Below are 144,179 nucleotides of genomic sequence, written 5' to 3'. Positions count from 1 at the left end.
GATTTCAGGCATAAGTCACCGCATCCAGCCTATCACCCGGCCTATCATGTGGTCTGTCTCCAAATACAGTCATATTCTGAGGTACTGGGAGCTAGGGCTTCAACATATGACTTTGGAAGTGGGAGGACACAACTCAGTCCATAACAGGACCAAATCACTTATTTTATTTTTTTTAAATTCTGAGTAGTGGGTACAACTTTGTGCTTAATAAAGATGTTTGACCCCTAGAGGTCACAGGAGAAGCCCTAGGTTACGACATGCTCACTAACAAATGAAGCTCATCAATTGTGTGACACTAAGGGTAAATATGGCTGAAATGATCCAAGTAATTGTATGATGAATCCTCCCAGGGGCCTCACATGGTTACCTGGATAGATCTGGTTTGGAGGTCGCTACTGATGACCAGAACATCACCAGTGTGTACTTCTTTGTGAAAAGCAGTATTTCTCTGTTCACTCTCCTTTGAATGTCCTCCAAAGCAGACCATTCCTGGAGGTCATAGAACTCCCTCATTCTCTGGGATTTTTCTAACCTGGAAGATGGTGCGGAGAAGCCTTCCTAGATCTCCCTAATATAACCTGGGTGGCTGTAGGGGTAGCAGAGTTGTCCTCAGGTTGAAAGTTTACAGCAGAGGGTCTGCTCAACCCAGAAGTATCCCAGGCCAGGCTACGTGGTGCCTTGTTTAGAAGAAAGTCATATAAAATTAAGAAACTCCAAAGAATGAGGATCACTTGAGGCCAGGAATTTGTGACCAGCCTGGCCAACGTAGACAGTCCACGTCTCTACAAAAAAATAAAATAAAATTTTTGTATCTAGCCAGATGTTGTGGCAGGCAACTGTAGCCCCAGCTACTTGGAGGGTTGAGGCAGGAGGATCACCTGAGCCCAGAAGTTGGAGGCTGCAGTGAGCTGTGATTGCGCCACTGTACTTTGCAGGGGCAACAGAGCCAGATCCTTTCTCTAAAAGAAAAGAAATTTCAAAGAATTTGTCCCCTCCCAGAAGGAAAATTTTATATATATACTATGTGTGTGTGTGTATATATATATAAAAAATATATATGTGTGTGTGTATATATATATGTGTGTGTATATATATAATATATATGTGTGTGTATATATATATAGAGAGAGAGAGAAGGAGAGAGAGAGAGAAGGGAAATAAATAAAGCAGCTTCTGCCTGACGAGGCCAATAAGGCCTGGGGTCTGGGATCGGGGTTTCTCAAAGCTGGGCAGTGATCATGAGGTCACTTTGACACCTGTGGACCTCCACCACCTGCTGTTCCCAAAACAACTCTGCTATCCCCTCAGAGGGCAAACTAGCACTGTCTGCTGACCTTAGTAATTCTCAACCTACTCCCCATTTGACCCTCTCAAGGGGGCAGCTTGCCTTCTTTAAGACATACAATTTTTGTACTTGAATAAAGTTAAAGTTACATGAGGTTGAAATGCAGCCATAACTGAGTGCAGGCAATAGTTGTGAGTCCAGCCTCCTACAGTTAAGAGTTGCGCTGCTTTGGGGACAGGGAGAGACAAGTAGCAGAGGCCAGTTCCCTGAATGCTCTCCTTAGTGGTGGGAATTTGTCCAACCTGTTTAGAAATTCTACTCCGTGAGGGGTTTTTTTGGTTGGTCTTTGTTTTTGTTTTTTTTTGAGATGGAGTCTTGCTATGTTGCCCAGGCTGGAGTGCAGTGGTGTGATCTCAACTCACTGAAACTTCTGCCTCCTGGGTTCAAGCAATTCTCCTGCCTCAGCCTCCCAAGTAGCTGGATTACAGGCGCCCGCCACCATGCCTGGCTAATTTTTGTATTTTTAGTTGAGATGGGGTTTCACCATGTTGGCCAAGCTGGTCTCGAACTCCTGATCTCAGGTGATCTGCCTGCCTTGGTTTCCCAAAGTGCTGGGATTACAGGCATGAGCCACCACGCCTGGCCTGCATGAAGTTTTGATTAAACAGTTCAAAATTTATACACAGGAAGACCTCGTTTTATTGTGCTTAGCCTCATTGCACTTTGCAAATATTGTATTGGTTTGTGGCAACCCTGTGTTATGCAAGTCTGTCTGTCTCATTTATCCAACAGCGTGTGCACACTTTTGGTCTCTGTGTCAGCATTTTTCAGCAATAAAGTATTTTTAAATTAAGGTATGTACATTGTTTCTCCAATGCAATGCTATTGCACACAATAGACTACAATATAGTTACTTTTATATGTACTGGAAAACCAAAAAATTTTTGTGATTCAACCCACTCACTTTTTATGATATTTGCTTTATTGACGTAATTTGGAACCAATCCCATAATATCTCGAAAGTATGCCAGTAATGAAGTACTACCTCACATCGGGCCCCATGCTAGGTGCTGGAAATACAAAGGTAATAGTCTACTGGAGGAGACAGGGATCTAATTAAATTTATTTATTTATGTATGTATTTATTTATTTGAGACTAAGTCTTGCTCTGTTGCCCAGACTGGAGTACAATGGCGTGATCTCGGCCAGCTGCAACTCCCGCCTCCCTGATTCAAGCAATTCTCCTGCCTCAGCCTCCCGAGTAGCTGGGATTACAGGCACGTGCCACCATGCCTGGCTAATTTTTATATTTTTAATAGAGACAGGGTTTCCCCATGTTGGCTGGTCTCAGACTACTGACCTCTGGTGATCTGCCCATCTCGGGCTCCCAAAGTGCTGGGATTACAGGCGTGAGTCACTGTGCCCGGTCATCTAATTAAATTTAATACAGTAAGGCATGTGCAATAATAAAAGTTTGTGTAGGGTGCAAAACCAGCCAAAAGAGGAAAGAGTTAATTCTTCATGGGAAGGTCAGAGTGGGCTTTACAGTGGAGGTGACCCATGGACAAGGGTATTTGAAGGATGAGTAAGAGTTCACCACACAGAAAAGGGTGGAACAGAGAAAGCTCCACCCAGAAAGCACACAAGGCCTGGAACAAAAGCAGAGTGATGCGAGACAGTGTGTCTCCGGAACTGCAAGCATTTTGGTAAGGTGGAAGCAGAAAATATGTGTGAAGGAGGAATGTAGGATGAGCTGAGAGGGGTAGGAGACAGATCATCTAAAAGAGCCTCAGGTAAGCTCATGCAAGGAATGTGAACATTCTTCTGAAAGTCTTTATATGATTTGAAGCAGGTTTGTGGCCTAGTCAGGTGGAAATATGAGAACAGCCTGGGGGAGGAAGGATGATGGCTACTGCAGTCGTCCTAGTGAGATCACATAAGGCCAGTGGCAATGAGCATGAAAAGGAGAGGATGCGTTTACTAAATATCTGGGAGGGGTTTAGTGTGTGTGGGAGAGAGAGGGATTTAGATACGACTTCATACTTTTTTCTAGAGTGATTGGGATGGTGGTGCAAGAGGTGGAGAATGTTAGAAGGGAGTTGATTTGGAATGAGAAGGTGAGAAGAATTGTCTTCAGCATGCTGTGTTTGCCAATCAAGTGGAAATGTCAATAGGCCTCTGAATATATGGGTGGTCTAGAGCTTGAGGAAACATCAGGATTGGCAGAAGAGATGCAGGCATCATCAACATATAAGCATTTAAAACAACTTTGATGATAAAATATCCCAGAAAGTGTGAGTGAGAAGAGAGAGCAGAGGTTGGAACTATGAGAGACAACAAAACATAATGGCTCAGCCCACAGGATGGGAGGAAATATTTGCAAATTATGTGTCTGATAAGGGAATAATATCCAGAATATGGCCAGGTGCAGTGGTGGCTCACACCTGTAACCCCAGCACTTTGGGAGGCCAAGGCAAGCGGATCACTTGAGCCCAGAAGTTCAAGACCAGCCTGGGCAACATGGTAAAATCCCATTTCTACAAAAAATACAAAACTTAGCTGAGTGTGATAGTCCATGCTTGTAGTCCCAGCTACTTGGGATGCTGAGGTAAGAGGATTGCTTGAGGCTGTGGTGAGCCGTGATAGCACCACTGCACTCCAGCTTCACCCTATCTAAAAAAATATTAAATTAAATTAAATTAAAAATCCAGATTATATCATGAACACTTACAACGCAACAATATAAAAGCGAACATCCCAATTCAAAAATGGGCAAAGGATGTAAATAGACATTTTTCCAAAGATACACAAATGGCTGTCTCGGTCTATTCGGACTCCTGCAACAAAATATCATAGACTGAGCAGTTTCTTAAGAACAACAAATTGTTTCTCAAGTTCTGGAGGCTGGGAAGTCCCAGATCAAGGACTGGCAGATTTGATGTGTGATGAGGGCTGTCTTCTGGTTCATAGAAGACTAATTGCTTTCTAAAGGCCCAACCTCTTAATGCTGTCAAATTGGCAGTTAGGTTTCAACATAAATATGTAGGGGGTGGGGGACACAGTCAGACATGGCAACGTGAAAAGATGCTCAACATCACTAGTCATTAGGGAAATACAAATCAAAGCCACAATGAGATGCCATTTTACACTTGCTGGGATAGCTATAATATTAAAAATGGAAAATAGGTGTTGGTGAGGATATGGAGAAATTGGAACCATCATACATTGCTGATAGGAATAAACAGCAATGTTTATTTCTGTTTATTTCTGTAAATGGTGCAGCTGCTATGAAGAACAGTTTGGTTGTTCCTGAAAAAGCTAAACACAGAATTATGATATGAGTCAGTGATGCCACTCCTAGGTGGGTACACAAAGGGATTGAAAGCAGGAACTCAGATACTTGTATGCCAACATTCATAACTGCATGATTCACAAAAGCCTAGAGGTGGAAACAATCTATGTCTCCATCAAGAGATGAGTGGTAAAACAGGCCGGGCGCAGTGGCTCACGCCTGTAATCTCAGCTCTTTGGGAGGCTGAGGCGAGTGGATCACCTGAGGTCAGGAGCTCAAGACCAGCCTGGCCAACATGACGAAACCCCATATCTACAAAAAACAAAAACAAAAATTAGCTGGGTGTTGTGGCACTCACCTGTAGTCCCAGCTACTCAGGAGGCTGAGGCACAAGAATCACTTGAACCTGGGAGGCCGAGGTTGCAGTGAGCCGAGATTGTGCCACTGCACTCCAGCCTAAGTGACAACAAGACTCCATCTCCAAAAAAAAAAAAAAAAAAAAAAGATGAATGGAAAAACAAAATGTATTATATGTATACGGTGAAATATCATTCAGCCATAAAAAGGAATGAAATTCTGACACATGCTACAACACGGATGAACTGAATTGCACATTTAAAAATGCTTAATGATAGGTTTTATGTTATATACATTTTACCATAATTTTCAAAAATTAATAATATAATAAATATGTAATAACTTAATGCAGTATACAAAAAACAATGGAATTGTATACTTTAAATGAGTGAATTGTACGCTATGTGTCATATGTAAAGATTGAATGGGCCGGGCGCGGTGGCTCAAGCCTGTAATCCCAGCACTTTGGGAGGCCGAGGCGGGCGGATCACAAGGTCAGGAGATCGAGACCACAGTGAAACCCCGTCTCTACTAAAAATACAAAAAATTAGCCGGGCGCGGTGGCGGGCGCCTGTAGTCCTAGCTACTCAGGAGACTGAGGCAGGAGAATGGCGTGAACCCAGGAGGCGGAGCTTGCGGTGAGCCGAGATCGCGCCACTGCACTCCAGCCTGGGCAACAGCGTGAGACTCCGTCTCAAAAAAAAAAAAAAAAGATTGAATGGAAGACCAGGCGCAGTGGCTTACACCTGTAATCCCAGCACTTTGGGAGGCCAAGGCAGGCGAGACCTCACCTGAGGTCATGAGTTCAAAACCAGCCTGGCTAACATGGTGAAACCCTAAAAATACAAAAATTAGCTGGGCATGGTGGTGCATGCCTGTAATCCCAGGTACTCAGGAGGCTGAGGCATGAGAATCACTTGAACCAAGGAGGCGGAGGTTGCAGTGAGCCGAGATGGCGCTATTGCCCTCCAGCCTGGGCAACAGAGCAAGATCCTGTCTCAAAAACAAACAAACAAAGAAACAAAAAAGATTGAATGGAGATTTCTCAAAGAACTAAAAATAGAACTACCATTCTATCCAGCAATGCCACTACTGGGTATGTGCCCAAAAGAAAAGAAATTATTATATCAAAAAGATACCTGTACCCATATGTTTATCCTATCACTGTTCATGATAGCAAAGATATGGAATCAACCTAAGTGTCCATCAACAGATGACTGGATAAAGAAAATGTGGTGTACATACACATTAGGATGCCACTCAGCCATAAAAAGAATGAAATCATGTCTTTTGCAGCCACGTGGATGGAACTGGAGGCCATTACATTAAGTGAGACAAGTCAGACACACAAAGACAAATACTGCATGTTCTCACCTGTAAGGGGGAGCTAAATAATGTGTACACACAGACATAGAGAGTGAAATGACAGACAATGGAGACTTGGATGGGTGGGGGATGGGAAGGGAGTGGAGGGTGAGAAATTACTTACTGGGTACAATGTACATTCTTTGGGTGACAGATACCTTAAGAGCTCCGACTTCACCACTACGCAATCTGTTCATAGAACAAAATTACACCTGTACCCCATACATTTATACAAAAAATTTTTAATAAGTAAAGATTGACCAGAAGAAGATTTCAATGAAGAAGACAGAGAGGGGCTGGCACAAGCACTAGGAGAAAAACCAGGTGAGTGTGACACCAAGGAACCGAAGGAAGGGAGTTTCAAGGAGGAAATGGTCAGCAGGGTCAAGTGCCACAGATGAGAACAGACAAAGCATTTACTGCGTATCACCATTGAGAAATTTACTCAACTAGGCATTCAACCCACTTTTATTGAGCACCACAATGTGTCCAGGGAACTGGGAATACAAGACAAATGAGTCGAGCAACTTACACTTTGGTGATGAAGACAGACAGCAACCTCTGTGGGCAGAGGTGCCCCCGCTCAGTGTCATGTAAGCTGGTTGCACAGGGTGCTGAGGTGGAAGAAGGAGAGGCAGGTATACCAGAGAGGAGAGCTCAAGGAGGGCAACGCAGAGCAGGTGACACAAACTGAGTTTTGAAACCTGTAGAAGACGAGGAGGACATTGGTGCTAGCAAGAATAGCACATACAAAAGCACAGGGGTATAAAATGACTCTTTGCGTTTGAGGAACAGCAGCTAATTCGCTGTGGCTGGAGCCAGGGAGTGTGATGAATGCAGTATGGGTAAGATCAGCAGGGCCCTGGGCTTGGAGGAGTTTGAGGAAGGTGGCGGGACTGTGAGCAGGGAAGCCGGTGAGAAGTTTGTTGCCATAATCCAGCGGAGAAGTAAAGCAGGCGTGAGCTAGGGTGGCAGCAATGGGAACAGAGAGGAAAGAAAGGGCATTGGAGTACATTCTAGGAAAAAAATGTACTAAGGGCTGTTCAAATATATGGGCTGAAAGATGGTAGGATTTGGTGTGGTTAAGTGGTACCGTGTGGTGCCTTTCACTAAAATGAGAAATACAGAAGAAATGAGTTTGCAAGAAAGATGATGAATTCATATGCTGAGAGACAAGGGGAGCATCTCCCCAAAAACAACTATCAGCAAGAATCCCAGCCCTGAGCCATGTGTGGCTAAGCTAAGTATTTCAGATTGTAAGAGAAAACCAAGTTCCCATCCTCCTGTATTCCCAGCATGCCTCAAATCCCTGTTTGCCATAGTTACTGTCCTCTCTCCCTGCACCTAGGACCTCATCAGGAGTACCCTATGACCACTTGACTATGGAAGACAAAATTCAGGTCTGATTTACGCAGGGTTCTGCCAGATCGGCTGGGCACTATCTGAAATATGAATGGCTACTTAAGTCTGAAGTAGTGGCACGTGCAATACCACGGCAATGAATGAGGCATTCAATAAGTCCACAGGTCATGGTTTAGGCAGACACGCTGCAGACCTGGAAGGCAAATGAGTATCCAGAATAAGTGTCTATTGCAGTGAGAACAAAGTGCTGCCACTTTCATTAGGAAAGTGATCTTTTGTAATCAGTCACCTGCTACCAGGTGACTGGCCGTGTTTCCCATTATCTGAAAGAGCTGGCCTGATAGAATGGTGAGATGGTTTCACCTAACATGAAATCTACTCACTTTAAGTGTACAGTATTGTTAACTATATGCACACTGTTGTGCAGGGGGATGGCCTTTTGGTGGGCCACTTATGGTACCAGCTCAGTGGCAACCCCTTGTGGAACTGGGGAAATGTCCTCTAGGTTGCATGATATTCTAAATCAGCAACTGTGTGGTTCTTTTTCTCCTATAATTAGGATTCACAGGCTTGAATCGTTTCGCTGTTACACCTAATGATCCTCTAGGGAACATTTTGCTTCCCATCCATGCCACTTTAGGCTCGGTTAGCCAAGATATGTTGGTTCCCAAGGAAGGACTGCTTCTATCAGGGACTCAGCAATGGTTCCATTAAACTGGCCGCTTTGTGTTCCTCATGCCAATGCATCAATAGAAAAAGAAGGGGGTTCTTGACTGGTTAAGATATTGGCCCTGATTATCAAGGGGATTGGGATTGCAACCACACATTGGGAGTATGAGCGGTATGTCTGGAATGCAGGAGCTTCCCTGGAGAGTGTCAGTACTCATGCCCTGGATTAAAATCAACAGAAAACTGCATTATCAGGACTGCTAATGGCCTGACCTTTCAGCAATCATGCCTTAGGTCATCCACCAGGGAAGGGATCATGTCCAGCCAAATTTGCTAAGTGCAAAGGAACTATGGAATAAATAATGGGAGAATGTAGTTATAAATACCAGCTATGAGCCGGGTGCAGTGGCTTATGCCTATAATCCCAGCACTTTGAGAGGCCGGGACAGGCAGATCACTTGAGCCCAGGAGTTCGAGACCAGTCTGTGCAACATGATGAAATCTCATGTCTACCAAAAAAACAAAAAAATACAAAAAATAATGCACACGTATCCCAGCTATTCAGGAGGCTGAGGTGAGAGGATGGCTTGAGCCCAGGTGGCAGACGTTGCAGTGAGCCATGATTGCACCACTGCACTCCAGCCTGTGCAACAAGGTGAGACCCTGTCTCAATAATAATAACAATAATAATAAATAAATACCAGGTATAACCATGTGACCGCTTTCAGAGTAAAACTGTAATAGTTATGAGTATTTCTTTCTTATTTTGATAATAAATATACATATAAACTATTTTTTCTTTCCCTTTCTTTCATCCCCCTGCATCTAAATGCATCTTTACAGCTCATGGAGACAATGTGACTCTGTTAGAAGACAGATAATCATAGCCCAAAGAGGGATAAAGGGACTTTGGATGCTCTTTTGGAGAAAGAGTTAGTATGGGTTTGGTTATATAATGGACAGTTGCATTATGATAGATGAAAGGGCTCTTTATTTAGAAGCAAATCTAAGTATCATTTAAAAATGTGTACAGATTCCATGCTGGTATGAACTCTGGTCGTTTGTAGCATGTTAACTTAGCTAAGCTGGAACTGGGTTCTCCATGTTCTACTCCCTTCCTGAGTAGCTCTGGATTAGTCTGGGCCACAAAAGAAACATTATGTGTAAGATTTGGAGGGCAGAAGTGCAGCAGCAATGATTGACTTTTGATACTTGGAAGGTCAGTGCAAAACACAAGATGCTGTTGCAGCTCGGGCACATCATCCCTTGTGTGCTAGTCAGCTTGTTGGCAGCAGGCAGCAGGCAGCTGCAGCTCCACGGCTGCGGCTGACCTCCTGCCTCAACTGCTTTGACGCTGGGCAGGTGCATATTGCATTCCATGATAAAGGGCACCAGATTCCACTGGAGATCACTCGCATCATCAATGTAGGAGGTGGGAGGGGTTGAGAGACCGATAGGAGTTTCGGTCCGCCCTAATGGAGTCTGGTGTATCCACGGAGGTTCATGTGTCCTTCGTTCCCCCTCTCACACCTGTCTTCCTTTCCCAACTGCCCAATTGCCTGCCCTATAGCCTTCAGCCAGCAACTGAAGCAACAGCTACAGGCAGACTGGATAATCAGTCCCACAATTGCACAAGGTCAAGCTCCTATAATAAATCTCTTTATGTAAATATATGTGTGTACACGGGCGTCCTTATGTGTGTGTAAATATGTGCACGTGTGTGTGTGTGTTTCTGTTTCTCACACTGAACTCTGAACACAGAGGGGAAGGGTGAGAATGGATGCCAAGTAACAAAAGGGAAAGACTGTTCCAGTGGTTGGCCTCTTTTTTCTTATATCTTTTTCTTATTCTTGCCCCGCTCTGCTCCATATTGTTGGGGCCTAACCCACATGGGCTGAGTTTCCCAGGCTCCTTGTTCAGCTGGCTTTCAGCTTGGTTTATACACCAGGAAACCGTATTGGGAGCTAGGAGGGTAGTGGGGAGAAAAACTCAAGGAGCTTCTCCCTCGCATTCTGTCTTGGACAACATCTCTGGCTCTATCTGCGACTCTTGCCTGTCTCCAGCTCTTCCCAACATACTCACCATGCTTTCACCTGTCAGACAGTGACTTTGGTCCTGGGCTGGTGATGTGGTCTCCTCCTTTGTCTCTCCAACTTAATGGTGGTAGCAGCTTCATGCTGTTGCGTCTTTGGGTTATCTTACCAGCCCTTGTTTGACTTCTCAGTCCATCCGTCGCCTACATAACCAGTTCCCTGCATTACATTCCCACTGTTTGAAACACTTAGAGTAGTTTCTTTTTGCCTGGCTGGACCCAGGCTGACACAGCCCACTTGAAATTTGCATTCATAAATTTAAAGTGAGACCCATCAAGATGGCATGTGACTTTTCCCAGTGGCATTCAGTTCTTCTTCAGGGGCAGACATGGAGTAGGCAGAGTTGGATGAACTAGGGCTAGAGTTTGGCTAGGAAAATTTGAAGTAATGGGGAAGTTGAAGGTGAAGGATGGCTTTTGGCCAAGTTAGGAGAGAAGTGAGGTTATGAAAGCTGAATGGCAGTGTGAAGATGAGACCATCAGAGGCTTAAAAATCCACGTGTGGGCGATCATTGTTAGAGCAAGGGTGCTGCAGCTAGTGAGCAGAGAAAATCCATAAGGGTAATCAAGGATTTTAGGATGCTCGAAAGCAAAATTTTGGAAGAATGCAACAATTAGTGATGATAAGATATATAGTATGACCGTGGGAATGAGTGGCTAGAAGGGTTGGAGGCTAGGCTCAGGGAAATGAGATGAAGAAACTGAAAAGCCAAAGTGTTGAATGGATTATTTATGGAGATATTGAACCAGTGAAACTCTAAGATTTCTGAAAGACTTGGGTCTCTCATCTCTCACTTAAACCCTAGAGAATAGGGGCCCAGCTTGTTCTCTTCTCTATCTGCTCTTCTTTCTCAACCATTACCCTCCATACATGGCCATGGCTGTTTGTGTATTCCACAAGCTCCGGTGGCACAAAGCTGTTGTATATAATAGACATTTACCAAATGTTTGCAGGTAAAAGAGGAGACCACAGCAGAGCATGAAGCTAGAAATGATTTAAAACTAAACATTACACATAATGTCCTAGAGTCCTTGACAGGAATTTCTCAAGGACAATTTTTCCCCTTAAATCTTCACCTCTGCCAGTTTTGTTCAGGTCACCTCCCTCTGTTGAGACTCTTCACTTTTCCTCCTGTCCAGGGTATCTGAAACGGCCCTCATAGGGTTAACGAGAATGACAAGCCAGGCTTTAGGCAGAACTGTAGTTAGGCGTTGACCAGGGTGCGCAGGTGCACGTGCACTTTGACACACTTCCCTGCAGCTGCTAACTAACCAGGAGTCACAGAGCAGGCTGACCACCAGCTCTTCTATTGTTCCTATCAATGGAATCTGTGACACTTGACGTTTTAACCCAAGAACAGCTTAAGGTGTTTTTCAGAACCTGAATTCCTGCAGAATGACTGCCACCAATCAGTTTAAAGACTCCCACCAAGAAACTCACTCAGCACAGGAATGCGATTTCTTCATCTCCCTGTCCCATGACTTCACTTTTCACTTCTGGACCAATCAACAACCCCACACTTTAGCCCTTCGCCCATACAGAGCCCTTAACAACCTCATCCCCAAACCTCTCAGGGAGGTAGATTTGAGGTTTCCTCTTGTCTCCTAATTTGGCTGCCCTACCATTATTAAACCCTTTCTCTGCTACAACTCCTGCTGTTTTGGTGTATTTGTCTATTACCTCACAATGGGAAATCAAATCCAGTGTTCCTGTAACATAGATGATCCTCTAGCCCTCTCTTGCAAGCCTATAGGGAAATACTCTTAAATTCACGTACAGCGAATCTACATGCAGCATGCAGTCCTCTTTTCACAATCCCTGTCCCTGTGGGGTCTCGCTTTTATTTCTAAAAGTCTTTTCAAGGTATTTCCCAAAGAAAAGAGTCATCAGTCTTTATGATGAATTCTACTCCTTCTCAGAAACGCATAATTGCAACAATCATAGAATTATTTTGATAAAGAACTTCATAATGTTGCTTTTACTCAGACAAAATGACATCACGTAGGTGACAGTGTCTGAAATCTGAAAGGTACTTTTGTAATTCAAGTATAAAAGGAGAGAAATATTACATACAATCCCACAACCTAGTCTAGTTAGAAGATGATCCAAAAACTGAAGATCCATTGGTCTGCAAGTCCTCAGGCATGCAAACTTGAAGAAACTGGGCTGTGGCTAAATGCAATGCTCAGTTGAATGCACGCTTAAATAAATGAATGAAGTGTGCATAGGGTGTAACACAAGGAGATACTTAAGCAGGCAGGTTTTAGCCATTCCAATGAAAAATGTTTCAGAATCATCGTGGAAGCCAGGCTAGGTTGGAGAATGAATGGGAGTGAGAAAATGGAGCAATCAGCATGGCTTTTGTTTTCCTAGAAGTTGAGTGTGAAAAGGAGAAAGACAGCATAGTAACCACTTAGTTTCAGCCATACCACTCCATGCCATGATCCACACTCTCCTCTGAAGTCTGGTTTTTTCACATTCATCCTGTCTCCTAGAGAAGACCCTAATAAAGGGTCTTTTCCAGCATCCAGCTCTCCATTCCCCAAGTGTGTTGGGCCATGTCAGACCATTTCCTGAGTTAAGCTTAGTGTAGCTGGGGAGACAAGTAAAAGGGACAGGCCTGCAAACATGGAAAGAAAGGCGGGGAGGTATGCTATGGACTAGACTGTATCCTCCCCAAAAACCCTATGTTGAAGCCCTAATCCCCATTGTGACTGTGTTTGGAATTAGGGCCTCTTAGGAAGTGATTTCCTTAAAGAAACTTCAAGGATCACTTGAGATTAAATAAGGCCAGAAGAGGAGGGCCCTCCTCCAATAGGACTGGTGTCCTTATAAGAAGAGGAAGAGACACCAAAAGGAAAGGCTATGTGAGGACATGGCAAGAAGGCAGCCATCTCAAGTCAGGAAGGGAGGCCTGCTGCACCTTGACCCTGGATTTCCAGCCTCCAGAACTGTGAGAAAATAAAATTCTGCTATTTAAGCCACCCAGTCTGTGGTATTTTGTTATGGCAACCTGAGTAGACTAACATAGGATGGTTAAGAAAAACAAACACACAAACAAACCTACAGTCATCCTTGGTTATATACAGGGTATTGGTTCCAGGACCCCCATAGATATTAAAATCTGAGCATACACAAGTCCATACTCAAGTCCTGCAGAACCCATGTGAAAAGCTGGTCCTCAGGTTTTGCATCCTGGGAATGCTGAATTATCTATTCACTTTGGTTGAAAAAAAAATCCAAGTGTAAGTGGACCCTTGAAGTTCAAACCTGTGTTGAACTGTACAGTTCAAGGGTCAACTGTAATAATAAATGAGGGAACTTGTACTTTGTAGTTTTCTTTACAATTTTGGGTAAGTCTGGCTCTAATGGCATAAGTTGAGAAGGAAAGCAAGAAGAGGAGTATGTGACACATGTCAGTCTGTCACAGCACAGGACACTGGATCCCACCGGCCACACCCTCCCACCCCATCCCTATTCGCTGTCCTCCACTTGGCTGGTGGTCAGCCTGAGGCAACTACTCTGCCTCAAACAAGGACAGCTGTTGGAGTCAGGAGCTCTCTGCCTTAACTTTGGGTCACTTCATAGTCCTCTCAAAGGTTGCTTAGTTTTAAAATATCCCTGCTTAGATAGCTAAGGTTCCGTGGTGGGACTTGGGGATTTTTTTTTTTCCTTCTGATTTATGCTAGGATCAAAAAAAGCTTTAGAGTCTTTCCTGTTGTTATCGACCCAGTGAGATGGGCTCTGCAGCCAGAGGCCTCGCTGTGATCCGCCAAACGCCAGGGATTAGGGAAGATTCCACAAGAGATTTGAACAGCACCCAGCGAGTACACCTTGCGTCTGTCTTTGAAAGTATATTATGGACCCAAAGTGGTGTATCACTCACAAATTCTTCCCCCTCCTTTTCTTTCTAACCTTAGGGGAGCAAGGCATTAATTAAACAGTTGAGCAGCTCAAAGGCTTCTTTTCAGCAGCAATGGCTCACGTGGCTGCTTCTCATATGGGCAGGTTGCTGCTGCCAAGCGGGGGTAAGGGCGGGCAGCACTTACAGGGAGTGCTTGTTTAAACAAGGCCAATTTCCAGCCTACTTTGCAATGCAAATGCTTTCAAGAGCATCCCGATTGCTCCTCAGAATTAGCTGGAATAAAGACACTTAGGAGGGATGTAGCTTGGTTTGTTTCCAACCTTTTCTTCTTATGGCTAAAACCACTTTCTTCAGATTATTCTTTGGCTTTGATGGTTCAGAGTTTATATAAGGAAAATCATTTTATTCTACAAGGCGAACAGTTTAAAATGGGAATCATTTAATGTTGTTTTTGTTTTGTTTTGATTTTAAAAATAGTGTCTTTTAAATGGGCCTTTTAAAACTGTATGCCCTCAAAATGTTCTTTTTGTGTGGCCAATTTCAGGCTTCTTGGGCTCTTGGTCATCTTGAAGCCATCCTGCTTGCAGAAGCCGGTGGGAGGCCAAAGTAGTCTTAGCATTTCTGTGTCTGGCCAGGTGCCTGCCAAGCCCAGTAAGCCCTCATTAAATAACCCCTTTGGTGAATTATTTATGGTGCAATTGAATTAATTTTTTATCTTTAATTCACACCCTAAGATGTTGGTTTGGCCATTTTGTAAATATTTGTCACAAATGGATATTTGTCCTGTATTCATTTGTTAGAAGTTCAACCAAAAAGTGTTACCATGTACTAGATTATGTTCTCTGGTTAATTTTAAGTTATTACTAAGTTAATACCCTTACATATTACTAAGATTGTCAACTTTATGATAGTTCCTTCAGCAGTGATTCTCAAACTCCTAAGTACAGTGAAAGAGGCACAGTTTTTTGTGTCAAGCTTAGTAATATTTTTAGGTGTACTCCTCAAAAAAAAAAAAAAAAAAAAAAAGGCGGGCCGGGCGCGGTGGCTCACGCCTGTAATCCCAGTACCTTGGGAGGCCGAGGCAGGTGGATCACGAGGTCAGGAGATCCAGACCATCCTGGCTAACACGGTGAAACCCCATTTCTACTAAAAATACAAAAAAATTAGCCGGGCCTGGTGGCGGGCGCCTGTAGTCCCAGCTACTCAGGAGGCTGAGGCAGGAGAATGGCGTGAACCCGGGAGGCGGAGCTTGCAGTGAGCGGAGATCCGGCCACTGCACTCCAGCCTGGGTGACAGAGCAAGACTCCATCTCAAAAAAATAAATAAATAAATAAAAAGCATTCTGGGGTATTTCATTAATTCTTTCACTCGTATATTGACACAAGCATTTTTGAAAACGTTTGTGGAAGTTTTTTTATTGAGACAGAATTGTACATAGTTATGGGGTACATGTCATATTTTGATACATACATACAATGTGTGATCATTACATCAGGGTAACTGGGATATTCATCACCTCAAACACTTAGCATTTCTTTGTATAGAGAACATTCCAAATTCTCTTTTCTCGTTATTTTGAAGTATATAATAAATTATTGGTAACCCTAGTCACCCTACTTTGCTATCAAACGGTGGAGCTTACTCTTTTTTTTTTTTTTTTTTTGAGACAGAGTCTCACTCTGTCACCCAGGCTGGAGTGCAGTGGCACGATCTCGGCTCACTGCAACCTCCACCTCCCAGGTTCCAGCCATTCTCCTGTCTCAGCCTCCAGAGTAGCTGGGATTACAGGTGTGCACCACCACGCCCAGCTAAATTTTTGAATTTTTAGTAGAGACGGGGTTTCACCATGTTGGCCAGGCTGGTCTCGAACTTGTGACCTCAGGTGATCTGCCCGCCTCAGCCTCCCAAAGTGCTGGGATTACAGGCGTGAGCCATGGCGCCCAGCCAACTAGAACTTATCCTATCTAACCATATTTTGGGACCTTTGTTTTTTAATAGAGACAGAGTCTCACTGCATTGCCCAGGCTGGTCTCGAACTCCTGAGCTTAAGCACTCCTCCAGCCTCAGCCTCCCAAAGTGATAAGATTACAGGCATGAGCCACTGCGCCTGGCCTAACTGTACCCATTAACCAAGCTACCAAACTCTCTTCATTCCCCTCTCTGTACCCTTCTCAGACTCTAGTAATTGTAATTCTTCTCTCTACCTCCTTAAGATCAACTTTTTAAGCTCCCATATGTCAGTAAGAACATGCAATATTTATTTTTCTGTGCCTGGCTTGTTTTACTTATAATGTGCTCCAAGCTCATCCATAGTGCTGCAAATGGCAGGATCTCATTCTTTTTATGGCTGAATAATATTCCATTGTGTATCTACATCATGTTTTCTTTATCCATTTATCCATTATGTACACTTAGGTTGATTTCATGTCCTGCCTATTGTGAATAGTGGTGCAATAAACGGGAGTGCAGCTATCTCTTCAATATACTGATTTCCTTTCTTTTGGGTATATACTCAATAGTGGAATTGCTGGATCATCTGGCAGTTCTATTTTCAGTGTTTTAAGGAATCTCCATACTGTTCTCCATAGTGGTTGTACTAATTCACATTCTCACCAAGAGTGTACAAGGAGTGTTCCCCTTTCTCCACATCCTCACCAGCTCTGTTATATTTTGTCTTTTTGATAATAGCCGCTTTAACTGGAGTGAGTAATATCTCATTTTGGTTTTGATATGCATTTCCTTGAAGATCAGTGATGTTGACCATTTTTTCATGTACCACACAAGCATTCATTGAGTAGACTCAGCTCTCCCATGAGAAACCCTTAATCTAGGGAAACACATAAGCAAATGATTACAAAATAAAGTGATAATGATGGCCATTTTCATAGCTTTTTTATTTATTAAATATCACCATTTGGTTGACTCAGTAGCATCTCATATACCTGATGGGCTGCAGCAGATATTGGCACTCAGACAAGCCAATCTTAGGCATCAGAGCCCCAAAAGTGGAGGGCACGTGATCCAAAAGATCACTAAGCAAATGCCTGTTTGTCCTTTGGAGTACTCAACCCTGATCAGTGCTGAATACTCAGTCACCAACTATGTGGAAGAGGCACAACCATGGCAGACAACAGGTCTGGAAAGAGCAGCACTTCTGGCAGGAAGTCTTACATCAAATGCAATGGCGGCCATGCCCCCAACAAACAGCTCTGCAGTTGGAAGAACGAAGCCTTCAAGTAAGACCAAGGTCCTACTCTTTGAGGGCAATTCACCTTGGCCAAATCCCTCAGGAGCAGGGCCCTGTGGGGGTTGCAACTGTTCATGCAACACAACAGATTGGGCTTAAGCTGGCCAGGCCAGTGATGGGCTTGTTATCTTAACTGTAGTTGCCTGTGTCTCAAGAAAATGTTATCAGCTTTTCGGAAGAAACTTTCAAGAGACTCAAGTCAAATCCAAGCTGCCCTCCTTGTCTGTATATCCTGCTCTGTTTTCCCATTTGGGAAATGAAACCAGCAGCAGCTGAGATGGAGAAGGTTCTACACTCACTGGTTTCTCCACTCCTGCCACTCCTTCCTTTCCCCTCCTCTCTGTCACCCTGAAGAAATCTCCTTCTGGAATAAGGTGTCATTTATCCTCGTCACCTCCAGTATAGTTCTGTCAGATGCGGTGAGGTGCTGGATTAAGATTACAAGCAGGGGGAGGATTCTTGCAAAGAGAGAACAACATTCTGTTGACTAAGACAAGGGTCCCCTTGTCCCCCTGACCAAGAGGGCCTTCATGTTCCCTCAGCTTAACTGAACTTTAGGCAGGGTTCTTCCTAACCTCCCTTTTTTCTTAGAGCATTTTACATTTTTTCTCCGCCCCTTTGAGATGTATGTCAATCTTTTCAAAAGCCTCCTGCCAGTTTTACAATACAGGAATGTCTTTCTCAAGGACCTGGGAGCCCTCCCTTTGAAATTTAATTATCAAAGGAGATGGCACCCCTGTCTCCCAGTCTTTGTGGAGGGTTTTTGTGGGAGTCTAACTTCAGCGCGACACTTTCCTCCAAGTCATAAAACCATCCCCTGTCAAAAGATAGAAGTTTATTAGCAAACACGAACAGCCTACGACCTCTCCACAACATCCTCTGGTATGTTGCACTAGCCTTTAAAAGCCTGTAAAAACTTTGCACCGTCTGCATCAGCAGCGCTGAGTTCACACTGAGTGCTAGTCCCTCTTCCCTGTTGCAATAACTTCAGATAAACTTCCTTGCCTGTTTAACTTTTCCAGGCAAGTAATTTTTTTTCTAATACTAATGAGAAAATTTTTGCTTTGATGCCCCCTCCTCACACCTCCAAAATCTGTCTCATTTCTTTGTAGCATTGGTCCTCAAACTTCAAAAAGCATGTCTTTTAATAACCTGGAACACTAGTTAAAACACATTTCTGAGGCTAGACACAGTGGCTCACACCTGTAATCCCAGCACTTTGGGAGGCCGAGGCAGGCGGATCACTTGAGGTCAGGAGTTTGAAACCAGTCTGGCCAACATGGTGAGACCCTGTCTCAATTAAAAATACAAAAATTAGCCGGGCATGGTGGCACACACCTGTAATCCCAGCTACTCAGGAGGCTAAGCAGAAGAATCACTTGAATCCAGGAGGCAGAGGTTGCAGTGAGCCAAGATCGCACCACTGCACTCCAGCCTGGGCCACAGAGCAAGACTCCATCTCAACAAACAAACAAACAAACAAACAAACACGTTTCTGAAGCAGGAGGCCTGGGATGGGGCTTGAGAATGACATTTTCAACAAGTTTCCAGATGAATTGTGGCCGGTCTGGAAACCACACCTTTAGAACGACGTTAGCTTGTTTTTTGTGCAGACAATCTTAACTCCCTGAATTCCCTGTAGTTAATGGAGACTCTAGTACACCATCCTGCAGTGGGGCCATTTCCATAGCTGATGAAGAAGCTTTCTTTCCCACCATCTTCTTCCTCTCTTTTTCATACTTTTTCCTCTTTTGATCTCTGGCTATACACCTTCCTTTGCTTTGCTTTCCTCCCCTTCCACCTCTAACTCACAGCAATTCTCTTCCCTCTTGCAACCAGCCTGTTCCAAAAAAAAAAAAAAAGGCCCCTGTTATTCCTTAGGGTAGCACTTGTTTTTGTTTTTTAACATCCACATCCTTCTTGGAGCCCCTTTGCACTCTGTCTCTGGGGAAGGCGGAGGGGGCTTCCCTCATCCTCCTTGGTTACCTAGCAACTTGTCTTCTTCCTGACAAGTCACCACCCTGCCAGGATGCCAGCTGATGCACACACAACAAAGGGAAAGTGAGCGGACACCACCACTCCAGTCTGCTCATAGAGGACCCTCTGCTCGTTATCACTCCAATGAGTGGCTTGCTACGGGCAGGTCCCCCAGATGCCTCTCCCCCCGTGAGCTGGCCACACTGCTTCTCCAGGGATCTCAGAGCGATGGCAGCTTGTCAAGTTCATGAGTCGCTGGGTATGTACTGGGAATTTCAAATTTAATCCCTAATTACATCCAGCTCATCACCTTTGTAATAGGAGCCATAATCATCTTTTCATTGTCATCTTTGAGTCACTGGGGCTGTGTGGAAAACTATATCCATATTCATGCATGTGTTTTCTATTTTGCTACTACATCCTCTTCCTTAGACTTCAAAATGAAGGGGGATTTTCTTTTCTTCTACAAAAGCCTTTATGAAAGAAGGTATTTGCTTAACACTTTCAAGCTTCCCCATTGACATCCTTTGTTTTTTCTCTATACATTCATGGATTAACTACTTTGGGCCCAGCCTTGGTAACCAACTTTAATTTGTCACGGAAAATGTAGATGTTTTTAGGTAGGGCTTATATAGTGAAAAAGTATGGACACAAACTCCCTTCCTGGACCAAATGAGGAAGGAAGATTTCTCAACTTCACTTTCTGTAATCCTAAAAGAAACAGTAGAATAGGAAAGGAGGAAAGGAGAGAGAGATAGAAAGAGAGAAAAATTAACTCCAAAGAAAAAGGCATTCATAGCAATAATACTTATAACAGAGAACAATGGAAAACTACCCAGATGCTTGGCCGGGCACAGTAGCTCACACCTGTAATCCCAGCACTTTGGGAGGCTGAGGTGGGTGGATCACGAGGTCAGGGTTCAAGACCAGCCTGGCCAACGTGGTGAAATCCTGTCTCTACTAAAAATACAAAAATCAGCCAGGCGTGGTGGTGCGCGCCTATAATCCCAGTTACTCAGGAGGCTGAGGCAGGAGAATTGATTGAACCCAGGAGGCGGAGGTTGCAGTGAGCTGAGATTGTGCCATTGTACTCCAGCCTGGGCAACATAGCAAGACTCTGTCACCCCCTGCCAAAAAAAGAAAGAAAATTACCCAGATGCCCAATAGGTAAATGGACAATCAGTATAGCAATGCAACAGAAGATAATTAGATCAATTTTATAAATGGCAGCCTATGTAAATGGACATACAAATAATAGAGATAAGTATTTTAATATATATTTAAATATACACAAGCATGCAATATATAAATGTAACTGACATATATTTATAATATAATAATTCACAGGAAAGGAATCCAAGAGAGATTAAACACACTGGTTAGATTCATGCAAAAATACATTAGACTGTTCAGAAGAATTAAGAACAATATGTGAAAAGATACGAGTAGTATAGAACTGTGCTGTCCAATATGGTAGCCACTAGCCACATGTGGTTAACCGAGTGCTTGAAATGTGGTTAGTCTGAATTGAGATTTAAGTGTAAAACTGGATTTCAAAGATGTACTATTAAAATACATATATATAAAATATTTCATTATTAATTTTTATCTTGACTACATGTCGAAATGATCTTTTAAATATATTGGATTAAATAAAATATATTACTAGAGTTAATTCCACTTGTTTCTTTCTACTTTTTAATGTGGTTACCAGAAAATTTTAAATTACATATGGTGACTTGCTTTGTGGCTTGCATTGTATTTCTATTGAACGGTGCTGGTTTAGAGTTTAATGTTTACTAGATCCTTTGTTCTACAAAATTACCACAAAACTTCGTGCTTCGTTTGTATTGATGATGTATATGAGTTGTGGAATGTGGAGTGATTTGGAAGCAATATTTTTGCACAGACCAATTCTAGGGTTGGTTTTTGCATACTATAATAACTCTAGACAAATAATGGAAATTGTGACTTCCCCAGGAAGATGGGGACTAGGGGGGAGTGAAGTATGGAGGAAGGGAAAGGAGGCTTGGAAAGGAAAGGAAGAAGGCCACATACTTGAGAGGTGATAGGATCACTGAAAAAACTAAATGTGTGGCTTGGCAAGAAGAGGAGGTGGCCTCCTTCTAAGATGTCTCTTGTCACTCTGAAGAAGACTTCCTTCCCAAACCAACTCTTTCCCATTGGGCAGTCAGCTTGGTCTCTTGAAGTTGAGGAAGGCCTTGCTATTAATTGTCCTAGGAGAAAGAGCATATCCACTGAGATGTGAGTCAATGATCTGTTTTGGGGTGGGATTTATTATTTTCATTATTTGTGTGTTTGATTTTGTTGTTAGAGTTCCTTCCTTAGGACTGTTTGTTGCCCATGGCTTTTAATGAGGTGGATGGGGGTGGTAGTGTGCTGAACAGAACAGTACTGATGCTGACGACAACACCACAGGAAACAGCAAACAGGACATGCAGAGCAGAAGACAAACTCATCTTGCCAACCAACCTTTAGCTGAGGACTAGTCAGGGTGTGTGACTATTACGTTCTAGTAGCTAGGAGAGTCCCAGCAGGTGCTCTTAGAGGCCATTTTGGAGAGGATGAAATAGATAAACTAGGCACATTATTCATCTCAGAGACTCTCTGGACCTGAGAGAGAACAGTAACTGTATTCAGGCCTAATTCCACAGGTGGCTGCCTTGGCGGCCACTCTCTTTACCATGGAAAAATGACCCCCAGGTGGAAACCTGTTGAACCTCTTTGTTTCCAAACAGAAAAAAAAAAAAAAAGCACAATATAAAATAAAATATTTCTTCTTAAGAAAAAAAAATTGTTATTCAACTACTATGTCCCATTTTCCCAATAAACAGTAATCGAACTGCTAGTGGGCGCCATTCATCCATTTAACAAATACTGAGCCCCTAGTATGTAGAATATAGTGTAAATGAGACCCTAGACTCTGAAAGGTCCAGAATTCAAATTTTGACTCTACTATTTCCTATCTGGGTGACCACAGAAAATTACTTAATCTCTCTGAGCCTTTCTTCATCTGTAAAGAGGGGAAATAATTAATACAGCATTGTTATGAGATTTAAATGAGTTAATACATAAAACAAATACTTTAAAGTACATAATAGGCCAAGTGTGGTGGCTCACGCCTGTAATCCCAGCACTTTGGGAGGCTGAGGCGGGCAGATCACTTGAGGTCAGGAGTTTGAGACCAGCCTGGCCAACATGGTGAAACCCCACCTCTACTAAAAATACAAAAATTAGCGAGATGTGGTGGTGCATGCTTGTAATCCCAGTTGTTCGGGAGGCTGAGGCACAAGAATCGCTTGAACCCAGGAAGCAGAGGTTGCAGTGAGCCAAGATCATGCCCAGCCTGGGCAACAGAGTGAGACTGTCTCAAAAACAAAACAAAACATGTTAAATGCTTACAATGTGGAAAATACTGGCACAGAGTAGGTGCCGTAAAAGTATTTGTGGTTATATGCTAGCTAGTGTCTGATAAGGATACAAAGACGAGCACAACGCAAACTTTGCCCTCAAGGAGACTCCACCTGGTGGCCTTTCACACACACTACTTCACTGAACCTTCACAGCCAGACTGTGAGTTAACATTGTTAATCTGAGGTTCAGACAGATTTTTTTTTTCTTTTTTTGAGGCAGAGTTTCGCTCTTGTTGCCCAGGATGGAGTGCAATGGCGCGATCTTGGCTCACTGCAATCTCCGCCTCTCTAGTTCAAGCTATTCTCCTGCCTCAACCTCCCAAGTGGCTGGGATTACAGCCGTGCGCCACCACACCCAACTAAATTATTATTATTATTATTATCATCGTCATTATTATTATTTGTACTTTTAGTAGAGACATGGTTTCACCAGATTGGTCAGGCTGTCAAACTCCTGACCTCAGGTGATCCACCCACCTCGGCCTCCCAAAGTGCTGGGATTACAGGCATGAGCCACCACATCTGGCTGGGTCAGACAGATTAAATTATCGGCCTGAGATCACACAAATAATAAATGGCAGGTGTGATTCGGAGCTAGTTTTTCTGACCCTAAGTCCAGGGCTCTTTATTCAACAGTATGCTGCCTTTTTAGTCTTCTAGAGGCTGAGTCTTAGCTCAGCCTGTGAAGCAGAAGCCTCTAACCCCAAGAGCCTTAATATAGATATTTTCCTTCTGGCAGTATTAGTTAGGGTGTCTAGGGAAGCAAGTAACAGAAAGTCCTGACTTACACATTAAGAAAAATTAATTATCTCACATTTTTACAAAGCCTCAATGTAGGTTGCTGCAAGGTTTGATGCTTTAATGACATCATGAAGGACCCAGATTCATTGCGTCTCTCTGCTCTGCATTCCTCAACGTGTCAGCTTTGTGCCAGAGTCACAAGATGGCTACACTCCTCCAGGCATTATATGCAGATATAACAACATACCCCTTGGGCCGGGCGCGGTGGCTCAAGCCTGTAATCCCAGCACTTTGGGAGGCCGAGACGGGCGGATCACGAAGTCAGGAGATCGAGACCATCCTGGCTAACGCGGTGAAACCCTGTCTCTACTACAAAGATACAAAAAACTAGCCGGGCAAGGTGGCGGGCGCCTGTAGTCCCAGCTACTCGGGAGGCTGAGGCAGGAGAATGGCATGAACCCAGGAGGTGGAGCTTGCAGTGAGCTGAGATCCGGCCACTGCATTCCAACCTGGGCAACAGAGCAAGACTCCGTCTCAAAAAAAAAAAAAAAAAAAAAAATACCCCAAAAGAAGAGAAGACTTCTCCAGAAGCCTCCCAGGGGAACTTCACTCATGGCTTGTTAGATCAGAGGCCCTCCTTAAACAAATCACTAAAAAGGAAAATGGAATTCCATGAGTGGCTCAGCAAAATCATGATTTACCCCTGGATGGGAATCAGGGTCACCTTCAAAGAGCATATGGACATGTGAAGGAGCATAAACACAAGCACAAAATCAGGGCTCCCACCACTGGTTGCAGAGGCAGTCGACAGTGTCTGCTACAAGTGACATCAAGGCTACATCTATCAAGTGGCATTACTTTAACAAATATTAAAAATAGGGTCCTCATCTCAGTTTAGAAGACAAATCTAAAATCAAGGTAGACTGAAGATAAGGTAAACGGTGATGTTTGCCACACTAGTGGTGAGGCTTTCATAGTTTTGCCCAAACCGGGTTTTATTTTTAGTGCTTGGTTGGGGTCACTGAAACTTCCAAGTTGTCCTAACCAGTTAAAATATTTTAAAACATTATTTGTGGCTGTTTCTCTTTGGGCAGGGCTTTTTGTTAATCACAGAAAACAGGGTGGAAGGTAATAACATATGCAAAGGGATGTGCAGCAATCAAAGGGAAATGTTATCCTTCCTAGGAGACAGGATTTATGGGATTCCTGGGTCTTTTTTGTGTCGATTGTTGAGGTCTTGACAGCCTTTCAATTGAGGAGTACGGTCATGTCTGTTAAACTAATTGTAGCTGTTCACTCCACTATATAATTTTACAACATTTCAGCTTCAAATAGAATGGCTTCAATAAACATAAAGTAGACTGACACATCCCAGATTTCTGCAGTTTATTTTACACCAAGAAATTACATTTAGAGATTTCCAGACACATACTATAAATGAAAATTCAACAGGAAGTTTCTTTCATTTCCTCTAGATCTGACCTATATTTCAAAAATATATGAGTGGGCTATAACCAGGAACTTCTTCTCTTGCTCCCATTATTCACACTGTTTTCTGAAGAGGTTTTTTTTCTCGTCTGTGACTCTAATGGCCATTAAGGGAATTGCAGACATTGGAAGACTATACAACCCTAAGTGAAATGAGTGAAATGGCAAATGTTATCCACGAGATGGCCAAATTGTATGGTTCTGGGCTACCTATATCCATAATATTAATTAGAAAAGCTAGACCTCCTCTGTGCTCTTAGCAGGAAGTAGATGACACTCATCCTTTTCCATTTATACAACCTTAGATTTTATTTACTTATTTATTTATTTATTTATTTTTGAGATGGTGTTTCGATCTTGTTGCCCGGGCTGGAATGCAATGGCACGATCTCGGTTCACTGCAACCTCTGCCTCCTGAGTTCAAGCGATTCTCCTGCTTCAGCCTCCTGAGTAGCTGGGATTATAGGCGCCTGCCACCACACCTGGCTAATTTTCTGTATTTTCAGTAGAGACAGGGTTTCATCATGTTGGCCAGGCTGGTCTTGAACTCCTGACCTCAGGTGATCCACCCACCTCAGCCTCCCAAACTGCTAGGATTATAGACATGAGCCACCGCGACCAGCCAAGCTTAGATGTTTTTAATGTGAGCAGCCGTTTGGTACCTACCTCCCCAGGTCATATACCACCCATCTAAAAGAATAATGTGATGATGAATTAGATCCAGTGTATGTAATTTCTATGGTTTTAATGTATGTGTCTCTTTAAAATTGTTAGAGCTTAAACCTTAAGGCGATAGTGTTAAGAGGTGGAGGCCTTTGGCCGGCGTGATGGCTCACGCCTGTAATCCCAGCACATTGGGAGGCCAAGACAGGCGGAACATTTGAGGTCAGGAGTTCAAGACCAGCCTGGCCAACATGATGAAACCCCATCTCTATTAAAAATGCAAAAATTAGTCAGGCATGGTGGCGCATGCTTGTAGTCCCAGCTACTCAGGAGGCTAAGGCAGGAGAATTGCTTCAACCCAGGAGGAAATGTTGTAGTGAACTGAGATCCTGCCACTACACTCCAACCTGAAAAACAGAGCGAGACTCTGTCTCAACAACAACAAAAAAAGAGGTGGGGCCTTTAGCAGGTGATTAAGTCATGAGGGCCTCATCCTCGTGAATGAGATTAGTACCCTGCTAAGAAGGCTTGAGGGAACTAGCTAGGCCTTTTGCCCTTTCACCTTCCACAGTGTGAGGATGCAGCAACAAAGTATAATCTTGGAAGCAGAGAGTAAGCCCTCACCAAACACCAGACCTGCTGGCACCTTGATCTTGGACTTCTCAGGCCCAGAAATGTAAGAAATAAATTTCTTTTCTTTATAAATTATCAAGTTACTAAACATGATCTAGTGTAAAAGAACAGCTAGGAGATGGTTGAGGTTTTTGTTGTTTATTTTTATTAGAGATGGTGTGTCTCATTATGTTGCCCAGTCTGGAGTATAGGGGTTATTCACAAGATAAATCATCACAGATTGCAGCCTTAAACTCCTGGGCTCAGTGATCCTTCCACCCCAGACTTCCAAGTAGCTGGGACTACAGGTGTGCATCACTGCTGGGCTGGAAGATGGCTGCTTTTTAAGGTCTTGGGTATTTCTGCTTAAAAGTCAACTAGTCAGGCTCTATTTCAGATAATTTGTAGAAAGTATGGTGTGCACTAAAACTCACACATAGTCTTGGGTTAAATGAGACATCGCATATGAAATCTCTCACAGTGCACATCATCACATAACAACAACAACAGTAATAACCACCAACACTCATGTACTCCTTACTATGTCCCAGGCACTCTTCTAAGCACTTTATGTATATTAACTCTTTTTTGATACTCAAAACAACTTTATGAAGTGGGCTCTACCATCTTATAGGTAAGGAAAGAAAGGCTCAAACTCATATTGTTAAGAAGTGGCAGAGGTTAGATTTGAACCAGGACAGATAGTCACTCAATGCTTCTCTACTAAACTCAATACAATTTGAGATTCAGAAGGATTTCAATGGCTTACTCATGATCTGGGGATCACACTAATCCTAATTCAATTGATTTAAAGCTTGAATTTCAATCTTTAAAACATTTTAATAGTAAGACATGCATTTTCCTCATAATTCAGTGCACAAAATACACAATACAATATTCACCTTCACAATATGCAATGCACAAGTATTTTCTATTCTTTCCTATTCTGCACCTTTTTTTTCAACCTTGTCACAAATAATTAAATTAATTTCTGCAATTTGAAAATCCCTATTAAAGATTTTTTTCTCACCCCAAATGGATATAGGGGTCAAACATTGATTGACATGATGTACAGAAAGAAAAAAAAAACTTTCATAAGAATTATCACTATTGCTTGATTTCTACCTCCCAAGATAGGCATTAGCATACTAGCAAAATAGTGAATTCATGTCAGTCTCTGCAAGCACAAATGCCTCTTTCACAATTGTCATAGTCAAAAAACAATTAGTATACATACAGCACCAAAGTTAAATGTTCTGTCCTTGCAGCAAAATCTCACATTACGGTCCTCTATTCAAATGCCACTCAATATATCTAACGTAAAGTAGCTAAATAAAAGAAATTCACTTTTTTATTTTTTTATTTTTTTGAGATGGAGTCTCGCTCCGTCGCCAGTCTGGAGTGTAGTAGTGTGATCTCGGCTCACTGCAACCTCTTCCTCCCAGGTTCAAACGATTCGCCTGCCTCAGACTCCTGAGTAACTGGGACTACAGTCCCACGCCACCACGCCTGGCTAATTTTTTTTTTTTTTTTTTTTGTATTTTAGTAGAGACAGGGTTTCACCATTTTGGCCAGGATGGTCACTATCTCCTGACCTCGTGATCCTCCTGCCTCAGCATCCCAAAGTGCTGGGATTACAGGCGTGAGCCACCACGCCCGGCCGCTTTCTTTTCTTTCTTCTTTCTTCTTTTATTTTTGGCTTTTAAAATTTCTTTTCTTCTTTTTTCCCTTTTTTTTCTATTTTCCTTTCTTCTTTCCTTTTTTTTTCACTGCAACCATAACAGATAAATTTTCTTTCTTTTTTTTCATCCTTGAATTCAACAAATAAGTATTGAGCATCACCAAGACAGGCACATTCTCTGCCCACATGGTGCTTACAATTCCAATGAAAGAATAAAACAAAGTAGGCAGTTAGCTCAGATATTTATGTATTTTGTTTTTGTTTTTGTTTTGAGACACAGTCTCACTCTGTCACCCAGGCTGGAGTGCAGTGGTGCAATCTTGAATCATTGCAATGTCCGCCTCCCAGGTTCAAGCGATTCTCCTGCCTCAGCCTCCTGGGTAGCTGGGATTACAGGCATGCACTGCCACACCTGGCTAATTTTTGTATTTTTAGCAGATATGGGGTTTCACCATGTTGGCCAGGCTGGTCTCGAACTCCTGACCTCAAGTGATCCGCCCGCCTTGGCCTCCTAAAGTGCTGGGATTACAGGCATGAGCCACCGCACCCAGCCTTTATTTTATTTTGCTTTTTAGATATTTAGATGTAGATGCCAGTTTAATTCCCTCTTTGTTATAATAATTGACATATCAAAATATCTCGAGGTCGGGCATGGTGGCTCACGCCTGTAATCCCAGCATGCTGGGGGGCCGAAGTAGGCAGATCACTTGAGGTCAGGAGTTCGAGACCAGCCGGGCCAACATGGTGAAACCCCATCTCTACTAAAAATACAAAAATCAGTCAGGCGTGGTGGCAGCCGCCTGTAATCTACTCGGGAGGCTGAAGCAGGAGAATCACTTGAACCCAGGAGGCAGAGGTTGCAGTGAGCTGAAATGGTACCACCACACTCCAGCCTGGGTGACAGAGTGAGACTCCATCTAAAAAAAAAAAAAAAAATTATATACATGAAGCAGTTCAATACATATTTTATGTCAAGACATCAGGCACCTAAAGTTAAAACAAATATAAAACCCAGTATTTATCATGTATTATTATGCTTTTTCACTGGAAGAGTTTTGCACAATAATCACTACCAGAGAAGAATTCATGTTTGGCTTTAAAGTAACTTCTCTTCTAGTTCCCTAGGTCAGTTACCCTATGACTGTTTGTCTTTTTTTTTTTTTTCTTTTTTGGTAGAGATGGGGGTCTCACTATGTTGCCCAGGCTGGTCTTGAACTCCTGGCCTCAAGTGATCCTCCACCTCAGTCTCCCAAAGCACTGAGATTACAGGTGTAAGCCACCAAGCTCAGCCCTGATTGTTTATCTTGTCCTTGAGTTTTATAGATATCCTTTGGACTGAGTCCACATACATACATAAATCAGACATACTGGAGGCAGTGGGGAGGACATCTCTGTTTTCACCTAATGTCCAAATAATTGAGACCAAGCTGTATATTATTGGTTACAGTTTTCAGTAACTTGATAATTTAAGTTTGGGTCCTCTGCTTAATAAAAATTCCAAGGAGCCTACAGATGGTACTGTAAGTACAACATCACCCTATAAATAGTAGGTAGCAGATATTATACTGGTATAAATTTCACTGAGAAATTTTTACAACCATAGAAAAAGAGGAATTGGATATGAGTCCAAAAAGCTCCCTCTCTTCCTTCAATTGTTGTCCAAATGCCAGGCTCTCAATGAAGCCTGTCTACGTAGACCCACTCCCAGTTCCTGTTCCCCTGCTCTCTTCCTTTTTTTTCCCATTGTACTTCACACCTTCTAACATACTTTATGATTAACTTAAAATGTGTATTTGTTATTATGTTTCCTATGTTAGTATGATTAATGTGTTGATTGTTGATTGTTTATTGTCTTGGCCCCCCACTTCATCCCCACTGGAAAGTAAATCTCCAATAGAACAGGAGGTTTATCTGTTTTACTTATTGATGTATACCAAGCCCAATAAATGAACACGTTTACTGATTGATTGATTGATTGATTGATTGAATAAATAAAAGAAGACTTCATCTATTGACTATCTAGTATAATCCACAGTGCAAAGTAAGGGCTTTGGAATCAAACTGCTTGTGTTCAACTCCCAGCAATTCTATTTATTATAATGCCCCAATGCCCCAGTTTCCTTAACAATAAAATAAGCACAATAATGATATGTAGCTCTCAAAGATGTTGTAAGAGTTAATTAGAATAGTTTTCCTGATGCAGCACATACTAAATTCTCAACAAATGTTAGCTGTAATTAAGTGTGTGCCTGGTATCTTCACACACCTTATTTAATGCAGGATCCCAACACTGTGCTAGTGGAGTGCTCCGAAGAATTTCATAAGGACTCTTGGCTGATCTGAATAGAACCCCCAATTTGGGGATCCTTGGTAAAACCAGAATAATTAAAGAATGATCTTAGAATCACATGGAATTTTATGATAAAGCAGGAAGTACTGACTTTTCTTTCCTCCAAATAGCAAAGAATGAATTCACCAATCATTTCTTCTACATACTAACTTCCCAAACAGGGGCTCCAAAGTGAAATTCCTGTAGAGATCAGCAAGAATAAGGCTGTGAATACAAGGATAGGTTATCTTATAGTAAAACTATGTTGGTCAAGAGCACATTCCAGAAATATCGTCCTTTCAAGTCTAGACAATTGATAAGAAAATCACATGTAACCAACCATTTTCCATTGACAATGGGCCAATACTAAGAGAACCAAATGCTAATACTGTCCCAACTGTGAACACGCTCAGTGTAGCGGCTGAGTGAAATGGAAAAACTGTAATCATTTGCCACTTTTTTTTTTTTTTTTTTTTTTTTGATATGGGAGTCTCACTCTGTCACCCAGGCCAGAATACAGTGATGGGATCTTGACTCACTGACTGCAGCCTCCACCTCCTGGGCTCAAGTCACCCTCCACTTCAGTCTCCCAAGTAGCTGGGACTACAGGCACATGCCACCACACCTGGCTAATTTAAAAAATTTTTTTGGAGAGACATAGTCTCTCTATGTTGTCCAGGCTGATCTCAAACTCCTGGCCTCAAGTGATCCTCCCAACTTGGCCTCCCAAAGTGCTGGGATTACAGGCAGGAGCCACCACACCCAGCCTATTTGCCAACATTTTATGACAGGTGGGGATACTCACCACCATACTAATGAGGGAGACACTTTGCCAACATTTTAAAGTGTCAGAAATAAGACTTTGTATTTTGTTTTCCATTGCCTATATTTAAAATAGCACATTAAACAGCCAAACTTAGGGTTTCCAGATAAATAACCTGCTCCAATATTTTAAATTTGTGTATAAAACATGAATACGAGTCATGATTCTGATGTTTCACTCCAGTCCCTATATCTCCTTACCAATAATTGGCACTCTGAGCACGTGGAGAGGCAGACCACCTGTGTTGCCCTGGGAATGTGGATTACTGTGGCTTCATCAGAGCTCACTGGAGGAGAAAGGGTGGATACACTTTGACCAAGAATATCTTGTGTTTATTTCTTTTTTCATTTTCTTTTTTTTCCCCACTCAATTCCCTCTTCAGAGAAGACCAGGAATTTCATTTCTAGAATTTACTCTGGACATGTAATCTAAGATAGGTCCAATGAATTGCCCACAAGAATATTTGCTAGAACATTATGTATTTTAACTTAAAAAATGGAGACAGCTGGGTGCAGTGGCTCACATCTGTAATCCCAGCATCTTGGGAGGCCAAGGTGGGCAGATCACTTGAGTCCAGGAGTTTGAAACCAGCCTAGGCAACATGGCAAAACCCTATCTCTACAAAAAATAAAAAATTAGCTGGGCCCGATGGTGCCCACCTGTAGTCCCAGCTACTCAGGAGGCTGAGGCAGGAGGATCATTTGAGCCTGAGAGGTCAAAGCTGTAATAAGCCGAGATCATGACACTGCACTCCAACCTGGGCCACGGAGTGAGACCCTGTCTGAAAAAAAAAAAAAAAAAAAAAAAAGAGACAAACTGATGTTGCAAAATTGGAGATTACATAGATCAGGTGTCAGAAAACTACAGCCCATGGACCAAATCCAGCCTGCCTACTGGTTTTGTAAATAAACTTCTATTGGAACACAGACATGTCCATTCACTTATGTATTGCCTATAGCTTCTTTCGGTACAATAGCTGAATTAAGTAGTTGTAATAGAAATCACATCTATTTGTTTTCTATTGCTGCCATAACAAATTACAACAAACTTAGTGGCTCAAATAATACAAATTTATTCTCCTAAAGTTCTGGCGGTCAGATATCCAAAAATCAAGGTGTTGACAGGGCTGCATCCCTCCTGGAGGCTCTAGGGGAAAATCCATTTTGTCTTATCTATTATAGCATCTAGAAATCACCTGCATTCCTTGACTCTGGGCCCCATCCTCTATCTTCAAAGGAAGTAGCACAATTTGTCTCTTTAATCCCTCTGTGTCCCTCTTTTAAGGACCCTTGCAATTATGCTGTGCCACCCCAATAATCCAGGATAAACTCTCATCTCAAGATCCCTAATTTACTCACATCTACAAATTCTCTTTTGCCATATAAAGTAATACATTCTAAGGTTCTAGTGATTAGAATGGGAACATTTTTTGGAGGGCCCATTTTTCAGCCTGCCATACCATGTAACCCACAAAGCCTAAAACATTTACTATATCTGGCTCCTTACAAAAATGTTTGCTGACCCCTACCTTAGACCTTGGGGCTGAGGCATCAGAGCAGCAACACATGGCCTGTAGAAAGAACTGCTCTGCCATGTAAACCCAGGAGAGCTCCCCTCTAAGCCAGTCCTCACTGGAAACACTTACCTGTAATTACCCATGAAAAACCTCAAAAACATATGTAGCATTAGAAGAAAATCTAAATTTTCAAAACATAATCAGGATCTTTTCTTGGCTACATGGTGCCCTTTTTCTTGACTTAGACATTTTTTTTTTCTTCTCAATAATATTGGCAGACATAGCTAGTAGCTTAATCAGTATCCATTTTCCCCTTCTTTCTTATCAATGCAACCTCAATTTTTAACCAGGTAGCAATATGCCCAGTTAATATTCATCTCTCCAGCCTTGCTTACAACTAGAGCTGGCTCTGTGACTCACTTGATCTATGAGTTAAAAGCAGAAATCTGCTGAATGGAGCCTCTGGGAATACTATTGTTTTTATAGCTTAAAAAGAAATAGTGCTGACTCACTCAGTTAATCCCCGCTGCCCTTCACCACATCACACTACCCTGCCCTGCTGCCTGCACTACTCCCTTCTTGCCACTTCTATTCAATGTTGTATGTAGGTTCCAGCCAGGGGAGTTTAGCAAGAAAAATGAAAAAAAAAAAAAAAAGACATTCAGTTAGAAAGGAAGAAATAGTTGGCCCGGGTGCAGTGGCTCATGCCTGTAATCCCAGCACTTTGGGAGGCCAAGGTGGGCAGATCACCTGAGGTCAGGAGTTCAAGACCAGCCTGGCCAACATGGTGAAACCCAGTCTCTACTAAAAATACAAAACCTAGCCGGGTGTGGTGGCCCACGCCAGTAATCCCAGCTACTTGGGAGGCTGAGGCAGGAGAATCACTTGAACCCGGGAGTTGGAGGCTGCAGTGAGCTGAGATAGCACGATTGCACTCCAACCTGGGTGACAAGAGCAAAACTCTGTCTCAAAAAAAAAAAAAAACCAAAGACAAAAAAGGAAAGGAAGAAATAGTTATCTCTATTTGCAGATGACATACTCTTGTCTACAGAAAATCCTAAATAATCTGCAAAAAAATTGATTACAGTTAATAAATGAATTTGGCAAGGTTGTAGGATATAATATGAATATATAAAAATAATTATATTTCTATACACTAACAATAAATAACTCCCAAATGAAAACAAATCCATTAACAATAGCATCAAAAAGAATGTTTCTACTTTACTTGTTTCCAAAATTCTCACCACTCCCTTTACTCTCTCTCTCTCTCTGCCTATCCCAACCCCTACCCCATAGCCTCCCAGCCCTCTACCTTCCCTGCTTTACACACACACACACACACATGCACACACTGAATTTTTATCACAGCAGCAAACAGTTTATTGAAAGCCTGGATATGGATTTGGACTGATCTAACTTTGAATCCAAGTTTCACTTTTTGTTTGCTTGTGTCCGTGAGGCATGTAACTAAGCTCTCTAAGCTGTTTCCTTGTCCATAGAAAGGGGATAATAAAAATACCTACCTCATGGGGGTTTTGTGATGTTTAAATTGATGTATGTAAGATGTTTAGCCCAGAACCTGGCACACTGTGTGTTCTCACCTAATGGTGTATAGTAGCTATGACTACCGCAACTTGCTAACCACCAGAGATGTTTGTAAAAACAAAACAAAAAAAAAACAAAAAACTTATCCTGGACTGGTTTCATTCTGCTGAAGATAAGAGAAGAGACCCTGGCTTACCCATGGGATGGCAAGAATTATATCTGTAAATAATAATAAGAATAATTAATAATAATTCCTTGTTCCAGTAGAAATTTTCCTAGACATAATACACCAGTGTTAAAGTACTGACCTGTCTTTAGATGGTCTTAGTAAATACATGGTTCTATCAAATCTGTAGTTTCTTTTTTTGTTTTTAGACAGAGTCCTGCTCTTTTTGCCCAGGCTGGAGTGCAGTGGTGCGATCTCGGCTCACTGCAACCTCTGCCTCCCGGATTCAAACGATTCTCCTGTCTCAGCCTCCCAAGTAGCTGGGATTACAGGCACATGCTGCCACGCCCGGCTAATTTTTGTCTTTTTAGTAGAGATGGGGTTTCACCATGTTAGCCATGTTAGCCTCAATCTCCCGACCTGGTGATCCACCTGCCTTCGCCTCCCAAAGTGCTGGGATTACAGGCGTCAGCCTCCATGCCCGGCCCAAATTTGTTGTTTCTTAATAAGGGGATTTTTTTTGCTTATGTATAAAATTATTAAGGGGTAGAGCAACAGATACTCTGTGAAAGAGATAATAGGAGGAAGATATGGCTTGGAAGAAAGAAGGCAGGATATGTGAAATTAATAATGGTCTTCAATAAGGATATTACAACCTATTATGAAGAGTCCAGTGGTCGGTTCTGTTCCATTTCCACTAAAACAGAGATGAAGTATGAGGCTTAACTGTGGCATTTAAAGTAGAGATTTAGTCAAGTCTGGATTATACACACTTAGAAAAGGGAGTCAAGGAACGGATAATGAGGACCATTTTTTAATGTGAAACTGTGTTTGGTCTTAAAGTGAAGTCACTGACATTTATTCAGGGAATGTCTTTATGAAAACAACCATATTGATTGTCTTGAAATTTTTTTTCCTGTTGCAGTTGCATTCATTTATTGCGAAATTGATTAGATCACTCAGTAGATCATTCTTGGTAATTTTTCATGCCAAGGCATCTGGTTAATTAGGTTTTATCACGATTAAAAAAAAAGAAGAAGGAGAAAGAAAGAAACAGCCCATTCTTAGATTGGTCTTGCAGACCACAGTCAGCCAAGGGGCACATTCCTGTACTCACCCCAGCCTCCTGGGACCAGGACTTCTCCACTCGCCTAGAAACCGCTCCATCCAGGCTCCTGTCTTTCAGTGAGGATTTGGGCTCTGGCTTTGAACTTTCTCCTCCTCAAGTACCATCAGCATCTTAGCTGACCTGAAGCCTACCTCAACGACCCATCACACCTGAGTTCCTCACTTCTTTGCCTTTCTTCTCCCCTTCAGCCACCAATGAGTTAAAAGCACAAATCTGCTGAATGGAGCCTCTGGGAATACTATTGTTTTTATAGCTTAAAAAGAAATAGTGCTGACTCGCTCAGTTAATCCCTGCTGCCCTTCACCACATCACACTACCCTGTCCTGCTGCCTGCACTACCCCCTTCTTGCCACTTCTATTCAATGTGGTACTTGTAGGTTCCAACCAGGGGAGTTCAGCAAGAAAAATGAAAAGAAAAAAAAAAAAAAGGGCATCCAATGGACACACCTTGACCTTGTCATCCCAGATCCGCTTCTCCTCTGAAATCAGAAAACTGGAACTTCTTACCCTTCCAACCAGGCGACTCAGTTACTTCCCAGACACCATCTCCTTGACCCCTGCAGCCCCACCTTGTTTCTTGAGTTAACTCTCCTGATCTGCTTCAAATCTCCACCCTTCAATTCTGTCACCCCCACCTCACCCTCTCAGCAGATCACCCCACCCCATCAGAAGAAAACAAATGCTCCCAGAAGAGAAGACATGGAACATGTGCCATCACATTCTCTACACTGCTTTCGCCTTCTCCCTTCTCTTCCATTAGGATAGAGAAGGGCGCTCATCCATCCTCGCTCCTGGACGCTGGACTGCTTCTCAACTCCCCGCTCAGGGAGAGGCTAGCTCCTCGTGTTATCTTTAGTCTCTACCTTTCTCTACAGAAAGGCAGGAACCAGGGAGCATGTGAACACATTCATTTTTTCTCAATCTTAAAAGTAAAATCAAAGCCCCTTGTCATATCCCCCTCCAAATCCTAAACTGTCTTTTTCCTCTCCATGGAGAGCGTCTCTTCTCTCCCTCCGCAGCCTTCCCAAGTCCCACAGCAGCTGGGTCTTCATCTCTCCACTGCCCCCAGAGCCATCCGCTGACCCAGATAAAGCTCAGTGCAGTGGACACTCTTGGGTTTGTATCTGTTTTACCTCCAGGCAACATCTGTTGCTACAGACTACTCCCCGCTCTCTTCCTTTCTGTAATCCAAGTGCTCTCTAGGTCTCATGTTTAGTCTCCCTCATAGACGTCTCCACCCTCAAATAATGTGTTTTGTGTCTTTTCTTAGGGCTGTGTCCTGCATTCTTTTCTCTTCTCACTCTTCCAGCTCTCACCGGCTGCACTTGTTTCCTCTCGAGGCTTCATTTACAATCTGATGTGTGACAACCTTCAGTCCTTTTTCCCTAGGTAGACTTTTCTCCAGAGCTCCATGTAGCTAACTAACCACTGGACACCTCTTCTTGGAGCCAGCTCCTTCAAACCGCTCAACTCACCCTGTCCCCAACAAAATCATCCTTAGCCCTTCCTTTCTCCCAACTCACCCTGCAGGTTCCCTTGCTCCTAGTAATAACGCCACTGTTTACCCTGTTGCTCAAGTCAGGAGTTCCTCTTAAAGCCTCCCTCTCTTGACTCCTCAGATGCAATCAACCATCAAGTCTTCAGTTCTCTGCTCTAGATATCCAGCTAGCTATTTCTAATCCCTACCAGCCCTTGCTTAAGTATAGCAAAACCCTCCTAACTGTTCTGCCTGGTTCCTGCCTGGCTCTTGCACACAGCTTTGAATTTATAAAATGTTAATCCAGTTGTGTCCTGCATTCCCTCGCCTTCATCTGAAACCTTCTAAGACTTCTTGTGGCCCTTAAGGGAAAATGCAGCCTTCCAAAAAGGGCTCAGAAGACTCCCAGGGCTCTGCACAATCTGGGCCCTCTTACCCAAGCACCGGCCTCACTCCTCTGCACTCTCTGCTGCACTCCACACCTCACTCCGGGGCTTCGTTGTGCTCCCCGCTCTCTCTGGACAGTCCTCCAGTACTCCTCTCCTTCTCCCAACTAGGCTAACCCTTACTCAGGCTTCAAGTCTCAGCTTAAATGTCACTTCCACATGAAGCCTTCTGTAGTGAGTGGAATGATGCTCTCTTACTCCTCCCCTCCACAAAAGCTATTCCACATCCAGGCCGGATGTGGTGGCTCACACCTGTAATCCTAGCAGTTTGGGAGGCCGAGGCAGGTGGATCACTTGATGTCAAGAGTTTGAGACCAGCCTGGCCAACATGGTAAAACCCTGTCTCTACTAAAATACAAAAATTAGCCAGGCATGGTGGTGGGCTCCTGTAGTCCCAGCTACTCGGGACGATGACACAGGAGAATTGTTTGAACCTGCAAGGCAGAGGTTGCAGTGAGCTGAGATCGAGCCACTGCACTCCAACCTAGGTGACAGAGCAAGACTCTATCAAAAAAAAAAAAAAAAAAAAAAAAGCGATTCCACATCCTAATCCCTGGAACCTGTGACTATCATCTGATATGGTAAAAGACATGATTAAACTAAAGATCTTGAGAGGAAAAGCTTTTTCTGGAGTGTCTGGGTGGGCCCTGTCTCAGTCTGCTCAAGCTGCTGTTCAAAATACCACAGATAGTGTGGCTTAAACAACGGAAATATTTTTCCTCTTTTTTTTCTGGAGTCTGGAGGTTCAACATCAGGGAGTTGCCGGGACTGGTTTCAGGCGAGGTCCCGCTTCCTGGCTTGCCTTTTCTCTGTGTCCTCACATGGTCTTTCCTCGGTGCTTGTGCAGGGGAAGAGGGCGGTCTCTGGTGCCTTCCTCTAAGGGCACCAGTCCTATTGGATTAAGGCCCTGCCCTTTTGACCACATTTACCTCCTCGAAGGCCCCGTCTCCAACTAAGTCACACTGGGGGTTAGGGCTTCAACATATGGATTTGAGGGGGGCACGATTCAGTCCACAACAAGTCCTAGATACAATCCCATGTATCCTTATCATGTAGACACACGGAGGAGAAGACACACAGAGAAAAGGAGGCAGGGATGTGGCCAGAGAGGCAGAGATTGGCATGATGTAGTCGCAAGGCGAGAATGCTTGGAGCTGCCCAGTCGGGGGAAGGAAGGGAACCGATTCTCTCCTAGAGCCTTCCCGGGGAGAGCAACACCTTACTTCAGACTTCTGGACTCCAGAACCGTGAGAGAGTAACTTTTTGTTGTTTTTAGTCCTCCAGTTTGTGATAATTTGTTACAGAAGCCACAGGAAGCCAACATACTTCCATGACCTCATGGATAAGATTAGGTCCCCTGCTAGCCACTCCCAGGGTCCCAGTACTGTTCTTTCCATAATCCCCATCACACTCGATGTTTCAAGTCAGTCTCGACCTCTAGACTTTAAAGTCATGAGGACAGGGACTTTGCCTTTCTTGCACACCACTGCTTCCCCAGGGCTTGGTACATAGTAGGTGCTCAATAAATATATGTGAGATGGATGAATTCATGAGCTGATATTGAGAAACTCTTGACTGGGAGAGTAAATAACTGACTAGCCTATGAAAACAAGCTAGGAAAGTTCTTTCCTGTAGGAGACATTCTCAGTCTTGTGAAATAATTAGGTGAGGTCTTGTCTGCAAACCACAGGAACCACCTTTCAGGGAGTTTTCTAGTCCCTGATACTGTGACCCTGTGGTTTTCAGTTTTCCTAGCAACTTGAGCTTTGGTGCCCTCTGGTGACAGGAATTACTTGTCTCTTGGTCTCCTGTTCTACATCTGTCAACATTGACACAAACCTAGTTACCTGTTGCTGTATAGAATTTTCTCATTGTGGAGAAATTGAATTTTGTCTGTACAGTTACAAGAAATCTGCTAGAATTGTGTGATTAACCAGTCTGTAAAAGTTTCATAAAGCACATAACCTCTAAAGACCTTACAGATGCCCATTCCAGTGCTTCCTTTTGAATATGAAGATTTTCTGGTGAAATACAATGTTTCGGGTTACATTTGTTACCATACTTTTCTCCTCAAATAGCTATGTTTTTAATGTCAAATTTAATTATCATTTGGAAAACCAACGTTGTAGTTAAGTGGCTACTTATAATCACTGGAGGCTTACAGTGCTTTCCAATGCCTTTAAACCTTCATTGTGATTGAAAAGCAAGTTGTTAGAAGATTGTGTGTGTGCTGTTTGTAAATGAGAAATTATGGGTCTGGCTGCCTGTCCATAAACAGACTTGCTTTATCTCCTGAGCTTGTGCAAATGCTGACAGCTCCACAGTCTTCTGATTTTAATTCTGTGAGTTGCGATCCAGACTGTTCCACATGGCAACTGCACGCGCAAGTGTGCTCGGCTTCACACCAAAGACGTGTTTCTCAATGTGTCATTTCAAGACGATTTGAGAGGAGGGAGTAAACACAATTTTCTTTCCTCACAGATGACATAATCCTCTTAGCAATAATTTATCATAATTTCTCATTGAGCTTCAAAGGGACAAATGGGTTTGTAAATATTTCAGTTTGAGGATTTTCTGACCCCAACCACTTAGTCAAATAAATAAGCTGCTCTATACAGGAATTCAACATCGGTTTCCTTACTAAACTGAAGAATCCTTTATATAATGTAAACAACCACCCTCTCACTTTGTTTGTATATTCCAAGTTTCGCTTTCCTATTTATACATCTGTACCTACCCACAAGACACTGATGTCCCCAGTCTGCTTCTTACAAAGAGGCAGGGTTATGCAGGCCTCACGATGCAACTGCTTCTGGAAAATGCAACTGCATGCATGGCGAGCCTTCAGCTGGTGAGATATTACAGGTTTCTTTTAAAATTTTTTCTAGAGAGAAATGGGTTAAGGAAATAAAGATATTGGAGTGGGGCGGGAACGTGAGGTGATTATTTTAAAGACTTGGGAGGGAATACAGTATAATAGTTGAGTATAGCTTCTAGAGTTAGACTGCCTGGGTTTGAAAGCAAACATAGATACTTACTAGTTCTGTGACCTCAGGAAAGTCACTTAAGCCCTTGCACCTCATATTCCTCAATTGTAAAATGGTGGTAAAGACAGTAGCTATCTTTTAAAATTGTTGTGAGAATTTAGTGACTCAGTGTTGCAAAGACCTTCGAATAGTGTCTGGCACATAGAAATATAGATATACTACATATAAAATTATATATACATATAAACATATACATATATAATAAATATATAAACATATACACACATAATATTATATATAAAATATATAATATAATATAATATATAAATATATACATATAATTATATGTACATGTTTATTTTAGATATTTATATGTATATATTTATAAACATATATGTATGTGTATATACTTATTATATATGTATGTTTATGTTTATAAATATATGTATTAATATATACCTAAAATGTATATATTTACATTATAAATTTATACATATAAAAATTATATACAATATATCACATTTTAATATATAATTTTATATGTATATGTAAATTATATGTAAATATGTATATGGGCTGGTGCGGTGGCTCATTCCTGTAATCATAGCACTTTGAGAGGCTGAGGCGGGTGGATCATCTGAGGTCAGGAGTTCCAGACCAGTCTGGCCAACATGGTGAAACTCTGTCTCTACTAAAAATACAAAAACAAGCCGGGCGTGGTGGTGCATGCCTGTGACCCCAGCTACTACTAGGGAGGCTGAATCACGAGAATCGCTTGAGCCTGGGAGGCAGACGTTGCAGTGAGCTGAAATTGTGCCACTGCACTCCAGTCTGGGAGACAGAGCAGGACTCTGTCTCAAAAAAATTGTATATATAAAATCTTACTAAACAGCCTTCCCTGGACCTGACTATCATGAGAATTGCTCTTCTTTACCCCATTTCTCTCCTTCTGCCTAAGCCAGAAGAATCACTTCTCCTGGAGAGGGATTCACTATGAAAGGACTTTAATTCTGGTCTGACAGACTGCTTGACATCGGAGTGAATTCTTGAGGCTTACCGAGATCATCTCATGGAATGATGAGTTGACTTGCAACCACTAAAACGGGGGCAAACCTCCTTCAAAAGATCATGCCAAAGACTGTGTGGGTACTGGAAAGGTTGTGTGGCAGGAAAAGGGCTTGCTCCAGCCTAGAGGCCTGCAAGGTCCCCTCTGCACCCCCTAGCAGGGGGCCCAAGTTCATTAAGGCCAGCAAAGCCAACTGACACCATAGGAAACAGCTCATGGGACACCCTGTGACACGAAGTTTTCAACCTCATTGCTTCCCCCTGAAGTCAAGTTTAGTACCTGTGCTGTACTGGACCAGCCATGGACATAATGAGGAAACTGGATCACTCCAGGGGAGCCCAGGTGGAACAACAGGTGTTACTCAAAAGTGTGGTTTTCAACTTAAAAAGGAAGGAAATTCTGAAACATGCCACATGGATGAACATTGAGAGCATGATGCTAAGTGAAATAAGCCAGTCACAAAAAGACAAATATTGTATGATTCCATTTACATGAGGTACTTAGTCACATTTACAGAAACTGAAGGTAGAAGGGAGGGTGGTTGCCAAGGGCTGGGGGAAAGAGGGAATGAGGAGTTAGTGTGCAATGGGTATATTTCAGTTTTGCTAGATGAAAAAGTTCTGGAGATTAGTTGCACAACAATGTGAATGTACTTACTACTGAGTTGCCGACTGAAAAATGGTTAGGATGGGCCAGATGTGGTGGCTCACACCTATCCCAACACTTTGGGAGGCCAAGGTGGGCAGATCACTTGATGTCAGGAGTTCAAAACCAGCCTGGCCAATATGGTGAAACCCATCTCCACTAAAAATACAAAAAAATTAGCCAGGCGTGGTGTCACATGCCTGTAATCCCAGTTACACAGGAGGCTGAGGCACGAAAATCGCTTGAACCCAGGAGGCAGAGGTTACAGTGAGCTGAGATCACGCCATTGCACTCCAGCCTGGGCAACAGAGCTAGACTCTGTCTCCAAAAGAAAAGTTAGGATGGTAAATTTAACGTTATGTGTATTTTTCCACAATTGTTAATTAATTTTTTAAAGTGCAGCTTTTAACGGCACACATATCTCTCCCTCTTCTTTGTCTCCAGAAGATGAGAGGGAGCATGAGACAGCAGACAGGATGCGTCATCTTATTGCATTTGTTTCTGTAGACCGTACATTGAGGCTATCTGACCTTCAATTATTCATTAAACTAATATTTACTGAGTTGAGTACTTACTGTGTACCACACATTGTTCTAGAGGCTGGAGTTACAGCAGTGAACAGAAAAAGATCTCCCCAGTTCCCTAGCTGCAGGGATCTTACCTTCTAGCAGGTGGGAAAAAACAATAAATAAATAAGCAAGTAAGATATATGGTATTTATATGGCAATAAGAGCTATGGAGAAAAATAAAGCAAAGGAGGAAGAAGAAGAGTGTTTCAGGGTTGTATTTTTAAATAAAGTGGTCAGGGGGAGACCTCACTGAGAGTGAGGGAAGAGAGAGACCCTCCCATATCGTTTTATATTGTTTTAAACTCAGAAAACGAAAGAGCGAGAAACTAAAGGCAGGTAGCCTGGCGCCTAGGAACCAGACCCGAAACCAGGCCTGGGCCTGCCTGACCTAAGCCTGGTAGTTAAAATTAGACCCCTGACCTGCAATCGATGTTATCTATAGATTCCAGACATTGTATGGAAAGACATTGTGAAACCTCCCATTCTGTTCTGTTTCACTCTGACCACTGGTGCTTGCAGCCCCTGTCACGTACCCCCTGGCTTGCTCAATCGATCACGACCCTCTCACACGGACCCCCTTACAGCTGTGAGCCCTTAGAAGGGACAGAAGTTGAGCACCTAAAGAACTCGGATTTTAAGACGCTAGCCTGCCGATGCTCCCAGCTGATTAAAGCCACTCCTTTCACTATCTCTGTGTCTGAGGGGTTTTGTCCGTGGCTCGTCCTGCTACAAGAGGATGGTATCTGAGTAAGACTTGAATGAGATTAGGGAGTTAGCTATGTAGGTGTCTGCAGGAAGAGTGTTTCAGACAACATAAAAAGTCAGTGCAAAGGCCCTGAGGCAGAAACATGAGTGGTGTGTTTAAGGAAGAGCAAAGGGGCCATTGTGGCTGGAAATGTAAGCAGCAGCAGGGAGATGGTCTAAGATGAGGTTAGAAAAATCACAGAAGCAGCCCAGATCATGAAGGCTGAGACAGAGTCTCGCTCTGTCACCCAGGCTGGAGTGCAGTGGCACAATCTCCATTTGCTGCAACCTCTGCCTCCCGGGTTCCAGTGATTCTCCTGCTTCATCTCCCGAGTAACTGGGACTACAGGCGCCTGCCACCATGCCCAGCTAGGTTTTTTTATTATTATTAATTTAATAGAGACAGAGTTTCACCATGTTGGCCAGGCTGGTCTCAATCTCCTAACCTCAAGTGATCCGCCGGCCTCAGCCTTCCAAAGTGCTGTGATTACAGGCACGAGCCACCGCGACGGGCCCCATTGTTTGTAAGACTTTGACCCCTACTCTGAGATAGTAACTAGAGGAATGATATGATCCAACTTCCATGTTAAAAGGATCACTGGGGATTGGGGGCGGAGGTGTCACGGGCAGAATCAGGAAGACTAGTAGGACTGCAATACTCCAGGCAAGAGATGCTGAGAGCTCAGCCCAAGCAGGTAGCTGTGGAGGTGGTAAGATGTGGGCAGATTCTGGGTATATTTTGAAGACAGGGCCAACAGGGTTTACTGAGAGACTGGAGGTAAGGCTCCACAGAAAGAGAAAGAGGAGAAACATTAAAGATGATCGTGTTGGTTTCCTGGGGCTGCTGTAACACATGACCACAAACTTGGCTGCTTAAAACAACAGAAATTTATTCTCTCACAGTTCTAAGGCCAGGAAGTCTGAGATTAAGGGGTTCTTGCTTCCAGGGGCTCTAGAGCAGCAGTCCTCATCCTTCCAGGGGTCGGTTTTGTGAAAGACAATGTTTCCATGGACAGAGGCAGGAGGGCTGGGGGAGAGAGGCAGAGTGGTGGGTGTGTGTGTAGCTGGTTTCGGGATGAAACTGTTCCACCTCAGATCATCAAGCATTAGTTAGATTCTCATAAGAGCACGCAACCTAGATCCCTCACGTGTGGGGTTCACAATAGGGTTCCCATGAGAAGCTAATGGCACTGATCTGACAGGAGGTGGAGCTCAGGTGGCAGTGCTCATGGGGCCGCTCACCTCCTGCTGTGCAGCCCAGTTCCCAACAGGCCATGGACCAGCACCATGGCAGCCCAGAGGTTGGAGACCCCTGCTGTAGAGGATATTCTATCCCTTGTCTCTTCCAGTTTCTGGTGGATCCAGGCGTTCCTTGGCTTGGGGTTACATGACTCTAGTCTCTGCCTTCTCCTCTTTTCTGTGGCTTCTGTCTCTTGTAAAGACAACTGTCATTGGATTTAGGACCCACCCAGATAATCCAGGATGATTTCACCATAAAATCCTTAACTTCATTATATCTGCAAAGACCCTTTTTCTGGTTGACAAACATGTTTCTGTTTGTTTTAAAAGATCCAGTTGACAAAAATGTTTCTGTTTGTTTTAAAAGATAAACCAGTTTTGTTGAACTTTGTTTACTGCAGGCGCTAGCAGTGCTATTAGCCCTCTTGAAATCTGGGCTTATTTAAAAATAAAGGCTGGGAGCGGTGTCTCATGCCTGAAATCCCAGCACTTTGGGAGGCCGAGGCAAGCGAGTCACCTGAGATCAGGAGTTCAAGACCAGCCATGGCCAACATGGCGAAACCCCATCTCTACTAAAAATACAAAAATTAGCCAGATATGGTGGTTGTTGCTTGTAATCCCATCTACTTGGGAGGCTGAGGCAGAGGTTGCAGTGAGCTGAGATCGCGCCATTGAACTCCAGCCTGGGTAACAGTGACACTCCATCTCAAAAAAAAAAAAAACCCTTTTTCCAAATAAGGTCACATTCTCAGGGCCTGGACATATCTTTTTGTGAGCCACCATTCAACTCACTACAATGACTCTAAGTTATTTTAATCTGAGCAACTGTAAAGATGAACTTGCCATTAACTGAGATGGAGAAGAAGGCCAGTTTGGGAGAGGAGCCCAGGAGCTCAGTGCTGGACATGTCAGGGTTGAGATGCTTGTCTGACATCCAGTGGAGCTGTTGAGTGGGTAGCTGGGTGAGTAAGCCTGAAACTTGGGGCAGAGGTATGGGTTGGAGATGGAAATCTGAAGGCTCCCAGATGTGGACAGCATCTAAAGCCATGGACCCATGATCTCAACCAGGGGAGGAGTGTGGACAGAGGAGAAAAGCATCAGGGACTGAGCCCTGGGGCACACCAGGGTTCACAGGACCCGGCCAACAGACTGAGAAGGAGCAGCCCGGGAGAGAGGAGGCAAAACAGGAGAGTGTGAGGTCCTAGAAAGTAAGTGAGGGAACTGCTCTAAGGAGGAAGGAGTGATCAACTCACAGTAGCAAATGTTCAGACTTGGGTGTTCAGGTAAAAGCTGAAGTTTCCTCTGCAGTTTCCTGTAACAAGATTGTGCACTTTTCATGTCACTCCCCTCTTATGATGTGGGAAAGGCAGTGACATCTGCTTAAAATCATCACTAATACCCTTATGTTACAATGAAGCATATTTTCAAAGCGTGTTGTTACTGTTCTTATCAGCATAGCTTTCCCCTTGGTTCCATGTTCTATGTCTACAACTCAGAAGGGAAAGAAGGCACACATCTCAGCCCCACACGGGGCCAGGAGAGACAGTCCTGAGCTACTGTTGCCTGGAGTCACGCCATTTTCCTAATTTTTAGTTCCTGCAGTAAGTCTTGTTGTCCTTAACAGCAGTGGTGGCTGTGTGAGGAAAATCAATCAGGGAAACTGCTTTAAAAGGTTTTAAATGATTACCAGAGCATAGTATAATCACTTCAGGAACCAAGACAACAATTTGACAAGTGAAAAACTCCCCAAATTACACTGGCTTGACTGAAAGTCTGTTACAAAAAACAAACATCTGACAAATCGATCAATCTAGCTGAAACATCCAAACACAGCAGTTTGTCACTGAGTGAGAGAGAAGCAGCATGAGATGACTGGGTGGGTTTTCCACCAAATGGACATCCAGAAGAGACAACTTAAATCTTGAACTGTTTGGGAGGTTTTTCGTGAATGATAATGAATGGTTACATTAGAGAACTGAGTGCTAAATCCTGAAGAATAAATATATTTTGTGGAAATTGTTTTTGTGTCTCTGCAGCCAAAATATCTCAGGCTTCACTCATCTGTGACCACAAATGCGATCGCATCAATAGTAATATCCAAATCTCTATGACTCACAGCCTCCACCAGGATTTTGACTTCAAAATCCCCCTCCCTTAAGTGTATTTGGGAATCCTCAGGGTGTGTACTGTATTTATAGTGTCGCTAAACTTGCATGCTTGGCCAATAAGGGACTCAGCCCCGACCCCAGAGAAGCCTGTCCAAGCTGATGGCCTCTAGTGGCCTCTCTGCCCACCTGGAGCCACTTGTCCACCCGGGTGCCCACAGGGCTATGTCTCACACCTGACGCCTGTGGAGCTGGGACTGCTCTGAAACTCCACCTAGGAGACAAGCCTCATTTCCCTTGTGAAGTAAGAACGCTCCCTGGTTACTCCCAGTTGGAGGGTTGACAAGGAGAGGTCTCTTGAGCCTCAAATGTCACAAGCCTTAGTCACAAGCTCTTTCAATTCAGGCACAAAGCCCTTTTTTTGGTCCCCCAGGCATGAAGTCGTGCTGCCTGGGTGGGAAGCAGTTCTGGAAACAGCCCTCTTGCAGCCCTTCTACTTGAGTCTGCCTCACTGCCAGCAGGTTCCGCTCTTCCTCAGAAGGCTTCTTACCTCTCGGATATATCAGTAGTTGTGAATAGATTGATGGGAGGAGGCTACCACCTAACTTTGCTTTCCAGAATCTCCGCGTCTCCACTGTCTCCAGCTGGGATACTTTTTTTAGAAAGTCTTTTGTCTTTTGAAAATTCTTGATTGATACGTAATCATTGTACATATTTATGGGATACAACATGATGTTTCAATACATGTATAAATTACATAGTGGCCAAATCAGGGTACTTAGCATATCCATAACTTTAAACATTCATTATTTCTGTTATGAGAACATTCAAAACCCTCTCTTGTAGCTATTTTGAAATATACAATACATTATTGTTCATTCTAGCCATCCTACTGTGCAAGAAAAAATTGTATTAAGGATTGAAAATGTTCTGTCTATAATGATAGCCCAGTAGACTAGTTCCAATTCCAGCAAAAGACAGAAATTGTAGGGAAATAGGAGCCGCAGCCAAACCCTTTTTGAAGAGATCCTCTGTTCCTGTTCCTCTGCAGGCCTCCATGCTCTCTACCTGAGGGAAAACCCATGGCTTGCTTAGAGCAGAGCTGGGGACACCAGAGGGATTATTCCAGCCTTCACCCAGTCTCCAAGAACCCAAGTAAAGAGAGGGACTCCTTAAGTGGAGACCAGAAGTATTTCTATTTTCACCCCCAACTCCCTCAGATACACACTATTTGGGCTATTTTGCAGAGAGGAAAGGATTCAGCAATCCAGAGCTTTTCAATAATCGGTCAAATCTACAATAGTAGTGTTAATAAGAAGTAATTTAATTTCTTTGAATATTTACTATGTGCCAGGCACTGTGCTAAACATCACACACACACACACACACACACACACACACATAAATCTCTCTCATTTAATCCACACACCAAGATTATGAAGTAGATTTATTATCCCAATTTTGCAGGAAAGTAAATTGAAGTTCAGAGAATTTTCATCGTCAAGACCACACAGCTGATAAGTGTTGAACTGAGAAGTCCATCCCAGTAGAACTCCAAAGCCTGGGCTTTTAACACAGTATCACATTAGCTCTTGACATTCAGATGTAAATATCAATTCAAACTCTGGCTGGAGCAAGAAAAGCCCTTCACAAAACACTGTTTTATTACAAAAAGAATTTTTTTTTACAGTGAGATACAGAGGATCTCACTATGTTGCCCAGGCTGGTCTCGAACTCGGGCTTAAGTGATCCTCCCGCCTTGGCCTCCCAGAGGATTGCAAGCACATGTCACTGAGCCTATACATAAAACACAATTTTATTGAGCGTTCCTGTGGACATTATTGCAGTTTGGTCTGTGTTCCATGAAGACTAGCGTGAGTGAGAAAAATGCACAGCCTGAGGCAGATCCTTGCATGTTGTGATGCTAGGAGGCCTTAGGAGATCTCATTTCCCTGAAGCCTCCATAGGACTGAAAAACGTGAAGTTGCTCGGTGTACAGCTCTCTAGGGAGAGCCAGGGATGGGGCAGAGCTCTTCCCAAAAGTCCGGAGGCTCTAGTTTTACTTGATTCAGTGGCTGTGTGTCCTCAGAAAAGTGTTGGTGCCTCCCAGGGCTTCCTCACCCCATAGCTAGAAGACCAGGCTGAGGCAGCAGGCGAGGTAATGCTCCCACCGCCCGCCCCGAGGGAATGTGTGGGAGATTGGGTGAGGCTGCTGAGAGTAAGGTTCTATATCGCCAGAGAATGATGCTTTTTATTATTTCAGAAACCAATGAGTTTTGTCTCTCAGGCTATCACTCTGGTTCTGTTCACCACCAAGTAATTTCACTAAAAATGAACTCAGAAATGAGAAATAAAATGGCCATTAAAAATTGTATTACTGCACATGCCCAGTGGCTATTTTAAAATAAAATCCCTTTGAAATTTTATTATTTACATTTTTTCAATCAAATGATTGGGATTGTTGGATGGATTAAGTGAAACTCCACTTTTGAATTTTGTTGCTTTTTAACTGCCAAAAAAATGAGGTATTCATTTTTAACTCTGCTTCTCATCCAAAAGGAACATCGAATTCAAGTCTAGAGAAAAGCAATTGTGACAATTTCCTCCTTTTCTTCAACATAATTGCATAAGACTTTTTAAATAAATCAGTTCAGTTATTAACCTTCAAGAAATGAGGCAAATGTTAAAAACTAGGATGGCAACCGAGATTCATAAGCACATGGAAGGGAATCCTTGCAGGAACTGTATGTTGAGGCTTTGTGATAAAATGCACTGACAGAACCAATTCATTTGCATCGCATTTTATAGGATACTAAGTAGAAAAGCTAGTGTCATCATTTTATTATCCTTTTGCCTCATGTATTCTGCATTATGAATTAATGTAGTAATGCAGAATTGAAATCAGCCTGAAAGGAGTAAACATGAAGCTCAGAGCATCTTACTCTAAGGTACATCAATTCTGTCAACTAACATTTACCACCGTTGTGTTATCTCACTCTCTTGCCATAACCTAATGACATCAGAGGCACTGAATCTGGAAACTGAAGTGACAGGACTTGCCTCTGGGCTGCATGTAATACTTAGGAGAAGTAAACAACCGGAAAGAAAACCCAACCCTTGGGAAATGGACAGCCAATGGGAGATTGCTTTGGTGATGTCATGCCTTCTCTCCCTGGTGTGTCCTTGGTTAAACAGAAACAAAGATAACAGTAATGTGCTCCAAGAGTTTGTGAATTCCTTCTGCCTGAGCAACTCCTAGCACTTTGCAGTCATCTCATTGATCTCAGGAGGTAAGCATGATCACTATTTAGGGAATGGCAAGGCTTTAAGACGTGGCAACAGGCGAAAGCCCAAAATGACAGATGGGCCATAGCTGCCTCAGAACAGCAACATGACTGTCTCTGTCCCTAGGGTATGCCAGTCTCTCTGGGGTGGAGGCATTACCTGCATTTTTCAGTGATGGCGGGCAAGGACCACTTCAGCTAACAGAGATGGTGGCGACCCTCCAAGAGTGAAGATGGGCTCCAGGGCATGGCTCTGGCATCTAGTTTCACTGCCTCCAGTCTCTCCCACCTGAGCCATTCCAGGCCAGCTTCAACAAAGCACAACACTGACCACATCTCTCTCCTGCTCCAAATACAGTTCTGGCATCATCACTGCAATCTTGTCTGCAAATTTAGTACCAGCTATTCTCTGCCCACACTCCTGCTCCAGCCCAGCCCAACTATTCCCTCACTCACACCTGCGCTTTCCCACCTCTGAGCCTTTTTCACACTGTTCTCTCTGCCTGCAGTGCTCTTCTCTCTCATGCGTATACCAAGTCCTATCCAGTTTCCATGTGACACCATCTTTAATGTGCATCCCCATCCACTTTTTCCTCCAAGGGAAAAAAACCTGTCTTTAGTCTAAAGATGTAAAAAGGTGCAGGATATGGTGTAGTGGTGCTCAAACATTTTTGCTTGTATATTCCTCAAATAATTTTGTTGTAAGACCAGAAATGTGTAAGGAGACCAAAATATGTCTCCTTACACATTTTAAATTAACATAAAAATATTTTCATTATCAGTTTAAATAGCTGCAAATTATGTAATTTTTGATGCAGTTTTCAAACTTCAACATGTATCAGAATCACCTGAAGGGTTTGTTAAAGTCCACCAGTTCTCAGAGTTTCTGATTCAGTGGGTCTGGGTAGGGCCTGAGAAGTTGGATTTCTATAAAGTTCTCAAATGATGTCAAGGCTGCTGACTCAGGGACCACACTTTGAGAACTGCTTGTCTGGTATATCGTAAATATCAACATTTTAAAAATATCATATCACTTCTTTAAATGTATCCAGTGGAATCTAAAAACCATAGGAATTTGAGAGCCACCATGATTTATTTTTAATAATACAAAAATTGGCCAGGCGCGGTGGCTCACGCCTATAATCCCAGCATTTTGGGAGACCGAAGCTGGTAGGTAGATCACCTGAGATCAGGAGTTTGAAGCCAGCCTGGCCAACATGGTGAAACCCTGTCTCTACTAAAAATACAAAAACTAGCCAGGCATGGTGGAGCACGCCTGTAATCCCAGCTACTCAGGAGGCTGAGGCAGGAGAATCACTTGAACCTGGGAGGCAGAGGTTATAGTGAGCCGTGATTGTGCCACTGCACTCCAGCCTGGGTGATAAGAGACGCCGTCTCAAAATAAATAAATAAATTAATTAATTAAAATAAGCTCTTCTTGACAATAGGAAATTTTATATTATTTTTCTTTTTGAACTTTTATTTCTATTCTATTTCTCCAGCAAAATTTTATGCTAATATAAGATATTTTACTCACAATTTTATCGATTGCTCTCTCACATATCTCTGCTACAAATATGTATAGAAATTGAAATAAACATTTATTTAAATCTCTGGTGACTATTAGGCTCTGAGTGTTTAAAAATTTTACTCTGGATTAAGTTACCATGACAATTAGTAGTAGTAGATCATTGGAAAAACTTGAAAGGGTGGCCTACCCCTCCACACCTGTGGGTATATCTCGTCAAGTGGGACGAGAGACTGAGAAAAGAAATAAGACACAGAGACAAAGTATAGAGAAACAACAATGGGCCCAGGAGACCGGCACTCAGCATACCAAGGACCTGCACCAGCACCGGTCTCTGAGTTCCCTCAGTTTTCATTGATTATTATTTTCACTATCTCAGCAAGAGGAATGCGGCAGAAGAGCAGGGTGATAGTGGGGAGAAGGTCAGCAAGAAAACATGTGAGCAAAAGGATCTGTGTGATAATTAAGTTCAAGTGGAGGTACTATGCCTGGATGTGCATGTAGGCCAGATTTATGTTTTTCTCCGCCCAAACATCTCAGCGGAGTAAAGAATAACAAAGCAGCATTGCTGCCAACATGTCTCGCCTCCCGCCATAGGGCGGCTTTTCTCCTATCTCAGAATTGAACAAATGTACAATCCAGTTTTATACTGAGACATTCAGTTCCCAGGGGCAGGCAGGAGACAGTGGCCTTCCTCTATCTCAACTGCAAGAGGCTTTCCTCTTTTACTAATCCACCTCGGCACAGACCCTTTACAGCTGTCGGGCTGGGGGATGGTCAGGTCTTTCTCATCCCATGAGGCCATATTTCAGAGTATCACATGGGGAGAAACCTTGGACAATACCCGGCTTTCCAAGGCAGAGGTCCCTGTGGCTTTTCGCAGTGCATTGTGCCCCTGGTTTATTGAGACTAGAGAATGGCGATGACTTACCAAGCATACTGCCTGTAAACATTTTGTTAACAAGGCACATCCTGCACAGCCCTAGATCCCTTAAACCTTGATTCCATTCAACACATGTTTTTGTGAGCTCAAAGTTGGGGCAAAGCGGCTGGGGCAAAGTTGCAAATTAACAGCATCTCAGCAAACCAATTGTTCAACGTACAGGTCAAAATGGAATTTCTTATGTCTTTCCTTTCTACATAGACACAGTAACAGTCTGATCTCTCTTTCTTTTCCCTACAAAACTGACATAAGTATATATACATTTTATGAAATTATTATTTTAAAAAGTAAAATTTTATTGAAAACATATATTAAGTTAGGACTAGTTTTTCTTCCAAATATTTCTTGGTGTGTTTTTTTGTTTGTTTGTCTGTTTGCTTTTTGGTTAATATTACTAATTACTGGAATGACACAGGTTTCTATATGAATTCTATTCCTACTTTTATTTTTTATAGACATAAGCGAGGAATATTGTTGACATAAGTAAGTGGAAATGAATTTTGTAATTGCAATTTTACTTCATTTTCTGAATGCCTTCCAAGTTCTCCATCAATAATCACAGTGATCTGACATCCAAAATTATTTTTAAAGACCTAACAGCTAAAAACTTGATGAGATTCTCCTTTAATACAGTTGAAAGCAGAGAATTAGAAACCACCTGGCTGGCAAAAAGGTCTGTTACCCAAACATGTGAGTCATCCTATATTTCACTATTAACATCATTATTTCAAATTGTCCTTTGGTTGCTGCATTGGAGGTTTTGCTTTATTTGTTTGCTGGTTTGGGGTTTTTGTTGCTGTTGTTGTTGTTTGCCTTTTTAATTATATAGGACAGGGGTTGGCAAACTAAGGCCAGTTTGTGCTGATCAAATCCTGCCTAGCCTGCTTTCGTGCAGCCCTCAGGTTAAGAATGGTTTTCAGGTTTTTGGATTTTTTTTTAAAGGAAGTACTACTTTTTATTGATCAAATAAATTCTGCTTTCTTATTTTCATTATTTTGTATTTGCTCAAGGAAAGCTACTTAAAGACTAAATAAAGAACGGAGTTGGGAGAGGTAAACTACCAACTTCTTGACCACATGTACGGAGTTCTTAGACTGGTCCTCCTGTGTGTATAGTTAGGTCTCAATTCACTACCATGATAAGGCTGCTTTGATATATACTCTAAACTCAGGGATGATCTCAAAATTATATCTTCTTTTTTTTTTGAGACGGAGTCTTGCTCTTGTTGCCCAGGCTAGAGTGAAATAGCACGATCTCGATTCACCACAACATCCGCCTCCCTGGTTCAAGCGATTCTTCTGCCTCATCCTCCCAAGTAGCTGGGATTACAGGCATGTACCACCACGCCTGGCTAATTTTGTATTTTTAGTAGAGACAGGGTTTCTCCCTGTTGGTTAGTCTGGTCTCAAACTCCTGACCTCAGGTGATCTACCAGCTTCGGTCTCCCAAAGTGCTGGGATTACAGGCAAGAGCCACTGTGCCTGGCCTTTTTTTTTTTTTTTTTTTTTTTGAGATGGAGTCTCACTCTGTCACCCAGGCTGGAGTGCGATGACACAGTCTTGGCTCACTGCAACCTCCACCTGCCAGGTTTAAGCAATTCTCCTACCTCAGCCTCCTGAGTAGCTGGAATTACAGGCATGCACCACCACGCCTGGCTAATTTTTTTTTAATTTTTTTTTTTTTTTTTTGTATTTTTAGTAGAGATGAAGTTCTGCCATGTTGGCCAGGCTGGTCTCAAACTCCTGACCTCAGGTGATCCACCCACCTTGACTTCCCGAAGTGCTGGTATTACAGGCGTGAGCCACCACACCCAGCCTAAAACATTGGCTTTTGAGTTAGAAACACTGGATTGGAATCCTGGCTCTGTCACTTCCTGCTTATGTGATCTGGAACGGGATGTCACTTGCTATCCCTAAACTTCAGTGTCCTTTATTATAAATATCTATCTCAAAGTTGTTTGGAGAATTGCATGAAGTTATTTCTGTAAACTTGCCTGCAGGGCAAGGATGAGTACAAATCAGTTTCCCTTTCCGGGTTCCCCACCCCCAGCATTCTATCTTTGACTCTGCTTTGGCACTTATAACCTTGAACGTGGTCTTATAGTTATTTACATATAAGTCTAACCTTCCCTACTAAAGCATAATCTTCTTAAAGGCATCAGCTGGCTCTTCCACTTTCGGTCCCACCACCTGTCCCCCTCCCCACAAACACACGTACACAACTCCTTGCCCCACATCTTAGGCATTGCAGTCATTTGGCAAATCTAGGAGTGCAAATGTATGAAGGGTTTCTACTGAGCTCAGTTTAGTGTGGATCACAAAGATTGCACGATCAGGGCTTATTGTCTGGCTGTCTGTCACAAGTCCACCCAAGTCACCACCTTGAGTGGCACTGAGGAGAAAGTTAGAGCTGTGTGTTCCACATGAGTGCATAAGCAGGTGCTCGCATGCTACACAAACGCCCAGTAGAAAGGCCTTGTGGTGCTCTGTTGTTGCCTACGACTGGGAAAAGGTAGAGTGTGTCTGTTCCCCTTTAGCCTGTGGGAGGCTGTACGCATCACAGTAAAAGCACTGGCTTTGGAGTCAGACAGTACTTCTCTGACCATCGACCTTTTAATTACCCACCTCTTTACCTAAATGTCCTCTCCAGTTCCAGTCTCTGTCCCAATTCTCTTAATTTCCCTCACCAAACTCTTCAACTTCTCAAATACAGCAAGGACACAAAGTTAGCTCACAGCCATCAAGAGCTGGTAGCCTTTCCATGAGGCACTCGGTGGGCCCTAGATGAGTGGCCCCACAGTAGAGCTTGGAGTAGACCAGCTAGCCAGATGGAGAAAGTGGTGAGAAGCTCAAGCTTGAATTGGGACATACAGACAAAATATAGCCACTTTGTTTTGTCTATAATTAGTTTGATCTTCTTCCTGGGCTCTGACACTGGATATGGCAGAAGAAAATTTACTTGAATCCTACCATGTTTAAGTCTGTTTCAATCTAATCATATGTGGGTCATTTTCTCTTTCTTGGATAAAAATGCACACTCCTTCAGACTGACAACTGTTGTAGTGGTGGAAATGTTCTACATCTTGATTGGGGTGGTGGTTACACAAGTATGTTGGCCAAAATTCAAACTGTATACTTAAAATCTGAGATTTTATTGTATGTAAATATCTCAGTGATATGACTATAAAAACCAAAAAACCAACTCACTCTTTCAGGTAGCCTTTCCATCCCTGTGTCTCTTCTAAAATGGCTCCTGGTGTATGGGAAAGTGGGCCTGTGTCCCTGGCTTGTCTGGAATGGGGAGTCTAGCCAGTTCTCCAACAGAAGAGGAATGAGGAATCCAGCAAGACAAGGATATGGGTGAGATCCGTGTCTGCCTCCCCAGGAGGAAAGGCGTCGGGTTTTCCAGCTTGGTGTGATCCAAGTAGCAAAATAGGGCACCTTTCCCCTGGGTCCCAATGTAGTTGTGGTCCAGAGTTCTTTCTTTGTAATCATTCATTCCCTTATTGATGACCATTTTTACCTGTACCACAGCAGGGTGACCAGCCAGTTTAAAGACTTGTTTGGCATCCATCCGATGTGTTGATTGGTGTATGTGCCTGTGCTTGATTGTTCTCCTGGTGCTGGGTGGAGGGTGTGACCCTGGCTTGGTTCGTCTCTGGATGCAATCTGCTGGTCTCTAGACAATGTTCCCCTTCCCTCTGGTGCTACTGGCTTCCAGTGCTGAAACTGGCAACTGCTAGTTCAGCAACTCCAAGGTAGGCAATGCAGAAACATGGCAGGGTGGGGATGGGGAATTCCTCTCTTACCAACCCTGCCTCATTTCAGTTTTTGCTTCAGAAGCTTGGGCTTCTCACCACTTTCTCCATCTGGCCAGCTGGCTTACTCTAAGCCCTACTGTGGGGCCACTCATCCAGGGCTCACAGAGGGCCCCACGGTAAGGCCACCAGCTCTTGATTCAGCTTCTGCACAATGTGGAAACTGAGGACAGCTCAGGAAACCTAACTCAGGGCCTTCCTTCTCCTTACCATACTACTTTACTCCGCTATGGCTGTGTAAAAGACTGAATGGGACAGAGATCTTGTACCAGGAGAGAAATGCCCATTAGTAATTTCCAAGCATGCACACATGTTATAAGTTCTGAGGGCTTAGGAACAGTTGCTTGAGGTCCAGAGTTCGATTATGAAGCTGAGGAATCTACTAATTTATTCATTCGTTGAATATTTGAGCGTCTTTTGCAAGTCGGCACTGTGTGACTCTACAGTGGTTAGCAAATCTGACACAGTCCTCACGGATCTTACATAAGAGGAAAAACCTGACAACCAAATGATCACACCAAGGAGCAACTACACAGTATGAGATGCTCCATGAAAGGAGGGCCAAGGTGCCATCTCCACGAGAATATAAGCACCACAGTGGTTTTCTTTATTTTGTTCAGTGACGTACCTAGAATGGGGCCTCACACATATTAAGTGCTAAATAAGTATTTGTTGAATGAATGAATGAATAAATGTATGAAAGCTGTGAGATTACTTCTGAGAGGTCGGGGATGAATTCCTGAGGAAGTGTTATTTTGGCTGATGTTAAAGAGAAAAAAAATTCTTAGTTCAAATTCTACTAGATAAATTTATATTAACCAAACTCTCAGAGGACTAATTTATACAATAGGAAACATTTATTATTTTGTAGTGGAAGATATATCTGATTTAGTATTTCCCTAGAGAATATCCTCCCCAAAATGCCAAGGGGAACTATCTTTGGTATTACTGAAATTCTGAAGAGTTGAGCAGTACTTAGAGACCTCTCAGGGAGCCCAATTAATTATCAGAACACTAATTTAGAAGAACTTGGAATTAGTAAAATGGTAAATAAACAGATTAAAGAGATATTCATACAAGTCATTTATACAACTGACATGAAACCACTTCCCCACTCGGGGCACTTCGGGGCATTCCTGAGTCATCACAGCTCTCCCGTCTTTGGGTTGTGCTGGGGAATCACCTTGTCCTAGATTTACAAGTAAGGAACTGCATTTATATGAAATGCCAGGGCCCTATTATTTTGCTTTTAACTGTCCATGACTTATTCTCATCAGGGCAAGGCAGTTTTCCCCTTCTTGAGCTTGTGCCTATTTTACCTTTCTCCTAGTTCCTGGCATTCTCTCTTTTTTTTTTTTCTTTCTCGAGATGGAGTCTTGCTCTGTCATCCAGGCTGGAGTGCAATGCTACGATCTCTGCTCACTACAACCTCCGCCTCCTGGGTTCAAGCGATTCTCCTGCCTCAGCCTCCCGAATAGCTGGGATTACAGGCGTGTGCCACCACATCTGGCTAATTTTTTGTGTTTTTACTAGAGACAGGTTTCACCATGTTGGCCAGGCTGGTCTCGAACTCATGACTTCGTGGTCTGCCCGCTTTGGCCTCTCAAAGCTGGGATTACAGACGTGAGCCACCGCGCCCGGCCCGGCGTTCTTTTAACTCAAGGTCCTTGAGGGCTTTTATGAGCCTCTTACAGGAAGACCCCGATGCATCCATCTGCTTTCTCTGAGTAATGTATCTGTTTCTCTATGGATGTGTGTGTGTGTTTCTGTGTGGCTCTCTCAACATCTGCATGAATGGGCATTTAAATGTGTGGGTTTAGCGTCTGACCGCAATGTTTTGCCCCTGACTTCACAAGCCCACGTGAGCATCAGTCTCACTTGTGAGGCAAACTGCCCAGTGGTGGATACCTGCAGTACACCCGGTCAGGGTGTGGAAAGTGTGCATCCATGGATTCACTATCACAGGTCCTCCAGGGCACTTTGGAGGCTGCTGGCTCTCCTTAAGTGATAATCTGTTTAAAACAAATGAAAGCCAAGTCAAAAGAGAATCTAGAAGGCTGGGCTCCAGTTGGACTCCAGAGAAGCCATCATTTGCTGAGCACGGAGAAAAGAAGAGAATGAGTTAATGTGAGTACTGGCAGATCTCAGAAGAGTATTTTGCTCACAAAAACTGAAAATAGCATGTGGAAGTAGGACATTTGAGCCGTATGGAAAAGAATTAAAGGATATTTTGTAACAAAATGCTGTTAGGAAGGTAGGGGATCTCTACAGCCCCATCTGGATCTATGCATTCTGGATCCGAAGGTTCATCTTTAGCTCATGAAACATAATAAACCTAATTTCTTAAAAATGAAGATTTCCCCCATCTGCCTTAAAAAAAAAAAAAAGACGTTACTAATCATCAACTTCCATATCAACAATAGAACAACAAATTATTTCCTTCAAGCAGCAGTGCTGTGGAATGCTTATGGACACCTAGTTCCCTATAATTTCCCCCACTAGGGCTGGGAAGCAAGTATCAACAGAGCAGTAAGGAAAGAGCAAGAAGTTGTGGTTGTCTCAACTGGTCCACCCGAAGGCCTGGCTCAGTGGCTCACACCTGTAAACGCAGCACTTTGGGAGGCCAAAGGGGGCAGATCATTTGAGGTCAGGAGTTTGAGACCAGCTTGACCGACATGGTGAAACCTGGTCTCTACTAAAACTATAAAAATTAACCGGGCATGGTGGCACGCACCTGTAATCCGAGCTACTCAAGAGGCTGAGGCAGGAGAATCGCTTGAACTTGGGAGGCAGAGATTGCAGTGAGCTGAGATCATATCACTGCACGATAGCCTGGGCAACAGAGCCAGACTCCATCTCAAAAAAAAAGAAAAGAAAAGAAAAGAAAGAGAAAAAGGAAAACAAAACAGAAAAACAAGGGTCACCCTAAGACCTCCAAGGTCAATATGTTGGCCTCTCTGAACTACCACCTGTGACCCTGCACCTGCCTCCTCTTCCCCTCTGGAATTGGGCTTTGCTTTCTCATGAGTGCTGAATTATCTTAAAGTTAACATTTCATTTTTTAAAAATGCACTTTCCTCATGATGTATTGTTAAATCAAGTTTAGCCTAAAGCTTCCTCCTTACATATTTAAGTTCAGCCTAAATGTTTTTCTGTACATCGTGAACTGTAACAATTGGAGGTATAAACCAACTGTAGCCCACACCTGTGCCACTCTCTGAGTTTTGGCCAATCAAATGTAGCCAACTGTTCGAACCATGTTCAAATAAGGCAAACACAGAGCTGTAACCAATCCAGCTCTTTCTGTACCTCACTTCTGTTTCCTATACCTCACTTTCCTTTTGCTGTCTATAAATCTTCTTCCACCATGTGGCTGCAATGGAGTCTCTGAATCTGCTGTGATTCTGGGGGCTGCCTGATTAGCAAATCATTCATTGCTTAATTAAATCCCTTTAAATTTAATTCAGCTGAATCTCTCTCTCTCTCGCTGTCTCTCTTTTTTTTTTTTTTTTTTTTTTTTTGGAAACAGAGTTTCGCTTTGTCGCCCAGGCTGGAGTGCAATGGCGTGATTTCAGCTCACTGCAGCCTCTGCCTTCCAGATTCAAGAAATTTTCCTGCCTCAGCCTCCCAAATAGCTGAGATTACAGGTGGCCACCACCACACCTGGCTAATCTTTTATATTCTTAGTAGAGACAAGGATTCGCCATGTTGGCCGGGCTGGTCACAAACTCCTTACCTCAGAAGATCCACCTGCCTCAGCCTCCCAAAGTGCTGGGATTACAGGTGTGAGCCACCACACCTGGCCAAAGTTTTTCTTTTAGCAGTATTAGTTACCTCCTCTGAGGGAGGAATATTACATCAGGGCTGCTGCCAATCCACATGGGACTTTCGGACAAATTAGAAGAGGTGGCCCTTACACTTTACCTTCATCTGTTGAAAAATTGTCATAACATACTGATTGTGTTTGAATAAGACCCTTTAGCACCATCTGCAGGAAAATCATCTGTGAAATCTAAGATGAGAATAAGGCTCTCTTAGAGTTAAAATCATGTGGCTTCAAAACCAAACAATTTGGATTCAGCCTCTAGCTCTGCATCTTCCAGCAGCTGACCTGGGGCAAATTGCTTAAGTTTTCTGAGCCCCAGGTTTCCCTATTGGTAAAATGGGAATAATGTATGTAATTATCAAACTTGTAATCAGGATTAAATGAGATGATGTAAAGCATTTAGCATTATGCTCATCAAATACTATGGGTTGTGCAGAAAGGACAGAAACACACACATTAGCCGTGCTCATGATATACATTAAAAATAGAGAAAATTGGCAGAGAAGTAGCAGGGTGTTCATTAGGCTCTGAGGTCCCATTATCCCTAGAGAGATCCTCCAGCACAGGGGACAGACACACCATGGAAAGATCCCAAGACAGGGAAACCACTTTTGCAAAAATTGTATCTAAGGAAATTATGATAGTAAAAGAGACCAGACTTAACCAACTCCATCTTGCTTCTAACCTTTAAGCTTTCCTTGTTCATTTAAGGAATTTAGTTTATGGTTTGACTCTGAAACAAAATTGTTAATAGCCCTTTCCCCACAAGACTCCCTTCTTGCCTGGGGACCCGTCTGCCTTTGTAGGACTAACAAATTAGCTACAAGATTACAAATTACAGTTTAGGGGTCAAGCAGCTTCTGGCTGCAAGGGTCTGAACCTCCCCACAATTGTTCCTAGGGATAACATCACCATTGTAAACCTTAGATCACTGCTTGAGAGATTTCGCAGACTTTACTCGATGGGTCAGCTGACACCACCCAGACTGGTAATCTGGCTCAACCAGTTCTGCGATCCCATGCAGAAACAGAAAACCTTACTTAAACCCCCCTATGATTCCATCTCCAACCTGACCAATCAACACTCCCCATTCCTGAGACCCTACCCGCCAAATTGTCTTTAAAAACTCTGATCCTGGAATGCTCGGGAGACTGGTTTGAGTAATAATAAAACTCCAGTCTTCCACACGCCTGGCTCTTCATGAATTATTCTTTCTCCATTGCAATTCCTGCCTTGATAAATCAGCTCTGTCTGGGCAGCAGGCAAGGTGAACCCCCTGGGCTGTTACAAGAGGGGCAGGGTCCTATCATGCTGCACACACAGAAAGAGAAAAAAAGCAGGGTGATACGGTTTGGCTGTGTCCTCACCCAAATCACCTTGAATTGTAATAACCCCCATGTGTCATGGGCGAGGCCAGGTGGAGATAACTGAATCATGGGGGCAGTTTCCCCCATATTGCTCTTGTGATAGTGAATAAGTCTCACAAGATCTGATGGTTTTATAAATGGGAGCTCCCCTGCTCAAGCTCTCTAGCCGGCCACGATGTAAGACAGGACTTTGCTCCTTATTCATCTTCTGCCATGATGTGAGGTCTCCCTAGCTATGTGGAACTGTGAGTCAATTAAACCTCTTGCCTTTATAAATTACCCGGTCTAGGGTATGTCTTCATTAGCAGTGTGAAAACTGACTAACACACAGGGGAACGTCCAGATAACACTGTAGTGCTGGAGCTTCTCGAGCCAGGAAACAGCTTTGGTAGAAAGGGTAGGCTGCAGAGCTCAGTCTCTGGTGTCAGCCTCTTTGTCTCTTTGGCTAACCCAGGCAAGATGCCACCAAAGGGGAGGAAATGAGGCCCCAGTGCCATGTGGATTTTCTCTCCTCTGTGAGAGTCCACAGAAGAAAATGTGAGGAAATGGAAGCAATTGCTCAACCAAGGCATGGGTTGAACTCAGCTTCACCAGTTTCTTTTTTTTTTTTTTTTTGAGACGGAGTCTCACGCTGTTGCCCAGGCTGGAGTGCAGTGGCGCGATCTCGGCTCACTGCAAGCTCCGCCTCCCGGGTTCCCGCCATTCTCCTGCCTCAGCCTCCTGAGTAGCTGGGACTACAGGCGCCCGCCACCGCGCCCGGCTAATTTTTGTATTTTTAGTAGAGACGGGGTTTCACTGTGGTCTCGATCTCCTGACCCTGTGATCCGCCCGCCTCGGCCTCCCAAAGTGCTGGGATTACAGGCTTGAGCCACCGCGCCCGGCCAGCTTCACCAGTTTCTATGGCCATGCTGCCTCAACTAACAAGTCAGGCTAAAAATCATTAAACCACTTAAATTGAAATTAATTCCGCCTGTAATCCCAGCACTTTGGGAGGCCGAGACGGGCGGATCACAAGGTCAGGAGATCGAGACCACGGTGAAACCCCGTCTCTACTAAAAATACAAAAAATTAGCCGGGCGCGGTTGTGGGCGCCTGTAGTCCCAGCTACTTGGGAGGCTGAGGCAGGAGAATGGCGTGAACCCGGGAGGCGGAGCTTGCAGTGAGCCGAGATAGCGCCACTGCACTCCAGCCTGGGCGACAGAGCGAGACTCCGTCTCAAAAAAAAAAAAAAAAAAAAAAAAAGAAATTAATTCAAAATCTCTTAGAGTCATAAATTAAAAAGGACTTCAGAGATAATGAAATTCAAGCCTGTATTTGTAAACAAAAGTGAGACTCAAAGTGGGTTATTTATTTGGTTACCAGTACAAAGTGGCAGAGTCAGAACTTACACTTTTATCTTCCAAATTCCATTTCCTCTTAAATTGCAATGAAGTGCAATTTAACACCAAGTCACAGAGATCCTGTTAAAAGGGCTCTATAGCTTTAATCTACAAACGTCTGAGGAAAAGAAATTAGCTTCCAGAGCAAACCAAGGAGCAAGGGAACCTAAAGATGATTGATTAATTGTGTTTAAAACCTTTGACTGCTGGCCAGGCTTCGTGGCTTGCCCCTGTAATCCCAGCACTTTGGGAGGCTGAGGTGAGTGGATCAACTGAGGTCAGGAGTTCAAGAGCAGCCTGGCCAATATGGTGAAGCCCCATCTCTGCTGCTAAAAATACAAAAATTAGCCAGGTGCAGTGGCACACACCTGTGATCCCAGCTACTCAGGAGGCTGAGACACAAGAATCGCTTGAACCCAGGAGGCAGAGGTTGCAGTGAGCTGAGATCACACCACTGCACTCCAGCCTGGGTGACAGTGAGCGACTCTGTCTTGAATAAATAAATAAATAAACAAAACATTTGACTTCCATAAATAACAGGGAAAAACTAGATAATTCAGCAAATAATGATAAGGAAAGAAAGAGCAGGCAAGAAAGAAAGAAAGGGCATGAAAGAAAAAGAAAAATAAAGGAAGAAAGACAAAATCAGTGGGATTAATTGATTATTGGGAGACAGTTCTCCAGCATTTCTTGGTTTCTGAATACCTCAGGACAGGAGCAGAGGCAGAGGCACTGGCTGCCTTTCTTGTGGACTATCTCTTCAGGGAGGTTTGTATTGCAAACAGCTTTGCAAGACAGAGAGGGTCTTTACCCAGAGCCAAGCATCCAGCTTACTGTCCTTATAAAAGATTCCGGTTCCCTAAATTTAGGACTTAGGTTCCTCTCCTGTAATCCACTATGTGTGCAGACATCATGAGACTTTCGTGATGTTAGGTGGAAGTGGGGTTAGGGAATTGGCACAAATCTCTCACCTAGGAGACCACTGGCAGACTAACTTGTTAGCTTGCATGTAGGAGAAAAAAAAATTTCAGGTCCTTTGCAGTTCTTCATATGGATAAAGAAATCCAAGAGCTGGTTCACTGAGGGGACAAAAATGACCAGCAACAATAATAAATAATCCATTAACTGGTCTTGAACAGTGCAAGAGGACAGCTTCAACTCCCTATGATTTCATCTCTGACCTCACCAATCAGCACTCCCCACTCCCCACCCACCAAATTATCTTTAAAAACTCTGATCTCCAAATACTTGGGGAGACTGATTTGAGTAATAATAAAACATCTCTGGTCTCCCACACAGATGGCTCTGTGTTAATTACTCTTTCTTTATTGCAATCCCCCTGTCTTGATAAATCAACTCTGTCTAGGCAGTGGGCAAGGTGAACCTGTTGGCTGGTTACAGTCTAATTTTGAAAACTAGGGGAAAATACAAATAGATTAAAACATATATAGGAAACTATAATTCTTATAAAAGAATTATTTGCAAAAATCAGAGTGAAATGGATAATTTTTTAGGAAAATATAAAATACCAAATTTCAATCAAAAAGAAAAACCTGAACCAAAGGTTTCTCTGAACAGGCCAATCTCATCCAATAAACTGAGAGGCCAAAGCTAAGGTCTTGCTCTACTCAGCAGATAAGCCACATTCTTCCAGGGCCCACCCTTTCCCTTGGCTCTTTTTTTTTTTTTTTTTGAGACGGAGTCTCGCTCTGTCGCCCAGGCTGGAGCGCAGTGGCCGGATCTCAGCTCACTGCAAGCTCCGCCTCCCGGGTTTACGCCATTCTCCTGCCTCAGCCTCCCGAGTAGCTGGGACTACAGGCGCCACCTCGCCCGGCTAGTTTTTTGTATTTTTTAGTAGAGACGGGGTTTCACCGTGTTAGCCAGGATGGTCTTGATCTTCTGACCTCGTGATCCGCCCGTCTTGGCCTCCCAAAGTGCTGGGATTACAGGCTTGAGCCACCGCGCCCGGCCTCCCCTGGCTCTTAATCAAAGATTGAGACAGCGTCATCAGCCCCCAGGCCCAGGCTAGGCTGTGCTCAGAGTTGAAAGTGGAGGTCAAGTTTGCCAGTCTTGACTCCAAACACGATGTCATCATATGACCAAACTAATTGCATTTTTTCCACTAGAGGAAGAAGAAAGAGAAATAAAAAATAATTTTTATTAAATTATGTTGATATGTAGTCCTTATGAGTCCTAACCTTTACATTTTGTGAAGTTTTCTTTGTTTATAAAATAATACCTTTGCCTTAGAAATGCTGGCTCAGAAGCAACTGATTTTGATTTGACAGTCAGTAAGATCACCAGAAAGAGTCTTTTTGTGCATGTCAGTGCATTCTTTTGGTTTAATCTGCTACTATATACAATGACTCTTCCCTGTACAATCCATTTGTTAAAACAGAGCAGTGGGCTGGGCATGGTGGCTCACGCCTGTAATTCCAGCAGTTTGGGAGGCTGAGGCAGGTGGATCACTTGAGGTCAGGAGTTTGCGACCAGCTTGCCCAACATGGTGAATCCCCATCTCTACTAAAAATACAAAAACATTAGCCAGGCATGGTGGCACGTGCCTGTAATCCCAGCTACTTGGGAGGCCGAGACAGGAGAATCACTTGAACTCAGGAAGTGGAGGTTGCAGTGAGCCGAGATCGCCCCACTGCACTCCAGCCTGGGTGACAGTGAGATGCTGTCTCAAAAAATAAAAATAAAATATAGAGCAGTGGTTCTCAAAGTGTGGTCTCTGAACAAGCAGCATCAGCACATTTTTGGGCCATTCACTACTCTAGTGGACTGAATGTCTGTATCTCCCACAAAATTCATATGACAAAATCGTAATCCTCAAGGTGATGATGGTACTAGGAGGTGGGGCCTTTGGGAGGTGATTGGGTCATGAGGGCAGAATTCTCATGTGAAAACATAGTGAGAAGCATTGTCTATAAACCAGAAAACAGGCCCTCACCAGACACCAAATCTGCCAGCACCTTGATCCTGGACATCCCACCCTCCAGAACTGTGCAAAATAAATGTTTGTTGTTTAAGCCACCCCGTCTATGGTACTTTTTTATAGCAGCCCGAACTGGCTAAGATACAGGATGAATCAGGAACTCTGGGGGTGGAGCCCCGCAATCTGTCTTTCAACAAGCACCCTCAGGTGATTCTGAAGCACGCTCGAGTATAAGTACTGTAATAAGCTATATTCATGTGATCTCCTTTAGTATCCATCAGAGCCCACTTCCTGTTGGTTGCATCAACCCTACTCTGAAGGAAAAAATTCCATTCCTTTGCAGCCCCCCTCCCGCTATAAATAGTGAACACTTGCTCACCAGCAGCTGGAGTTCCGGCCCATCCTTGCTGGAGCTCTCCAGGCTCTGTGAGGCAGCTGCTGCAGAATACCAATAGCTGAAAGAACAAGGATATTCACATGTGCTGAAAATTTGACAATCTCTTAGGCCTTGCTCAGTAGAGTTATAAGATAGTTTTGCCTTATAGGAAAGCAAGTATTCCGCACCCCTTTTTTTAAGTGATGGAGCCAATTCACAGCTACGACTCCCAATTCTAGCTAAATGTGGGATTTAAAGAGGCAGCAAGATCCAAAGCTGAGGCAATAAAACTAGAAGGACCAGAAACCAGAATCTTTTCTCTGTCTCTGTTCCTAATTCACCATATGACCTTGGGAACATTAGTTAAGCTTTTAATTGTTTAATATTCCTGGATGTGAAATACGAGAGATAATAACCCTTTTTTCCTTTTTCACAGACCAGTATTTAGATTCATTACATGATCTAGAAAAACAGGTTTTAAAAAGAGGCATGGGCAGAGCTGGCCCTTGATCTAGTCTCTACCCACCTTCTCCCAAACTCAGGGAAAGATTAGGAAGGGCTAGTAATTTAAAGACTCCCTCACTCAAACACACACATGCATGACATGAGCCGTTAACCCAGCACCAAATTCACCATCAAGACAAATCGGGCCACTGCAGCCCTTGGCTTGTCTCTCTGACCTCTGGGGTATGAGGGAGGTATAGAGTGCATTTTCATGATTATCTTACCCCATGTTCACTCTGATCAAAATTTTTGAGGCCAAAATAGGGACACATAGCCTAACAAATGGAGGCTACCTACGAGGAAACTAGGCAGGATTTTTAAAATCAAAGGGCATAGATTCCAATCCTCTCACCTCCTGGACAAATCTCCCAGCACTCGCCCTTCCAAGGGGTCTTGTGATCTGCCTCCACCTGCCTCGCCTTGGGAGTACTTTCAGAACCGAATATTTTCTTTGCTGTTCCTTCATGCATTCTAGGTGCTCAATACGTGTTTATAGAATGAAAGATAAGAGTGTCTGGATGGATTCTTCCCCTCTGAGGGAGTACTTGATGCACATTTTAGCCCACTTTCACCTGCTTGTTACAGATGGCTGCACACTGCTCTGTGTTAATCCCCACCACAGACGCCTGGAGCCATTGCTTCTCAAGATGTAGGATTTGATCACAATCAGAAGCCTTAGTTGTTGCTCCTACAACCTTCTTTCACATGATAAACCAAGGCTCGGAGAGAAGAAATGACCTGGATTTATACTTTGTCTAGAAAATTCACTGTTAATGCATTAAGTTATTGAGTGACAATTGCTATATCAAAAACTTGGAAATCTTCAGATTCTAATAATGGATTTGGGATATAAAGGATATCTGGATACTGTCTTTGAGGGATGAGGAGCATACTCACACACAATTGGGCACTTACCCCTTTGTTACTACAACTCAACTAATTCAGCTACAATCACAAAGAGCAAAAGGTAACACTTTTGAAACTAGGGCTGATGCAATTTGGCTCCCACAGACCTGCCTGAGTCCTTTCCAGGATTATAGACCTCCCAAAGCTCCAGGCGAGAGGCAATATGCCCTCAAGGGTTTCTTAATATGTCCCTCAAGGAACACAACCAAGACTTTTATAGTTGCTCTTGATCTATTGCTTACGTGTGCCAATCAGTTTATGAGGGAGGCCTTGGGTTTTAAGCCTCTTTGTGTTGAAGAAGCTGGCACTTGGAGAGGAGCTGTCTGCCCCAGTAGAGGAATCATAACTAGGGAAAGAACTCAAAGTTCAAAATGAAGGTCCGGGCAGTGCACGGTGGCTCACGCCTGTAATCCCAGCATTTTGGGAGGCTGAGGTGGGCAGATCACCTGAGGTCAAAAGTTTGAGACCTGCCTGGCCAACATGGTGAAACTCCATCTCTACTAAAAATACAAAAATTAGCCGGGCATGGTGGCTGGTGCCTGTAGTCCCAGCTACTCAGGAGGCTGAGGCAGGAGAATCATCAGAACCCGGAAGGCAGAGGGTGCGGTGAGCCAAGATCGCACCACTGCACTACAGCCTGGGCAACAGAGTGAGACTCTGTCTCAAAAAATAAAAATAATAAAGTTTAAAATGAAGTCTACCCAGCAGGGCGAGCCTGGGCAGAATTCTAAGAGGCAGGAGGCTGTCCTGTCTTTAGCATCTCCCGCTTCCTCTGCTCATACTTGCCCTGCTTCCTTCACAGAGGCTGTGTCTCTCAACCACATACCTGCCTAACACCTCAGTGTCCCCCTGGCCCCAACACCCCTGGCCTGACTCCAGGGTCCTCTCCAGACCCATCTCTGCCTTTGCACCCCAGGCTCTAAACTTAACCTTCTCTCCCAGATGAAAGTTGCTTCTCTTCTGCATTGATCTCATTTGTGCACAGAAAAGTGTTGCTATTTCAGATCTGCCTATGGTAGATCAGAAAGGCGGGTAGATGGCCAGAGACAATACCTCCACCTTTGATAGCAAAGTGACATTTCTGTCTGTTCAAGCTCCAAAGGCCATATTCAGATTCCACCTTTTCCTCTGCTGATGCAAGGTACAGGCCCACTGTTCTGCCCTTGGAAGGGTATGTGCAGAAGGCCTCAAATAAGTCATAGAAAAGGTCCTCCAAAGTTTCCCAAACATTATTCTTCCATGATAATATGACCATGATTTGCAGACTGTCTACCAGGCATTAGGGACTCCAAATCTCACCACCAGCCCACGAGATGTTATCACCCTCATGTTACAGATGAGAAAATTGAGGCTGAGACATTAGTATACTAACTGGCTGTTGGTGGTAGAGCTCGAATCGGAGCCCAAGTCTGCTTGACTTCAATGAGTAAAACAGGGACTCTCTAGTGAAGACCAGGGACCATGAGGATAAATTCTGATGACCATTTGAAATCAAGACCCAGTGAAAGGCTCTGCTGCCAGCAAGAGCAGACAGGAGTGTTGTCTTCTGTTTGTCTGGGTGGAAGGCAGAGAACAGCTCACTGGAAATGAGACAGTTTGTAACGTGTTTTTGACAGTCCCGCCTGAAAGAATGTTTCCCTCTTTAAACAAAACAAATAATTTGTTTTCAAGTTTACTCACAAACAGAACCAACTGAAGTTTTTGTATCCAAACTTTCTTGATAAGCAGCAAACCCTTTGATTATAACATCTTGCAGGGAAGAGACTTTAGATAGCAAAATGTAAAACACTTTCCTTACTTTGGAGAATTTTTGAGAGAAAGAACTGTTACTGTTATGGGTTCAGTTGTGTCCAAACACTAACCCCCAGAACCTCAAAATGTGATCTCATTTAGAAATACAGGCTTTGGCCAAGCACAGTGGCTCATGCCTGGAATCGCAGGTGGGAGGACTGCTTGAAGCTAGGAGTTCGAGACTGGCCTGGGCAATATGGTGAAACCCCATCTCTGGAAAAAATAAGAATTAAAAATTAGTCAGGCATGGTGACACAAGCACCTAGTCCCAGCTACTTGAGAGGCTGAGGTGGATCGCTTGAGCCCAGGAGTTTGAGGCTGCAGTGGGCCAATATTGTGCCACTGTAGAAGGAAAGAAGGAAGGAAGGAAGGAAGGAAGGAAGGAAGGAAGGAAGGAAGGAAGGAAGGAAGGAAGGAAGGAAGGAAGGAAGGAAGGAAGAAGGGAGGGAGGGAGGGAGGGAGAGAAGGAAGGAAGGGAGAGAGAGAGAATGAGAGAAAGAAAGAAAGAAAGAAAGAAAGAAAGAAAGAAAGAAAGAAAGAAAGAAAGAAAGAAAGAAAAAGTAAATGAGAGAGAAAAAAAGAAAGAAAGAGGAAGGAAGGAAGGAAGGAAGGAAAGAGAAAGAAAGAAAGAAAGAAAGAAAGAGAAAGAGAGAAAGAGCGAGCAAGTGAGCTTGGGAGAGGTAATCAAGTTGAAATCAGGTGATCAGGGTGGTTCCCAATCCAATATGACTAGTGTCATATTGGGGAAAGTTAGACATAGAGATTGATGAGCACACAGGGAAAGCAATGTAAAGACACAGGAAGAATGTGGCTGTGTGCCGCCAGTGGCTCACGCCTGTAATCCCAGCACTTTGGGAGGCCAAGGCGGGCAGATCACTTGAGGTCAGGAGTTTGAGGCCAGCCTGGCCAACATGGTGAAACCCTCTCTCTATTAAAAATACAAAAATTAGCTGGGCTTGGTGGCACATACCTGCAGTCCCAGCTACTTGGGAGCCTGAGGCAGGAGAATGGCGTGAACCCGGGAGGCGGAGCTTGCAGTGAGCTGAGATAGCACCACTGCAGTCTGACCTGGGCAAAAGAGTGAGACTCTGTCTCAAAAAGAAAAAGAAAAGAAGAAGAAGATGGCCGTGTGACTGGAGTGACGCATCTACAAGCCGAGGAAACACTAGAAACTTAGAAGAAGCAACAAAGGATTCCCCACTACAGGTTTCAGTGGGAACATGGCCCTGCTGACACCTTGATTTCAGACTTCCAGCCTCTTGACCTGTAAGATAATACTTTTCCGCTATTTAAGTCACTCAGCTTGTGGTACTTTCTTTGGAGCAGCCCTAAGAAACTGATACAATCACCAACCTAGATTTTAAAATAATAACAACAACAACAGAAGCAATAATGGTGTCCTTGTTTAATCTTCTCAATAAACCAGTGAAGTGAGTATTATTATTTTCCCCATTTTAGAAAGAGGCAGGCAGGCACGGCTAAGTAAGGTTGAGAAATTTGCTAAAAAAGGGATGGGGCTTTGATTTGGCTCTGGACCACCTGACTTGGAAGCCTTCTATGTTATACTCCTGCTGACACTGTAGAGCAGGTTCCATGGAAAACCCCAACTGCCTGGAAAGGAAACCCACACAACTCCCTATCCAGGGAAGCCAGTATTTAAGGCCTTATCTTATTATTTCAGTTAAAGTAAAATTGTAACTAGCTACAAAATGTAAGTGCTCCAAACACATTACTAAGTAAAATGTAAAGTAGTTTTAAATTAGTAATCATCTGGGATTATCCAGACCCTGCTTCCCACTATTAGTATAAATTAGTCAATAATTGAGTCTCTGTATTTGTAATAGAGATAATAAAAGAAGTTATGTAAGAAGTGTGACTGTTTTCATTTTTTCCATTTGATAAAACTGAAATGCGGAGAGACAACTGACTCGTCCAGAGGATGTGGCTGCAATAATAAATCCAGAACTAGAGCCTGGATCTTTTTATCATACTTTTCTTTTTTTTGAGATGGAGTCTCCCTCTGTCACCCAGGCTGGAATGCAGTGGCACAGTCTCGGCTTACTGCAACCTCTGCCTCCTGGGTTCAAGTGATTCTCCTGCCTCAGCCTCCTGAGTAGCTGAGATTACAGGCGCATGACACGTCGCCCAGCTAATTTCTGTATTTGTAGTGGATTCGGGGTTTCACCATTTTGGCCAGCCCAGTCTTGAACTCCTGACCTCAAGTGATACGCCCGCCTCGGCCTCCCAAAGTGCTGGGATTACAGGCATGAGCCACTGCGCCAGGCTTTATCATACTCTTAGTCCAGTATGCTCTGCCTCTTTTAGAAGCAAACTTGTACTGATGTATTCCACATATGCCTGAATGCAAAGAGAGGACATATGTAATACAATTCTTATTTTTCCAATGAGATTCCCCCTCCCCAAAATTAGCCTAATTGGATATATAAACTACTAGGATGTAGACAAGATTCAAATGTCTATAATATTTCAGAGATTAATTCGGTTGCACATATATATTACTTTTTGACACAATGTATATATTTATGGGGGACAGAATGATATTTTGATACACATATAACATGTGTAATAATCAACTCAGGGTAATTAGCATATGATAACCTCAAACATTTGTCATTTATTTGTGTTGGTGACATTCAAAATCTCTCTTATGGTTATTTGAAAATATGTAGTAAATTACTGTTAACTACAATCCTACAGTGCTATAAAAAACTAGAACTTACTCCTCCTCTCTAGCTGTAATTTTTTTTTTTTTTTTTTTTTTTTTTTTTTTTTTTTGAGACAGGGTCTTACTCTGTCACTCAGGCTGGAGTGCAGAGGCATGATCTCGGTTCACAGCAACCTCTGCCTCCCGGGTTGGGGTGATCCTCCTGCCTCAGCCTCCCAAGTAGCTGGTATTACAAGTGTGTGCCACCACACTTGGCTAATTTTCATATTTTTAGTAGAGATGGTGTTTCGCCATGTTAGTCAGGCTAGTCTTCAACTCCTGACCTTAAGTGATCCACCCACCTTGGCCTTCCAAAGTGTTGGGATTACAGGTGTAAGCCACTGCGCCCAGCCTCTCCTCTCCCTATTCTCCCACTCCCTGTACCCTTCCCAACCTCTAGTTACCACTATTCTACTCTCCGCTTCTGTGAGTTCAACGTTTTTAGCTCCCACATAGGAGTGAGAGCATGCGATCTTTATCCTTCTGTGGTTGCACATATATTTAAATCACACATTATATAAAACAATACCTTAAGAAATATAGCTTTTTAGGCCGGGCACGGTGGCTCACGCCTGTAATCCCAGCCCTTTGGGAGAATGAGGCGGGTGGATCACCCGAGGTCAGGAGTTCCAGACCAGCCTGGCCAACATGGCAAAACTCCGTCTCTACTAAAAATACAAAAATTAGCTGGACTTGGTGACATCTGCCTGTAATATCAGCTACTCAGGAGGCTGAGGCAGGAGAATCACTTGAACCCAGGAGGTGGAGGTTGCAGTGAGCTGAGATCGTGCCACTGCACTCCAGCCTAGGTGACACAGTGAGGCACTATATCAAAAAAAAAAAAAAGAAAGAAAGAAAGAAAAGAAATACAGCTTTTTAAACATTTGTATTAACTTATGAGGTACAAGTGTAATTTTGCTACATGCATAGAAGTATAGCTATCTTCAATCCCACATTTCGTGAAACACTTTTATTCAAACTCTTCACATACATCTTTGACACTAATGTCTTCATCACTAGAGCCCCTCTCAAAATCATCCTGTATAATTTTCAAGAGCATACTCTTTCCTGCCTACGCACTTAACTAAATTCCATATAAGATACTCTTGTTGGAAATGTTACCCCATTTTGTACTTTGTCCTCTAAATGTAGATTCATCATCTAAAATATTACTATTTACTGCTATTGCCTTTAAGTGATCTTTAGGAGTTCATTTACTTGACATAAAACACTTAATAATTATGAAGTACTCTTTGCAGGAATAATTCCTAACTGTGTCTTCAATTTCTTTGCTTCCTTCTTTACCAGTTCTACTGGGGTACTCTTGCTGCAAGCTTCCAAAATTAGGGTTGATTTCAGGATAATGGCTCTTTCCCAAAAAGAACACTTCCTTATTCAAAATAGGAGAAATTTCAAATTCTGGAAAAACATGAGAAATTTTAGAAGACCTCCTCTATAAGGAGATGGCCCCTGCTTTTGGGGCCTGAGTTTTAGGAGATAAAAAGCTTTTGCCTCAAAGTAGCATCACAAAGATCAGATATAGGGGGAAAATGCCTTAAATTACCTTGTGGGAAACACCAATGAAACTAAAACTGAGCCCATTATTTTTTAAGATGTAGTAACATGTTTATACTCACATAACCCAGGCAGAAGCTCTCGGAGGAACTCCATGAGGCCCGGAAGCCACACCTGTCACATACTCCAATTTCGGCCTCATGGAAGACTTCCTATAGGTTAACTCCAGCCTCCAGAATTCACTGGGGAGAAGTGTCTGTGTCAGCCCCGCCTGCCCTCTGCATGCTGTGGATCTGCAGGAATGTTCCTCACACGGGCTCAGACCTGCCCAGGCCCAGCTGCTGTTAGACAGACTCAGCTTTCGTCCACAGCCCTGTCAGATGCTGGACTGTGGCCTGGCCATGACAACCCGGCTTCCACTCCCTTCTCGGAATCTTCCACACCCTTGACTCTTCCTGCTTCATTCTTCTTTGTTGGAAGCTGCTTTTCCCCAAGCACTAATATTCAACATAAACATTTAAATTGTGTTTCTTATTCATTTTCCCGGTTGTGTTTCCTAGAATTTAAACGCACTTCGTTTTCTACTTAGCATAGTGGGTTAAATAGGCTTTTGTGGGCTAGTCTGGGAACATTGTTTCCAATGAAAAATGCATTCTGTGTTGGAAACAAACAAAGAAACTTTGGGAACACAACCTCTTTGTAGAGTGAGGACTGCCTGTCCTGCCTCATGTATCAGAATTAAAGTCTGCAAAGGTTCTCTTTTCAAATCTGGGCAGCTTTAAAAAAAACAAAAAACAAAACCCAATCTGGGATGGAAAGGTAGGAATCCAGCCATATCTGAAAGAACATGAGAAACAGATGTTTTTGTTTGTTTGTTTGTTCGTTTTGAGACGGAGTCTCACTGCCTTGTCCAGGCTGGAGTGTAGCAGTGCGATCTTGGTTCACCACCTCCGCCTCCCGGGTTCAAGCGATTCTCCTGCCTCAGCATCCCGAGTGGCTGGGATTACAGGTGGCTGACACTACGCCAGCTAATTTTTGTATTTTTAGTAGAGACAAGGTTTCACCACGTTGGCCAGGCTGGTCTCAAGCTCCTGACCTCAGGTAATCCACCTGCCTCGGCCTCCCAAAGTGCTGGGATTACAGGCATGAGCCACCGTGCCCACCCTTTTTTGTTTTTTTAAATCATCCTCTTTCTAATTGGGGGTAGTGGTGGAGGGTGGGGGATGTAGAAATAAAGTGAAATAATTGCCCTCTGCCTCCTTAGGAAAACACCAGACCTCTGAGAAGGAGGTGATTAAACCGTTCAGTCACTTGACAAAGATAATCTAATTAATTAATGAAAAGATTTAACACCCATGTCTGGAGCATCTGCAATGTGCTAGACACTCTTCTGGATATGCCATGACAGCTCTGACATGACAAGCAAGGTCTGTGGAGAAACGGAGACTAGGTAACAGAATGAACAAGAACGTGTAAAGTGCTGACAAATGCTATGATGAAAATTAACCAAGGGAAGTATTAAACCAGAGAAGTATTCAATAGAAGTGTGGCTGGTTAGCTACCTTTGGTTGTGTGGCCAGGGAAGGCATCTTTTTTTTTTTTTTTTTTGAGATGGAGTCTCGCTCTGTCGCCCAGGCTGGAGTGCAGTGGTCGGATCTCAGCTCACTACAAGCTCCGCCTCCCCGGTTTACGCCATTCGCCTGCCTCAGCCTCCCAAGTAGCTGGGACTACAGGCGCCTGCCACCTCGCCCAACTAGTTTTTTGTATTTTTTAGTAGAGACGGGGTTTCACCATGTTAGCCAGGATGGTCTCCATCTCCTGACCTCATGATCTGCCCATCTCGGCCTCCCAAAGTGCTGGGATTACAGGCGTGAGCCACCGCGCCCGGCCTGGGAAGGCATCTTTGGGGAGGTGACTTTTATGCTGAGACCAAAAACCACCTAAGAGAAGATGAGGGGAGTGGAATCTAAGGTAAGGAGGAAGGGCGAGTGCAAAGGCCCTGAGGTAGGATAGAACAAAAACAGTCTCAGCCTCCCAGAGTGCTAGGATTACAGGCGTGAGTCACCGTTCCTGGCTACACTGGAAGGCTTTAAACAGGGCAAAGCCTTATGTGATCTGACTTGAAAGGCTACTCTTCTACCTATGAAGAACAGGCAAGAGTAGAGGCAGAAGCACAAATGAATCAGATGACAGCAGGGATGCTGGTGGCCACCATGTAGTGTACACTTAACCGTGTGCCTGGAGCTCCTTAAAGCCCTTTGTCTGCATTATCCATTAATCCACACAACCTCTCTATAGAGTAATTTCTAGAATGTCCATATTACATATACAGAAAATAAAGTCTAGAAAAGTAATGTGCCTCCAACTGGTAAGAGTTTTTTTTATTATTATAATTATAATTACAAAATTGATTAAATCAATAATAGTTATCATAAGAAACATTTTTTAAATGAGCAAAAAGAGAAATTAAATCACTCGAGATCACATCATTCTGTGATAATTACTATTAACATTTTGGTTTATTTTTACTAGATGTTGTTCTATGCAAGTATATTATCTATTGTTCTCAAAAGCATATGATTGCTTGCTTCTACACATTAAATAATTTCTAGATTACAAATGTTTACAATTTTATTATTAATTTTAAGAACACTGCCTACAAGTTCATCTTTTTTTTTTTCTTTTAAGTAGAGACGGGATTTCACCATGCTGCCCAGGCTGGTCTCAAACTCCTGGGTTCAAGTGATCCACCCACCTCGGCCTCCCAAAGTGCTAGCATTATAGGCATGAGCCACCACTCCTGGCCTACAAGTTCATCTTGAATGACACTATAAAAAAAACTGTGGCAGCCAGGTGCGGTGGCTCACGCCTGTAATCCCAACACTTTGGGAGGCCTAAGTGGGTGGATCACAAGGTCAGGAGTTCAAGACCAGCCTGGCCAAGATGGTGAACCCCGTCTCTACTAAAAATATACAAAAATTAGCTGGGCGTAGTGGCAGTCACTTATAATCCCAGCTACTTGGGAGGCTGAGGCAGAGAATTGCTTGAATATGGGAGGCGGAGGTTGCAGTGAGCTGAGATCACGCCACTGCACTCCAACCTGGGCGACAGAGCAAGACTCCGTCTCAAAACAAAAACAAAAACAAACTGTGGCTGGGTGTTGGGTGCAGTGGTTCACGCCTGTAATCCTAGCACTTTGGGAGGCTGAGGTGGGTGGATTGCTTGGGCTCAGAATTTCAAGGCCAGCCTGGGCAACATGGCGAAAACCCATCTCTACAAAAAAAAAATTTAAAAATTAGCCAGGTGTAATGGTGCACACCTGTAGTTCCAGCTACTCGAGAGGCTGAGGTGGGAGGATCACCTGAGCCTGGGAAGTGGTAATGCCACTGCACTCCGGGTGACAGAGCAAGACCCCATCTCGAATAAATAAATACATAAATAAATAAAATGCTGAACTGTAATACACGGAATCAAATGTACCATTGGACAGTTAATTAATGTATTACTTAAGAATGGAGTTAATTTTAAAAAATGCAAGATTATGTGTCCTATAAACACATTTATAGGACAGGTGTGTGTGTATGTGTATATATATATATTTATTTATTTATTGAAATGGAGTTTCGCTGTGTCACCCAGGCTGGAGTGCAGTGGCACGATCTCAGCTCATTCCAATCTCTGTCTCCTGGGTTCAAGTGATTCTTCTACCTCAGCCTCCCAAGTAGCTGGGACTACAGGTGCACACCACCACACCCAGCTAATTTTTGTATTTTTAGTAGATAAGGGGTTTCACCATGTTGGCCAGGCTGGTCCCGATCTCCTGACCTCGTGATCAGCCTGCCTCAGCCTCCCAAAGTGCTGGGATTACAGGCATGAGCCACTGCACCCAGCTATGCTTATATATTTTTATAAAGTGTCTGAAAGGGCATACCAGATTGTTTGTCATAGTTACTGTTGGTTGTTAGGATTTTGAGTGATTTGTACATTTTATTTTTGATATTCTATTTAATCTCTCTCCAATGAATGTTTTTCTTCTAAAATTAATAAAGTAAATGGTGATTTAAAATTAGAGATTAAGACTGGATTTTTAAAAATTAATGAAGTTCGGCTGGGTTCAGTGGCTCACGCCTGTAATCCCAGCACTTTGGGAGGCTGAGCAGGCGGGTCACCTAAGTTCAGGAGTTCGAGACCATCCTGGCCAACATGTGAAACCCCATCTCCACTAAAAATACAAAAAAATTAGTCAGGCATGGTAGCAGGCACCCGTAATCCCAGCTTCTTGGGAGGCTGAGGCAGGAGAATCGCTTGAACCCAGGAGGCAGACGTTGCAGTGAGCTGAGACCATGCCATTGCACTCCAGCCCGGGCAACAAGCAAACTCCATCTCAAAAATAAATAAGTAAATAAAAATTAATGAAGTTCTTCAAAAAGCATTTTTCCGTCTTCCATTTCCACGGCTCAAAAGTCATCTGTCAGCTGTACCTTGCTCCTAAGATGGGCATCCTTACCCACGGCCAGCCAGCCTGCTCATGGTGGGCTTGTCTGCATTGGGCCCTCAGTGGTAGAACAGTTTTTCCTGGCAATATGCTTGCCAACCTCCTGGACACCTGTACGTCCAGTAGCATGCTAGGCACTGTGAAGGATGGCACATCTGCTGCAGAGAGAATATCTGCCCTCCACTCAGCCACCAGAACCAGAAAAACAAACTGAACGACTTGAACCCAAGAAGTATATCATCTCAAATAAGGGATGGGGGTCACTTGGGACACCTCCACAAAAGCATACCCCACAGAGACAAGGTCAAATCTCTCCTTTGCCATGAGAGGCCAGCCATTGTGATTTTGTCATTTCCCCTATGATGCAGTTTGGATGTTGTCCCCTCCCAAATCTCATGTTGAAATGTAATCCCCCATATTGGAGGTGGGGCCTGTGGGGAGGTGGCTGGATCATGGGGATGGATTTCTCATGAATGGTTTAGCACCATCCTCTTGGTGCTGTCCTCATGATAGTGAGTGAGTTTTCAAGAGATGTGGTCGTTTAAGTGTGTAGCACCTTCCGCCTCTCTCTCTTGTTCCTGCTCTCTCCATGTGACTGCCTGCTCCCCCTTCACCTTCTGCCATGATTGTAAGTTTGCTGAGGCCTCCCCAGAAGCTGAGCAGATGCCGTCATGCTTATTGTGTAGCCCGCAGAGCCATGAGCCAATTAAATCTCTTTTCTTTCTAAATTACCTGGTCTCAGATATTTCTTTACAGCAATGTGAGAACAGATTAATACACCCCATAAGTCCATCTTGTATGGCACCATAAACTTGATGTAGTGCTTCTTTAAGAACTTTTCCTTTACTAAATAATCTTCTAGAATTATTTCTCCACAACTGTCCTGCTACTCCCATTTCCTCTATCTGTGCCTTTTCATGGTTTGCACAGCTGTGGTTCCAATCCCACTCTCACTAGTTATGCGACTCCGGACATGTTATTTGAACTCACAGTCTCGGGTTTCCTCATCTATAAATGGAGATCATATTCCGTAAGGTCATTTTCAGGATGAAATGAAAGGATGTGACTCAGTCTCCTGGGAAACAGCAGACTGTCTCTAAATGCCATCTCTTGTTGCTTCACCCCTGCCCTCTGATGCCCACCCTCTGAGGAGTCTTGTCACTCTGCATGAAGTGTGAGGTATGGCTGAAGACCCAATGGGCCTTGATTTGAGCCTCATTTGGCCACATTTCAGTTGTGGGATCCTGGGCGAGTCTTTAAACATCTCTGGTCTTGGGGATGAATTATTGTGAGGTGCAAATGAGCTCAGAGATGCCAAATTACATTCCATTCAGGATAAACCTTTCCAAATACTTGAAAGGTATATGTCAGCAATAAAAATAGCCCCTTAGATGAAAATAAGCCTATAAACAAGATGACTCTACTTGGATATAACCAATCCCACAATTCTCAATGCACATTTTCAGAAGGATCATTACGAAATATTAAGGAAAGTTAGTTGCAGATACTCCAAATTCTATAGGATTGGCAAGAAGGGAGAGATCATTGATTTTCCCCTCTCTCTTATCTTGTCTACAACTGAGAATGAACCTGACCTGGTTCAAATCACAACCTTTGCCACATCATCTTGGGGGAGAGCACAGAGCAGGGGACACAGATGAGGTGGAGGTGCCAAGACTTCACAGCTGAGTAATGACCAAGCTCCCTGCTCTACTGAAGAACTCACACTGTCTCAGACTTAAGGCATTCCCCAGATGCCAGGTTGGGAAGTGATGCTTATAACTTGCAGAAGACCTACTCTCAACTGTCATTTTTCTCCAAGGAGACAGTACAAGGCCTACCACAGGGCTGCTTTCTTTTTGGTCCTCTATCTTGAGCACAGGAGCATTTGAGCAGGGCTTTTAAAATTTGTCTGAAAGACATTCCAAAAGCTGGCTACAGCATCTTTTCCTAGGAATTGATCTATGGACTCAGCAAGGAGGATCAATAAGACCTTAAATGACCTGAAAGGACATGCCAGATCCAAAGAGGCTGCAAGACAGGTCTCCAGCAAATACATACAGGAAGGGATGGCTTAGCATCAAGCCCTTCCGGGTGAGGGCTGCCTGTAGATCAAGGGTTGTCATTTCAATGCCAGGTCCCAGAAACATTTTAATCAACCTGTCTTTGTTTGTGACTGAGTGAAGAGGACCACATGTATATTTTCATTTCTGGATATTGGATTCAAAGTCAGAGAGTCCCATTTGGACAATGAAGAGGACACTTTGACTTCTATCTATGTTATAGTAGATGGTACCTGCATCCTCAAGGTGGCATTCCGTTGCCTAAGTCATCATAGCAAAGAGCCAACCTCTCCACTCCTGCACAGAATAGAAATATCTTTGAGCTGAGTGCCCAGGAAAACGTGGATGACTGTATCACAGAACAGGCCACATGGGTCTTAATATGTCTGGTCTATTTCTCAGAAATCATGGTAGCCTAAGAAGGTTGGCCCACTGTTGATGGCTCATGAAACAGAAATGAGGTGCTTTCCCAAGAACTTGAGAACTAGGTTGCTCTCAGAAAGTTTGACTACCAAAATCTGCACACCCAATGGTTTTGGCTAGAATTCAGTGGGCATAAACCAAGAGAGTGACTCAATTTGTGACTGAAAAGTTTGAGGATTACCTCAAATTCCCATTAAAGTGACTTGGCTATAATGCCAGGAAGATAGAGAATGTTATTATGACTTAGTGTAAATCTGCCTAGTGGGCTGTACAGGATGCTGTGTGGAGAAACAGGTTTGAAGAAACTAGAGCACGGGGAAAGAAGCTTGAAGCCTCAGAAGCCACAGGGCCATCTAAGCAGGGGTGAGTGGGATGGGTGAGCAACCTCATTCTTTCAGAACACTGTATCAGGAGTATTTGTCTTGTCGACCACACAACGAATGTCATTCATTCTACTCCAGATAACTAAGCAAACTTTTGGATGGAATTTGTCTTCTCAAGTGCATTTATTTACATAGAGAGACCTTTTGCCCTGACGATGTGAGTATTCTGATCTGTCCATCATCATTCAGGTATACATCTCTGTCTCTCAGTGTCTAGTTAATGTGAGTCCACTCGAGGAAGGTCAAGAGCTGACCCTTGATGAATGTTGTGACATTTGTGGTAAATAGGTCAGCTGGAAATACTCCTCTGCCCCTCCTGGGTATGGTAGTGTCAAAAGAGTGTACCTTGTACCTGCCCTCTGCAATGTCTGCTTTTGCAGACTACCAATTGCAGGACCCAATCATCTTAATTTTAGCCCAGTAATTTTTCAAAAGCAGTTAGAGAAAATAATACCTAAGAAAACACATTTGGTTTTGTTGGTGGCTGTCTTTATTTTTCAAATTTCTGCAATCCTATTGTTTTTCTGAAGTAATTTCTAAAACAGATGCCCCTTTGAAAACTATTTCCAATGTTTCTTTTGTGTGTGTGTGTTTTTTTTTATTTTTTACTTTTTGAGACGGAGTCTCACTCTGTGGCCCAGGCTAGAGTGCAGTGCAGTGGTGCCATCTCGGCTCATTCCAACCTCCGCCTCCCAGGTTCAAGTGATTCTTCTTCCTCAGCCTCCCGAGTAGCTGGGACTACAGGCATGCACCACCAATTTTTGTATTTTTGTAATTTTTGTATTTTCAGTAGAGACAGGGTTTCCTCATGTTGGCCAGGCTGGTCTTGAACTCCTGACCTCAGGTAATCCACCTGCCTCTGTCTCCCAAAGCGCTGGAATTACAGGCATGAGCCACCACGCCTGGCCTCATTTTTTTTTTTTTTTTTAAATCATTTCACTCAGCAGCTTCACTAGGCCCAAGCCTGACATAAAAGTTTTCATATCCCATAATGCAAAAAACCCCAAGAACTCTCTGAAGGAACAATATTGGCCCAGAGTCGACCCAAACAGGGAGATCTGGGCTGCATCTTCCCTTCCCCCCACCCGCCCCAGAAAGTCTAAATTTAGTTTACTGGATACACTGCAATGACATTAACATGTTGCAAAAACAAGAATCAAGCAAAAGAGAAAGAGGAAGCTTAATGTGGCATGAGGTATTTTAATACCATGGCAACTGTAGTGTCTTCTCTATTATTTAATTCACTTCCTTAGGTCAGGTTATTCTGCCCTCTCTCTCTCCTGCACTTCCTGTTGCTGTAATCAAATCAGGTCACCCTGAATCTGTAAGTCTTCTTCCTGACTGCAGTCATGTCTATTTCCAGCAGAATGAATTTTCTCCATTTCTTTCTTTGCTCCCTGGACCTTTATTTGGTGCCCTTGATGTCCCTGCTCTTCCCAGTGCTCTACAAGCTGCAAACGCTTCCCTTTCATCCCCATCTCCTCCCCCACCGGTCTCCTCCTCACTGCTCCTCTCCCAGCCCCTCCCTCCAGTTTCTGCAGTTGTCACTAACACAGTTAGCCACTTGATTAGTGACTCAGTGATTCAGAACCCAGGAACCTTGGTTCTCCTAAAACTTCCATGCTTCCCTCCCTAGAGTCAAGATAAAGGTTCTCCCCTCACCCGCCTGCCCAGATAGAGCCATTAAAGTGAGAGGACTTGAGTATTCAGTTTGTTAGAGTTGCCCTGGCTTCTTCCCGTTTCCTTTTTATGTGCCTTTTCCTGGGGCTCCTCAGGCTCTATTTACCTTTCCTCCAGAAAAGGTGACAGAGAAAGTTTGAGCTTCGAATTTATGTAGCCCAACTCCTCATTTACAAATGGGAAAACGAAGGCCCTGAGAACTGAATTGCCCAGTTGCTTGGCTAGTTCTTGGTGGAACCAAAACAAAGTAAAAACTCAATCAAACTGGCTAATTTGGTGGGAAAAAATATTGTGAAGTAGTGAGTAGTGCCAAAACGAGACTTGATGATTATTTAAAAGCTCTTTCACTAGTTCTATCCTTGTCTTCCTGCTGGTGGTGTAAGCAAGTGGTGGAAACCAGAGCCAGGTCAACAACCATAAAGTCACCAGGCCACCTGGAGAGGCCCTGATGCGACTTCCTACTGCTGAGGTCTCAGAGGCTTCTCCCTCCCAAATACATGGAGACCCAGAAGACTGCTTGGGCCCCTCCAGTCCCTGCCAGCGGGCAGGATGAAGAGTCAGTAACAGCCAACAGTAGTGAATCCCACACAAGTTCCACATTCACTAGTTGTTTCACAATTCGCTTAGCATGCATAGCAGCGAATTGACAGAATTGTTTCCCCTAAATGTAGGAAGGTGCATAAAATACAAGAAGCTTGTAAAAATATATTTATTGCAAAAGTTATATCAGTCTTGTATGTAAGCACCAGCCTTCTCCAGGGAAAGACAGGGGTGGTAGAATGAATAAAATTAACTCAGTATTTTGACTGCTTGCTGCAGTGGAAGAAGGACTTATGTTTCCCAAGCTGGGTATGAAGAGAAGGAATCCAGCCTTGGAGGCAATGGAAACTAAGCCAGAGCAGCTTAGAAAAGTCACCCCTCCTCCTGATTCAAGACCAGAGACAGGAAAAAAAAAAAAAAAAGTCACTCTTGATGTGAACACAAAAGCAACTCTCACCCAGCCTAGATGTTGGATGTCCTGTGCAGTCCTGTTCCTCCCCAGTAGAGCTCGTTCTGTCTCACTGGGAGCTGCCAAGTTAGGAGCTGAGCCACACCGCTGCTGCTGCCGCTGCTGCTGCCGCTGCTGCTGCACATTGTTTGTGATGAAGAGTTTTATTGATTTTCTAGCCCATGACCACATTGGTGGGGACAGAGTTCGACAGGGGAAACTGGTGGAAAGCCAATAAGAAAGAGAGTTTATGAAATCAGCTCTCAATGAAGAAAACTGTGGGAAAGAATGCGATGGAAGCAGATTTGGGGCCAGTCGATGTGGGAAAGTAGAACAACTCAAAAATGCTCTTCAGATTTGAACTGAAACAAAGCACTTTGCCAAAACACAGGAGGAGAATCCAGTCTGTGAGAAAGACTCAGCACTGTTTATATAAAACAGAATATTCCTATCTGCAAAATCATTGCTGACAATGCTTAACCCACATTCTGTACCAGGCACTGTGTTGTGTTCTAGGACCATAAATAAGAATCAGTCCGTCTAGAGAAGGAGACTTGAAATATACACAACATGATTTGTAAAGGTACAAGTGGATCTTAAGAGAGTCATAAAAACATTTTGCCCTAGCTTTGGGCCCAGAGCCAGCAGGAATGAATGGTAGGGGAAGAGGGATGGAACTGTGTCCCTGCTGCTGCCTGAGTCATGTGCAGATCTGGTGAAGGTCCTCTGGTAGTTCCTCCCCACCCCCATCACTACTAACTTTGCTAGAAGGACCGTGCTCCCTTTCTGTCCCTGCCTCTTGCAGGTCCGGAGGAAATCTCTGCTTCACCCATGGGGGCCGTAGGCAGGGTTTCAGGTGTTCTCAAGGTAGTAGATAGAAAGGGAGCGCTTGACAGTTTGGGTGCTTAGGCTGGGAAAACCTCACAGCACCAAGGGGACAGTTGGACACTTGCAACATGATTCCTCCCCTCTCCTTCACTCCCACACGGACCCACCCACCACGAACCTGTGTCTTCTGTGCGTCTGGAGAGGAGATTTCTTCCAGCCTCCCAACCCTGCCTCACCCCCTTTGAGTAAGAGAATGAAGTATTTTTGCTGCTTTCTTTAGCTTTCAGCATTGTATTCACCCCTGAAAATCAACTGGAAACTGGGGAAGTATCTGGTATGTTCTAGTGCACCAGTATAATATGCAAGGGAGGAGGTGATATGTAAAAAGGTTAAATAAGAAAAAATATATAATTCAAAACCAGTGAGTGACCGAGCTCAGTAAATGATAGCTTTTTAAAAATCAGATATAAAATCCTGTTTCTGTGGTTCATGTTTGAAAATGATGTAACCTAAAGCGGCTCTTTCATCTTCCACTGCAGGTACACCTTCTCTGTTTAGCCTTGGACTCCCAGTATCTGCACTGGAGGACTTTAAGGAGGTCAAACCTAAGCCAAGAGACTTCAGAGAGGTGTAGACTAAGCTAGAGGGTGTCTTGCTTGAGCCAGAGAACCTGAGTGGTCTAGCCTAAGCCCCAAGGACCTTATGTCAATGTAGACTAAGCCTCTCTCTAATCTGGAGGAATTCAGGCTGGCTGGCTGGGCTCCCAAGACACCTCTGCAGGTGAGCAGCACCAGGACTCAACGTCTCCTAACTTCTGGTCCAGGGCCCTCCCCTTTCTAAAATAGTCAAAGGGGCTGAAATTCCTGGAAGTGTGTGGTACTAATGTTCCTAGCATTGTTCTCTTTTTCACAGAGGAAAAACTGCCTTTAAGAAACAAGCCGGCAATACTTGACAAAAATATCTACCATTTAAGCACAGAGCCAAAAACAAGGAGTAGTCTCCCGGGCGCTGGAAGTATTTTGAAATCCCCAAAGTCTCATTCATTGTTCAGAAAGCAAAATGGAACTACTTTTTTTTTTGCTCCCTCCTCCCCTCCATGCAGTAGCTGTTCTTGGCAGGTGCCCAGAGTGGCACCCGGTAATTCCACGGTACATTGTGTACATTTGCATCTATTTAATCGGCTATTTACAGTCGTCCTTTACCGCCACCTGTAAGAGGCAGCGCCATAATGACACTAAGTGGCTGGGCCGGAAGCCGGGTGCCCAGTGGTTTTCTCCACTTGAGGACGCCTGAATCTGTGAAGTGGTTGGCACTTGGAGAAACAGGGAGACAGCTGGGGACATCGCACTTACAGGGCGGGAGGCGCGGGAAAGAGGCGCGCCAGACGGAGGGTCCTTCCTTCCTCGTTAGCTCCACTCGGCGGCTCCTTTTCAATTACCACAGCCGCGAGAAGGAACCTGCCGAGCCTTCGGTGCGGCTTGTTTCCTGCCTGACAGAGAGCCCGCTGCCATTTGGATTTGATGCATTTCTGAATCACCCGAGGGCCTGGCGACCCGAAGGAGGGCGGGGAGTGGGGGCGCTGGGGTGGACCCGCCATCCTGCGGAATCCGGGCCAGATAACAGCCCCCGAGCTCGGGAAATCGGCTTGCGGATGCGATGCGGGACCGCGAGGACACCTGCGCTCCGGTGCGTGTCGCACTCGTGCAGCTCCCGGTGGCGAACGGGGTGATGTGGGGGCGAGGGTGAGAGGAAGTCCAGGCGCCAGAGCGTCAGAAACGCTTCCTTAGCTTCCCTGGCACTTTGGAGGTTGTCTCGAGGGGGCACGGACAGTGCACGGCGGACTTTCAAGTTGCTCCCGGCACAACTGGAGGCCGGGAGCTCGGAGCCCCCACGGGCCGTCCAAGTGTCCGGAAGAAGCCTGCAGCGCCCGGGACCGCGTTGCGCGCTCGGGGCGCGCCAAGCCGCGCCTAAGCAAAGGAGAAACGCTCACGGGCCAGAGGCGGGTTGGCTGGGACGCGGAATACGCTCGGCCCCGGAGCTCCTTTCGTTTTAAGGAGCCTTACTTCTGGAAAGGGACAGGGAACTGTCAATCAGCGAGGGAGGGAGCGCACCGGCGCTGGGTGATGTCAGCGGATCAGCTGCTCGATAACAAAGAGGGGGTATTACAGGAGAAAGTTGCAGCAGCTGCAGCGGCCAAGGCGACACACCGGAGCCTCCGAGGCGAGGGGCAAGTGGGCGAAGGGAGGGGGGACGACGGCTGCTGCCGCAGCAGCTGAAGGCCAAGGAATTGAAAGGGCTGTAGGGGGAGGCAGTGCGAGCCAGCCCCGACTGCTCCTCCTCTTCCTCCTCCTCCTCCAAACTCGCGAGCCCCAGAGCTCGCTCAGCAGCCAGGAGCACCCGGAGGGACGGGAGGCAGCCGCGCAGCCCCGAGCTGGGCAGGGTCCCCAGCCGCCATGGATAGCGACGACGAGATGGTGGAGGAGGCGGTGGAAGGTACAAGCATTTCTCCAGGGCCGGGGGAGGAGGCGCAGAGGGCCCGGAGCGCGGAAGGAGTGGCGGGCTGCAAGCGGCGCGGCGCCGGGCCCCGCGGCCGCCACTGTCCCTTACACGGGTGGCCGGCTGCCCGGCTCGGGCGGGGGCCCGACAGCCACGGTCACGCCGCCGGGAGCGCGCACTGCGCGGCGGGGCGCAGGCCGAGAATGGGGCTCTGCCAGGCCGGGGGCGCTGGAAAGGCACGGCCGCGCCATCCCGCCCGGCCACAGCCTGCATCCACCCTCGGAGTTGCGAAACCTGCCCCGCGCTCTGGCCTTTCCTCCTTTGGGCGCGGAGGGTGGGTGCACTCCTCAGGGCAGCCGCTTGAGGCCGGCGGACTCCGCGGAGCAATCCCCTAGCCCAGTTTTGGCCACCCGGATTCCCTCCCGGCCGCCAGCCCTTTTCTTCTGCTGCCTCTGCGCCCAGCGGCGGCCGCGGCCGCGTCCGGGTAGGTCCCCCGGCGCAGCGCACGGGGCCAGACCGGGCACGTGGCAGCCGCGGCCCAGGCGGTAGCGCTTCCGAAAAGATGAAATCATTGTCGGGCGACTGACAAGGCTCCCGACCCGGGACTCGAACGCGCGCCGTCCGGGAGGCGGGCGGCCCTCCCCTCCGCTGCCCCCGAGCGAACTCAGTCAGGCCTCCCCCTCCCCCTTCCTGCTTCGCCGGGGTGCAGCCGCCACGCTGTGCAGGCGCGCCGCGAGCCCGCACCGAAATTGCTGGGTGACACTTAACTTTCTGAATTCCATGCCGTTGGCTGTGGGTGATATCACCGCCTCGGTGTCGTGTTTCTCCGCCCCTTCTCTTCTACCGCCCCTCCCCCGACTTTTCTCGCCACTTTGTTTTGCTGAGTTTCTCCACCTTTTTTTTTTTTTTTTTTTTTTTTTGCTAGTTCTGAAAAAACGATGTGGGGACGTTATACAATCTCGTTGTTTGTATCATGGGATGTTATGATTTTGTAACAGCGAATACTGGAAAATACTCTTTAGTGTATTTATTTGGTTCCACTACATACAGTACGTCGTGATGTTTTTCAGTGTGGTGTGGTATGATACCAGAATGTTTTAAACCAAGCATGTGAGTAAATAATTTTTAGCTGTTTGTTGAATCTGGTTTCTGTCCGATTTGTATAAACACAAGTTCTGACGAAAGATAAAGAAAAAAGTGGCAACACTACAAATGCGTAAGGATACATGGTTGTTGTTACATTGGGAAAAATCAGTTTTAATGTTTTCATAAACATAATTCCCTTTGCAGTGCTTCTGAGGTCTTAAGGGGAGATTAAGCAGACTAACATTTCTGAACTCTTGAAAAGTATTCAATGTAATGCCAATATTAAAACTTATTTCTTCATCTAACTTCGAAGCCAATTAAAGAGTGTGTGGTTTTTGTTAAGAACATTTTCACCATGTTGTGAACTCACAGAGCTATTTATCTCTCTAATAAATAAAGCCCATGTTGGGGCTGACTGGAGCCCAGATACATTGATTGAGTTGATCCACAGGGAGCCTTCTCAGAAGTTAAAAGTTGTTGACTTCTTGTGCCTCCATGTTGTGAAAGATAAAGGAAAAATGATCCCAGGATTGTTAGGGTTTGCTTTCTTTCTTCAACATTTACTTTTACTTGTAAAAATTAAATACAAACCCTTGATTGCTGGTACTGTTCTCCGTGTTAAACCACATTCATTCCCCTTTGAAGCTGTTTACAAACATATGTCCAGTTGTCCACAGTCCTCAGGCTCCTTTGCAGACTGTGACCAAGAGCTTTAGAAATGTATCAGTATTGTTTCTGTGAGACTGTCCACTGGATTCGAAAACAGGGAAGTTTACATAAACAGGGATGGTTTTGTTTTATAGGGTAATCATCCACATTATTGTCCAAAATCAGAGCCCCCTTGAGAATGAGGGGCTATTAATAATGATGCTGGGACAAGTAGCTTAAGCCTTGAATGTCTGGGGCAACCTGGGACACATGGTCACTCAGTTGTAGGTAACTAAACAATTAGAGCAGCACAGAATCTTTAAAAGCCCAAGAAGCATCTCAGGCTCTAACTTGCACAGTGCCAGGAGTGTGTATGTGCACATGCAGTAAACTGTACCTGTGCCATGCACTCTTGTCCAGCCATTCTTGGCCTTGTGAGTGCTGTTTGCAATAGTCTTTACATAACATCTAACACTTACACAGGGGACTGGTATAAACTGCTTCTGCTCTTTCCCAAAGAGAAGCTAGTCTGAATATCTTAGTGTTTAAGTACCAACTAATCTACCTCTTTCCATAAACAGAGCCTCTGTTCTCAGTAGTTTCACTGTCATAGCTATTATTATCGTTGCTATAATTGTTTAGTTCTTATTAAGTGCAGGCTGTGTGCTAAGTGTTTCACAGACATTATCCATTCAGTCCTATTCAGTCTTATGAGGTGGGTACTAATATTATCCTAATTTTACAGAGGCAGGAACTGAGGCATACAGAAGTTAAGGACTAATCCAAGAACACTCAGTGAGGTGGAGAGACTGGCTTGGACTTCCAAAACGGCCCTCCACCAGACCAAACTGTCTTCCTACATTTTTTATTTTTAACGAGTTAGTCAAATTTATGAAACACTTGATAACTGAGTTTGGAAGTGACAGTTAAATATTATGTCAGTGCCATTTTTTTTTGGTCACTATAACTCTGTAGAGGTTGTTTCTGATAGAGTTCAGTGACTTTCAGAAAAATGCATTTGGGGAAAAAGAACTTAACCTGTGTCCTCTGCAATGGCTCTCTTTTTCCTTCTTCATTAGAGATTTACTCTGGGGAAGAAATTAGTCTCTTCAGGACTTGAGTTTAAATGTCTTATATATCATGTGCATTTAGTTCTCTTTCAGGATATGATTGTAACTCTGGGGAAGTTCTGAACTCAGGGTGGACAAATCCCTGAGGTGAGGGGAGTGGCGGAGGCTGTGTCAAGAGAGTGTTCTGTGTACTGTGTTGGCTGTGCTCTTGTGAGAAGACAGCAAGCCCTGGGCCTCAGAGAGCCTCAGAGGGCCTCAGAGCTCCACCTGAGCTCTGCTGTGGCTTTTGGAAAACACTTTGAGACACACTGGTTCAGTGAAGAGTGATGTTTAGTTTTCCAGTGTTATTCCTCTGGGCATCTGGGAACAGAATTTTATTATAGCATCTATTTCTTTGTCTACCCATAGATACAAAGATGAATATGATGTGGTCTCTAATATAATTTCAAAGAAAAATAGCTATACAGATGAATGGTGACGGTTGAGAGGAAGTAAAAATTAGTTCAGCTTAGGGAAGTCAAAGCGGAAAGATTTTCCAGAAGAGGTGCCGAAGAGCTGAGTCAGGTTGCGAGGGGAACTTTGTGAGTGAAGACACGGAGGCATGGAATTCTGCGGGTGCACCCAGAGAACAGTCATTCGGTTTCACTGCAACAGGGAGCTTACAAGGAGAAAAGTGAAGGGGAAGACAGGGAAGGGAGGCTGGATCACAGGCTGAGAGCATGGACTGTGTGCTGGAAGCCATGGAAGCCGTGGGGGCTCTTTAAAAAAGGGAATGACAGGATCAGGACTCCACTCCGGGAAGATTAACAGGCAGTGGCCAGCAGGACAGTCAGAGGGACTGACACAGCAGGTGGGGTACCTTGAAATCTCTTTGCAGTGGTCCAGATGCGCAGTTATGAGGGCAGGAAAAACAGAAGGGCCTGGAAATGTGTAGGAGACATGGAGGAAGAATGATCAAAAGGGGGAAATATCAGAACAAGGGACCAGAATGAAAACAAGCAGCTCAGTGTTCCACTGCCACAACCCCCTCAAAATATTAAGATTGTTTTTTTATTAACACTCCCCCTAATATCAGATTCTGCATGTCTCTACTAAGACAGCTCATGCCCTGTATCTAGGAAAAAATGCATATGAAGTGTATTGTAGCACCCTTTCTGTGTGGGCCACATATTAAAATTATGACCCTCACAACTAATAGTTGAACTCTTGACAACAATTACACTTAAAAATAAAATTATCCAAACTTGCATATATAACCCCGAATCTAAAATAAAAGTTGAAATAATTTTTTGAAAAACCTAAAAAAATAAAAAAAATTTTAAAAGACCAAAACGTCAAGCTATGTTTTTAAGAGTCAGTGATTGAATGCATCACAAGGAGGGCATGTTCTTTGCATTAAACAGAATAAGCTTGCCTTTTATTATTGTTGTTTTTTGTTTTTCAATTTATGTATGTATTTATTTAATGAGATGGGGTCTCACTGTATTGCCCAGACTGGTCTCCTGGGCTCAAGAGATCCACCTTGGCTTCCCAAAGTGCTGGGATTACAGACATGAACCACGGCGCCCCAGCCTATTATTGTTGGTTTTTTAAAGCAATGTTCTAGTCTACAAAACCAACGGTATGTATGTAGGGTCTCTGGTTCTAAAGGAATTACTCGCACACCACTCTCAGATCTCTTGTGAGTAAGCCTGAGACATTAAGCAGCTGGGTGTCTGATCCAGAGGGAATTTACTTTGCTGAGATTGAGATGTACATTGCTGCTTAGAATATAGGCCTGACTCTTATCAGATTCAGGAAGAAGCTCCCTCAGAAGTAACTAGAGGGGAAAATTGTAACTTTCTATCTGTTCAATAGATAATAATCATAGAACAAAGTGAAAAAGTAGACTTGTGAACTGATACTTTTTTTCCTTTCTCTAACTTCTGTAAATATTTAAAATCATGCTACAGACAGATAACACAGAACATTAGCTTGGGCAACCTTATAAACACAGAGCAGTCATTCAAGTTAATTTTCCCTGTTGCTTGGGACTGGTATTCAGCCTGTGTTCAGTGGGAACTCGCCTGGAAGGCTGTTGGCTGACTTGGCGCATTTTACAAATTGACCTCATGCAGAGCAAGGAGGACTAGTGTTTCCCTTCAAGTTAGATAACACTTGGAAGAGATAAGACTTTGCAACCGGGATATGCTGTTGGAAATCTGGTGGTTGAATGATCTTCATCACAAATCCTTCTTCCACTTCCCTGCCGGGGACCTGGGGGTTCCTACCTTTTCAGAGGTACCTTCTTACCATCACCAAGGAAGAGTGTGTTCAACTAGTTTGCCAGTGTCTAGAATGGCAATTAAAGGATTTGGAGAAGGGGCTTTCAGTATTCATCAGCACACTCAAAGTGGTGATGTCTCTTGGGCAAGTCTTTTTTTTTTTTTTTTTTTTTTTTGAGACGGAGTCTCGCTCTGTCGCCCAGGCTGGAGTGCAGTGGCGGGATCTCAGCTCACTGCAAGCTCCGCCTCCTGGGTTCACGCCGTTCTCCTGCTTCAGCCTCCCGAGTAGCTGGGACTACAGGCCCGCCACCTCACCTGGCTAGTTTTTTGTATTTTTTAGTAGAGACGGGGTTTCACCGTGTTAGCCGGGATGGTCTCGATCTCCTGACCTTGCGATCCGCCCGTCTTGGCCTCCCAAAGTGCTGGGATTACAGGCTTGAGCCACCGCGCCCGGCACTTGGGCAAGTCTTATAAAGCATTGGTGTCTTTATCTGTAAGATGAGAATATGGGACACTGTTTTGAGGCTTGCATTTGATAACAGGAAAGCATATTACCCAATGCCAGATCATAGTAGATTCATACACTTTTTATCCTCCTCTGTTTATCAGAACCTGTGCATTTTAAATTGACTTACTGACATGACAAAATATTGTCCAAATATTATGTGATCTTACTGGCATTTGAAAAAGAGTTATGTCAGACTCTGTTCTAGCACTAATGTTGAAAGAAGATGTAAGAGCACTGCAACCCAGTCTCTTCTCTTTCTCATGGAAAGTCTCTGTTATTGTTTTGGTTGTGGCTGCTCTTTTAGATATAAAGTTCTACTGCTAGGAAAACTACTCCAGGATGCTAAATATTCAGAGTGGAAGTCTTGAATGATCACAACCCTTAATCTCTAGTTCCTTTAATTGATCACACCCTAAGGATGTAAAGAAAATAAAACAAACCAGGAAGGGGCTCCTGCTGTCATCTAATAGATTTCAGAACTGTCTCACAACCAGCAATCTAAAAGCCTTTAGAATGACAGGGAGAGGTCGCACGTCCAAGCACCTCCTTAATGTGCAAGGTCACCAGAGTAATGGCCATCATTTGGTAGCTCTCCCCTGTCCTTGTCTCTCCCAAGAGATTAAGATGGTGATAGGGCTCCACTTCATTTGCCTGTTGAAAGGCATTGAGGCCAGGTGTGGTGGCTCTTGCCTGTAATCCCAGCACCCAAAGTGGGTGTATCACTTGAGCTCAGGAGTTTGAGACCAGCCTGGGCAACACAGTGAGACCCTGTCTCTATAAAAAAATTTTTTAATTAGCCATTTGCGAGGCTGAGGCGGGTGGATCACCTGAGGTCAGAAGTTCGAGACCAGCCTGGCCAACATAGTGAAACCTCGTCTCTACTAAAAATACAAAAAAATTAGCTGGGCATGGTGGCAGGTGCCTGTAATCCCAGCTACTAGGGAGGCTGAGGCAGGACAATTGCTAGCACCTGGGAGGCGGAGGTTGCAGTGAGCCAAGATGGCACCATTGCACTCCAGCCTGGGCAAAAAGAGTGAAACTCTGTCTCAAAAAAAAAAAAAAAAAAAAATTAGCCGGTTGTGGTGATGTCTACCTAAAGTCCCAGCTACATGGAAGGCTGAGGCAGAAGGATCACTTGAGCCTACAAGTTTGAGGTTACAGTAAGCTATGGTCTCATCACTGCACTCCAGCCTAAGTAACAGAGTGAGACCCTGTCTCTGAAAAATAAAGGAAAGAGGAAGAGAAAGAGGGAAGGAGGGAGTGAGGTAAGAAAGGAAGAAAAGGAGGGAAGGAGGGAGGGAGGCAAGGAAGAAGGAAGGAAGGAGGGAGGGAGGGAGGGAGGGAAGGAAGGAAGGAAGGAAGGAAGGAAGGAAGGAAGGAAGGAAGGAAGGAAGGAAGGAAGGAAGGAAGGAAGGAAGGATTCTTCATGGAGTGGAGTTGACATTTTTGTTGTCGTCTCAACTGGGATCAGTACTATCCTCCAAGGGCTTGTAGTATGTTATATGACACTTTCAATTTTCCCTAATATCTAAATTCCATTGCTGAGGGTGAACCTTCAGTGTTTTATTCAGAAATAGGACAGGGCTGAAGGAAGGTAGAAATTAATTATATTGGAAACTTTTTCCTTAGTGTTCAGATTTATGGTAATTCTCTCAATCTAAAGTGGAATGACAAATTTTATCAAACATAAGCTTTTAAAACTCTGAAATATGTGAACTGTTTTCTATGATGAAAGCATTTTCAACAAGTTAATAAATGCTCTAGTATGAGGCTAAACTGATTATTTGGATATTAATACCTAAATCAAAAGTAGGACACTGAATTTATATGCCTAAATTTAACTTGATTGCAACAACATTTCACTAAAAAAAAGCTCTTAGCAATACACTGAGTGGCTTTTTTTAATGAAAAGAGAAAAGTAAATTTACTTTATTTCAATGAGAGAAATGGCATCAGATATTTAGAAAATAATTGTCCAAGTGATTTCATATGACTCAAATGTCATTGAATTTATGTCATGTACAGTTCGTTTTTGAGCGAGAGGAAAGCAATTATGGCCTAGTTCCATTCTGACCATTAATTTCCTGGTCCTTTCCTCTTTTGTGTTAAAAGGAAGGGATCCATACTGATTATGATTTGTTTAAGTAGATGTGTCTTATTGTAAGATGTTCTTGGTAACCCATTATATACAGAGTCAGATGTAGCAATAAAACACTGTATTTGTTTGCAGCTATTTTGTTTATGTAATTAATAATACAAATAAAAAGCATATTTATTCTTTTTGTTGTTGTTGTTGAGATGGAGTTTCGCTCTTGTTGCCGAGGCTGGAGTGCAGTGGCACAATCTTGGCTCACTGCAACCTCTGCTTCCTGGGTTCAAGCGATTATCCTGCCTCAGCCTCCTGAGTAGCTGGGATTACAGACGACTGCCACCATGCCTGGCTGATTTTTTGTATTTTTAGTAGAGATGGGGTTTCACTGTGTTGGCCAGGCTGGTCTCAAACTCCGGACCTCAGGTAATCCACCTGCCTCAGCCTCCCAAAGTGCTGGGATTATAGGCGTGAGCCACCACAGCCGGCCGCATATTTATTCTTTATGAGAGTGTGTACTTACCATCTTTTCCAAGGGCTAATATTGCTTTATCATGTTAGAATAAATTATTTTAGGAGACTAAATATTTCATTGTGGTAGTATGGTTTGTGTTTCCTTTTATGTCTGTGAGCCATCTGGAAGCTACATTTCAATGTTTAATGTCCCTGCATTAGACACAGTGTTTAATGTTTTCATGCCTTTTCTCTCCATGGCCCAGGTTGTTACCCCAAGAAAAAGCCAGTAGAATAACTACTGCCTTCATTTTCACCCACCTCTGCAAAATCAGCTCACCAGAATGATTGGGAAGACACCAATAAGGTGATTCCTGGGTTTTGTAAAACATGTAGATAGTAATAAAAAGTGTAAACATTGACTGTAAATGTCAATATTAAACTATACCAATCTTTGACCTAGGAAGAACCAGTGACTTAAAGGTCCATGTAATAACTTCTGCTGATAATCACAATCATTGCTTAAATGACCATGTGTATACTCTGGCTCCATTTAAAATACAAGCCCTCTGACACACAATGGTGGAAGGTATATGATAAGGTTATTACTAAACATTCAAAGCTGAAGATTTTGTAAAGTAAAGCAGTAGGTTTAAGGTTAAGCTCAAGTTTAAGGTGAGAAGGACTCCAGGTTTCTGTGTTTGTACAATGAGCTGTATAACTCTTAGGGCAGTTTTAAAGATATGACTGTGTCCTTCGTGTGAATATAACAATAACAGTGAGATTTTCAGACTGGCTAGCAGTCCTCCACACCATATTATAGAATGATATATAAAATCATATTGCATACTTAATGTTCTAGAATTAGATAATTTATTCCAATGACTGCGTATGTGGCAATTGACTATAAAACAGTGGAATCTCAACCACACTTCAGTTAAGCATGAGAGATTGGAGGTATCAATTCCAAATATGAGGACTCTCTGGAGAGTACTTGGTAAATTGTGACATGCCCTGCAGAGGATATTACTGATAATGACTCTCAGTTCCAGGTAAAAAGCAAGCTTATTTAAAATTCATATTCTGGAATGTGTCTAAGTCTGTTCTGGACCTATCAGTTCACAAAGTGTACGTAACAATCAGTTTGGTACTGCTGGTGCCGATGAGGTGAGAAACCTTTGCACGCTGACTGTCCTTTCGTGCCAGGGAGGGGACCCTTTGGCAGCTGGAGGAGAGTTGGGCAGGGGACTTGTCTTGCAGCATGTGAATGCTTAGACGTCAGATGGGAGGAGCACTGACGATGTTAAAGTTTGCCTTGTGGTTCCCTTTCTCCAGGACACCTGGATGACGACGGATTACCACACGGGTTCTGCACAGTCACCTACTCCTCCACAGACAGATTTGAGGGGAACTTTGTTCATGGAGAAAAGAACGGACGGGGGAAGTTCTTCTTCTTTGATGGCAGGTAGCACTCACAGTTTTATTTTGTTCTTTGGGGGTACTGAATTATTTTATGTTAAGGAATAATACAAATGAAAGAATTCAAGTGGAAGTTTTTCTACAATTTATACAATGGGTAAAATTAACCCCTACCTGTAGGCACTGCTTTGGTGACTGGGGACGTCACCCTGTGGTTATGGGGAAGCCAACCTAAGGCTTAGCTCTTGTCATCACTGTCTCCCAGACTGTGCTTGGCCAGAAGATACCAGATTCAGGGGCCCCCATCTTGCATAAGTAGGTTACATGGTCACCCAATTCTTTGATGGATTTCACTTCATCATTCCAGCAGCGCATCTCCCTGAAGTCACACAAGTGGGGATCGTTTTTGTCAGTGGCCAGTTTGCACAGTTCCAGTAGAGTCAGATTCTTGCTTTTTTCCAAGGGTCACACACACTCCATTGCGTTCAGCACACTCTGCCAGATGTCACAGTCTGGCATCTTAGTACCCTGAAGGAAGATTCTGCCACCTTGTTGGTTCTTCTGCTTCATCGGTTTCTCAGCTTGTTGCCTCTCCTCATGAGATTGATGAAAAAATGCTTGGCAAAGTTCTTCAAAGCCACATCATTGCAGTCCCAGTAATAAGACATAAACAGGTACACACAGGAGGGCAACTTTCTAGACTTCGGTTTTCTAAATGCCTGTCTTTGGGATAATTGATCTTTTTGTGTGATAATTTAATACTATTGTCAGAACTATGATTTTCCACAGTGTACCTCTAGTTAAAGTATTTTTCAGAGCAGGATTTCTTTTATTTTACTCTCATCCCCTGTCTGAGGACGCTGAGAGGCAGAGGCTCCTTACTCGCTGGTGACAGATAGGAATGACTATAGGACATTTTTCTTTCAAGAAGAGATGGGGTTGCCCTGGCCCAGCTTCCCAACAATGACTTTTAGGCCCTGTCAGCTTCAGGAGCAGAGAGTGACCATGTGAATTTCTCAAGCATTTAGTGGAATTCAGAGCCGCAAAAGGGCCAGCTATTTTCAGACCCGTTGATTGGGTAAAATGGAAACAGACTTCACCAAAGCAGGTTATAGGATTCTGTGGGATACCACACCACTTACTAAACTCCTGACATTGGTAATAGGCCAAAGCTTCCTTTGGGAAAGAAAATGTCTAAGCTGACAACTGAAGGGTGATGGCAGGAACGGGTAAGTGATCCAGAATCGCTTTTCTGTAGGCGAAGTGGGTTGTTTTAAAGGGGGTAACATTACTTAGGCTTTCGATGATCTGATGCAATGAGGGGTAAAAAAAGCAAAAAACCCCTCTACATAACTTTTGTAAAATTGCATTTTAATTATAATTCCAACCTTCATTTTCCCATTGCCCCCAACCCCACCTTTTTGTAAAGCAGGGTTTTGCTTACAAACTGTAAATTTTAAATGGTCAGATATTTTACTTCCTTTCTTTTGGGTGGATACTTGAGTGCCATAGAGGCTCCTTTCAATATGTTGGTATGGGCCTGGGCATGTTGGCTCACGTCTCTAATCCCAGCACTTTGGGAGGCTGAGGTAGGAGGATTGTTTTAGCCCAGGAATTTGAGAACTGACCAGGACAACATAGTGAGACCCTGTCTCTGCCACCAGGTGTAGAGACCCTGGGACCTGTGGTCCCAGCTGCTGGGGAGGCTGAGGCAGGAAGATTTGTTGAGCACTCCAGCCTGGGTGACAGAGCAAGACCCTGTTTCCAAAAAAAAAAGTTGGTATCAGTGCTTTTCTCTCCTGTGACTTCTTTAACCTATCCAGAGGGAAACTTTTCCTGCCCCATTTCCACTGCAATTTTTTATACCTCTTTTTTCTGAAAAGTGTCACTTTTAACCTGATTCTGCAAATTTTTTTATTCATTCAACAAGTACATATTTATGTAAATGTCTCTTTCATCTCCAAGGACAGAGGTTTCCTTGAGGGCAGAATCTGTGTCTATTACATCTTTTATGCTTCATAGCACTTTCTCTTAATTTGATGCTAAAGAGAAGTCCTTCCTAAGTGAGAGTGGGAGCTGAAAGAGAGGGTAGAATTCACCCAGAACACCCCCCACCGCCATGCAAACATACACACACACACACACACTTTAAATCTGATAGTTTGATGATGATCGCCAGTAACTGATTGACTCTTTGGGAAAACAGTCCAGCAGATTTGTCTGAATTTGGTGTTGGTTACCTGCTTGCTTTATGGGGCAAATACTCAGAGTACTGGTGGGCTAGACTAAACTTCTGAACCAGTGTGCCGAGAATGAGCTACTTGTTAGCTTCAAGATGCTGAGCCCCTCAGCCCTAGGGTAAGATAGCCAAGTGGGGCCTGAGACTTCCTGAGCACCTGTCTTCTCATGTCCGGCTAGTAAATTCTAGCCCCAAACAGCTTCATCCGCTTAACCTAGTGTGTCAGACAAATGCATTAATTTGCAAGTGTGTCATGATATGAACAAGCTGAAGCACCAGGCCAAGTTGCAGCACTAGCCCAGTTACTATCTATAGGCTAGAAATACATTAAATGATTTTTTTTTTCCTTTTGAGGCACTAATTCACTATTTTTTTTTTTTTTTGAGATCAGTTCTCACTCCGTTACCCAGGCTGGAGTGCAGTGCCATGATCATGGCTCACTGCAGCCTCAACCTCCCTGGACTCAGGTGATCCTCCCACCTCAGCTTCCTGAGTAGCTGTGACTGCAGGTGCGTGCCACCACGCCAGGCTAATTTGTTTTGTATTTTTTATAGAGATGGGGTTTTGCCATGTTGCCCAGCTAGTCTCAAATTCCTGAGCTCAAGTGATCCACCCGCGTCAGCCTCTCAAGTGCTGGGGTCACAGGCCTGAGCCATTGCGCCCAGCCTAACCAGTTCACTAATTTTTTTTTTTTTTTTTTTGAGACAGAGTCTCGCTGTCTTGCCCAGGCTGGAGTACAGTGGTGCGATCTCGGCTCACTGCGAGCTCCGCCTCCTGGGTTCTCGCCATTCTCCTGCCTCAGCCTCCTGAGTAGCTGGGACTACAGGTGCCCGCCACCATGCCCAGCTAATTTTTTTTCTTTTTTTTTTTGTATTTTTTTTGGTAGAGATGGTTTTACCTTGTTAGCCAGGATGGTCTCGATCTCGATCTCCTCACCTCGTGATCCACCCGCCTCAGCCTCCCAAAGTGCTGGGATTACGGGCGTGAGCCACCGCGCCTGCCCAATTCACTAATTTTTATATCTACTACTCAAACACCTGTGAAGATGTTGGTTAAATAGAATCAAGGAAAAATAGTGTTAGTGAGGACCTCAAGAGATTATCTTGGTTATCTTCAGGTAGATGAGAGTTAATACCTTAAGGGGAAAATGTCAGTATTATTGGTTTTATTACACATGATGTAACAATGTGGTGACAGGATCTCAAAAGGTTGTCGTCATCTTCTTAAACCCAAATACTGATCACGTTACCAGACATCTGCTAAAAGGATTTGCTGTAAAAATTAGTAAGAGAGTCTTACAACTGAAAAAAAGGCCAACAATCTACCAGGGTTTTCTAAGGCAGATGTGGGATTTGATTATGGATAAGTCAGTTGTTTCTACATGAAGTAGTTATTATTATATTTGTCTATTAGTTTTTCTCCCTGTTCCCACCCCCGGCTTTTAGGGCCTGATGTGTTGGGTAAAATTAAGTGGGAATGCTTTGCCTTTATTGTCAGTCATCAACCTTTGGTCTGGAAAAATTCCTTAAAAGAGGCTGGTATTAGGTTTTGAAATAAGCGAGGAGACAAAAGCTTTGTATTGAAGAAAGTTGTTGAAACCTGTTATGCTGGTTTATGTCCCATCAAAGAGTTTGTCTGCAATTGTGGGAACCTATGTTTGGAAAGAGACAAGGAAAATCACAGTGTAGTAACAGAAGACTTGGCCTAAGTATTCTAATCTTATATGAAAACTGAACCCCAGTATATGATTTATGAGAAGTATCCAAACAAATATAAACATATCCAGAAAATTCTAGAATCAGTGTTTCCCTTGACATCGAATGAGATAAATCTGAATAAGAATTTCAGATATCCAGATAACCAGGCAAAATGGCCCTGTGAAATTTTAAAACCAAATTTGTAAATAGAAGCAGAATATTTTATTTTGTTTTTAAATTGCAAACATAACAAATGCTTAGTGGAATAATAATCCCAGCACTTTGGGAGGCCGAGACGGGCGGATCACTAGGTCAGGAGATCGAGACCATCCTGGCTAACACGGTGAAACCCCGTCTCTACTAAAAAATACAAAAAAAAAAAAACTAGCTGGGCGAGGTGGCGGGCGCCTGTAGTCCCAGCTACAGGAGGCTGAGACAGGAGAATGGCCCGAACCCGGGAGGTGGAGCTTGCAGTGAGCTGAGATCCGGCCACTACACTCTAGCCTGGGCAACAGAGCGAGACTCCGTCTCAAAAACAAAACAAAACAAAACAAAACAAAACAAACAAACTTCAAATTCAGAAATGTAAAAAGTGAAAGTGCTCCCCCTCTTTTTTTAACCCCAACCTATGCCATAGAAGTAATTACTATTGGCAGAGAATTTGCGCTTCTTAACTAAATATATTCAAGGTAAAATATAGAAATAGCTATTTTTAAAGTTTTATTTTAATTGACATGTAATTGTCCATTTTTCTGGGGTAAAGTGTGATGTTTTGATACATAAATACATTGTGTAATGATCAATCAGGGCAATTAGCATATCTATCACCTCAAAGATTCATCATTTCTTTGTGGTGAGAACATTCAAAATCCCCTCTTCTAGCTATTTTGAAGTATACAATATATTATTATTGACCGTAGTCACCCTATTATGTAATAGAACACCAGAATTTATTCCTGCTATCTAACTGTAACTTTGTACCTGTTGACCAACCTCTCCCCGTCCTTCCCTCCTGCCTTCTTTTCCCCAGCCTCTGTTAACCACTGTTCTATTCTCTACTTCTGTAAGATCAGCTTTTTCAGATTCCCCACATACAAGTGAGATCATGCAGTATTTGTCCTTTTGTGCTTGGCTTATTTCACTTTACATGATGTCCTCTAGGATCATTCACATTGTCACAAACGACAGGATTTTGTTTTGTTTTTATGCTGAATAGTATACCATTGTGTACGTGTATACCACATTTTCTTTATCCATTCATCCATTAATGGAAACTTGGGTTGATTTCATATCTTGGCTGTTGTGAACAGTGCAATAAACATGAAAGTGCAGATACCTCTTCAACATACAGAAGAAATAGCTATTTATTTCTAAATCAGTTTAAATAGCCAAAATGTACATTGTTTACCTGTTCACAACTGTCTCAGATTCAGAATGTTTGCTAGTTTTGAGATCATAATACTTACTCTTCTCTTTGTTATATGACAAAATGTGGAACAGAAAAGCTAAGTTACTACAACCAGCTTATTAAGTCAGAAACCTAAAATCAGAATACTCATGCTTTACCAATGGTTTGCCCTACAAATAAGGAATGAATGAGAACATAGCCTTGTTTTTAAAATTGTTTTTTAAGCAGCTATTGTGTCCATTCCCACCTCCTCTGTTAAAAGGAAAGAAGAAAATTATCCTGAGATTCAGTAACTGGGACTTCTTTACATCCACTCTGGTCCTGAGATAAAGGAATTTATGCAGCGTGGTGACAGGAATCTTGAGGCTTTGTTGGTGTGGATCTGGAGTCTGTCTGGCACTGGTGGATTTGCTGGAGTACCATGGGATGTGATGAAAACGTGTAGTGTTCAAAATATTTTGATACACACATCTCTAATTTTTATACTAATCTTCGACTCTGGATGTTTATTTTCATGTATCTTTCCTAATTGTTCTTATTTTGACCATGATTTATGAACCTAAAGGCAAGACTTTTCCCAATCCTAGAATGGTAACAAGAAAGAGATATTTCTTCAGACTGGCTTTGCGGGGGCTGCGGAATACTAGGGTCCTGTGGTTTTTAGCCTAATTATGAAGTGGAGATTAGGTAATTCATTCAGCTTTATTTGTTTATGTTGTTGATGCCTCTCCTTCACATGCCAATTAGATGTTAAAAGGATTTACTACTCCATGGCTTCTTTCTCCTGTGCCCAAGTCCTTTTCTGATGTTGTTTGGCTACATTTGCCAAGAGGGCTCCTTGTAATTTATCACTGGCCAAATAACCTAAGCAAGGTCACCCATCTCATGAGCCACTGAGAAAGGATGGCATTCTCCAGGTGTCAAGTCTATGCAGGATTTCTTGTGTTTAGTTTTCAGAAAGTGCTTGATCACAATTCAGAGAAATTAGAGTTGGATCGGACTTCTGAAGTCATGCATTCCAACCTCCCACACGAGGCAAAAGTTTCTTTTGTGTTCCTGACCATCCTCTAGCTTTTGTTGGAACCAGCCCCAGCGAATATATTCATCTGTATTCCAACAAACAGTTCTGATTGAGGAAAAAAAATTTTGTGACATGCAAGAAGAGAGTGCAAATGAAATGGATAACATTGAATAACAACAAGAGTGCAAATGAAATGGATAACATTGAATAACTACCATTTCTTCAACACTGGACACATGGTCTTGATAACAATCTAGGAGGCGGGTTTTATAATCCCATTTGACATACGAAGAAACTAAGGCGCAGAGTGGCTAAATAACTTGCCCCAGGTGACCTAGTTAAAAATGATTGGAGCTGAGACTGACACCAAGGCGAATTCAGTTCTAGAGCCAACCCTCTCTTTCACTATATCTGCTACCATCTTCCAACTTGAAGCAGGCAAATAGCTGTGGGCCTGACTGCCTTTCTTCCATTCTTTAATTTTCCTTGAAGTTACTCATCAGCCATAGTTGTGAAATGTTACAAAGAGTCCTGGAGTGAATTCAGTTATGTTCTTGTGGGGGCCTTAACAACTTGGGAGGAGCTTGGAAGATTGACAGAAAGTTTTCCTGAGGAATCAATTCCGAAGAATTCTGTTCTAGCTATTTGGCCCCCCTGAACTTCTGTTTTCTTAATTTGCAAAATGTAGATAATTATAGCTGCTTTTCAGGATTGTTGTGATTGAATGAGAAAACCTGTAAAGACCCTTAAAGTGTAGGACACTTAGAAGGTGCTCAGGGGAAAGGATGGATTATTATTTTATCATTGCTGTTGTTACTATTATTATTAATAATTATTAGGAGAGTGTCTTAGTCAGTTTGGGCTGCTATAACAAATTCCATAGACTGGGTGGCTTAGACAACAGAAATTTATTTCTCACAGTTCTGGAGGCTGGACTTTCACAGTTCTGTACTTCCCAAGGCCAAAATCAGGGCACCTACACTTTGTATCTGTCGAGGGCCCACTTCCTAGTTTTCAGATGTCCATCTTCTCGATATCCTCACATGGCGGAGAGTAAAGGGAGAGAAAACAAGCTTTCTGATGTCTTTTTATAAGGGCATTAATCCCATTCAAGAGGGCTCTTCCCTTGGGACCAAATCACCTCCCAAAGGCCCTGCCTCTTAATACCATTATATTGGGTGTTAGGAGTTCAACACAGGAATTTGGGGAGACACAAACATTTAGTCCGTAGCAGAAAGTTTTCTTTAGGTTTGTTTTTAGAAAGCAAAACTAAATTTCATTACTCTTCAAATATTTTACTGTTATTTTGAGGCTTTATAATAATTAGATCTATAGTAGACTCGTAGATCTTCTCTTAAAAGATTAAAAAAAAAAAAGAAAACCTTCAAAGATAGCCAGTACATTATATTATATGGAAGCATTAGAGTTCTCCATCAAACTTGCTGTAACACGTTGGAAGAAGTTGAAGTTTCTGACTGGAAATAGTTCTAGCAGATGGGTTGGATCTCCTGTTGCTGCTCTTCGCTTAGTTTGCAGTGTTTCAAAAGATCATATATATTGTTATATAAACTAATTCCTAAAATAATGTTTTCATTCTAAGGGTCACAATTCAATTTGGTTAGAGCTGGGAGTTTAAGGAGTGATGATTCATTTTTTAAATTTCCTCTCGGTTATTGTATTGCTAGGTCTGACAAAAGGAAGGAAACACAGTGGAAGGAAGGGAACAGAATTTAGGCCCCAGGAGGTGGAAAGTCCAAAACCTTCTAGACCCCAGAACCATGAAGAAAAGCCAACACTGTTAAATCTCCAAGAACAGTTTTCTATATTCAAATACTAACAGGAATTTTTAATGAAAATACAGCAATATCTGAATAAAATACAGATATGTAAGTCTAGGAAATACAGATATGTAAGTCTAGGAAAACAACTATAGAATTTCTCCATTTATTTGTAAGTCAGATTTCTTAATTCAACTGATTTCTCGAAATTTAACTGCTAAGTACAAGAGGTTGGATAAAACAGGCAAAATTAGTCTATGTGCAGAAAAAGAAATTTAATTAAAATTTGTTTTAATTGTCTCAACATTTTCCAGTTGTTTGATTCAGATGATGGTACCAGAAAAATCATACAATTGTAAGACCATTTTTGTAATTTCTTAACATACTAAAGAATCTGCCAAGATGTTGAAAGGAACTTTAAATACAAGTTAAGCACGTTAAGAACATTCTGTATAGTATGATCCCATTTTTATTAAAATAACAAAAACAAAAGGTAGGAAAATGCATGGTATAGAAATGAGGAGAGTGGCCGGGTGTGGTGGCTCACGCCTGTAATCCCAGCACTTTGGGAGGCTAAGTCGGGTGGATCACTTGAGGTCAGGAGTTCAAGACCAGGTTAGTCAACACGGTGAAAACCCATCTCTACTAAAAATGCAAAAATTAACCAGGTGTGGTGGCACACACCTGTGATCCCAGCTACTCAGGAGGCTGAGGCAAGAGAATTGCTTGAACCCAGGAGGCAGAGATTGCAGTGAGCCGAGATCGTACCACTGTATTCCAGCCTAGGCAACAGAGCGAGACTTCATCTTAAAAAAAGAAATGAAAAAAGTCTTAAATATTATATGTGAAATTGGGGAAGAGGACTGAGAATTTCTACTTTCTGCATCTTAGTACTGCTTGAGTTGCTTTTTATGTGTTTGTTTTACAGTGAACACATACTGCTTTTTTTTAGAGGCACTTATTTTTTTCCAGTCAATTGGATCACTCATAAATTATTGCAGATAGGAATTTTTCTTGCTTATTCTTTAAAAATAGATTTAATGCAGTTTTATAAATTTCTTTATCTATTTCAGTGTTTCATAACTGTTTCTTTGATGATGCTTTTTAAACCCAGTTTTTTAGTAGGAAGCTTGCCATGATACACATGAATATGCATGTTTAATAATAATAGCTGTTCTTTATTTAAGCAATCACTATGTGCCAGACCATATTCTAAGCATTTGATATGTATTAACCCATTTAACCCTTATAACAATGCTCTGAGTAGTCTAATTTACAAATGAAGAAATGAAGCATAGGAAGTTTAAGAAACTTTGCTCACGTACAGCCTATAGGCATATCGAATTCATATAAAGAATGCTCCCTGCACTTGAATAACACTCTCATGTTCCTTCTCAATCTTCTCTTCTCAATGCAAAATGATCCTGCTTTCCATTTCTATTCTTTTGCTTAGGAATTATCAATATGAAGTTTATATGTTAGGAGAGGGATACGTGGATGCATATTTCCTAATTTGTTCCCATAAAGGGCTTACAATCTAGTTAGAGAAATAGGACACGTAAATTTAACATCAATAAAGACGTGGAGTGTTCTGTAATAGTACATGCCTAGGCTCCGATGAGTAATGTGCACGGCGGGGCTGCCAAGATCAGGATAGATTTACTTTGTAGGAAAATGAGGCTCCCTGCGGATGATGAGTAGGCTCTGTTTAAGACAGTAACCAGCAGACTTGCTCTGAAACCCAGCTCTCAATCCAGTTTCACCAAGAAACATTAGAAGACTATTTCTATGTACCTACTTTTCAAATATGACCAGATATTAACATTTTAATGGATACAAAATAATGTCATTTTCCCATGGCTTCTTTCTTTTTTCTTTTTCTTTTCTTTCTTTCTTTTTTTTCTTTTTTTTTTTTGAGATGAAGTCTCCCTCTGTTGCCCAGGTTAGAATGCAGTGGCAAAATCTCGGTTCACTGCAACCTCTGCCTCCTGGGCTCAAGCAATTCTCGTGCCTCAGCCTTTGGAGTAGCTGGGATTACAGGTGCCTGCCACCATGCCCAGCTAATTTTTGTATTTTTAGTAGAGAGGGGGTTTCACCATGTTGGCCAGGCTAGTTTTAAACTCCTGACCTCAGGTGATCCTCCTGCCTCAGCCTCCAAAGGGCCAGGATTACAGGCATGAACCACCATGCCCGGTCTTTTTTTTTTTTTTTTGAGACAGATTCTCGCTGTCACCCAGGCTGGAGTGCAGTGGCACGATCTCCGCTCACTGCAACCTCTCCCTCTTGGGTTCAAATGATTCTTGTGCCTCACCCTTCTGAGTAGCTGGGATTACAAGCATGTGCTACCACCCCTGGCTAATTTTTGTATTTTTAGTAGAACTGGGGTTTTACCATGTTGGCCAGGCTAGTCTTAAACTCCTGGCCTCAAGCAATCCACCTGCCTTGGCTTCCCAAAGTGCTGGAATTACAGGCGTGAGCCACTGCACCCAGTGGCTTCTTTCTTTTTTGATAGAAAAATGCCAGAAATTTCAGAATAGTCATTATTAGCCCACAATTATTTTTGTTTTCAGTGAAGAAAAAAGAAAAGAAAAAAAAGTCATAACTTTTTTTTCCCCCTGGCTGTCCTTAAGGATTTTAAACGTTTCCTCACATATGTTTTATGGAAAGCAAGGAAAAATATAGTGTGGAAGCTAAGCTATATAAAGGTCAGTGAGTAAACTTTCAATATGAGCAGAGCTTTTTAGAGCAGGGATAAGCAAACTTTTTCTGTATGTGGTGAGAGTAAAATCGAGGCTCTGTAGGCCACATACAGTCTCTGCTGCAGCAATTCAACACTGCTCTTGTAGTATGAAAGCAGCCATAGACGATGTAGAAAGGAATATGCATGGCTTTGTTCCAGTAAACTTTATTTACAAAAACAGTCAGCAGACCATAGTTTGCCAGCCTCCTCTGGAAAGAGCAGTTAGAGAGAAAGGTAGTGCCTTGAATGCCAGTCTAAGAAACGTATATTTTATTTCTTCAACGACAGAGGATTTTAAAGACATCACTTTTTTTTACCCTGAAGAACCCAGTTTATGTGTTTAATATGCCCCCTTTTGTCATCAGATTTCATCCAAGTTACTATTAAAAGTTGCCAAGCAAGCTAAGCTGTGGCCTCAGGCAGATGGCTGAAACAATAATGCAGTAAGATTTGCTTTCCAATGCCTTAAGAATTTGCATTTGTGTACCTTGAGTCAGTTGGGCTAAGAGGGAAATAGCAGTTTGTTCTTCTTACTCTGATAGATACATGAAGATGGGCTCCACGGGTAAGGGAGGTTAGGACAAGCCACTGAATACAGTTGGGGGAAATGTCTGCAAGGCCATATTATTTTTTGTCTGATTTGCAAGACTTATGTCTTGTAGATTTGATCATAACCCTGAGAAATATTGGCAGACTAGTCTGTCAGGAAGTAATTCTACCCAAACTCACACAGGAACATTTTGAATACTGCTGAGAATCCAAAGTCAATAGGGTTGCCAGGATGAGCAAATAAAAATCTAGCTAAATCCAGGACACCCAGTTAAACTGGAATTTGCTCAACAAAAAAATGTAAGTATAATTATGTCCCATTCACTATTTGGAACATACATAAACTAAAAAATTATTTGTTGTTTATCTGAAATTCAGACTTAGCTGGGAATCCTGTATCATAACTGGCAATCCTAAAAATGAAGATAAATGAATAAATAGTTTCTTGCACTACATAAATTACATCATTATGTCACTTGATTAGTACCCTTCACCAAGGATTTTTTTTTTAATTGTGGGAGTCTAATGACAGTTGAATCTCATTACTTCCAACCTCACTGTTTTAGAATTTTGATTATTTATGCAAAAGCTATGCTAAAGTGTACTTTATTCTCTTCATGAATTTAGGAAGCCTATTTGTCATTGATAGTACAAATAAAACTGAAAGAAAACTATTTATCTCCTTGGGAGACTACAAATAGTGTAATTACCTTTTAACCAGAAGCTATCGTTGTTTAGAATGTGCTTTTCATTTAATAATTATAGATCATTCTCAGTTATTCATTGAAATAAGTCAAGACTTTACCAGGCAGAGTCAGGTGCAGCCACTTAAGTCCTCATGGCCCTCTTTGCATCCCATCTGCTCCAGTTCACAGTGTGTCTTGCCAGTCTCTCCTATACCATTGTGTTTGTTTTGTTCCTTATCTCCTCTAGAGCCTCACACAATGCTTGCTACTGAGAAGGCACACTATAGATGTTGACTAGTTGTGGCTGGGAGGCCGAGGTAGGTGGATCCCTTGAGCCCAGGAGTTCAAGACCAGCCTATGTAACATGACAAAACTTCATCTCTACAAAAAATACAAAAATCAGCCAGGTGTGGTGGCGCATACCTGTGGTCCCAGCTACTTGGGAGGCTGAGGTGGGAAGATGACTTAAGCCCCAGGAGCTCAAGGCTGCAGTGAGCCTTGATCATGCCACTGCACTCCAGCCTGGGCGATAGAGCAAGATCCTGTCTCAAAAAAAAAAAAAAAAAATTTACTAGTTGAATTAATGAATAAATGCTACCTGCCTCTGTTAAAATAAACAAGCTGTCTTTGTTTCAAAATTTTCTTACATTTAAAATTTTAAAGATAATTTGAGTTGGTCTTTCCTTATTCCAAATTTTAGTACTTAAAGGGAATTTTGGGTAAAGTTAGTTTCATTTCATAGGGACTTTCAGAGGCTAAGAATGAAAACATGTTCTTGAACTTGCAAATGTGTATTACAAGGAGAGAGATGGAGAAGTACTGGTAAAGTCACCGTGAGCACCCCTGTGAGCTTTCTTCTTGTGTAGGACCATGGGTCTCAAACTATCAGGATATTAGCAGGGTGGAGCCTGCAGTCTTCCTTACTTGCCCCTGCTGGCCATGATTATGGATGTATGTATATGTATACACACACACATACACATGTACATACATAGATATACATACATACATAGATATACTTAAATAAATCCCCATATGTCTTCCAAGGAGATGGAAGTATTGTATCACTACCAATTATGGCTATCACTGATAAATAATACATTAGTGACTTGAAACAAATATGTAGACATTCACACACTTTAAGCCACGTTTTATCATTAGAGATTACTGTATACAAGCCATCTGAAAGACCCTTGAGAACTACCAGTGAATTCTGGAGCACTCTTGAGGGAAATTAGACATGAATGGTTTGTGTGTGGAACAGGTAACATCAGAATTTCTATTGCCTGGAAACATATTCAAGTGAACTTGTTCTTAGTTTCCATCAGTAGCTTTTTTCTTCTCTATTTTCTCCAGCAGAGTAAAAGGATTCCCAGGAACTGTGAGATTAGGTATTAAATCTCCATCTTTCTTCTCAGTCTTACCCATGTCCCTAAAGCATCTTTCCCTAGCAGTCGATGATAATTTAGGAGGCTGCACTGAATCCATGTCAGGGCTGACACAACTGGGCATGCAGTTCCTTGGATATGATCCTTTCTTCTAAGAGAGTCGAGTCATGGTCTGACTATTCCTTTTTGTTTTTCCTTTCCTCACAGCACCCTGGAGGGTTATTATGTGGATGATGCCTTGCAGGGCCAGGGAGTTTACACTTATGAAGATGGGGGAGTTCTCCAGGGCACGTATGTAGACGGAGAGCTGAACGGTCCAGCCCAGGAATACGACACAGATGGGAGACTGATCTTCAAGGGGCAGTATAAAGATAACATTCGGCATGGAGTGTGCTGGATATATTACCCAGTAAGCCGTGTGACTGTTCACTCTGCTGGAAAGTAACATATTGTGACTCTTCACAATGAAGAGTAGAATGTATTCTGTGTTAGAACTTGGGAGCTGTGAAACCTGAGAGTCACCATAGCTGACGCCAAGAGTTTATGAGGCATGGCCTCTCACTGTTACTCACTATTGGCTTAGATTGTTGGCCCTTGAATCCATTATTAATTATTTTTCAGCATTGTTTTGGAAAGGAGTAATTAATCATGATTAAAACAAATTGGGACAAATTGGTTTTATGGTATCACTAATAAAGGCAAAATACATTGCTTTTAATTCTTTTGGCACATAGAGGGAGATGGTGGAAAATTTTATTGTTGCTATTAGTTTTATTCCCTGTTTCTCATATGTAAAAACCAGTCCAGCCATTTTTAATTTGGGGGAGCTTACTGCACTGTTGTTACTTGATTTTATAATTCCACTAACTACTTTTTAGGGTGTTTTATGGTTTATATTGTTTAAATTAAGGTGATTAAAAATAACTCACCTTTGAGTATTTGATAGCATTTTATTATATTTCTGGAGTCTATTAAAGTAAAAAGATATGGCAGAACCCATGGTTGGAAATTAATGCTCAAATTTTTGTTTGCATTTCAAATGTCCCATCTGTTGTTAGTGAATTTCCAGAAAATGTTTCAGAAAATAGACCTTAGAAAACACTATTTTTATTTTATTTTATTTTTTATTTATTGAGACAGGGTCTTGCTCTGTTGCCCAGGCTGGAGTGCAGTGGCACAATCTTGGCTCACTACAACCTCCACCTCCCAGACTCAAGCCATCTTCCCACCTCAGCCTCCTGAGTAGCTGGGATTACAAGCATGTGCCACCACATCTGGCTAATATTTTTGTTTTTTTTTTTAAGGACAGGGTTTCTCCATATTGCCCAGGCTAGTCTCAAACTCCTGGGCTCAAGCAATCCACCTGCCTTGGCCTCCTGAAATGCTGAAATTATAGGCATGAGCCACCACACCTGGCCAGAAAATATTTTACTTAATATTTTATTTTGTTCGTAACTTAAGTCAAAATACTTTTTTTGTTTTGAGACAGAGTCTCACTCTGTTGCCCAGGCTGGAGTGCAGTGGTGCCATCTCGGCTTACTGCAACCTCCACCTCCTGGGTTCAAGCATTTCTCCTGCCTCAGCCTCCCAGGTAGCTGGGATTACAGGCACATGCCACCACGCCCAGCTAATTTTTTGTATTTTTAGTAAAGATGGGATTTCACCATGTTGGCCAGGCACTGGTCTCAAACTCCTGACCTCGGGTGATTTCCTTGCCTCGGCCTCCCAAAGTGCTAGGATTACAGGCGTGAGCCACCACGCCCAGCTGAAAATACGTTTTTTACTCTGAAACCTTATGACTAAAAAGTTCTAATACAAAGAAATGATTAGTTACATAGTTAAGAAAAGTAATCCCAGCTAAATCCACTTACACATTATTGTTCTTAAAAAATAAGTTATAATCTAGGAATAGGGCATAAGAAAATAATGTTGTAAAACATTTTCTAAGAATTGCTAAAGCATTTAAATATCCTCTTGGTAGGATCTGTGATAGATCAAAAGTTGTAACATGTACTGCTTAGGAGAAGAGAAGCAGAAAGATCAGAAGTGGTGGAGGTGCTGCCTAGTGTAGGAGGACTGAAACCTGGCCTCGTGAGTAGCCAGGGTATGCATCTTGCTGCCCAGTGCTGGGGCACTGCTGATGTGACAGTGCATCTTGAAGTCAGGAGAAGTGGAACTCTCTGCATAGAGATGAGGATAGGAAAGAGGCAAAGTGTTGGATTACCAGATTCTTCTACTACCTGTCATTTTACTTGTGACATTGTCAGTTAAAGTCCCCTGATGGGATCAAAGATGCGCCAAGATTGGTGAATGAATTGGGCTCGCTCAGTGTGGTTGCATTTTGAAAACCAAATATATAGCTACATTTTAACCTTTAGCCTTAATTATCTTATTAAATCTCAAAGACTCTGCCGTAGGAAGGAGCATTGGTGAGCAAAAAAGCAGCCTTTGTCCTCTTAACCCCCACCCAGTAGAGAAATGGGTGTCAGTAAGTGTCAGACCCTGGCTGCTCACCAGTCAAATGAACGATTTCTCCCCCGATGAGGAGGAGCCAGTGAGCAGAGGAGAAAAGCAGCCTTTTCTTCCCCCACACTCCCTGATACCTGATACAGCAGAGGAGGAAATTTTTTTAACAGGCCAAAGTAGGAACAAGGGGAGGAAAATGTGATGATTTTCTCTACAGTCCGTATTTGTCAGCTCACTCTAAGAACAGTGTATTTCTTTCAAAACTGTACCTTGAAAAAGTTTTTCATATGAGGTGTTTAATTAAAAATGTATAACTCCTTTTGGAAATGAAAGAAGAATTTCTACTGTATCATTCTGGACAAATAAATTCACTCCCTCTGAAACCAGAAATTTAAACATTTAAGGGGCCGGGTGCGGTGGCTCACGCCTGTAATCCCAGCACTTTGGGAGACCGAGGCGGGCGGATCCCGAGGTCAGGAGATCGAGACCATCCTGGCTAACATGGTGAAACCCCGTCTCTACTAAAAATACAAAAAAATTAGCCGGACGTGGTGGCGGGCTCCTGTAGTCCCAGCTACTCGGGAGGCTGAGGCAGGAGAATGGCGTGAACCCAGGAGGCGGAGCTTGCAGTGAGCCAAGATTGTGCCACGGCACTCCAGCCTGGGCGACAGAGCGAGACTCCGTCTCAAAATAAATAAATAAATAAATAAATAAAATAAAATAAAATCAAACACATTTAAGGGGAAAGGTGTGAGACCCTGGAAAGACAGACTTCTGTTTTAAATAAATAGTAATGGTGGCTTATGTTAGGCATAGAGTATAAGAAGCACAAATGCTCTTATACCCTTCCATTCAATAATCATCACTAAAAGCCTGAAGGCAGACATTGCAGAAAGTATCATCTCCATGTATTCTCAATTATTAAGAATTAACTTGAAGAGAAGAAAGAGCAATGACTATCCCTAGTGCACTTTCTATCCATTAAAAATGCTTCTAAGTATTTTTCTTTCTGTGTAAGTGCCATGATTCATTTTTTAATTTACAGCTCTTTTCCTAGAAGGCAAAAAAAAAAAAAAAAAAGCAGCATTTGGGATCACTCAAAAGTCATCCTACATCACTGACTTTGAGTAGCTAGCTGTTCCTAGATCCTCAAGTTGGAGAAATTAACCATGCTTTTAAAAGATGTCATGGCATTACTATTGTTATATCAAACTCACAAAGGTCTTAAATTTTCAAAGTTATACCATGAGGACCTTCTGGATGGGAAAAAAAAAAAGGAAAGAAACATCTCTGGCATCCTAGCTTAAATTATTCATTACTTTTTGGTAACCCAGTTCAATTTAAAAGCGTTTATGAATCACCTACTGTGTCCCTACCACTTATCAAGATACAGAATTATATGATAGCCTCTGCCCTAAAGTACTCAATGACCCTTAGGCATGAAATAAATGAAAGAGTTAAGCACGAAGCTCAGTGGGCTCCTCTGCTGAAAGGAGGTGAGAGGGAGCAGGAAATCGAGTGGGAAGAAAGAATTGAGATGGGAGTGGGATTTAGTTGATCTTTTTTCACTTTTCCTTCTAATTCCAGAAAAGGTGATGGTATAGGAGTCTCAGAAAGGCAGTATCCAGACATCCTTTTGTTTGTCGCTGAAAACGAGCAGACAGCTCTCTTTACTCATGTACACTAAATTAATTCTTAAGTACATTTGAACTGAAGATTTTCCTAACACACTAGAAATCCAAAATTTAACATCGAGAAGGGAGATCATATGAATAGTGGGTAGGAGTGTCTTGCTAAAGATCATCATCATATTTGATTTTGGCCAAAAATAACACTTAGTTACATTTCCTTTAAATGTTGGTAATTGATGTTACAAATATCAAAGAAACATTATTTGTTTCTTAGATAGCAAACCAAGATAGAGTATCAGTAACTTGTCCCGGATTACAAACTGCAACAGAGTCTACCACTCTCTAAATCAGGCATACATGCCCCATATGCACATGACTTTCTAGCAGTTTATTTGTATGGAGCTAGATGAGGAGCTATGCATCATGTTTTTCTTACCCAGGTGAAAAGCTCAGGTTCCTAAACTGTTATTATCCCTACTGGTGCGATATTAATAATGGAAGTGCAGAAGAGGAATTTCTTGGAACTCATGTCCTAGACATACTATATATAATATGTTCTGGTTTTTGGTTTCTCCCATCAGGATGGAGGAAGCCTTGTAGGAGAAGTAAATGAAGATGGGGAGATGACTGGAGAGAAGATAGCCTATGTGTACCCTGATGAGAGGACCGCACTGTATGGGAAATTTATTGATGGAGAGATGATAGAAGGCAAACTGGCCACCCTTATGTCCACTGAAGAAGGGAGGCCTCACTTTGAGCTGATGCCTGGAAGTAAGTTGAATCTGCTTCAGATGGGTTGCTCCAATTCCAAAGCAGGTTGTTAGGGCTGATTTGAGAGAAGCTTCTTTTCTTTTCCTTTCTGTGTAGTTCTCTTTAATCATGTATTAGTCAGGTTTTATTGTATAACAGACACTGCACCTCCCTAGTGGCTTATAACAGCAACCACAGCTCTGCCGAGCAGCTGTACTCCAGCTGGCTGAGGCTGGGCTTAGGGGGCCAGGCCAGACTTGAGGCTTCTGGTCAGGTTTGAGTCAGCTCTCTGTCTTAATTCTGGGACCTAATCTGAAGGGACAATGGCAATGTGGGGCAAGATTTTCCCACAGTGGATCACAGAAGTGTCAGAGCATAAGCAGATACCTGTGATGCCTTTTGAAACCTCACCTTGGAACTGACATGGTGGCACTTTCACCCACTTTTCACTGATCAAAGCAAGTCACATGGCCAAGCCAGACATCGGTGAGACAGGGAAATTACACCATGCACATTAGTGGGAGATACCGAAAAGTCATGTGACAAAGGGCCTAGGTATATAATTCTCATATAGTGAGGGAATAAAGAAATGACAGCAGTAATTCAATTGATTTCAAACGGTTATCTCTCCAAAAAACTGCACTATGATAATAAAGAACCAAATCAAGTAGATCTCTAAACTGTAAAGTTGATTGAGCCTGAGCTGTGACTGGAAAATATAAATGCATATTGGCATCTCGAGCCTGACATCTTGCATGGAGCACGTGTATGAGTGAACCCAATGGAATCCATATTTGAAAAAAGTATTATTTTCCTTTTAGAAGTACACATGTCACACTAAACATTTTTTCTGAGCATAAAATTACTAAGTGTAGAAAATCTGGGCCGGGCGCGGTGGCTCAAGCCTGTAATCCCAGCACTTTGGGAGGCGGAGACGGGCGGATCACGAGGTCAGGAGATCGAGACCATCCTGGCTAACATGGTGAAACCCCGTGTCTACTAAAAAATACAAAAAACTAGCCAGGCGAGGTGGCGGGCGCCTGTAGTCCCAGCTACTCAGGAGGCTGAGGCAGGAGAATGGCGTAAACCTGGGAGGCGGAGCTTGCAGTGAGCTGAGATCCGGCCACTGCACCCCAGCCTGGGCCACAGAGCGAGACTCCGTCTCAAAAAAAAGAAAATCTGGAAAATATACAAAGAAAAATCAAGATTTTGCATTTTGAGTGGCACAGCTTAAGAAAGCTATTGAATTGGTCTGATTCCTTGAAAATAATATATGCATGTATTTCTGATCCAGGTTTGGTTATAGGGAGAAAAAAATAGAAAAGACAATAAATCTAGGCATTAATAGGCTTAAATAGTATTTAGTTATTTGGGATCTGAAGAAGAGTCTCCAAAGGAAGCTTGTCCAAAAGTGAAAAATTTAGCATTTATATTTAGGTCCAATTTGGGTTGCTTTAAATGTCTTTTTTGTTTTTTTAAGTTAAAAATGGAGACAGTCTAAATGCAATGTGGGATTCTGGATTGGATCCTGGAAGAGAAAAAGGACGTTAGTGGAAAAACTGGTGAAATCTAAATAAAGTCTAGAGTTTAGTACATAGTAATGTATCTGTGTTGGTTTCTTAATTTTGACAAATGTACCATGCACTGTAAGAAGTTAACATTAGGAGGAACAGTGAGGATGCTCTGTGCTTTCTTTGCAACTTTTCTATATACAGTCATGGGCCCATAATAACTGTGGTACCATAAGATTATGCCATATTTTTGTTTTTATTTTCATTTTATTTTTTAAGGGACAGGATTTCACTCTGTTGCCCAGACTGGAGTGGACTGGTGTTATCATAGCCCACCGCAGCCTTGAGCTCCTGGGCTCAAGCGATTCTCCTGCCTCAGCCTCCCCAGTAGCGAAGACTACAGGCATGCACTACAACACCCAGCTAAATATTTTTAATTTTTTTGTAGAAACAGGGTATTGCTGTATTGCTCAGGCTGGTCTCAAAATCCTGGCCTCAAGCGATCTTCCTGCCTCAGACTCTCATAGTGCTGGGATTACAGGCATAAACTACTGTACTCAGCTAAGATTATACCATATTTTTACTGCATCTTTTCTATATATAGATATGTTTAGATACACAAATCCTTCCCATTAGGTTACTGTTGTCTACAGTATTCCCTATAGTAACACGCTGTACAGGTTTGGAGCCTAGGAGCAATAGGCTGTACCATTTATTAATACCTTAGGTTTGTAGTTGGCTATACCATCTAGGTTTGTATGAGTACACTCTCTGATGTTTGCATAATGACCAACTCGCCTCACGACACATTTCTCAGAACGTATCCCCTTCATTAAGTGATGCATGTCATGTATTTGAAATTACTCCAAAATGAAAAGTTTATTTAAAAAAAAAAGGAGGTAGTAATCTTTGAACTACAAACTCTGATATATATGCCCTTGATCTATGTTCTAAAAGGAGACACTGTTATAATATTTAGAAATGAGGAGACTTGAAACAAGGGAGGATCCCAATTGGTGATGCCAATTTTAAAACTTCAGAAGTAGCAGCATTTTTAGTGGCAGGTGCCTGAATTTAAGAATCACCTAATCTGAGACCTAGCTCTAACATTTACTATATTATCCTTGGGCAAGTTATTTATTTTTTCAGAACCTGTTTCCTCATTACCAAATGTGGATATTAGCACCTACCATAAAACACTGTAATGAAAGTTGTTGTTATTACATTCTTCTTGCTATAAATAAGAAACAGTAGGCTGGGCCTGGTGGCTCGCAGCTGTAATCCTAGCACTTTGGGAGGCTGAGCCGGATGGATCATTTGAGCCCAGAAGTTCAAGATCAGCCTGGGCAGCATGGTAAGATCCTGTCTCTACTAAAAAATATATATATATATATTAGCTGGGCATGGTGGCATGTGCCCGTAATCTCAGCTACTTGGAAGACAGTGGTGGGAGGATCACCTGAGCTCAGGAAGTCAAGGCTGGAGTGAGCCGAGTGCACTGCACTCCAGCCTGGGCGACAGGAGTGAGACCCTGTCTTAAAAAAAAAAAAAAAAAATGTTGAGAGTGAGAATTCTCAAGGGAATTATTATTCTTTTAGAATTTCTGGTTGCTTTAGCTGGGTGTGGTGGTGCATGCCTGTAGTCCCAGCTACTCAGGAGGCTGAGGCGCAAGAACCGCTTGAACCCAGGAAGTGGAGGTTGCAGTGAACCAAGATAGCACCCCTGCACTCCAGCCTGGGTGACACACAGAGATTCTGTCTCAAAAAAAAAAAAAAAAAAAAACACTTCTGGTTGCAAATAAACATTCACTTCAAATTAACTTAAGGCAAAAAAGACAGGGGGAATTTAACAGCAAGATTCTTGCAGACCTCAGGTATTTTGAAATGTTAAATAGTTTGAGCCTCAAAAGGGCCAGGAACCATGGCTGCTCTGGCACTCTGAAGATCCCATGGACAGATCTTTAGTCTAATGTTCTGCCATGTTTGTGTTTCTCCTCTGCCCCTTTCAGTTATAATTATTGACCTGTTGACTAGCCAGCGGGTTAGGGGGTATAGGGTTATGTGACTGTAGGGTCCAATGGTTGGGGAAGGAGAGAAATTAATGCAAATATCTCACGTAAAACACTCCTTGGCCTGTCGCCTCACCAGCTTCTCCCTTTCTCTGTGTGCTTTTGTCACCACAAACTACTTCTAGTTCTCTACGTACTTTCTGTGGAGTTTCTCACCTATGCCACTGGCTGGAATTCTTCTTACCTGGTCAGCCCTCCTCCACATAGTAACTGCTTTCCTCGGCTAATTCCTGCTCCATCTTTTAAGCTTAACTCACCTTTTATAATGAATGTTTGTCAATTGAATAAATGAATTCTAGTCAAATGGCATAACATTCTGTAGAGGAAAGGAGGGAAAGTAAAGGATGTGCCTGCAGCCTGTGCATGTCTAAGGGAGCAGAAGAAGGGACAGCAGGCATTGGAAGAGATAGTATGCACTCCCTGAAAGCAGCAACAGAGGTTAATCCTTTTTGTATCTACGTAGTCCCTAGTGTTGTACATGTAGTTGGCACTCAGTACATTTGTCATAAAAGTTTTAGTCTAAGGAGCTAGATGAAAGTTCATAGGAGAATTTCCACTCAATAGAACATATATTCCACGCACAATTCTGGCTCTTTTTAAAAAGTGGCGGCTGGGCACAGCAGCTCACGCCTATAATACCCGCACTTTGGGAGGCTGAGCCAGGTGGATCACTAGAGATCAGGAGTTCCAGACCAGCCTGGCCAACAAGGTGAACCCCGTCTCTACTGAAAATACAAAAATTAGCCAGCCAAGCATGGTGACAGGCACCTGTAATCCCAGCTGCTTGGGAGCCTGAGGCAGGAGAATTGCTTGAACCCAGGAGGCGGAGGTTGCAGTGAGCTGAGATCACACCATTGCCCTCCAGCCTGAGTGACAGAGTAAGACTGTCTGAAAAGAAAATAAAAGTGGGGGAGGGTGGTTTAAATTCTTTTCATGGATTGCTTGGTGGTCTGTTACCACTTTGCTCTCAGATCCAATCCATTCGTCATTCTTTCACTGCCTGCTATTATTGCAAGAGGCTGCTGCCCCTTGTGGCCTGCGTTTTTCAGGCTCCTGTGTGTTTGACTTCTGTCTGAGTTTGGCCAAAGGGAGGCCGCTGGCTGGCTGGGGACAAAGCAGGAGAAGGCAGCAGGCAGAAGCCCTCTCTGTGTCAACCAGCATCTCCAGCAGTGGCCCCGTCACCTCCTGATTCCATCTCCCTTGAGTAAGGCCCAGGCTAGTTCCAACTACCCAGCTCCAGAGCTCCAGGAGCACCACTGTGTGCTCTGTCCCTCCCGCCTGCAGCGGCAGCTTCCTGCTCTTGCCAGTGTCTGGGCTCTTCACGGCTCCATCTGTCTTGTCAGCATTCCATCCCCTCTATGACCAATTCCCTGAACTGAATTCTCTCGGGCGAGGTGGCGGGCGCCTGTAGTCCCAGCTACTCGGGAGGCTGAGGCAGGAGAATGGCGTGAACCCGGGAGGCGGGGCTTGCAGTGAGCTGAGATCCGGCCACTGCACTCCAGCCTGGGCGACAGAGCAAGACTCCGTCTCAAAAAAAAAAAAAAAAAAAAGAAACACTCAAATGGTCTGTTTCTGTTGCAGACACTGACTGATTTGGATTGGTTTCTGACTTGTAGTTTGAGGTATTCCTTGGGGTTTTGGTGGTACAAAAAAAGCCACTCACAAACAAACAGAAAGAGGACCTAGTGACCATTGGTAACTACTGAAGAACTACTTAATGGGATTATGAGTTTTCCCTTAGTGTGTATAATCATTTGCTTTGCAGGAGTAAGCCCTCTGATTCTAAATCTTGTTTCTTTCCCTATCAACCTTCAGAGCATCTATCTTCAGTGCTCTCTGTGAAGATTCTCTTAGGCTAACCATTCACAGAGAGCCAGTGTTCATTCTCGGGCGGTTGTGTGCCTTGGTTTCTAGACTAAATTACTAACTGGCTTCTGAACCACCATAATAGAAAGGAGATTACTTTGTTAATGCTTTATCAAAAGCAGTGCTGTTCTCCTTAATTCTGGTGAGGCAGAACTTTATTCTTAGTGAAGGAGACAACTGCCAGGGTTCAGTTGTTGGATTCTGTAGACTGTATCTGTAATGAAGAAAACCACCAGAAAAATTTAAAACCATCATCCAATTTGATCTGAGCCAAGAGATCTCAGAATTTCATGACAAAGCGTTTTATTGATTCCCAAGCATCCTTTAAGTCATTTTAATAAGGAAAATTCAAGAGCGAATTGGGATGTTAAGAGATGCATCTGATGACTGTTCATGAAGTCCTGAAGATAAAAGTGAAGAGTAAATCTAAAATGTATCCACTTAAATTGAAGAACTTCATTCTAGTTGGTATAACTTGATCAAGACTTTTGGTTTTTTAACTCTCCATTGTCCCATGAATAGAGAGAAGTGTTATAAATGCTCTTCCCTAACTCTGCACCTGTACTGATATTTTTGTTTGCTTTTCAGATTCAGTGTACCACTTTGATAAGTCGACTTCATCTTGCATTTCTACCAATGCTCTTCTTCCAGATCCTTATGAATCAGAAAGGTAATGTCCTCCTTGTGGTTTTAATTGCACTGTTTATGTGAGGTTAAAGAAGCCTAGTGGTAGGAACTTATGCACCTCTGTGACTCTCTGCCCAGGCTAGGTTCCAGCTCAGACCAAGCTCCTCATTAAAGTGTCCTTTTCCTTTGCAAATCCTCAAATAAACATTTCTATATTCTGAGGAACAGTGTTTTTATTCTTATGTAGAATCTGACCCTGTAAGAGAGTTTCCCCACCCATAAATCACAGAACAGCTTGTGTGTCTGTCCTAAAGTATAACCTCCAGGTAGAAAGAGCAGTTGAGGCTGGGCATGGTGGCTTATGCCTGTAATCCCAGCAATTTGGGAGGCCAAGGCAGGCAGATCACTTGAGGTCATGTGTTCAAGATCATCCTGGCCAACATGGTGAAACCCCATCTCCACTAAAAATACAAAAATTAGCCAGGTGTTATGGCGTATGCCTGTAATCCCAGCTACTCAGGAGGCTGAGGCACAAGAATTGCTTCAACCTGGGAGGCAGAGGTTACGGTGAGCCGAGATCATGCCATTGCACTCCAGCCTAGGCAACAGAGCGAGACTCCATTAAAAAAAAAAAAAAGGCAGTTGAGCCAGGCAGCCAGCTATGTCCTGGCCGAGCATCCCGTTCTTACAGTCTGTGCTACCGTCACATGCTGGCCCTCTAGGGGAACATTTCATGCTCTTTAAAGCTCTAGCCTGTGCACACAGGATGCCTCCATTTCATCTTAGTCCAGCTGAGGTGTTCTGGAACACAAGACAGTTTCTTTCTTTCACTAAGAGAAGACAAGAGTGAAACAAAGAAAGTGTAAGAGAGAGGCATAAAAACATTCTAGCTTATAAATGACAAGTTTCTGGTTTGTAAGCCCACCCCCAGAGGGTCACGTCCTGTCGCACTTCATGTCTTATTTATGAGGATGGCTAAACTGTAGCTCTTGAGTCTTGGTGTGGCTTTCTCTGGTACCCTCTCTGGGATTGTTCTTATTCCTTAGCAACAGATCTGTTTATGAGTAAGCGTACTATCTGAAATTGGTTTTCTCTTTGCCTCACTTTTTGTAATCATGGCTTACCTCCCATTGAGTTTCTGTTCCCATCTGAGAAATAGGCCTCTTCCCCCATTCGACTGATAGGGCTGACCCCACAAGGTCACAATGACGAATGGACTCTTTTTTGACATGAGGCTCTGGCCCAGTTACAAAGGGAAGGGTTTAGCTTTTTTGTTAGCTCTGAAACACAAGACCGTAGCCATATGTGTTAGTCTTTTCTGTTATTATTGTTGTGATGAGGCTGCATAATGATGCCCTCAGAACTCTCAGTGGTTTACAGAACCAAACATTTTGTTTTACACTCATAGTTCTGTAGGTTGGCTGAGGTTCAGCCACTTTTGACTGGAATCAGCTAAGCTCAGCTGGCTTAGGCTGGACTCCAGGTTTCAAGTTGGGTTCAAGTCTGTTTCACATGTTTTCTTTACAAGAGAAACAGGGAGCAACAGCCCCCTAGGGCATATTCTTCTAGTGGTGACAGTGAAAAGTCTGGAGGAGGCCATCAGAAATTTGCCCCAGCCCTTCACACCTGAGACCTGCCTGCAGCCACTTCTGCCCATGTTCTACCAGCAAAGCAGATCAGATGGCCAAGTGAGAAGTCAGTATCCTCCACCCACCCTGAGGGAGGCACTACAAGGTCACGTGGCAAAGTGGCAGGATGTATATAATTCTATCACAGGGAAGAAGTAAAGAGTTGAAAGCAATAAATTAGTCTTCCAGTTCATGAATAAGCATGAGCCATGTAACTAAAATTACAGATGATCAGTTCCTGTAGGGTCATTCCATCCCAGTGTCTGATTAAATCCAGTTCCATAATTATGAGTGCTTTTTTCTTTTTTTTTTTTTTTTTTTAAGACAGAGTCTTGCTCTTGTCGCCCAGGCTGGAGTGCAATGACGCAATTTCAGCTCACTGCAATCTCCGCCGCCTGGGTTCAAGCGAGTCTCCTGCCTCAGCCTCCCGAGTAACTGGGATTACAGGCACCCGCCACCATACCGAGCTAATTTTTGTATTTTTAGTAGAGATGGGGTTTCACCATGTTAACCAGGGTGGTCTTGAACTCCTGACCTCAGGTGATCCACCCGCCTCAACCTCCCAAAGTGCTGGTATTACAGGCATGAGCCACCACACCCGACCAGCTGTTTTCTTATAACGGTGGTTGGCAAACTTTTTCTGTAAAGGGCCACATAGTAAATATTTTAGGCTTTGCAAGCCATATAATATCTGTTGCAACTACTCAATTCTGCCTTTGTAGAGCTAAAGCAGTCATAGGCAATACTAAACAAATGGGTGTGGCTGTGTCCAGATAAAACTTTACTTACAAAAATGAGCAGCAGGCAGACTGGACCCTCAGGCCATAGTTAACTGACCCCTGTCATGAACCCTTTTGTTGGGATATGCTTATTGGATATATCTTATTAATTGTCACTGTTTCATATAAAAGATTCATCTTGAGGCTTAACTAAAACAGCCTCCTTTCCCTCCCATCTAACACTGACAAACTTAGATATCGCTTTAATTAACTTTGAAAAAATGCTTACTTGTCCAGTAAGACAGTGAAAATTGTCATTAACTAAAAACATAAATCTTCCAAAAAAATACCTCATATCAAGCACTGAGCATCTTTATGAAAATATAATGATAATTTCTATATTAGAAAGCAAATTTTAAACACCACTCTTAAAAGAGACGTAACTACCATTTGTTTAATTTCCAATGCCAAAATATTGTGGTTTAACTTTTTCTTCCTCCCTCCCTTCTTAGTTGAGTTATGAATTGACATTTTGGATTCAGTAGCCATAATGATATTTTGGCATTTGATGTAAGGAATGACATATTAAACTGAAAAGGTCACTATTCAACTCTTTTTTCAATTTAGGGTTTATGTTGCTGAATCTCTTATTTCCAGTGCTGGAGAAGGACTTTTTTCAAAGGTAGCAGTGGGACCTAATACTGTTATGTCTTTTTATAATGGAGTTCGAATTACACACCAAGAGGTGAGTGGGGGTGACAGTGGAAAATCAACTTTGTTGGTTAAAGGACTTTGCTTCAAACAAAATCTCTTTACCTTAGTACTCACTAGAAAGTTAAAGAAACAGATTGACTTTTTTGTAAAATTGATTGGACATTCTCCTCCTCTTTATTTTAAGCCTTAATATGATTTTTCAAAAGTTCCACAGCTATTTTATAGAGAGTGGGGTGATGCCATCAATAAGACAGTAATTGGTATATTGGACTATACCAATGTCTAAAAAAATTGAGATCCAGTCAGACTCTGTAAATAACTAACTTACGACGTTGGGTGGGGTACTTTATAGGAAGGCCCCCTACATCTTCTTGTGCAAAAGCCATACTATATCCTACATTTTGTCAGGAGGAGTTCTTTTGTCAAAAAAATTAAAAACAAAATGTTAAAGAGTTGAATCACCTCTTGCCTTTAAGATATAATCTTTGATATATTTCAAAGGCTTCATGTATGTTTTCTGTTTTTATTTCTTCACTTTACAACTAACTTCGCTAAGTGTCTGCCTAAGGGCAAAAGTTCAATGTTTTTAGCACAGCTTATGCGCTCCTTCCTTATCTGACTTATACCCGTGTATGGGGACCTTAAGCTTATGGCTAATATCCCACATTTATGTTCACCTTTGCATTTATTCCTATGGAACAGTAAGAGGGAAATGCTGTAAAATAATAAAGTTATTACACTTTCAAAGCAGTTGCACAGACAAAAGATGGTGATGTATTCAAACTGCACTGTGGTCTGTCAGACTATGTTCCATGCGAAGGCCAGACTTCTGTCAGCAATCCAGAGAAATTCAGCATACAAAAGGTGACGTTGGGATATTGATATATTATTTACTTACTCATTTTACAGGTAGGGAAATTGAAGCCTAGAGAGATTACACAACTTGCTTAAAGTCAAAAATACAGCAAATAGCAGAGTTCAAGTAGGATTTCAAACTGCAGAATCTGGCTTTGTGCTGAACCTCACTATGTTCTATTGTATAAATGAATGTGACACCCTTCTTGCCCTAATGAAATTTAGATTCTGTTGGGGAGATAAGAAAAATACACAACTAATGGCAGCATAAGGTAGATGGTACCAGGTGCCATATATCGGTATCACATGACTTGTTTTGGACTATTAAGATCCATGAGGCAGAACCTACAAATAACTCAAACAAATTTACAAGAAAAAAACGAACAACCCCATCAAAAAGTGGGCAAAGGATATGAACAGACATTTCTCAAAAGAAGACATTCATACAGCCAACAGACACATGAAAAAATGCTCATCATCACTGGCCATCAGAGAAATGCAAATCAAAACCACAATGAGATACCATCTCACACCAGTTAGAATGGCGATCATTAAAAAGTCAGGAAATAACAGGTGCTGGAGAGGATGTGGAGAAATAGGAACACTTTTACACTGTTGGTGGGATTGTAAACTAGTTCAACCATTATGGAAAACAGTATGGCGATTCCTCAAGGATCTAGAACTAGATGTACCATATGACCCAGCCATCCCATTACTGGGTATATACCCAAAGGATTATAAATCATGCTGCTATAAAGACACATGCACACGTATGTTTATTGCGGCACTATTCACAATAGCAAAGACTTGGAATCAACCCAAATGTCCATCAGTGACAGACTGGATTAAGAAAATGTGGCAAATATACACCATGGAATACTATGCAGCCATAAAAAAGGAGTTTGTGTCCTTTGTAGGGACATGGATGCAGCTGGAAACCATCATTCTTAGCAAACTATCACAAGAACAGAAAACCAAACACCGCATGTTCTCACTCATAGGTGGGAACTGAACAATGAGATCACTTGGACTCGGGAAGGGGAACATCACACACCAGGGCCTATCATGGGGAGGGGGGAGGGGGGAGGGATTTCATTGGGAGTTATACCTGATGTAAATGACGAGTTGATGGGTGCTGACGAGTTGATGGGTGCAGCACACCAACATGGCACAAGTATACATATGTAACAAACCTGCACGTTATGCACATGTACCCTAGAACTTAAAGTATTAAAAAAAAAAAAAAATCCATGAGGCTTTTTTTCTGCTTTTGATCACTGCTGTATCCCCTGCACCTAGAACAGTGCCTGGCACATGGTACCACTTAGTAAACATCAGTTGAGGGACTATCACATATAAACAAAAGCACAATTACAATTTAGCAGTGGGGGAAATGGTATACCTTGAGAGTTAACAGTTTTGTATGAAAATGTCGTCGTGTTGGCTTCAAAAGGCTGGACTGCTGTCATCGCCAGCTCCTGGGGTGAGTTGGTCAGGAGTGGTTTGGAGAAGAGAAGCCTGATGGTTACACTGTTAGTAACCCCTGTTGTAGATAAGAAGGCATGCTGGTAATCGATGGCTGCCTGCTGGTCAGAGTGATTTCCCACCTGTAACAAAGGTAGAGGACTTGCCTAGAGTACATTCTTGCATCCCTTACATTTCTGGTTCCATTTGTGTTCTTACTTTGTTTTTTTCTTTTGCCTCCTCTTCTTTATCCAATTCAAGTTATCTAGTTATATTTTATGTATATTCATCAGGGACTTTAAATCCTTTTTTTTCATATGGAACAAGGAAAAATGAACAAATAGTAAGTCGAGCTGCATGGCACTGACCACACATGTCATTTGCACTCTCAGTGTGTGGAGAGATGCCTTGTTTTGTTTTGTTTTATTTCATTTTGTAGTGCTCAAATCTTGAAGTTTTGGCTGAGTGTGGTGGCTCACACCTGTAATTCCAACACTTTGGGAGGCCGAGGTGGGCAGATCACCTGAGGTCAGGAGTTTGAGACCAGCCTGGCCAACATGGTGAAACCCCATCTCTACAAAAAATACAAAAACTAGCTAGGTGTGGTGGTGCACACCTGTAATTCCAGCTACTCAGGAGGCTGAGGCATGAGAATCGCTTGAATCTGGGAGGCAGAGGTTGTGGTTAGCCCAGATCATGCCACTGCACTCCAGCCTAGGTGATGGAGTGAGACCCTGTCTCAAAAACAAAAATAATAAGATAAATGAGTTAATATCTCTGATGTCCTTTGAACTGTGGGGAGAAAGGTCCTCTCTAAGGCTCGCTTTTTTGTTTTCTGCAGGTTGACAGCAGGGACTGGGCCCTTAATGGGAACACCCTCTCCCTTGATGAAGAAACGGTCATTGATGTGCCTGAGCCCTATAACCATGTATCCAAGTACTGTGCCTCCTTGGGACACAAGGCAAATCACTCCTTCACTCCAAACTGCATCTACGACATGTAAGTATCACTCCGAGCTGCTGGGGCGGATCTGTGCCTCAGGGCCCTGAGACTGAGGAGGACAGTAAAAGGTGTTATTCTGCCTCAGATAAAGGCTGCTTCATCCCAATGACCATGGGTCCTCCGCCATCGGCCTCAGGGTTATGACTTGAAACTCAAAATATAAACAGCCTCACTCTGTGGCTTTGCAATCTAAGAAATGGAAAGTGCTTTGAAGAGGAGAAATGATATGGAAATAGTGTACCATACCGAGGGGCTGCTGTTTTATAGCTGCTCTTTTTGTCCTTCAGTTTTCTCATTCTGGACAATTAAAGATAGTGTTATTTGAAATAATAGTAAAAATTGAAATTACTCTGCACAGTGGAGAAGATAAGGAAGCCCCCCCCTTTTTTTTTAGATGGATTTGCCCTCTTGATGCCCAGGCTGGAGTACAATGGCGAGATCTCGGCTCACTGCAACCTCCGCCTCCCGGGTTCAAGCGATTCTCCTGCCTCAGCCTCCCAAGTAGCTGGGATTACAAGCATGCACCACCACGCCCAGCTAATTTTTTTTGTATTTTTAGTAGAGGTGGGGTTTCACCATGTCAGTCAGGCTGGTCTTGAACTTCTGACCTCAGGTGATCCACCTGCCTCGGCCTCCCAAAGTGTTGGGATTACAGGTGTGAGCCACTGCGCCCGGCCAGGAGCCCTTTTATGACGTGAAAGGAAGAAGGAAAATAAAGTCCTAAGCCTAGGGCATGACGTGTCAGTGTTGGAAAAGACCTATAAAATCAGAGTCCCTATTATTTGCTAATAAAAAGGAATGAAGTACTGACATATGCTACAACATGGATGAGAATTGTAGACACTATGCTAAGTGAAAGAATATATGACTCCATTTATATGAAATGTCCAAAATGTAGGAAATCCATAGAGATAGATAGTAGATTAGTGGTTCCCTAGGGCTGGGGACGGGGGATGGGGAGTGTGTGCTAATGGGTATGGGATCTCATTGTGGTCTCATTTTGGGGTGATTAAAATGTTCTAAGGTGGGTGTTCTAAAATTAGATGATGGTGATGGTTGCAGAATTTCGTGTGTATTTGTGATATTCAGTTGTTGAAAGGCCACTGAATTATCTACTTCAAAAGGTAAATATATAAAATGAGTACATATATTTATACTCTGTGTATAAAATACAAATAATCCTCTTAGAGTTTGAGCCTTCTCTTCCATCTGCTCATTGAACCTCTTCTTGGAAACCTCCATTGGTGTGGAGCTTACATTATCCACAAAGGTTCAGAGAAATATACAAATGAAATAGACATTACAAAATTAGCTTCTGGGCTCCGATGACTAGAAAGTTCTTTTTTTTTTTGAGACGGATTCTCGCTCAGTCTCCTAAGCTGGAGTACAACGGCGAGATCTTGGCTCACTGCAACCTCTGCCCCCCAGGTTCAAGCAATTCTCCCACCTCAGCTTCCCAAAATAGCTGGGATTACAGGCACCTGCCATCATACCTGGCTAATTGTATTTTTGTAGAGATGGGGTTTCACCATGTTGGCCAGTCGGGTCTTGAACTCCTGACCTCAGGTGATCTGCCTCGGCCTCCCAAAGTGCTAGGATTACAGGTGTGAGCCACCACCCCTGGCCTAGAAAGTTCTTTATAATGAGCCCAAATGAGTTTCCCTGTAATATTCAGCCCTTGGCCCTAATTGTCTCCCTTTTTTCCTGTGTCCCATGTCAGCCTCTCTTTTACATGGTAGCCCTACATACACTTTAGTAGTTTTTATATGACCCCTGAACATGTTCTTCCCAAAGCCAAACATCTCTGACTGTTCTCTAGAGGATATAATTGGGATTCTTTGTACCATCATCATTGCTCTCCTTAGCTTGGTGTGAGAATGCCAGTTATTCTTAGGAGCCGGTGAGCTTCCTGCAACCTTTTCTTTTCAGTTATAGCTTGCAGTCCCTCAGTCATCTTGCTTGTTAGCATAAGCAGAATCAGATCATGTGCATTTAATCTGTAGCAAAATTGCCAGGATTTGGAGGTTCGTCAAGAATGTCCCTTCCTGCATCCTTGAAATGGCTTAAAAATTTTCCTGGCAATGACTTGCTCTCTTTGGCAGCCCATAACAAGCACTGAAGCTACTACTTCTGTTTAAAGGACGGGTAGAAATGGCAAAGGACATGTGTCATGTGAAATGAAACTGACACTGTGATTAACTCCAAGGCTTTCGTGGCCAGGGTGAATTAGGCCAAAGCGTCATTCCAAGCTGCACACAGCTTAACAACAACCCTTTAAAGGGGTGGTAACAAACAATTATAAATGCTACTTAAGACTACTCCTTTAAAACAAACCAGGTTTTTTATTTCATTGCAAGGACATGATTTTTCTCACCAAAAGGAAGAGAGCACAGGAGACGAGAAGGTTTCATTTGTACAAAACCCAAGTCCCTGTACTCTGCCAGTTTTCATTTTGTTTATTGTTGTTTGTTTGTTTGTTTGCAAGCCCAGGGTGATCAAATCTTAGTTATTTGGGGTAATGAGAAGACTACTTGAATAATAACCAGATATGAAATTCAGATACCAATTAATGGTATTCATTTGTTTCAAAAATCATTGGTATTGATATGTACCTTTTTTTTTTTTTTTTGAGATGGAGTTTCACTCTTGTTGCCCAGGTTGGAGGTACAATGGTGCGATCTCAGCTCACTGTAACCTCTACCTCCCAGGTTCAAGTGGTTATCCTGCCTCAGCCTACCAAGTAGCTGGGATTACAGGCATGCACCACCACACCTGGCTAATTTTTGTATTTTTAGTAGAGACAGGTTTTTGCCATGTTGGTAAGGGTGGTCTCAAACTCCTGAACTCAGGTGATTCACCTGCCTTGGCCTCCCAAAGTGCTGGGATTACAGGTGTGAGCCACCATGCCTGGTCCTGATATGTACATTTTAACATAAACAAAACATTTTCATAAGCTTTTTTAACTGCAGTCTAGTACAAAATGCCAAATGGACAAATAGATAAGAGCTGCTTTTCTAGACAAACTGTAGACAAGTGGCTAAGCCACTTGGCACAAAGGTTTGGTTTGACTGCTAATCGTGTAGCTCACATTTATAGACCACTCACTCTGGGCTGGTGCTGTGCTAGATGCTCTTCATGCATTGTCTCATTCAGTCCTCCTAGTAACTCAGTGAGGCCACTACTATCACCATCGAGATCACAGACAGGAAAAGCAGGTCGCCAAGGCAGAGCAGTTAAGGCTCTTAACCACTGTGCCTTCGGGTCGTCTTCAACAATCAACACCTGAAATTGAATTCTTTCTTTTCAGTCTGTCAGTTATCTACACTCTGAAAATGATGATGACAATGAGCAGGAAAATGAAAATAAAAGAGGATTATAAAAGAAGCTTCAGGCCTGGAAATTCAACACAGGGTCTGTTTTTGGTTTTTTGCAGTGTACCAGAGGTTAACCAACCTGTATTTCAGGAACTTTTTTTTTAGTAAAATATGTTAATTTACTTTAATTTTTTTTTCCGAGACGGGGTCTCTGTCATCCAGGTTGGAGTGCAGTGGCATAATGTCAGCTCACTGCAACCTCTGCCTCCCAGGCTCAAGCGATCATCCTACCTCAGCCTCCCAAGTAGCTGGTACCAACAGGTGCGTGCCACCACCCCTGGCTAGTTTTTTGTATTTTTGGGAGAGGTGGGGTTTCACCATGTTGCCCAGGCTGGTCTCGAACTCCCGAGCTCAGGTGATCTACCCACCTCAGCCTCCCAAAGTAGTGGGATTACAGGCATGGGTCACTGCACCCAGCCAAGTGAAATATTTTAATTTAAGCAAAGAGTCGTGCTTTTCTTAAGGAATTCCTGAATCCACAGTCTAGGCATCTCCTTTGGGGTGGAGTACAGGCTGATAATTCTGTTCACATGTGTGTTCACAGATGCATGCTCACAGACAGGCAGTAACCAATATTAGTTGAATCCTACTTTGTGCCAGGCACTGTATAAGGTGCTTTCTATATGTGACCCCATTTTGTCATGACAAAGACCCTATGGGATAACTATTACTAGTATTATCATGATTTTACAGATGAGGAAAGTGAGATCCAGAGATATGAGGTGGACTTTCCAAGAGGACGCAGTAAAACTGTGTTGAATCAGGACTCACACCAAAGTCTTCTGATACCAAGTGTCCTTTCCACGAAACATGATACGATACCCAAGTAGGGTGGACATAGAGGCCCCTTTGGTGTGAGATAAAGGTTGTTCCTTTTTAACTCCACATAAAAGAAGTCCCGAAGCTACAGACATGCCCATTCCTCCACCATTGATAGAAGGAACCAGCCAACTACTTACTATCATGCCCCAAGCACCAATCTTTTTTTTTGAGACAAAGTCTCACTCTGTCACCCAGGCTGGAGTACAGTAGAGCAATCTCAACTCACTGCAATCTCCACCTCTTGGGTCCAAGCGATTCTTGTGCCTCAGCCTCCCGAGTAGCTGGGGTTACAGGTGTGCGCCACCACACTCAGCTAATTTTTGTATTTTTAGTAGAGACAGGGTTTCACCGTGTTGACCAGGCTGGTCTCAAACTCGTGACCTCAAGTGACCCACCCACCTCGGCCTCCCAAAGTGCTGGGATTACAGACGTGAGCCACCACGTCCGGCTGCCAAGCACCAATCTAACTTAGGACCTGGAACCTTCTCCTTTGCTGTCTCACCAACCCTTTGTTCAAAATACGACAATAAACTGGGCGCAGTGCTCACACCTGTAATCCCAGCATTTTAGGAGGCCAAGGTGGGCCAATCGCTTGAGGCCAGGAGTTTGAGACCAGCCTGGCCAACATAGCAAAACCCTATCTGTACTAAAAATACAAAAAATCAGCTGGGCATGGCAGCGCACACCTGTAATCCCAGCTGCTCGGGAGGCTCAGACATGACAATTGCTGGAACCTGGAAGGTGGAGGTTGCAGTGAGCCGAGATCATGCCACTGTACTCCAGCCTGGGCAACAGAGCAAGACTCTGTCTCAAAAAAAAAAAAAAAAAAAGACTATAAATGAATGAGATTGATTTGACCAGGCGCATATAAAAATAAAGCTGATTTCTTCCTGGTCATGCCTTACATATATCCATTTCAGCAGCTGTTAGGTGAGCTAAGTCTATTTATTGCTTATTTATCTGCCTGTTCTGCAGGGAGCTGTGCAGATGAACAGGGTTGGGAGCCTTTGGCAAATGAACATAGCCATAGTGTTAACCTCGTTTCTGGTCCCAAGAGGACTTGTTGTAGGAAGGAGATACTGCTCCCTTCATAGGATGCTCCACAGGGAAATACTAAATAAGCAGGTTGGCAGGGAGGTCTAGACTTCCCTCTTGGGAAGAAATCTTCATCTACTTTCGTGCTAGAAAATAATATTTCCTCTCTATGTATAGGGTGGAAAACAGAGTTTTTGCCTTTGAAAATCCACAGGGCTCTTTCTTACAACTCCAAAAGCACTCTGGTGAAGCCTTCTCCCTGAGATACAGCCAGGTAATCTGATGCTGCTGGCCAGACAAGCTCAAATGCTGGCGGGCTGCACTGGATCTGATTTCTCATTAGCGACAGATTTTTGTTGTTGATCATGATTGTTGGTTTATAAATGCAAGGTGCCAAATATGCTTTAAAAAACAGAGCAGTGCTTTTCAGACTTTAATATACCAGTGGATCACCTGGGGGTGTCGCTAAAATACAGATTCCAATCCAGCAGGTCTGGGATGGGGCCGAGATGCTTCATGTCTAATAAGCTCTCGGGTGAAACTGATGCTGGGTGACCACACTTTGGGTACCTACCAGGCGTGCCCAGGGAAGAGTGCCTGGGGGTGATTCCTCTATCAGCCCCTCCCTAGTCTTTGCTTCCAACCTCCTAGTCTGGCCCGGGAATGACTGTGTGCATCTTGATGTTTAGGTTTGTCCACCCCCGTTTTGGGCCCATCAAATGCATCCGCACCCTGAGAGCAGTGGAGGCCGATGAAGAGCTCACCGTTGCCTATGGCTATGACCACAGCCCCCCCGGGAAGAGTGGGCCTGAAGCCCCTGAGTGGTACCAGGTGGAGCTGAAGGCCTTCCAGGCCACCCAGCAAAAGTGAAAGGCCTGGCTTTGGGGTTCAGAGACCTGGAATAGAAACTTGGATCTATGCACTACGTTTATCCGACAATGGGACAACCAGGGACTGCTCATGCTGTGACGTCACATCCTCTCACCATGTGTTAGCAACGACTTTCTCGCATACTAACTAGGTTTGACTGTATTACTCATACCAGATTTAAAATTAGCTAGCCTTGCAACAACGTCCTACTGAGAGGTATTGTCAAGCATTTGACATAAGACAGCGTGATGTTCTTTGGTGGTTCAAGTCTAAATCTGTACCACATTCAGAGATGCCAAATGATTAGACTGAAACAGGGAAATGGGGTTTTTCAGTCATTTTTAGTCAGTGGTTTTTCCATAGTGCTTTTTTCCCTATGGCCAGTGCAAATTGTGTTACCACACTTGCATATGTGCCATATTGAGGGTTGACAATTACTACATCTTTATTCTCTAAATGTAGTATAATTTGCCTTTTAACCTTTGATCTGTATCTTGCAATAGAATGGCTTTGTTTTTTTCCTAGTGAATAGAAGCCCACTTCTAAAGTCATTTCACCCCTCAGTCCTATTCTCTTTCTTAGATATCCTTTACAAGAGAAAACTTCCAAATGGATTTTTGCATCAATAGCAGTGTGTAGGTCTCTCTGGTTCTTTCTATATCATCATTTTATTATTATGTCCTAATATAAAGTACTGGCTCATAGGGCCAGGGTATTATTATAGAATATTATTCTCGCATGTAAACAAAGATATCTTTGCTTTAAGATGTGAGAAGAAATGAATTTACTTTGTTTGCATTAAGTTATGGAAGAGTTGTAATATATACTTTAAGAAAGAAGAGAAGAAAATTAGTATTTCTAAGCAGTAACTGTGGCAATTTTGCAATATTTTCATTAGTGCTAGTAAGTTTTTTCTCCTTGAGTACACATTAAATGTACATAACATAGTGCAGTCAGGCTTGTGACACAGTGCATTGAATTCAGAAGTCAAATAGCAAATTTGAATTCTAACAGAATTCAAAAAGCAATTTTTTTAGTCAGTACTACTAAGGCAGACATACTGATTACTAGGTACAAATCAAACCTTGATGCTAAAACTCTTCATCATTGTAATTTCAAAGCACTTACCTGCTTCAAAACATTGTAAACTAAGACTGAACACCTGTATAGTTTAAAAGCAACACTATCAATAGCATTTCAGCCATTTTGCCAGCCATGTGTAATCACAACAGCAGAAATAAGGAGAAAACCCCTGTTTTTTAGTTTAGCTAATTAGATCTGTAACTTCACTGGGATTGCTCTGAATGAATTCTGAGAGTTTTGTTTTTTATAAGCACCCTTACCACATGCCATAGCTATGTCTCTTTTAGACACCTCGATGTGGTGGCTGGAAGAACTGGAGAGCAGCTGTTGTGCTGATCTGCAGCTGTCAGCTGTGGTTCCTGTCACCTGAGTCAGTTTGGTCTGGAAAGCTAAGGCCTTCCAAGCTATAGTGGAGAGTGAGCTCCAGCTGATGAGAGAAGGCTTGCAGTGGGAGAAGAGTGAAGACATAGGCAGAAGGAGGTTTGCTCTTTCTTGTCAGTTGCACATAGCTTTATGAAGACTACAACAAAAGTGCTTGATCCCAGGCTGCTCATGACTTTCAGTTCAGGTGGCCCCTGGGCACATTGACAGAGTTGCCCTTCCCTTCTTTGCAAGGCCAAGCTTCCTAGAGCACCCAGTTGCATACTTTGCAGCTAGGGGGCAGTGGTTTCAGGGAGATCCAGTTGGATCCCTGCTTGAAAGCTTAAGCCGATGGTTCACCCATGAGAGGAAGTTGTTGGTGCTTCCAGAAAGATTGCCCACCAAAGGAATTGAATAGAGTTTTTAGATTTAAAGGCACCAGGATAGGGTCACTTTTATTCTGTAGAAAGAGACCGTTTTATACACTGTGACAGATGGGCCAGGGCCTCTGGACTTGCATTCTGATAGGTGCTTTAATTTAAATGTGTCCCAAAGGGAGTGACTGTCTTCAGGAGAAAGATGGTTTGCATTAAGCTCACTCAGGTGAGTTGTGCAGCTGGGTCAGGGAATGAGGTCAGGGAGAGGATAGTGCTGGTCATGCCCCCGATGCAGCCATGCTCTGAATGATTTCATTCCTGAGAGTGATCGCATTCTGGTCCTGGCTGCAGTGGGGTACAATTTACATCCTAAGGGGCTACTCTATCCCATTCAAATGGTATTTTTTTTCAAAATTGGATAAAAGGAATTGAAGAGTTGAATGTAGTGATTAGTCCGCTAATCATTTCTTCAGATGAGATATTGAATGGTAACACTCTGAGCTTAAAACTCAGCAGTGTGTCTGTGACCTCCACGCAAATCAGAGGAAGCAATGCGCCCTCGCTGAGCCTCACTGTGTCTTCCTCCCAACTCTCTTCATACTCTCTGTGTCTTCCAGCTCTTCTTTCTCCTGCTCTTTCCTCTTCTCTCTGCATATGTGAGAACACCTGGATGTCCTGTGTAACAGCAGCCCCATCTGCCCTCTCCTGTTCCCTGTTCCAAGTCCTCTGCACTGTCCTCTCTTGAGTCTCTCTGGCTCTGTGCATGTCCTCGGGTCCTTCCCCGTCTGGCTTTCCCTCTGTGTGTCCCTCTCTGTTTGCTTATGTCTCTGGCTCTGGCTCTCCCACCCCTCCCCTCACACACACACATACTCCCAAATATAAGGCTCTGTCACAGGTTGGAATCAGAGTGGGGCTTGAGATTCACTGAGTTCTGTAGGTAGAGAAAGAAGTCAAGAGAGTGGAGGTTCTATAAGGAATTAACAGCTGAGGACGGAAGGGTTTGTTTCTTGTTTGAACCTAAGTGCAAGTGGAAAAGAATACTCAGAATGTATTTTTCTACTTTACATCTGCTGGGGAAGGAAATATGTCAGGAAGCCGCCGCATCTGGTCATTTCATCAGCATCAGAATCACAGCAGACGTGGAAGATTCCATGTGGTGGGGAATAAAGAAATGACTTTATGCTCTCCTAAAAAGCAGCGGGAGCCTGTGTGTGTGTGACACTGTAATCTCAAGCAGATTCACTCAGAGCTGTCTCAGTCCAACTCCTGCATGACCAGATCTTCCCTTAGCATCTTTTCTGTGATGAAATATTATCTTGTGTTAGAGTTAGGAATAGGAACTAACCTGTAGGAGCATGTCCCCAAATGGACATTTGAATGGACTAACAAAAACAACTGGAAAGATTGAATTTCCGACACAAAGGAATGATGAGATCAAAAAGAAAGCAGTGAGGAGTTCTTGAGTCTTGTAGTACCTATTCTTATTTTAACTTGCTTCATCCTTGATCTACCCAAGACACTAAGAAGGAAATTAGTTTTCCAAGAGCTCTTTGAACCTGTCTAGGACTGTAGTTAAACCTATTTGCCCTATGGGGGTTCTTCACACTTGAAAAACTATTTCCTTATCACCAACAACCCACCCGGAAAGGCCAATGAGGCCAAATGTAACCATTTTTAACATTTAAATAGAACTATTAAAATTGCATTAATTGTGAACAGTGAATTAAAGGGTTGTCTTCTCCGGGAGACAGTATGTGGCACTTTTAGTAAATTTCGTTTAATATATAAAAATTTAAATCACTCACTGCAACATGCATTTAAAATCTTCCGAGAAGGTAGAGGTATCGTTTTTTCCCTTTTGTTTTGTTTTAAAACAGTTGCCTCAAGCTTCTGTCTTAAGAGTAGTGACTTAGAATCCAGACATCTTTTGTTTTAGAAAAACAAGCAAAACTATGTTGCAAGACTGACAGTTGTAATGTTTATTTGCCACAGATCAAAGGTTCACAAAGTATATCAAATCTACATCTACTTGGGGTACCTTGATAGATTATTACTATTTTTCTTTTATCTTTCCCTTCAGGAATTTGGAACCTCGGTGTCACTTTTTTTAATTTCAAAAATACTAAATTGTAATAGTTTTCTTTTGCCAAATGTGTGCATACATATTCAAAGCAATGAAACTATTTCAAGCCATACAACCACAGGGGTGGGAACCCTTTTCACAAATTTTAATGTGTTTGTATGTAAATAGATGTTTGTATGAAATATTTTCATGATAGAATGAATATATTTAAATGAAGTTGAATTATTCCAGTGCTACTTAAACACATTACAAAAATTTTGGTGAGAATTATCTGAGTCTATTGAGATGTAATGCAGATCAATTTTGATTTTTAAAAATCAAAAGCCTACAATAACTCTGACTCTCAGCAACTTCCTCGGCGTTGTTGCACCTGACGTGGAGAGAGCTCGTAGGCTTCCCCAGTGCCTCAGCCGCTTCCTGGTGGAAGTTAGGTGCTAATGGAGGTGTGTTCACCTTTTAGTGATATCACTGCAGGCCTTTGAGGGGCCTGAGAGTGAATCAGAGGCATTAGAGACACCGGTGCAGTTATCTGGAGCACAATTTCTTTGCAGGGCAGCAGAATCAGAAGCCAGACTTGGCCATGTGAACCTCGAAACTGGGTTTCCCGGCCGCCATCAACCGTCACCCTTACTGCCTAGTCACACACGTCAGGGAGGCTGCCCTCAGTGGAGTTGGGGTTCAGACCCCAGGGTGGGACTTCACAGTTTTGCCAGCAATCTCTACCTTCTGACTTCCGCCTCGCAGAGAGGAAGGAGAAGGGAGCATCTGGCAAGGGGCCCATTTCTCAGCACAGTACATTTCCTGTCTCAGCTCTGGAAGACTATGCACCCAAGCACCAAACTTCCAACCAGAGAGAGAGACGTCCTCCGATAACAAAAATCCTTGCTTCCTCTGTCTGTGACTTTACACACAGTTGTTCAAAGTTGTTAAATATCAAGACCAATCACATCCCTAGGACATACCTCCCAACTCTCCTGACTCTTTTGTTATTGAAAAAACAAACAAACAAAAACTCCTTTATGATGATATTCAACTTGAGTGGGTATTTTTTTTCCCACTTTGGTCCTGGATATAATGAAATGATACATATTAGGATAAATTTTCACTGTGTATAGTAGCAATATGAACACACATGCCAATGTATCAACATATCTACTTGGTTACATTTTGGGTTACGATAATTAACCTTGATTCATGTATTGGGAAGCTACAGGGACTACGTAATGCCTGCTTATCACATAGGAAAATTATGTCCATAATTCTGAGCTCCCTTCTTCAAAAGTTTCCTCCTGGGTTTTCTATGTTCTCTCTTTATCCTGAAATACATTTATTAGGTTGTGAGGTATGTTTAAGGAGTAGAAGCCGGGGGTATGCTTTCGGCATTTATTGCAACCAAAAGTTAACCCCATCACAGTTAACGAGCATCTTTGGTCTCTTGTGGAATTTGAACTAAATCTATGAGCCTTATTCAATATCTATAATTCTATGATTTTTTTTAATTATGGGAAATTAATGAAAGATGTTTACATGAGTAATGTTTGCCCTTACTGTGTTATGAATGAGTTTTTTGTAGTGTGTCTGGGTGCATGATGCAAGAGAGTAGGAAAAATGTTTCTGAAACAAAACTTGACAAATATTTGTAATGAAAGTAAATTTAAAGATTGCTATAATTGCGCTATAGAAACAATGCAAGTATTAAACAAAATATACAATCATCTGTCGCTGTCTTCCTTTGATCATCTAGGTTAGAAAAGCAATAATGGTTTTCTTATAATGTGTCTACCTGTATATTTAAATTACTAAGTGAACTTTACATTTTAAGTTGTTTTAAAATATTATTAGCCATTTATCATTTTCAGAGCATTCTAGTAAGAGCTGAGGATGAGTCGGAAAAGTTTGGAGCTTGCTGTGTATTTGATATGATTCCACATACACCCATAAATCCAGAAGGATTAGCCACACCAACAGAAAGTGTCGGATTGAATACATACATGGTAAGGGTCTGGAATGCGAATGAGATGATCAGAGCAAATAGCTGAAAGACAGGAAATTCAATTCACGATTTAAAGAAAATATAAAAATTTTGTTAGATGTTGTGGTAGATTTTAGCAGTCTGAGGATGAGTCTGAGCTGAGAACCCTGGCAATCCCTTATTCTGGCCTTAATCACAGTCAACATTTCCTTTTTTTTTTTTTTTTTTTTGTAATCTGAGATGAAGTCTCACTCTCACCCAGGCTGGAGTGCAGTGGTGCAATCTTGGCTCACTGCAACCTCCACCTCTGGGATTCAAGGGATATTCCTGCCTCAGCCTCCCAAGTAGCTGGGATTACAGGCACATACCACCACACCCAGCTCATTTTTGTATTTTTAGTAAAGACAGGGTTTCACCATGTTGGCCAGTCTGGTCTCGAACTCCTGACCTCAAGTGATCCGCCTGCCTCAGCCTCCCAAAGTGCTAGAGTTACAGGCATGAGTCACCGCGCCCGGCCAATCAACATTTCTAAAGCACAAAAGCCAGTGACAAAGGGAGTCAACACACTACTTCATTATTAGCTGGGCCTTCTGCCCAGGACCCCAAAGAAGTTAATTCTAGGAAGTTTGGCAGGGCTACACGAGGCACAGTTAGGCCTCAAACTGAATTAAGCCATGAGATCTCCTGCTTTATTTTACCTCCCTCAGTTGCCCAATCCTTGATTTTATCAGACTTCCTTCCACAGAAGGAAGGAAACAGAAACGAGTGAGATGACTGAGTCCAAACTGATGTTGGATCAGCTTTTCCACCTGCACAGACACATTCTCATGCTAGATCTTTCAGGCAGGGCTTCACCCTCTAACACACATGGGTCAAATCGCAATATTAATATTCTTCCTCCTTGTGGGAACGAGGAATATAGGATTAAAAATTTAATACAAAGTGAGGTAAGCTTAAGAAGCTAACCTTGAAAGTGAAAGATACGGCAACTTTCATGGATTAAGATGATTGATTTGGGCCCAAAGGTTGTAGAATGAGGCAATGTGAAAATCAAGACAAAATTATGTTAGATCAAATTAGTAACCATCCTATCTATACTAATGGGATGGTTACTAGTATAGTATAGATGGGATGGTTACTAATATCTGCCTTTGGGTTTTTTAAATGTTTGGAATCATTCAGACTGCTAGTTTATATTAAATGTGAAATTATTTCAGCAGTCATCTCTAGAACTAGGTAACAGCTATCGAAAGACTATGCTATAGTTTCATTTAGTTTCAACTCAGCATCTCACTGATTTGGGGTTGTTCAGTAAAAAGGCTGTAGTTGAAAAATAAGAGGAAGAAGAGGAAATTCTGTTCCTCTTCTTGAAGCAGAAAAAAAAGAAAAAATAGAAAAGGGGGTTCTGCTCCAAAAGTAGTTCAGAAAATGACTGTTACCTTGCAGATAGATAGATAGATATAGATAGATGATAGATAGATATAGATAGATGATATAGATAGATAGATATAGATAGATGATGATTATATATAGATAGAGATAGGTAGATATAGATAGGTGATAGATATAGATAGAGTTAGATGATATATATAGATAGATAGAGATAGATGATAGATATAGACAGATAGAGATAGATAGAGATAGATATAAATAGAGACAGAGATAGATAGATGATAGATATAGAGATAGATAGATAGACAGACATAGATAGATCATGGTAATTCCCTCACAACATAGTGGTATGCTCGGTAAATGTGTTTTTCCTAAAGTTTTATTTATTTACAAAAACCGAAAGCCAGGGTTTTGAATTTAGAGCTTCACTTCTTATAATGTACATAGAAAACGATTAATGGATCCATCTAGATTGCTACCAAATTTTTACTTCTGTAAGTATCAGAATGCTTCCAGCTTCAAGAAACATCAAAGCCCAACTCAGTATGGCCTACGTAATAAAGAAGGTTTACTAATTCGCATAACAAGAAGTGCTGAGTATTCCTACAGTTAATACAGCAGCTCCACCAAGTTCTTCCCATCTTTCCACTCTGCCATTCTCAGCTTGTCTTCTTTGCCTTCAGGGGCTAGCTCACCTCACAGCCACGACATGGCTGCCCGGGTTTCAGCCATCACAGCCAATTTGGCAACATCCAATAGATGAAAAGGAAAATCTCTTCTATGGCCTCTCTCACTGAGAAAACCTAAGCCAATCACTGGCAATGGCTACAGGGGCACTATGATTATCTGAGTGAAGCATATGGCTGTGTAGCCTGAACCAGTGTGGGGCTCTCCCAGCAAGTAGGAAAGGGAAATGATAGTTGGGGTAACCACTCACAATGTCTGCCTCATCTGCATCATGAGTTTTGTTTTCTTATTTTCCTCAGAGAAGAAGAGAGGTTAGTCTCTTCAAATAAATAAATGGATTTAAAAAAAAATAATTCAAATCAATTTATCAGTAGGGGCTGTGGAGGAGTGTATACAAAGATATATTTATCTAGAGTTTATCAGGCAGATTTAAGTGTTTTAGATTATTCATTTAATCTTTTCAACAACCATATGATATAGGTACCGTTACCACACCATTTTACAGGAAGAAAAACTGAGGCATAGAGATGTTAAGGTACATGGTCGCAGAACTAGGAAGCCATAGAGGCAGAGTCCGAAGCCGGGCAGCTGGGCTCCTGGCTGCTCTCCTAACCATACTTATGGGAGCTCTCTCTCCTACCCTTCTCTCTTCTTGCTCTCCATGGGTTAAGGCCAACCTTTAATATCTTGGTCTTCCTTGCCCTTGATCATCATCCACTTAGCCTACCAATCAGCTGATCTTTCTGACTGGGTCCCTCTTTGATCCAATCCATGCAACACACAGACCAGCTTCTTTTTTTTCTTTTTTTCTGAGACGGATTCTCACTCTTTCGCCCAGACTGGAGTGCAGTGGTGCGATTTCAGCTCATTGCAACCTCCGGCTCCCAAGTTCAAGCAACTCTCCTGCCTCAGGCTCCCGAGTAGCTGGGACTAGAGGAGCATGCCGCCACGCCCGGCTGATTATTTGTATTTTAGTGGAGATGGGGTTTCACCGTGTTGCCCAGGCTGGTCTCAAACTGAGCTCAAGCAATCCGCCCGCCTCAGTCTCCCAAAATGTTAGGATTACAGGCGTGAGCCACCGCTCCCCGCAAGACCAGCTTCTTATAATTTTATACTCAGCCCATTTCTATCCTGATCCCCAACTTCCACCTCCTCTGCCTGGGTTTCCAGCATAGCTTCTCCATCCCATCTTATTTCTCATCCTTTGCCTCCAACACGTGAAGCATCTTCCGTTATGGGGTTTCCCTCTTCCCGCCTCTGCTGCTCTCTTCTTGCCTCTCTGCTGTGGCAGAGGGAGGGTTGTGTGGTGGAAAGGACTTGGGATCTGGAGTCAGACTGGTTTCACCCGGCTTTGCCACTGTCTGTGTGATGTTGGGCTTTTGATTGCTCTCTGGCAAATATGGATTTGCTCTGGGGTTCAGAAGACTGTTTGCATGTCCTCTCTCTCTCTCTTCCTTCCTGTGCTCCAACCACACCCACCCCCTTGCAGTCCAGGAGAGCCAGGCTTGCCCCACTCTCAGGCATGTCTTTCTCCCAAAGAGCCACAGGCTTTGCCCTTGTGCCCTTCAAGTCTTTGCTGCATGAGGACTTCATTGACCACCCCACTTAAACTGCAACATTCTCCTCCCCCAGCATTCCAAGGCCACTTTACCCTCCTTTATTTTTCACCATGCTTCTCATTACCTTCTAGCATACCGAAGAATTTAGTTATATTATGTTGATTGTTGATTGTCTTTCTTCTCCCTCTAGCATAGACAGGGATTTTAGTTCATTTTATTCACTAACATATCCTTAACATTTGATACACAGTAAGCACTCAATAAATACTTGTAGAGTGAATGCATGAATGGAAGTCAGTAGATTGTAATGATTAGGAGAATTTTGGTAACTGTCTTAGGTTGAAATCCCAGCCTTGCCATTTCTAGCTATATGACATAACTTCTTTGTGCCTGTTTTTTTCTATTTGTAAAATTAAACTATAATGATAACTGGGGGGGGGGGGAAGATTTAATTTTGACCCATGGAGTGAGCTCACTAACTTTGTCCCGCCTGCTCTGGGATGGGATGCCACCTTTCCAGGCATAGCCACAACCTGCCTCCTTCCAAGCAGTCCCCCAGGAAGCCTGGCCTGACTCTTCGGGACCTGCCCTGTCCCTGCTGCTCTGTCACATGCGGATGGACACTGCCAGACCATTATTGTGTGTTCTCGATTGTTTAATGAGTGAAGCATCCAGCTGGCGGCTCCCTTAGATGACAGGCTCTGCGGGGATCACTAGGCATATCTTCCTGAATGTGCACAAAGCACTTTCTAGGCATGTGATGTGGGAATGACTGAGCTAGAGTACCTTTATTTATTTATTTATTTGGGGGTTTTTTTTGGGAATACTTTTTAAAATATATATTTCAATAGCTTTTGGGGTACAAGTGGTTTTTTGTTACATGGATGAATTATACAGTGGTGAATTCTGAAATGTTAGTGCAGCTATCACTTGAGTAACATACATTGTACCTAATATGTACATTTGTATCCCTAGCTCCCTCCCACCCTCCCCTATCTGAGTCTCTGGAGTCCATTATGTCACTCTGAATGCCTCTGCGTACTCAT

The 144,179-nt window shown here is 43.0% G+C and overlaps 1 protein-coding gene and 1 long non-coding RNA gene across 8 annotated transcripts; one reads left to right on the top strand and one right to left on the bottom strand.

Moving 5' to 3' along the window:
- Positions 1–28,124: 28,124 nt before the first annotated feature.
- On the bottom strand, positions 28,125–74,407 carry LOC144340840 (uncharacterized). Its single transcript, XR_013417305.1, has 3 exons — positions 73,942–74,407; positions 66,382–66,457; positions 28,125–28,219 (listed from the first exon to the last, which is right to left on the bottom strand). It is a non-coding gene; the product is annotated as an uncharacterized LOC144340840 (long non-coding RNA).
- Positions 74,408–86,847: 12,440 nt separating this feature from the next.
- On the top strand, positions 86,848–139,238 carry SETD7 (SET domain containing 7, histone lysine methyltransferase). Of its 7 annotated transcripts, none has more exons than XR_013417150.1 (10): positions 87,051–87,172; positions 96,629–96,758; positions 110,426–110,627; positions 114,897–115,086; positions 121,099–121,180; positions 124,112–124,229; positions 127,359–127,516; positions 131,036–131,154; positions 132,928–133,024; positions 133,440–139,238. XR_013417150.1 is itself a non-coding variant. In XM_015139232.3 (9 exons), exons 1-9 carry the CDS (start codon positions 87,133–87,135, stop codon positions 133,503–133,505), a joined length of 1,083 nt encoding a protein of 360 aa, XP_014994718.1. In that variant the 5' UTR covers positions 87,051–87,132; the 3' UTR covers positions 133,506–139,238.
- Positions 139,239–144,179: the final 4,941 nt, after the last annotated feature.

The sequence above is a fragment of the Macaca mulatta genome, chromosome 5 (assembly GCF_049350105.2).
Source record: "Macaca mulatta isolate MMU2019108-1 chromosome 5, T2T-MMU8v2.0, whole genome shotgun sequence".
Taxonomy (NCBI): Eukaryota; Metazoa; Chordata; class Mammalia; order Primates; family Cercopithecidae; genus Macaca; species Macaca mulatta.
This window is presented reverse-complemented; position numbering and strand designations above follow the sequence as displayed.

Coding starts and splice junctions, on each gene's coding strand:
- SETD7 (XM_078001625.1), top strand. CDS start 87,133: ATGGATAGCGACGACGAGATGGTGGAGGAGGCGGTGGAAG. Junction 121,181..124,111: donor GATCCTTATGAATCAGAAAG/GTAATGTCCTCC, acceptor TTTTCAATTTAG/GGTTTATGTTGCTGAATCTC. Junction 124,230..127,358: donor TTCGAATTACACACCAAGAG/GTGAGTGGGGGT, acceptor TGTTTTCTGCAG/GTTGACAGCAGGGACTGGGC.